Source organism: Muntiacus reevesi, chromosome 2, assembly GCF_963930625.1.
Source record: "Muntiacus reevesi chromosome 2, mMunRee1.1, whole genome shotgun sequence".
NCBI classification, from domain to species: domain Eukaryota; kingdom Metazoa; phylum Chordata; class Mammalia; order Artiodactyla; family Cervidae; genus Muntiacus; species Muntiacus reevesi.
In genome coordinates, this window is record NC_089250.1 from 259,438,556 (window position 1) to 259,559,940 (window position 121,385).

General features: G+C 38.5%; 3 protein-coding genes, 1 non-coding gene and 1 pseudogene across 4 annotated transcripts; 1 reads left to right on the plus strand and 4 right to left on the minus strand.

Moving 5' to 3' along the window:
* Nucleotides 1-10,587: 10,587 nt before the first annotated feature.
* Nucleotides 10,588-37,293, minus strand: LOC136161194 (zinc finger protein 420-like). Its single transcript, XM_065925808.1, is given in 6 exon segments — nt 10,588-12,102; nt 12,104-13,800; nt 26,272-26,398; nt 27,701-27,787; nt 35,299-35,349; nt 37,004-37,293. Coding segments are annotated over 4 exon segments (1,974 nt in total). The 5' UTR covers nt 27,710-27,787; nt 35,299-35,349; nt 37,004-37,293; the 3' UTR covers nt 10,588-11,961.
* A 19,623-nt stretch (nt 37,294-56,916) lies between these two features.
* Nucleotides 56,917-99,100, minus strand: LOC136161230 (zinc finger protein 565-like; annotated as a pseudogene).
* Nucleotides 61,676-61,782, minus strand: LOC136162020 (U6 spliceosomal RNA). Its single transcript, XR_010661872.1, has one exon. It is a non-coding gene; the product is annotated as a U6 spliceosomal RNA (small nuclear RNA).
* On the minus strand, nt 81,779-99,957 carry LOC136161224 (zinc finger protein 345). The gene is made up of 3 exons (XM_065925912.1): nt 99,899-99,957; nt 99,026-99,098; nt 81,779-84,502 (listed from the first exon to the last, which is right to left on the minus strand). The coding sequence occupies exon 3, from the start codon at nt 84,422-84,424 to the stop codon at nt 82,961-82,963; it is 1,464 nt and encodes a 487-aa protein (XP_065781984.1). The 5' UTR covers nt 84,425-84,502; nt 99,026-99,098; nt 99,899-99,957; the 3' UTR covers nt 81,779-82,960.
* Nucleotides 99,958-100,115: 158 nt separating this feature from the next.
* ZNF790 (zinc finger protein 790) lies at nt 100,116-121,008 on the plus strand. Its single transcript, XM_065926003.1, is given in 10 exon segments — nt 100,116-100,353; nt 100,441-100,566; nt 103,791-104,161; nt 113,139-113,262; nt 113,520-113,606; nt 117,980-118,194; nt 118,196-118,226; nt 118,265-119,368; nt 119,371-119,432; nt 119,434-121,008. Coding segments are annotated over 7 exon segments (1,881 nt in total). The 5' UTR covers nt 100,116-100,353; nt 100,441-100,566; nt 103,791-104,161; nt 113,139-113,144; the 3' UTR covers nt 119,698-121,008.
* Nucleotides 121,009-121,385: the final 377 nt, after the last annotated feature.

A 121,385-nucleotide genomic window follows, 5' to 3' on the forward strand; every position in this document is an offset into this window, starting at 1 on the left:
ACAGTGAAAAGATATCCACCTATGAAACAGAAAGTAGACCCTCACCAGACATGGAATCTGCTAGCACCTTCATCTTGAACTTTCCAGCCTCAAGAACTGTGACACATTTCTGTTGTGGATAAGCCCCTCAGCTATGGTATTCCTTACAGCAAAAGGACTCGGGCAAGTCACTTATCAGATATGTTATTTATAAACATATTACCCCATTTTTGTAGGTCTCTCTTTACTTTCTTGGCAGTGCCCTTTGAAGCAAAACAGTTTTTAATTTTGATGAATTCCAATTTGTCTATTTCTTTCCTTTGGAATAGTATCTAAGAAACCATCAATCCAAGGTCACAAATATTTACACCTATATTTTGTCCTAAGAGTTTTATAGTTTTAATTCAGACATATTTCTGCATCAGTTGATACAATTATTTAGATTTTTCCTCTTTATTTTATAAATGTAGCACATTACATTGGTTTCCTATGTTGAAACACCCTCACAGGACCTGGATAAATGCCACAATGTTAATCCTTTCAGTAGCGTGATGAATTCACTAGCGTATTATTATTGCCAGTACTGTTTTGAGAACATTTGCATCCTTTTCATTAGGGTTACTGGCTTTCAGGTTGGTTTTTTTTTTTTTTTTTCCTAGTAGATTTTTTGGGTTTTTTTTTGTTGTTGTTGTTGTTGTTTTGTTTTTGGCTTTGAAATCAAGGTAATGTTGACCTCTTAGGATGAGTTTGTTAGTTTTCTATTTAATTCAATTTGTGGGAAGAGTTTAAGAAGTATTGGTGTTATTCTAAAATTCACCAGTTAAGCCATCTTGTCCTGAGCTTTTCTTTGTGATTACTGATTTAATTGCCTTTTTTGTTGTTGTTACAGGCCCATTTATTGTTCTTGTTGTTGTTCAGTTGCTCAGTCATGTCTGACTTTTTGTGACCCTATGGATTGCAGCACACCAGGTTTCTCTGTTCTTCACTATCTCCTGGAGTGCACTCAAACTCATGTCCATTGAGTCAACGATGCCATCTAACCATCTTATCCTTTGAAGGGAGCCATCAGGAGAAGGTCTCCCTTCTGACTTCAATCTTTCCCAGCATCAAGATCTATTTCTTCTTGAACTGTGTTTTGTAGTTCATGTGTTTCTAGGAGATTGCCTATTTCATCAAGTTATCAGTATGTTGGTCTACAACTGTTTATAGTATTCCTTTCACTTCCGATTTTAGCGATTTTTTAAATTAAAAAAATTTTTTTTTATTTTAGCAATTTAAGTCTTCTATCTCTGTCTATATATATAGTCATAGAGAAAGATTTGCCGATTTTGCTGTTATTTTCAAAAAACCAGCTTTTGGGTTTATTGATTATTTTTATATAGAATTCTCAGTTTCAATTCAGTCACTCAGTCATGTCAACTCTGAGACCCCATGGACTGCAGCACACCAGGCTTCCCGGTCTATCACCAACTCCTGGAGCTTGCTCAAACTCATGTCCATCAAGTCGGTGATGCCATCCAACCATCTTATCCTTTGTCGTCCCCTTCTCCTCCTGCCTTCAATCTTCCCCAGCATCAGGATCTTTTTGAATGAGTCAGTTCTTTGCATCAGGTAGCCAAAATATTGAAGCTACAGCTTCAGCATCAGTTCTTCCAATGAATATTCAAAACTGATTTCCTTTAGGATTGAAAGGTTTGATCCTTTTGCAGTCCAAGAGTCTCTCAAGAGTCTTCTCCAACACCACAGTTCAAAAGCATCCATTCTTCGGTCCTCAGCTTTCTTTAAGGTCCAACTCTCACATCCCTACATGACTACTGGGAAAACCATAGCTTTGACTAGACGGACCTTTGTCGGCAAAGTACTGTCTCTGCTTTTTAATATGCTATCTAGGTTGGTCATAACTTTTCTTCCAAGGATCATGCATCTTTTTAATCTCATGGCTGCAGTCTTTAATCTCATCTGCAGTGATTTTGGAGCCCCCCAAAATGAAGTCTGCCACTGTTTCCACTGTTTCCCCATCTATTTGCCATGAAGTGATGGGACCGGATGCCATGATCTTAGTTTTCTGAATGTTGAGCTTTAAGCCAACTTTTTCACTCTCTTTCACTTTCATCAAGAGGCTCTTTAGTTCTTCTTCGCTTTCTGCCATAAGGGTGGTGTCATCTGCATGTCTGAGGTTACGAATATTTCTCCCAGCAATCTTGATTCTAGTTTGTGCTTCATCCAGCCCGGCATTTCTCATGATGTACTCTGCATATAAGTTAAATAAGCTGGGTGACAATATACAGCCTTGACGTACTCTTTTCCCAATTTAGAACCAGTCCATTGTTCCATGTCCAGTTCTACCTGTGGCTTCTTGACCTGCATACAGATTTCTCAGGAGGCAGGTCAGGTGGTCTGGTATTCCCATCGTTGGAAGAATTTTCCAGTTTATTGTGATCCACACAGTCGAAGGCTTTGGCATAGTCAATAAAGCAGATGTTTTTCTGGAACTCTCTTGCTTTTTTTATGATCCAACAGATGTTGGCAATTTGATCTCTGGTTCCTCTGCCTTTTCTAAATCCAGCTTGAACATGTGGAATTCCTCAGTTCACATACTGTTGAAGCCTCACTTGGAGAATTTTGAGCATTACTTTGCTAGCGAGTGAAATGAATGCAATTGTGCAGTAGTTTGAACCTTCTTTGGCATTGCCTTTCTTTGGGACTGGAATAAAAACTGACCTTTTCTTTTTTTTTCATTTTTATTAGTTGGAGGCTAATTACTTTACAATATTGTAGTGGTTTTCGCCATACATTGACATGAATCAGCCATGGATTTACATGTGTTCCCCCTTCCGATCCCCCCCTCCCACCTCCCTCCCCACCCCGTCCCTCTGGGTCTTCCCAGTGCACCAGGCCCGAGCACTTGTCTCATGCATCCAACCTGGGCTGGTGATCTGTTTCACCCTTGATAATTACATGTTTCAATGCTGTTCTCTCATCCCACCCTCGCCTTCTCCCACAGAGTCCCAAAGTCTGTTCTGTACATCTGTGTCCCTTTTTCTGTTTTTCATATAGGGTTATCATTACTATCTTTTAAAATTCCATATATATGCGTTAGTATACTGTATTGGTCTTTATCTTTCTGGCTTACTTCACTCTGTATAATGGGCTCCAGTTTCATCCGTCTCATTAGAACTGATTCAAATGAATTCTTTTTAATGGCTGAGTAATATTCCATGGTGTATATGTACCACAGCTTCCTTATCCATTATCCTTATCTGCTGATGGGCTTCTAGGTTGCTTCCATGTCTTGGCTATTATAAACAGTGCTGCAATGAACATTGGGGTGCACGTGTCTCTTTCAGATTTGATTTCCTCGGTGTGTATGCCCAGAAATGGGATTGCTGGGTCATATGGCAGTTCTATTTCCAGTTTTTTAAGAAATCTCCACACTGTTCTCCATAGCGGCTGTACTAGTTTGCATTCCCACCAACAGTGTAAGAGGGTTCCCTTTTCTCCACACCCTCTCCAGCATTTTTTTTGCTTGTAGACTTTTGGATAGCAGCCATCCTGACTGGCGTGTAATGGTACCTCATTGTGGTTTTGATTTGCATTTCTCTGATAATGAGTGATGTTGAGCATCTTTTCATGTGTTTGTTAGCCATCTGTATGTCTTCTTTGGAAAAATGTCTCTTTAGTTCTTTGACCCATTTTTTTGATTGGGTCATTTATTTTTCTGGAATTGGGCTGCAGGAGTTGCTTGCATATTTTTGAGATTAATCCTTTGTCTGTTGTTTCGTTTGCTATTATTTTCTGAAAACTGACCTTTTCTAGTCCTGTGGCCACTGCTGAGTTTTCCAAATTTGCTAGCATATTGAGTACAGCACTTTAAAAGCATCATCTTCTAGGATTTTAAATAGCTCAGCTGGAATTCCATCACCTCCACTAGCTTTGTTCATAATGCTTTCTAAGGCCCATTTGACTTCACATTCCAGGACGTCTAGCTTTAGGTGAGTCACCACACCATCGTGGTTATCTGGGTCATTAAGACCTTTTTAGTATAGATCTTCTATGAATTCTTCCCACCTCTTCTTATTATCTTCTGCTTCTGTTAGGTCCATACCATTTCTGTCCTTTATTGTGCTCATCTTTGCATGAAATGTTTCCTTGGTATCTCTAGTTTTCTTGAAGAGATCTCTAGCCTTTCCCATTCTATTGTTTTCCTCTACTTCTCTGCATTGATCACTTAGGAAGGCTATCTTATCTCTCCTTGCTAGTCTTTGGAACTTTGCATTCAGATAGGTATTTTTCCTTTTCTCCTTTGCCTTTAGTTTTTCTTTTCTCAGCTATTTGTAAGCCCTCGTAAGACAACCATTTTGCCTTTTTGCATTTCTTTTTCTTGGGATTGGTCTTGATCACCACATCCTGTACAATGTCACGAACCTCTGTCCATAGTTCTTCAGGCAACTGTCTTATCAAATTAATCCCATAAATCTATTTGTCAGTTTATATCTGCTCTAATCTTTAGTATTTCTGTTCTTCTGATAGCTTTGGGTTTAGCTTGTTCTTTTTGTTGTAAAAAGCTTGTTCCACATGTTGTAAAGTTAGGTTATTGGTTTGAGCTCTTTCTTAATATAAATGTTATAGCTATAAATTCCCCTCTGATTTGGATGCATCCCATAAATCTTTTGTGTCTTGTGTTTTTATTTCAATTTGTCTCAAGATATTTTCTAATTTCCCTTGTGACTTCTTATCTGATATATTGGTTAAAAGTACATTCAATTTCCACATTTTTTGTGGATTTCCCTCTTTCCTACTGCTACTGTTATTTCTAATAGTTTCATTCCATTGTGATTGGCAACTCTACAGCCCAACCAAAGCCAACAAACTTCCTTCCTGATGTACATTATTTGAACTGTAGTCCTTGGGCTACAGCAGCTTTAGGTGCCCACACATGAGATGTCAGTCACTTACGCCCTGGCAATTTCCCGTGTCCCTTTCAATGCAGACACTGTTTTCTAAACCTTGTACCTGCACCTCAACTCGACCAGCTGCAATTCAGTTGTGTCCTAAAAGTTTGTCTCCTGCTTGCTCAATGACTATAGATCAGCTCTGGCCCTGGAAACCCACCAAAATTTTCCACCATCCAGTGGGGCTGAAACCACACCTTCTGTAAAGTTTGAACTGAACCCCAGAGTTAAAAAATGCGACTCACCTTCAAAATTTATCTTTCCTTTGATATTCTCCCTCGGCCTCTAGGTATTCTTCAGAGTTCTTTTGGGTTTCCCTTGCTTCAGTGGTAAAGAATCTGCCTGGTAATACAAGAGATGCTAGAGACGTGGGTTCAATTCCTGGGTCGGGAAGATACCCTGGAGGAGGAAATGGCAACCAACTCTAGTATTCTTGCCTGGGAAATCTCATGGACAGAGAAGCCTGGTGGGCTACAGTCCATGGGGTTGCAAAAGAGTTGGACACGACTTAGCAACTAAAACAACAGAGTATTTTTATATCTTATAGTTACTTTTCTACCGTAGTTTAACAGTTCTTTATATTCCATCTTGGTCCAGAACCAGAAGTAAACTATATCCACATTAAATATTTATTTTAACTGGAATTAATGATGCATTCAGATTTATTTCTATACTCATGGAAATTACTCTTTGAGCAAATGAGAGGAAAACTGTGTATCACTTCTGATGACATTTCACTTAGTCACAGGACCATAACTGGTAGGGGAGAATGGGAAAATTTGGGATAGGGCTTGGTAGCTAGGTTCCCAGGAAGAAAATGATAATTTTGGAATTCTGCCAAAGTGCATCAACAAAATAACAATATACAGCTATAAGAATAATATAGCACCATAAAAACAAACTCTTCATATCTGAGAGAATCTTCTGGACAAAATATATTTTCCAAGAATGCTACTAAAATATATCCCATCTTATATGCTTTCTTAAAACATGACACTCTCCCATTAAGATGTATCTGCCTGGTACAATCTCTGACATTGGTCTTAGCAATACTTTTTCTGATCTGTCTCCTCCTGCAAGGAAAACAAAGGGCAAAATAAAACAAATGCTACTAGATTCAATTTAAAAGCTTTTGCACAGTGAAAGTAAAAACTATCAACAAAACAAAAAGGCAGACTACTGATGGAAGAAAATATTTGCAAATGATATCTTCAATAAGGGGTAAAAATCCAAAATATACAGGGAACCCATACAACTCAACACACACACAAAAAAAACCTAATTAAAAAATGGACAGAGGACCCAAAGAGACATTTTTCCAAAGAAGACATACAGATGGCCAACAGACACATGAAAAGATGCTCAACATCACTCATAAGGGAAACGCAAATCAATACTGCAATGAGATACCACCTCACACCTGTCAGAGTAGCTGTCATAAAAAAAGATTACAAATGACCAAGTTTTAGCAAAAATGTGGAGAAAAGGGGACACTTGCACATTGTTGATGCGATTGTAAATTTATGCAGCTACTATGGAAAATATTATGGAAGCTCCTCCAAAAATTAAAAATAGAACTGCCATATGACCCAGCAATTTCACTTCTGGGTATTTACCCAAAGAAAAAAACCACTAATTCAAAAAGATATATGCTCTCCAGTGTTCACTGCAGCATTATATACAAGCCAAGATGTGGAAGCAACCTAAGTGTCTAGTAATAGATGAGTGGATAAAGAATATGTGGTATATATATTTATATATATATATTCAACTCAGTATATATACTCAACGGAATTACTCATTTCATTAAAATGAAATCTTGCCATTTTAATAATGTATGCATCTAGAGGGTATTACGCTAAGTAAAATAAACACAAATACCATATGATTTCACTCATATGTAGAGTCTAAAAAACAAAGAAAATGAAAACACTCATAGGGAACAAATGGGTGGTTGCCAAAGGGAAGAATGGTTATTTGGGGCAGGGGATAGGTGAAGGGGATAAAGAGATACAAATCTCCAGTTATAAAATAAATAAGCCATGGGAATACAAGATGCATAAGGAATACTGTTAATAACACTGTAATAACATTGTATGGGGACAGATGTTACTAGATTTATCATGGTGATTATTTCATAATGTATGCAAATACAAAATTATTATGTAATATACCTGAAACTTAACATAACATCAATTGTATTTCAAATAATAAAAAATGAGTGCTTCAATTTTTTTGAGGGACTTCCCTTGGTGGTTCCGTGGGTAGGACTCCAAGCTCCCAATGCAGGGGGCCTGGGTTTGATCCCTTGTCAGGGAACGAGATCCCACATACTGCAACTAAAGATCTCATGTGCCACAACTAAGACCTGGTGCAGCCAATTTTTTTTTAAGAAATTAAAAAAAAAAAAAAAAGATGTAACTGCTTAAAGCAGTGGAGAGATTATGTGACTTCCAAAGTTACGTATGGAAGCATCTTTGTGGCATATTGTATTTTCCAAATATAGCACAATATATCTTATCCTACAAGCTCTTTTTACTTTCTGATACTTGAGTTAAAACTGCCTCAACCAAAGGAGTATGATACAATGATGTTATGTGATTTCCAAGGTTAGATAATAATAATAGTTTGCACTTCCACCTTCTTTGGGATACACTCTTGGAACTCAAGTAACAGGTTAGGCAGCCACATAGAGACATCACATGAAGGTACTGTGGCCAACTATCCTGCGGTCCAGCTGACAGCCAGAATCAAATGCCAGGCATGTGAGGGAGTGAGTCTTTTGGTGATTCTAGCCTTTAGCCATCAGATGACTCCTGGCTTTCAAGTCACTCCACTTGAGATGTCACTGCCAAGTCTTGTCCACAAATTTTTGTAGATGTATGAGTTAAATGATTGTTGTTTTCTAAGCCAAGTTTGGGGCAGTTGTTAACGCAGCAACAGAAAATTTGAACGATTGCCAAAATAAGTGAAAAAGCAAAGCACATTTTTAAAAAAAGAATATATGTAATAGTTTATATATTTTAAAAAGCAAATGAAGAAAGACCACATGAGGTATAGATGTATATATTGTTTTCTTAGTTTCCTATGGACAATTTACATAAATGGATAATTTCCTGATGGGTTTGTATCATAGTCTTAAGGACTGGTTGGGGGGTTTGAGTCAGACTGTGGCAGGCTAGGACTAGGTTTCATTAGCAGAACAATTTCCTCAAAAACAGTAAGCTTTCAAACTACTTGCTACTGTTTAATGACAAATCCAAAGATCTTGTGTAAACATAGTTTTAAGCTTTATGATTCTTTTTACTAGCCCCTTTGTCTTTTAATGTTCCTAATTATATAGTACATTAAGAATCTCATTTTAGTGACTATTTCATATCTCTCTACTTTTAAACCCCAAACTTATCTCTCATATTTCCAGCTGACCTTGCTTACCACTTCATGAATGCACTGAAGGGAGCAGAACAACACTTCTGAAGACTTCTACATCATTTACTCACTTCCCACCATCTGCACTCCATATTCTGCCATTTTATTGCCAGGAGTAAGTCTCCCATGGTATCACCTAAATTAATCCTTCCATCCTCTAATCTTATTCCCTCTCACCTACACAAGGTCTTTGCTCCAGTTAAGTCTTTCTTCTTTGTCTTAAATCATCCACCCTTGCCCCTTACTGGATTATTCCAATCAGCATACAGAATTGCTATTACTTCTCCCATCCTGAAAACAAAACACTCCCATTCCCACTGCTACACTAATTATTAACTAATTATTATTTGTTTTCTTTTGCAGTACAACACCTCCAGTTATCTCTATACTCACTGTCTCCAATTTTTATTCTCTTATCAGGCTTTCATTTCACTCCAAAACAGAGATATCAGAAATAATCCTGCTCTTTTCAAGGTCAACAGTAACATCAATATTGCTAAATCCAACAGCCAATTCTCAAGCCTTACACAATTATGTAACTTGCCAAAGGTATCTGTATGTCTGATTATCCTTTCTTTGACTCAGTTTCATTTGTCTTCTGTAATGTCAGTCTCGGTTTTCTTTCCATCTCACTGGTCTTCCTTAGCATCTTTTATTGGTCTGTGCTTTTACCCATGAACTCTTAATGTTGGAACACACTGTGGATCAGTCTTTGCTATTCTTTCATTTACATGTAGGTCCTCAATAATCTTAACCTGCCTCCTTAATTTAAATAAACATAGGCAATGACTACTAAATTAATATAATCTCTAGACTAGTACAAGCTAGAATATCCAATTGGTTACTCAATAAAACTGATGGAACTGTAGCTTTCCGCATCTCAGCAGATGGGAACATATATCGCCAGTTGCTTGGAACCAAAACCTTTGAGGTAATGTCACCTTGGGCTTTTCTCTTCCTCTCACAACTGACATCCTTTCCCTAAACAGATTTTGCCTGCTCCATCATATTTAACATGTCTCTATAATCCAATCACTTCTCACCATTGTTATCACTCTGGTCTGAGCCACCAACATTTATGTGAATTAATACATAGCCTCGTACCCACTTTTCTTTAACACAAGAGCAGCATGTCAAATTATGTCCTCTATTCAAAACTCTCCAAGGTCTGCCCATTTCCCTCAGAATAAAATCCAAAATGCTTACAATGATTTACAAGATATGGTCCTGTTATCTGACCTCCTCTATCAATCATCCCTTTACACAGACCTTTACTATAGCTTCCCCCATAGTCCTCAAATATACCAGCAGAGTTCCACTGTGAGGCCTTCGCTCTAACTTTTTCTGTCTAGTATGCTCTTCCCTTAGATAACACAGACTTACTCCCTCACACCTTCAAATCTTGATTCAGATCTTTCCTTCTCCATGGTCTACTCTGGTCATTCTGATTCATACAGCAACAAATATTATCATATTCCTCCCAACTCCTTTTGAAAGACCCCCCCATACCATTTATGTTCTAACATACTCTACAATTTATTATTCCATCTCCTTCTGCTAGAATTCTCATTAATATATTCCTAAACACCTATGATAGTAACTGGAATGTAGTAAATATGACTAATTTTAAAATGACTGGCTTGGGTGGGGAAAACATTTTAAAGTCTTTGCAAGGAGACTCCGTATCCTTACATGGATGGGGCAATGGTCTCATTTTTTTGTTCAGACGCTACTGAAGACCACTCTAAAGTGGCTTCAGTTAGGAGTAGAGAATCAATTTTGTCATTTTGAATCCCACAATTTACAAAATTAAGAAGTTGCCATTAACCTGGATGAGCACCTGCAGGCCTGAGACAGCATCTCTTAATAAAGCAATACTGTTTTCAATCTCTGCTAGCAGGCTCTCTCTAGCTAATTCTACACAGGGTATCTTACACAGGATATTACTGAAAGAAAGCAGCAAAAAATACCCAACACACACACTCTGAGTCACTCCTACCATTTCCTCTAACATTAAAGCCTTAATTGGTACAAGACCTTTCTTGTAAGATGGTAAAGAGACTGCTCATTTCAGTTCTCCAGCCAGAATTGAGCATATATCCTCATTACCCATCACCCTAAGTTAATACCATATTTGAGATTTCTTTTACCCACAGCATTCCACTTTCAGGTACAAACTTTTATATCCATTGTAATTTTTAGTGCCAATAACAAAATGACAACAGCATCAACAAACAAGTTTAATTTTATATAAAGAAATACAGAAGGCAGGCAGACCCAAAATGGTATGGCTGTTCCATAAAATCAATATAAGTGCAGACATGTTCTGTATGTAATCCTGCTCCATCATCCTTAATACTCAGATACCATTCTCAAAGTTCCTACAGAATTGTCAGAGCTGCAGATTTAAATATCCACATTGTAGGCAGTGAAACAAAAAAGTGCAAAAGAGGAAATTATTTCTTAAATGTCCTATTCATACAAACACTTCTTCCAGCTTATAGATCTGCAAGGGATGCTGAGAAATTTTTCAGCCAAGAATTCTATTACTGGAGAAAAAAGAATGAATTTGGGTAGGGAAATAGTCTCTGATACAGACTCACATCATTTTTCATTGCAAAATAGCCTATAATATCAGTTTTTTTAGTTTAACTCAAAAGCTGTGCATTCAAATTTTAAAAAATTTCTTAGTAGAAAGATTTATTTTGGCTATCCTTTTTTTTTTTTCCCTTTCTAAGTAACACTCTTACCTAGTGGTCAGAGATGGCAGAAAATATGAGCTTTTGGACTTTGTTACAATTCAAATCTCTTCAACGATTCACTGATTAAATCTACAGAGTTCTTTTTTACATTATGAATTTCCTCTTATAGCATATGGGATAAGATGTAAATGAAAGCATTCTTGTATTCATTACAGCATACAGTGCCCTCCTCTCAAATAATCAAGGTTCAGTGCTAATGAAAGATTTCTCAATATTCATTATACTAATAAATGTCTTCTCGTGCAAATTATCTAAAATAACACGAGTAATATAATGATAGCTAATATTTGTAAGATGCTATGTTGAAGGCACTGGTCTAAGAACCTTACATTTAATAACTTATATAATACTTCTGGGAATCTTATAAGGAAGGTATTCTTCTTAGGTCTATCTGATAACTGAGTAAACCAAAGCAGCAGTTAATTATCATGTTAAACATCACAAAGAAAAGCAACTGAAACAGTCAACATAATTTTGAAAAAGACATATGTCTATGGCTAAAAGTTTTCCTGTATTTACATGAAGAGAATTATTGTCTATTATAATTTGTTAAAGTTGAATAGGTTTCCAGTCATGACAGGTTTTTCTACATGGATTACATTAGCATTATCTTTCCCCCATACAAATTCACTGATTCTGAATTTTATGAAGCAAATGTGTTTACATGTTCACATTTTAAGAATTCTTGATGATAATGAATTAATGACCAGAGAAGGCTCTCTATATTAATTACAAGCATCAGGTAATTCATATATAAACTTGTGAACCATGACTGAAGTCTATCCCACATTCCTTATATTCAAAAGATTTCTCACTGATATGAATTCTTTGATGTTGAGTTAGTTGTGAACCTCGAGTAAAGGCCTTCCCACATTCCCGACACTGATATGGTTTCTCACCAGTATGAACTCTCTGATGTCGAGAAAGATGTGAGCTTTGAGTAAAAGCTTTTCTACACTCTTTGCATTCATAGGGTTTCTCACCAGTATGGATTCTCTGATGTAAAGTAAGTTGAGAACCGTGACTAAAGGCCTTCCCACATTCCTTGCATCCATAGGGTTTTTCTCCAGTGTGAATTCGCTGATGTTGAGTAAGTTGTGAACCACGAATGAAGGCCTTCCCACATTCCTTGCACTGATATGGTTTCTCACCTGTATGAATTCTCTGGTGCTGTATAAGTAGTAAGCCACGAGCAAAGGCCTTCCCACATTCATTACATACATAGGGTTTCTCACCAGTATGAAGCCTCTGATGCTGAGAAAGATGTGAACTCTGCGTAAAGGCCATTCTACATTCTTTACATTCATAGGGCTTCTCGCCAGTATGAATTCTCTGATGTTGAGTAAGCTGTGAGCCACGAATAAAAGACTTCCCACATTCCTTACACTCATAGGGTTTCTCACCAGTGTGAATTCTCTCATGCTGAGTAAGTTCTGAGCCACGACTAAAGGTCTTTCCACATTCCTTACACTCATAGGGTTTTTCACCAGTGTGAATCCTTTGATGTCGGGTAAGGAGGGAGCCACGATTAAAGGCCTTTCCACATTCCTTACACTGATAGGGTTTCTCACCAGTATGAATTCTCTGATGTTGAGTAAGTTGTGAGCCATGACTAAAGGTCTTTCCACATTCCTTACATTCATACGGCTTCTCATTGGTATGAATTCTCTGGTGTTGAGTAAGTTGTGAGCCACGGATAAAGGCCTTCCCACATTCTTCACATTTATAGGGCTTTTCACCAGTATGAATCCTCTGATGTTGCATAAGCAATGAGCCACGAATAAAGGCCTTTCCACACTCCTGACATTCATATGGCTTTTCCCCATTATGTATTTTCTGATGTTGAGAAAGCTGTGAGCCACAAATAAAAGCTTTGCCACATTCCTTACATTCATAGGGTTTTTCACCAGTATGAATTCTCTTATGAAGAATAAGTTGTGAGAGTTGTGTAAAGACCTTCCTACATTCTTTACATTCATAGAGTTTCTCACCAGTATGAAGTCTCTGGTGCAGAGTAAGTTGTGAGTTCTGAGTAAAGGCCTTCCCACACTCTTTACATTCATAAGGTTTCTCCCCAGTATGGACTTTTTGATGTCGGGTGAGTTGCGAGCTTCGAATAAAGGCTTTCCCACATTCTTCACATTTATATGGTTTTTCACCAGTATGAATCCTATGATGTAAAATAAGTTGGGAGCTCTGAGTAAAGGCCTTCCCACATTCCTTGCATGCATAGGGTTTCTCACCAGTATGAAGTCTCTGATGAAGACTGAGCTGTGAATCACGACTAAAAGCCTTCCCACATTGCTTACATTCATAGGGTTTTTCACCAGTATGAATACTCTGATGTTGAGTTAGGTGTGAGGCTCGTCTAAAGGCCTTCCCACATTCCTTACATTTATAGGGTTTCTCAGTAGAATGACACCGGGAATGTTGAGATAAATAAGCATGATGGTTGAAAATAGACATTTTGTCATATATGATCATTCCTTGACTGAAATATTCCTCCTGATTTTCTTGTTGCTTTTCCAATGTGCCTTTGACTTCCAAATAATCTCTGGAACTGGAGTTCTCAAGATCACAGTTTTCAAGTCTGGCACTCATTTCCCATTGGGATAATTCTATTTCATAAATGTCTTCTTTTGGAGATAAGAGCTTGTTTGCCCCCCTTGAGGGCAAGTCTGAAAGGTAAGAGAAAAATTTCTGTTGTCATTTCAAAAGAACTTCCATAGTAGCAAAGACTGTATATGAAAATATATATATGGAAATAATATCCATAGGAAGTAACCTCAGTGTTTTTCAAATATGATGTACTACTTACCTTTCACATCAGAACCTGATATATATTTAGTTTTATAAAACAATACCTATTCTGTTTTCTATTCTATTCTACACTACACTATTTAGTCATCTTTTTCCTCTCTACTCCACCTTCTCTCACACAGAATCAAAAACCACTAAATTGATTTCATGCCACAGTAATGTGTTGCTGGGGCTTCCCTGCTGACTCAGTGGTAAAGAACCCACCTGCCAATGCAGGAGATGTGGGTCGGGAAGATCCCCTGGAAGTTGAATTAATTACAAATGGCCAATGAGTTCATCAATCATGTCTATTTAATGAAGCCTTCATGAAAAACCCTAACAGAAGGGATTCAGAGAGCTTCTGACTCAGTGAATACACTGAAGTGCTAAAAGAGAGGATATGGAAGCTCTGCAACTCTTCTCCATACCTTCCTAAGGTATAAGCCTTACAGTTGGCTTTTTTTTTTTTTCCTGTAATGCAAGAGTATGAGTTAAACTTTGATTGTCAAAGCATTCATTTCAAGCATGTCTGGACCAATAAACATGCTGTCAGCCACACAACTAGGTAAAGAGGCAGGCTGAGTCAGGCTGCATCCCCACAGTAAGCTCCTTTGTTTTAGAGACCTTAGTTGATTTCAATAATTGACCATCTGGGCCACTTGTTTTTTTATCTTCCCACGCTTTAGACTCCCAATTCCACCTTTTAAATTCACTAATGAATGGGCCTGTGAAATCCTCAACCCCAGTTAAAGCAGAACCCCAGGCTCACAAGCATGCCTGTGTACTACTGGCTGGCTCTCTTTTTCTCTCCTGCATTCTCTTCCCTAACAACCTCACTGTGTGGCCTCAGATGTGCTATGTAATTTCCAGGTCCTGTAAGTAAATAAACTTCTATTTTCTCAAAGTTTTCCTGATACATACTGCTGATACATACTTACTTGCAATCATCGTAAGAACTACAAGGGCTGGTCTGGCCACAGTATTGATTATTGATAGGCTGATTCCAACATAAACAGTAAAAACTAAGCATTTCTTTCATTTAGCTGTTCCTGAGTTGTATCCTTTATAATAAACTGCTAAGTGTCAATGTTTCTCTAAGATCTGTGAACCATTCTAGCAAATTATTGAACCTGAGATTTATAGCCACTGAGAAACCCTGATTTATAGCCAGTCAGTCAGAAGTACCTGTGCCAACCTGGAACTTGGAATTGTCATCTGAAGTGGTGCTCAATCTTATTGGACTGAACCCTTAACTTGTGGTGTCTGTACTACTCTGCAGAGTTAGTGTCAGAACTGAGTTAACTGTAGAATACACAGTTGGTGTCCACCAAGAACTAGAGAATTGCTTGGTATGGGAAAATTCACACATCTAGGATCAAAAGTGTTGTGTAAGTAGAAGGAAACAGTATCTTTCCCCCTTTTAGGACCTAATATAAACAGACAAGAAATAAAGACAGAGTAGACTGGAACATAAGATGGGTAGATGGGTAAAACCAATGACATGTTAACACATTACAATAAAATTAGAAATTACAAAAGCATGCAAAAAATATATAATGTAACTAAGATACTTTCATATGATTATTATAAAAGGAAAATGAAAGAAAACTAAAACTCACAATTTAAAACTAAATACCAAGAGCAACCTTGTGTGAAATCCCATGAGATTCAGCTAATGTACCACAGAAAACTTACAGCCTTAAATCCATTTATTAGAAAACAAGAAATAATTAAAAACAAGAGAATTAAGGTTCAACTCAAGAAGGAGAGAGAGAAATAAAGCAATTAGTTATCTAAAAATCAATAAACAAGTAAACTAGAATGCAGAAAGAATAGAAATGGCTAGCAAAACAACAAGTTAATTATTTGCCAACACCAATACATGATACAAAACTTTGACATGTAGGAAAAAAATCAGATTGGGCACAAATCCAAAACACTGAAAAAGAAAAGACCTTAACTCCCCCAAGTCCAAAGGAATTCAAAAGTGCTTATGACAAAAAAACTATATATAACTCAATAGTAAATTATAAAAGTAATGAAATGGATGAAAATAATTTTTAAAATGACCCATGAAGATAGAAAATCTGAATATACATCCACATTAGAATTTAAAATTTGAGTTCAATGCCTATGCTCCTAAAAGGCAGTAGATACTGATGACTGACAGTATTACTGGCAAAATTACATATAACTGTTTTTGAACGTATAAATAGAGAAATCCACCCAAGTCATTTTACAAAATTAAATGAACTCAGGTAACAAAACTGGGCAAAGAAAGCTCAGGAAAACCAATCCAATATCACAAACAAACACAGGTAAATTTTCAAAATTAAAATATTAGCAACAGAGAATCTAGCTGTGTACTTAAGGACTAATACATCATCACATCATTATCAAATAAGGTTTATCCTACAAACGCAGAAATAGTTCAACATCAGAAAATATATTTTAAGACTGTATTAGAAACTCTAAGACCAAATGGCTTTTCCTTAACCTAATTAAGGGTATTTACCAGAAACCTACATAAACATATTTAATACAAAATTTTTAAATTAAACATTAGAAGCACCCCCAATTAGTTTGAAAAACAAAAATAACTGTTTTCAAAATGTGATATACTCAAATACTCCGCTCCTTCTACTGTTTAGTTTTCTTTTAATGGTACATATAGAAAAGGATCATACATTATATGTGGAGAGCAAATTATCAACCTAGAAATCCAAAATGATATCCACTGAAAAACTATTAGATATTTTTGTAAGGCTATTATCCATTTATAGAGATGAATATTTCACTCTATCTATGTATGTGTATTTATAGCTATGAATTTTTTCACAGAACAAAATATTCCTATTTATAATATGAACAAAATTTATGAAGTACTAGGGAAATTACTTACCAAGAAATGTGCAAGATCTTTTAAAAAGGCAATGAAACTTTACAGAGGACATAAAAAGAAAAGTAGATATAGTATGTTCAAAGGTAGAAGGACACAATACTGCAAGTATATGAACAGTGGTCAGATTTCACCAAAACACCAAGAAATGCTAGGTAATATATGACAAACATCCTTTTACAAGTATGCCACAGTTAAAAAAAAGTAAAGGAGATCCAAAGCGGGCAAAATGAAGAGATCATCAGAAGCCAGAGGTTAGCATGCTTTGAAGTCACAGCTACCCTCGGGACATTTGCTGACTTCACTTGCCTGTCTCTTAACGATATGGAAAAAACCCAAGAGACAAAAAGGTCAAGGAATGGCACTGATTCTCTTCACAAAATCAGAACTGTCCAGGCCTACAGAGAAAGGAAAGGAAAAAGATCCATCTGACCTCAAAGGAAAATGACAAGGAACATTTTTATCTTGCCTTAGACTCTCTATGAAATGAAAAAATGCTATGGATAATTCATCATTACACAAGAGCCCCATGCTTGCAAGAAACTGAAGAATTAGACTGGCCTCACAGGAACTGTAATTATTAAATGATACATGTAATATAAATGCTTGAAATATATGGAAATATAAAATCAAAATGAGAGGAAGAGAATATATAGAAGAAATGACAAGATCTAAAGGAGAGGGAAAATGACAAAGTTCTAGAAATAAAGAAAGAAAACAATATAATCAATTATATTAAGATCTTAAGAAAATATCTTAGAGAGAAAATACAGATTACTTACAAAAGGAACAACAATGAGACAGATGGCAGACTTCTCAAGAGCAACAACAGAAGCCAGAAGACAGTGGAATAATATCTTCAGAGCGCTGAGAAAAAAATAATTGTCAGTATAGAATTCTATACCCACTTAAATCATCAGGTAAAAATAAAGGTGAAGCAAAACTATAAATGAAGAGTATTTACTAATAATTGGTCTTGCCTAATATATTTCATAATAAAAAAAACAATCCCAGTAGGAAGGTATTATGGAAGAGGAACAATGTGCAAATAAAAGGATAATCATGTGAATAAATCTACAACCAAATACTGAAACAATAAAACAAAATTAATGCCCAGTGTGGGGGGTTAAAGGAAACAACTAAAATATTAGTCAACAATAACATATCAGATAGGAAAGATTAATCAAAATGAAAGTATTCTAACATTCTTTATATTGTCCTGGGAGAAGGGAGATATTGTCACCTTTCGTAAGTATGTATTTGTTAAGTGACACAAACAATAATGGTAATGATTCAATGACCAAAATAGAAATACTCCCAAAATATTTAAACTCATGTAATCATAAGTACACGTGATTTAATTTTTTATCCACAAATTGACACATTTTTATGTCATGACTATCCAGTGTTGATCAAAGTGTAGAAAAAGAGTATAGTCACACACTGCTGGTACAATCCTGATAAAAATTTTGTGAAAATGAAATGTGTATTTGACACAGACATGTCAATTTCACATCTTTTTATAAATTTCTACTCATTGCCACAGCAGCCATCAATTCATTTCAAGGTAGATAGCAAACACCCTCTTCCAACAACACAAGAGAAGACTCTACACATGGACATCACCAGATGGTAAACACCGAAATCAGACTGATTAAATTCTTTGCAGCCAAAGATGGAGAAGCTCTATACAGTGAGCAGAAACAAGACTGGGAGCTGACTGTGGTTCAGTTCATGAACTCCTTATTGCCAAATTCAGACTTAAAGTGAAGAAAGTGGGGAAAACCACTAGACCATTCAGGTATGATCTAAATCAAATCCCTTATGATTATACAGTGGAAGTGAGAAATAGATTTAAGGGACTAGATCTGATAGACAGACTGTCTGATGAACTATGGATGGAGGTTCATGACATTGTACGGGAGACAGGGATCAAGAAAAAGAAATGCAAAAAAGCAAAATGGCTGTCTGAGGAGGCCTTACAAATAGCTGTGAAAAGAAGGGAAGCGAAAAGCAAAGGAGAAAAGGAAAGATATACTCATTTGAATGCAGAGTTCCAAAGAATAGAAAGGAGAGATAAGAAAGCCTTCCTCAGCAATCAATGCAAACAAATAGAGAAAAACAATAGATTAGGAAAGACTAGAGAACTCTTCAAGAAAATTAGAGATACCAAGGGAACATTTCATGCAAAGATGGGCTCAATGAAGAACAGAAATGGTATGGACCTAACAGAAGCAGAAGATATTAAGAAGAGGTGGCAAGAATACACAGAAGGACTGTACAAAAAAGATCTTCATGACCCAGATAATCACGATGGTGTGATCACTCACCTAGAACCAGACATCCTGGAATGTGAAGTCAAGTGGGCCTTAGGAAGTATCACTATGAACAAAGCTAGTGGAGGTGATGGAATTCCAGTTGAGCTATTTCAAGTCTTAAAAGATGATGCTGTGAAAATGCTGCACTCAATATGCCAGCAAATTTGGAAAAATGAGCAGTGGTCACAGGACTGGAAAAGGTCAATTTTCACTCCAATCCCAAAGAAAGGTAATGCCAAAGAATGCTCAAACTACTGCACAATTGCACTAATCTCACATGCTAGTAAAGTAATGCTTAAAATTCTCCAAGCCAGTCTTCAACAATACGTGAACCGTGAACTTCCAGATATTCAAGCTGGATTTAGAAAAGGCAGAGGAACAAGAGATCAAATTGCCAACATTAGTTGGATCATCGAAAAAGCAAGAGTTCCAGAAAAACATCTATTTCTGCATTATTGACTATGCCAAAGCCTTTGACTGTGTGGATCACAATAAACTGTGGAAAATTCTGAGAGATAGGAATACCAGGCCACCTGAACTGTCTCTTGAGAAACCTGTATGCAGGTCAGGAAGCAACAGTTAGAACTGGACATGGAAGAACAGATTGGTTCCAAATAGGAAAAGGAGTACGTCAAGGCTGTAAATGGTCACCCTGCTTATTTAACTTATATGCAGTGTATATCACAAGAAATGCCGGGCTGGATGAAACAAGCTGGAATCAAGATTGCTGGGAGAAATATCAATAACCTCAAATATGCAGATGACACTACCCTTATGGCAGAAAGTGAAGAACTAAAGAGCCTATTGATGAACATGAAACAGGAGAGTGAAAAAGTTGGCTTAAAGCTCAACATTCAGAAAACTAAGATCATGGCATCTGGTCCCATCACTTCATGGCAAATAGATGGGGGAACAGTGGAAACAGTGGCTGACTTTATTTTTTGGGGCTCCAAAATCACTGCAGATGGTGATTGCAGGCATGAAATTAAAAAATGCATGGTCCTTGGAAAAAAGTTATGACCAACCTAGACAGCATATTCAAAGAAGGCATTGGCGACCCATTCCAGTACTCTTGCCTGGAAAATCCCATGGACAGAGGAGTCTGGTAGGCTGCAGTCCATGGGGTTGCACAGAGTCGGACATGACTGAAGCAACGCAGCAGCAGACAGCACATTAAAAAGCACAGACATTACATTATCAACAAAGGTCCATCTGGTCAAGGCTATGGTTTTTCCAGTAGTCATGTATGGATGTGAGAGTTGGACAAGAAAGAAAGCTGAGGGCCGAAGAATGGATGCTTTTCAACTGTGGTGGTGGAAAAGACTCTTCAGAGTCCTTGGACAGCAAGGAGATCCAACCAGTCCATCCTAAAGGAAATCAGTCCTGGGTGTTCATTGGAAGGACTGATGTTGAAGCTGAAACTCCAATATTTTGGCCACCTCATGCAAAGAGCTGACTCATCTGAAAAGACCTTAATGCTGGGAAAGATTGAGGGCAGAAGGAGAAGGGGACGACAGAGGATGAGATGGTTGGATGGCATCACCAACTTGATGGACATGAGTTTTGGTAAACTCCAGGAGTTGGTGATAGACAGGGAGGCCTGGTATGCTGAGGTTCGTGGGATTGCAGAGACAGACACGACTGAGCAACTGAACTGAGCTGAACAATCCTTTATATGTGTGATTTTTAGCTTGTTGGCACTGAAATCCTATGTATGAGAGTGAGGCATATAGTTTATTACAAGACCTCTGCAAAGCAGTATGCAAACCAAATATTATATGTAGAAAGAATAACTATGTTTTATTATTAATTAAAACAATTAATATCTAGTAAAATATTTAACCTTCCATTAAAATGCTTAATTTTTCAAATATTACAATTACTGAAAACTACAAAACTGCATCTCTATTAAAATGAATAAAGTACATGTGATAAAAAATTAAAGATAACCAGTAAGAGCATATAAATGGTATATGTCTTCCAAACTAAACAAGGGAAGAAATGGACTTAAAAAAATAACTCTACCCATCCCAATTAAGGAAAGATTTTAAAAGGAATCAAAGAAGATCAGAGAGTAAGCCAAGGGAATTCCCTGGTGGTCCAGTGGTTAAGACTGTGCTCTCACTGTAGAAGGCACAGGTTTAATCCCTGCTGGGAAACTAAGATCTTGCATGCCACACACTCAAAAAAAAAAAAGAGTAAACCAAAAGCATCACAACAGGAGAGAAATAAATCCAAACATATTCATACTGACAATAACACTTAAATATAAAAAATAAATTCTCAGATAATATCTTATTACAGTAGTTACCAAACATGTCAGAACATTTATTTGAACAACCTAAGGAACCTTCAAAAAATAATATCAGTGTCCTGTACTCTGACTTAATTGGTCTGGGGTGTGGCTTGGGACCTGAAATTTTAAAAGGACCCCTGCTATTTCCCAAGTGTATATAAGTTTGGAAATAATTTCTATATATTTTTCCAAAGTGGTTATGCCAATTGATACCAACATCAGTAAGGTATAGAACTCTTAAAAGAAACAGATCTACTCATGTATAATTCATATACCTACAGTTCATTCATTTAGCATACATGCAACTCAACAGTTTTTACTATATTCACAGAGTTGTGTGTGCAACAATCATCACAATCAAATTTTATAACATTTTTGTCACTTCAACAAGAAACCCCATATTGATTAGCAGCCATTTTCAACTTCCCCATTTTCATTTTTCTATCCACCCTCACCTCCCAGCCCCCACCCCAGTACTGGGCAACCACTAGTACACTTTCTTTCTCTATGGATTTGTCTATTGTGGACATTTCATGTAACTGGAATCATAAAAATAGTCTTTGTGTCTGGCTTCTTACATTTAGCATGTTTTCAAGGTTCATCCATGTTGTATGTATCACAACTTCATTCTTTTTTAATTGTTGACTAATATTCCATTATAAGGGTATATCAGTTTTATTCATCCATTCAGCTGACAGACATTTGGGTCACTTCCATTTTTTTGCTATTGTGAATAATGAGGTATATAATACTTCTGCCTTAAATAGTTGTAAACACTTGATACTGTCATACTTCTTAATTTTTGCCAATCTAGTGTGTGTGAAACAATTATCTCACTGGTTTTAATTTGCATTTCCAGACTGCTAATGAGGTTAAAGTTTTTCATGATTATTGGCTATATGCATTCCCTTTTCCTTGAACTGTTTATAAATGTCTTTTACCTTTTTCTTAACCATCTATAGAAGATTTTTATACTCCACATACTAATTTAATTCTTCTGAATATGCATTGCAAGTATCTTCCACCAAATTCAAGGCTTATCTTTTATGTCTTTTTATAAAGAGAATAATTTCCATGCAGTCAAATTATCAATCTTAGAATGATTATTAATATTTTTTAAAAGAACTAAACAGAAGCTTTAGAGTTTTCCTCCAAATCTGTTCCTTTATAAAAACCTTTTATTGCTTGTCATTTTTGTGATTCAGTTTATTTCTTTGAATATTTCACCACTAGTTTGTACTTACATTTAAAAATTCCAATATGTGGAATCATTTGCCACAGAATCTGTTGTTTCCTTAGATTATCTATCACTCACCTGTGACCTGTTTCCTTGTGAGTTTGATGATATTTGTGAGCTCATCTTTTGTTGATCTTAATTTGTGAGAATTTTAAAGCCCTTTTACTTTGCTTCAGAGACAATATGCATTTGCTTCGGCCAGGATTCAGAGGGCATCACCTTAGAGAATAAAATGTCAACTCTTTTTTTTTCTATTCCTTAACTATATTTCTTATTACTCTGTCATTCACTTTTCTTTAGATAAAATGTTTTCCTATTCTTCCTACAAAGTTAATGCCCACCCCAAGCCCTTTACAGTTACTATTAATACTCCATCTACCTGAAATACTGTTCCCCCTGACTCACGCCCTTATTTAGGTAAAGTCTTTCTTCAAATACTACTTTCTTAGAGAGGTTTTTCCAAAATCTACCTAAAATAATGCACCCCTCCATTTGCCATTTAGTTATTTGCCTATTCTACTTTACCATTATTCATACTCTTTATTGCTACCTGCAATTGCTATATTTATTAAATAAATATATGTACACATACATATACACACATATTTTTGTTTCCTTATTTTCTTGTATTTCTCCCACAAGAATGTAAGTTTCAGCAGAATAGGATCCTTGTTTAGATCATTATTTCTCCAGTGCCTACTACAGTCATTGGCAGAGAATAGTCTTCCCAATAAATAAATATATTTTGAATAAACAAACATATTTTTTAAAATGGAGACAATAAATCTAAATACAAAAAAGTCTGGAAAGTAACTGACCCTCAAATTTATATAAAAGGGTTGTTATGGGGCGGGGGAAGGGGAGGGAAGAGGCAAGAGACAATTATATGCTAGTGACTTCAACAGTCCAAGGACCAAAGTCATTATTTACATAGGAAAATCACTTATTAAAGTTCTCATTGAAAATAAAATAAAATAAAGTTCTCATTGATATAGGCTCTGTTCCTTATTTTGCTATAGGAAAAAAATCAACTTTCTTTGACAATCACAGGTTCTTCCTGAGTTAATTTCCAATAAAAGGCAGTTCTAGCATATTCATTCTTTGTAAAATATGCAGTTCTTAAAATATGATATTCAACTAAAGAACACAAATAAGAGAATTTTTTTGTAATGGACTGTGTTCACTTGAATAATTAGTAAAATTCACTGATCCTCCATCTCACTATATTAATTATAAGCTCTTCTGTTGTCAGAAAAACCATACATTTCTGCACCTATTTAAAAAACAGTTATTAAAAAATATATTAAAAAATAGTTGCTTTGAAAGATCTAAATTGTAACAATGAATCATAGCTTACTTTTTTCTGGCAATACTGCAAGTGTCCCAGAATTCATTTCTCTCCCCTAATCATCAAGGAAGACAGAAGGAAGATAAGCAATTGTATTTAAAGGATAGAGGAGATAAATGTGCCCAATGAAACTATGGATGGAGGTTTACAACACCGTACAGGAGACAGGGATCTAGACCACCCCCAAGAAAAAGAAATGCCAAAAAGCAAAATTGCTGTCTGAGGAGGCCTTACAGATAGCCGTGAAAAGAGAAGTGAAAAGCAAAGGAGAAAAGGAGACATATACCCATTTGAATGCAGAGTTCCAAAGAACAGAAGGGAGAGATAAGAAAGTCTTCCTCAGCGATCAATGCAAAGAAATAGAGGGAAACAATAAAATGGGAAAGACTAGAGATCTCTTCAAGAAAATTAGAGATACCAAGGGAACATTTCATGCAAAGATGGGCTCAATAAAGGACAGAAATGGTATGGACCTAACAGAAGCAGAAGATATTAAGAAGAGGTGGCAAGAATACACAGAAGGACTGTACAAAAAAGATCTTCATGACCCAGATAATCATGATGGTGTGATCACCTAGAGCCAAACATCCTGGAATGTGAAGTCAAGTGGGCCTTAGGAAGCATCACTACAAACAAAGCTAGTGGAGGTGATGGAATTCCAGTTGAGCTATTTCAAATCCTAAAAGATGATGCTGTGAAAGTACTGCACTCAATATGTCAGCAAATTTGGAAAACTGAGCAGTGGCCACAGGACTGGAAAAGGTCAGTTTTCATTCCAATCCCAAAGAAAGGCAATGTCAAAGAATGATCAAACTACCACACAATTACACTCATCTCATACGCTAGTAAAGTAATGTTCAAAATTCTCAAAGTCAGGCTTCAACAATATGTGAACCATGAACTTCCAGATGTTCAAGCTGGATTTAGAAAAGGCAGAGGAACCAGAGATCAAATCGCCAACATCCATTGGATCATCAAAAAAGCAAGAGGGTTCCAGAAAAATATCTATTTCTGCGTTATTGACTATGCCAAAGCCTTTGACTATGTGGATTACCACAAACTGTGGAAAATTCTGAGAGATGGGAATCCCAGACCACCCAACCTGCCTCTTGAGAAACCTGTATGCAGGTCAGGAAGCAACAGTTAGAACTGGACATGGAAGAACAGATTGGTTCCAAATAGGGAAAGGAGTACGTCAAAGCTGTATATTGTCATCCTGCTTATTTAACTTATATGCAGAGTACATCATGAGAAATGCTGGGCTAGTTGAAGCACAAGCTGGAATCAAGATTGCCGTGAGAAATATCAATAACCTCAGATATGCAGGTAACACCACCCTTATGGTAGAAAACAAAGAAGAACTAAAGGGCCTCTTGATGAATGTGAAAGAGGAGAGTGAAAAAGTTGGCTTAAAGCTCAACATTCAGAAAACTAAGATCATGGCATCTGGTCCCATCACTTCATGGCAAATAGATGGGGGAATAGTGGAAACAGTGGCTGACTTTATTTTTTGGGGCTCCAAAACCAATGCAGATGGTGACTGCAGCCATGAAATTAAAAGACGCATGCTCCTTGGAAGAAAAGTTATGACCAACCTAAACAGCATATTAAAAAGAAGAGACATTACTTTCCAACAAAGGTCCGTCTAGTCAAGGCTATGGTTTTTCCAGTAGTCATGTATGGATGTGAGAGTTGGACAAGAAAGAAAGCTGAGGGCCGAAGAATGGATGCTTTTGAACTGCGGTGGTGGTGAAGACTTTTGAGAGTCCTTGGGTTGCAAGGAGGTCCAACCAGTCCATCCTAAAGGAAATCAGTCCTGAATATTCACTGGAAAGACTGATGTTGAAGCTGAAACTCCAATACTTTGGCCACCTGATGCGAAGAGCTGACTCATTTGAAAAGATCCTGATGCTGATAAAAATTGAAGGAGGGAAGAGAAGGGGACAACAGAGGATGAGATGGTTGGATGGCATCACCGATATGATGGACATGAGTTTGAGTAAACTCCAAGAGTTGGTGATGGACAGGGAGGCCTGATGTGCTACAGTCCGTGGGGTCACAAAGTATTGAACACGACTGAGTGACTAAACTGAACTGAATGAAACTATCCAATCTACTTCTAGCAATTTAAAACTATTCCTTTGAGAATAATACAAAATGCAGTTAATTACTTAAAAACAACCTTGAAATAATGGAAACAAAAGCAGCCATTCCAAAGATAGATCCTGAAATACTAGGGTAGATGTTCTTACCTAGTGACACCAAGTTACTATAGTTCTCCAACATCACATCTCTATACAAATCCCTTTGAGCTGAGTCCAGGCAATCCCACTCTTCCTGAGAGAAGTCAATGGCAACATCCCTGAACATCACTGATCTCTGAAACAGAAACATAATAGTAGTTGTGAAAATAAAGAACACACTTTTTTTAATGGAAGGGGAGATGACAGAGAGCTCTCTACAAAGAAGGGAACAGAGCAATTTGGCTGGGCAGTCTTTTACATGGATGAGACACTAAACAAATTGGTGCTTCTCAAGTTTCTTTTTATGCTTGTTGCTTTAGATAGAGTATCTATCTATGTTGCTGCATATAGAATATCTCATTATACACATAAATCTGGAAATTCATAAAGTAAATGCAACATCCCAATTAAAAGAAATAACACACAAAGTACCCTGTTCAACATGTATCTTATATGCCATACATGCTCAATAAATAAAAGTTTCTCTTTCTTCTCCATGTAAGAAGGAAAAACATTTGGTAAATTTTTCTGTAAAATCTTATAAAATCTCCATAAGATTTGTATAAAATGAGATAATTTACTGAAACCTCAGGTTCATTATATTAATATCAGAATATTACATCATAAGCATTTGCCTATTACCAACAATTTAATAAATACTTAAAATAGGCTGTACAATAGCTCCATGTACATAGCATATATCTGACTTAGTAAGTGTGCATCATTAAACACTTTAGGTTATATAAAAACCTCGTAAGCATTTCTTACTTTGGGAGTTTATAAGTCTCAACAGCATCATCATATGAATAATGATCTTTCTTGTTAGTATTCATCACTTAAAAAACTCACCTTTCGAAAAGAAAAAAAAAAAAAAACTCACCTTTTTCCTTGTTCTAAGCAACAGAAAGGTGGTATAGATAATCTAAACTTACACATTCAAGATTAGCCCAACATGCTGAATCTCAAAATGACCATGTTATTGGTACTGGTCAATCATGGATTCCCAGTAGATCCCTGATCCCTCTGTATTCAATCCCTAATCATGCTGCTAATCTTAAAAGCTCACAAAGCATGAGGTCTTGCTAAGTACAGACACTAAGCCTAGTCAAGAGCAAATCCTACCTTGTCTAACCAGGAAACTTATGTCTAAGAATTTCAAAGTTTTCCCCTGTGTGGTGTGTAAACATCTCTGTGTCTCTGACTTTGTTATATCAGTGCTCTCAGTCAAAGATGCTCATTGGATTTTTGCTTAAGTATGTGAGTACAAACTAGATTGGAAAGGCATATTTAGGGAAAACACTATCACTTATAACAATGGAACAAACAGGAAAGCGCATTCCTGAGTGGGGTGAGTCAGGAATGAAGTTTTCAGACTAAGCAATGCAAACATGCACATACGCTGTAAAAAAGTGATTATTTAAAGAGGGTACTGGTTTACCTGAGCCATGGTTTTTAGAGCTGCGAGACATGGTTGATCATCTTCTAGATTCCTATTTTAGAGAAGCACAGTCTGGAAAAGGTAGTGCTGGGGAGGAAAAAACAAAACCATGAGCCCATGCTTTGTACAAAGCTCCATATGGATAAGTCAGAGTTATCTTTGTTGTTTTCCTCTTCCTGTCTCTTTCTACTATCCACAAAATACACCCTAAGCAGGGGAGATACAGGTAGGTGACGGCTCTTACCCTGGTCAAACTCAATGCTCTCTCAATATACAAAAGAAAATATTTACAACTTCTCTGTTTCTAAAATGAAATTTGTAGGCAATAAGACACATTCATATACAGTATAGGAAATGGCAACCCACTCTAATACTCTTGCCTGGAAAATCCCATGGACAGAGGAGCCTGGCAGGTTACAGTCCATGGGGTCGCAAAGACTCGGACACAAGTGAGTGACTTCACTAACTTGTACCAAAAATAGAGATAATGCCCACCTGTTACATTTTAATATGTTAATGATCATACACAACAACACAGAAGGCACAGTGAAATACTTATGCTTACAACCACAGGAAACATGTGTTGACATCATTTATTTATAGTTGACATTTTAAAATAAAGGCCATATGTGTGTGTATGTGTGTGTCTGTGTCTGTAGAATCAAGGAAATACATTAACTACAAATAGAGACTTCTACAAGTATGTGATAATTGGCAAGTCAAACATCACAAGCAGTGTTACCACCAGTGCTGTAACTTTTAAAAATGTTTTTTTAAAACTCAGTAAATTTCTGAATAAAACAAAGTACAATCTTTTATCAATCAAACTATGATAGCATTCCTGGAAGATTTAGCTAACAGTAAAACTATACAATTAATAGTAAAAGAGAAAAGTTGAACAATTTGAAAAGTATGTGAGAGGTTCTAGACCCAAATAATAAACACATTCCACCCCGCCCCCAGCTGTGGTCCTCATTTTGCAGGTCACTGAATAATTTTTTTTGTTGTGCACTGCAGGACATCTAGATCAGAAGTTGGGCAAACTAATGCCCACCAACTATTTCTTAAAATAAAGCTTTATTGAAATACATCTATACCCTATACTCACTCATTTATATACTGTCTTTGGTGACTTCCACATTATAATGGCAGAGTTGAGAGCTGCAAGAGGCCGTATGGCCCATGAAGCCTAAAATATGTACTGTCCAGCCCCATACAGAAAAGCTGTCAAACCTATGATCTAGATTCATGGTTTGCTTCAGTCTTTCAAAAGCCAGAAGCCTTCACCCTCAGTCCAGTTATCTTAACACTGACAAGCACCCAGTTATATTTCTAAAACATCCCTGCAGAAAAGTCACTGCCTCTACGGAGAATCACTGATACAGGTGCTCAACAAATAATTAGAAACTCCACTTCTTCCAGCTGCAATAGATAACTGTGCCCATCATAACAATAAAGGAGAATTCTGGTGAAATGAAAATCACAATTAAAAATTCATCACAGAGCTAACGACACAAATTTAAGTGAACTAATTAAACTCCAAAAAGTGCCAAGTTTTTCTTAAAAGACATATTTGGATGCTCCCATTTCTGGCAGGTTTAAACTAAATTTTGCTTACCTTAAAGGTAAATAATCCAATTATTTCAATAAAAGGACAATATCAAAACAAGACAAAAAGCAGATTCCAACTATATGCTATCTATAAGAAACACACTTTAAATACAAAGACACAGATAGGTTAAAAGTTAAATGGAGAAATATATATCATACAAACGCTAAGCATAAGAAAGCTTGTGTACTCATATTAATATAAGGCAAAATAGATTTCAAGACAAAGAGTAATACTGGAAATAAATGATAAATTTATCAAGAAAACATAGCCATCCTAAATGTGTAGAGACTTAACAAAAAAATATCAAATACTGAAAGCAAACTTGACAGAACTAAAAGAAGAAATAGACAAATCCACAATCAGATTTGGAAATTTTAACATCTCTCAGTAACTGATACAACAAAGATTTTTAAAAATTAGTAACAATATAGAAGATTTATTCAAAACTATCAGGCACTGTGATACAATTGCTATCATACCCACCTGTCAAGAACATCACACTCAACTGTCAAAAACTGAGATGTGCTAGAGCGAGCTGAGCTGCCAGTTGTTAGAAAAGCTGAGGAAGACAACAGCCAAAATAAAGTACCAGTCAAGCCTTTAATCTTTAATCACTTATTAATCAGCTAGTATAAGCAAGAGGCTAACCAAGAGAAAGTGCTGACTCCCCTACTGCTGTATTGAGTACCAAGTCACAGTGGAGAAAAAGGATCAAGGTTTGCCTCCATATCCATGATAAGGAACTCTTGGCAGAGGTGCCTGATAAAGAGGTACTGAAGGACTTCCCTGGTGGTTCAGTGGATAACCATCTGCCTGCCCGTGCACAGGACAAAGAAAGGTTCAACCCCTGGTCTGGGAAGGTTCCCACATGCCACAGAGCAACTACGCACAGCGCCACAACTAAAGCTCTCTGCAACTAGAGAAAACCTGTGCACGGCAACAACCAGATAAATAAATAATTTAGATGTATTCTTTAAAAAGAGAGAGAGATTATAATGGAGGCACTTGGGTTAGACAGGCAGGTGTGTGTAAGAGCATGACTGGCGAGGGGGCCTGAGTCCTGGACTACAACTCCCTTAGGATAACCACAACCAAAGTACTAAAAATATTTTAAGTTTTGAGCCATTCAGAGTATATTTTCTGGTCTTGGTTCACACACAGTTAAATCAGAAATAACAATAAGAGTTCTAGTAGAAACTCCAAATATTTGCAAACTAAACACACTTTTAAATAACCCATAGAAGAAATCACAGGAAATCAGAAAATAGACTGAACTGAGTGACTATGAAAACACAACTTATTAGAACTTCCCTGGAAGTCTGGTGGTTAGGACTCCATGGTTCTCTTGCAGCGGGCATGGGTTCAATCTCAGGTCAGGGAATTTAGATTCCACAAGCTGCAACTCAGCAAATTTTGTGGGCTGTAGCAAGACCAGTATTTAAAGGAAAATTGATAGCTTTAAATGATAGGTAAAAAGGGAGGTATACCATCAGTGATTTAGGTTCCCATGTTCAGGAGCTGGCCAAACAACAAATGAAGCTCAAAGTAAGAGGAAAAGAAATAAAGAAATAAACACAAAATCCACAATGGATTCAAAATGGATCCATTAAAATCCAAACTGGGTTAATAGGGAATCAACAAAGTAAAAAATGTTTTCTTTCAAAAGATTAATACAATTGATAAGTTTCCAGCAAGTCTATGGAGAAAAAGAAATTACCAATATGGAGAATACACTACAGACTTCACAGGCATTAAAAGGATAATGCAACTCTATGCCAACAAACTTGACAATATGAATAATATGGACAAATACCTTAAAAGACAAATTATTAAAAGTCACACAAGAAGAAACAAAAAATAAACTGCCCCATATATATTACAGAAATTGAATTTTCAGTAAAACAAAACAAAACACCCTGTCCACAGAGAGGACCCAGATGACCACCAGTAAATTTTACCAACATTTAAGGCTGATATAGTACTATTCTTTCATAAACTTTTTCAGAAAGTAGGAAAAAGAGTAAACATTCTTTTTTATATTTTTAGGCAAAAAAATCCATAATACCAAACCTGACAAAAATATTACAAGAAAAAAAATTACAGTTCAATATCTCTCATTAACACAGACACACAAAAAATTGTAAAATATCAAATAGACTCCATTTGACTTTGGAACTGTGTTTCATATAAGACAAAATTAAATCAAACTGGAAAAAAAAATCCCTAAGAACCAAAAGCTAATTGAAACAAACTTATCTGTTCATAATACTAGCATGCTAAACACAGAAAGGAAGTGTTTATTTCAAGGAACTTTAAAATGTATACATTTGACATTAGATTCTAAGTGCAATATAACCTACAGATGAAATAACTAGAAACTGTTTTTCAGCAGTTATACTGTTATTAATGATATTGGCATTGTTATTACTAAAACATTCACATTCTGAAATAATTATATCAGGTGTATATATATATATCAGGTATATTAATGAGAATGAAGCAAATATGTGATTAGCTTAATGTTATTAAGAATAAAGATTTCTAGAGTACAAAAAGAGATACAAATGTAAAAATTAAGAAAAACTATAACCTTTAAATTCATTGGAAATATCAGTATAAACTCAGGATCTATTTTTCTCCTTTTAAAAAATACATATGTAACCAGCTCTATAAAAACCTACAAGCAATAACAACCAGAAGCAATGAAAACTATTATCCTAATTGTGTCTTATTAAAACAGTTTACCACTAAAAGGAACCACAGCTCCATACAGAAGTGGCTGATTTCATATTTAACACAGGAAAATGTATTAGATGGGCCGAGAACATCTTGTTACACCAGAAAATTCGGAATCTACCAAAGACTCCAAAAGCCATCATAAGGAATTCAAAAGGAGCCAAATCAGAAGTAGTAAAGAGGATCCCACTAATAAAAGATAATTTAAGTTTTAATAAGAATAACTGCTACAGACTGAACATACCAAACATATTTGAATTGACAAGTTCTTAATGATAATTTAAAAGAAAAATATAGGATAAATTTTGAAAGATACTGAAAAATAATGAGATGTAAAATCAAGCTTTCATCCTACTTTTTTTCTGCCATATTTTAGTTCTTCCACCAGGGACTAACCCTGGGCTCGGGCAGTGAGATCACCAAGTGCTAACCACTGGACCACCAGGGAATTCCGTATTCTACTTTTTTTGCATAAGCTATACTTCAGAGTAACTAAGACACTGATGACAGGATGGTTCCCTTTGTAGAAGTATCCCAGCTAATAAATGCAGAAGAAATGATAGAATTAAATAATATTCTGTAACTTCTGAAAAAATAATGGATTCTAAAGGAAAGATTATCAGTGGCTGCTAACATCACATAAAGGAAAACAAAATGTTATCACTACTTCAGATACATACAAACACATACACTTATATATATATATCACTTGAGAGAAAAGTAGAATAAAGGTAAGTCCAGGGAGTTATCTACAGAGGGAAGAAACAAGGTGAAAAGGACAGGAACGGATGCTAGACTTCTCTAAATTCACCTTATTCTACAGTTTTGATTTTAGGAATATGTAAACATTTTATGTGATTTTAAAACAAAATTAAATCAAAGTGGTGGGAAGATAATCCCTAAAAGTAGAAAACAAGGTGAAACAAAGGAGCCTGTGTCTCTCAAGTTGATGGTTTACCTATAAGAAAGGTGTTATTATAGGTGACTTTGAAAACACAGAATTTGATTATAGATCCTTTAGTGGGTTATGTCCTGTTGAACTACATGAAGTCTGGGCTGTTTTCTGTATTTATAAGATTAGTGAAAATGTTGACCTTGTTATTTTGAAACTCTTCCTCTCAATCCAAAAGGAAGCAGAAAAAAAATGGAAAAAGAAAGAACAGATGGAACAAATATAAATGGCAAGATGACAGATTTGACCCAAACTACCAATAACCACACTAAATACAAATAGGAAAAACACTCCAATTAAAAGATGCCTATTGTTAAACTGGATAAAAACACAAGATCCAACTAACTGCTGCCTACAAGAAATGCACTTTATCAGAACACAAATAGGTTAAAAGTACAGAAAAAGACTGGACCTTAAATAAAGTTGAGGCCAAAGAATTGATGCCTTTGGGGAACTGTGCTGAAGAAAACTCTTGAGAGTCCCTTGGACTGCAAGTAGATCAAACTAGTCAATCCTAAGGAAATCAACCATGAATATTCATTGGAAGGACTGATGCTGAAGTTCCAATACTTTGGCCACCTGATGTCAAGAGCCAACTCACTGGAAAAGATCTTAATGCTGGGAAAGATTGAAGGCAAAAGGAGAAGCGGGCGGCAAAGGACAGATGGCTAGATAGCATAGCCAGTTCAATGGACATGAATCTGAGCAAATTCCAGGAGATAGTGAAGGACAGGGAGGCCTAGCATGCTACAGTCCATGGGGTCACAAAGACTCAGACATAACTTAGTACCTGAACAAAAATAACATAGAAAAAGATATACCATGCTAACATTAATGAAAAAAAGCTGAAGTGGCTATATTAAATATCAGATAAATTAAATGTTCAGAGCAAAGAATATTACCAGAGGAAACCATTTCAGAATGATAAAGGGGTCAATTCAACATCTGGACATATAGTCTGAAATATTTATGTAACTAATAATAGAGCTTCCAAATAAATGAAGCATAAACTGATAGAAATTACAGAGAAAGAGATAAATCCAAAAAAAAAAAAAAAAAGAGGTAAATCCAACTCACTCAATAAGAGTACAGAAGATTTAAGGGGGCTTCCCTGGTGGCTCAGGGGTAAAGAATCTACCTGCAATGCAGGAGATATGGGTTTGATCCCTGGGTTGGGAAGATCCCCTGGAGGAGGACATGGCAACCCACTCCAGTATTCTTGCCTGGAGAATCCCATGGACAGAGGAGCCTGACAGGCTCTAGTGCATAGGGTTGCAAAGAGTTGGACACAACTGAAGCGACAGAGTTTAGCACATAGATTTAAACACTACCAATCCATCTGTCTCAGCAAGTATTAATAGAACCTTACGCCTAACAGTGGCAGAATACAGTTTTTTCAGTGCACACCAAACATTTATAGGAGAGCCCACACGTTCTGGGTCATAAAATAAATTTTCATAAATTTAAAACGATTCAAGTCATATGAACTATATTCTCTGAACATAATGGAATGAAATTAGAAATCAGTAGCAGAAAAACATCTGGAAGATCCTTAAAATGTTTAAAAACTAAATAAAGTGTTGTTAAATAACCCATACGACAAAGAAGAAAAAAGGCAAATTAGGAGGGATTGTGAATTGAAGGCAGAATAACTGAAATAAGATTACCAAGTGATAACTTTTAAGGTGGGCATATGATAGTTCATTACACTTTTGTGTATCTCTGAAAAATAAACAAAAAAAGTTAAAAAAGAATGCTGCTATGTCAGAAATAGCACAACAGAGCTCTTCCTTTTTAAATTTATGGATCTCAAGGTCCTTCTTCCTCAATTTAACCACTTCTAGAAAGCATTCATGGAGAGGGCAATGGCGCCCCACTCCAGTACTCTTGCCTGGAAAATCCCATGGACGGAGGAGCCTAGTAGGCTGCAGTCGATGGGGTCCCGAAGAGTTGGACACAACTGAGCGACTTCACTTTCACTTTTCATTTTAATGCTTTGGAGAAGGAAATGGCAACCCACTCCAATGTTGTTGCCTGGAGAATCCCAGGGACGGCAGAGCCTGGTGGGCTGCCGTCTATGGGGTTGTACAGAGTCAGCCACGACTGAAGTGACTTAGCAGCAACAGGAAGCATCCATTACGATTAACTGCACATATATTCCTTGCTCCCAGTCTACAGAAAATGGCCTGGCCTCGCCATCATTTGAGAAGGCTTAGGTGGGACATTTCAAAAAGAAAAGATTTTACGTCCTGAAAAAATAAAATCATTTCATGAAACAAAGAGGAAACATATACACACCTTGAAGATTGCTTCTGACTGTACAACAGTCATTCTTCCTTCCTCTGGGTGCTACTCTCAGAGGGGAAAAAAAAAGAAACATGAGATACTGGGCCTTTCTGAGGGTATATTCTAAATTAGAACCCCCACCCCATTACTACCCCTCATTTAATATAGAGGAAAATCTGAAGGAGACTAGAACAGTTCTGCACTATATGGGCCAAGATCGCAGCCATCTTGGGCTAGAATGTTTCTGAATTCAAAGCTGTCTGTTGGAGACAAGAGTGCTGCAGTGGAGTGTACAGTTTCCCAAGTCTCTGACTGACTCTTCTAGCACACTCTCTGGAAGTATTCCCACTCCTGGAATTCCATTACATTTCCCAGTGACCTGTCTTGAAGGTGCCATCAGTTCTAAAATTCTCATCTCAAGACCAGATCTGTGCTTTAGAAATAACTAATATTCTTGAATCAGGAGTTCAATTTCTGATTTATTCCTTCCTGGCATTTTTCTGCATTCAAAACCCTGAAGGTTATAAGGTGAGAGGACATCAGCAAGCAGTAGGGAAGTTACATCTTAAATCCCACAGCAAACTAAGGATAAATATGCAAAATGAAGCGCCACAGTCAATGTGTGAAAAGAGGGGAAATGAATCACTGTGATCAAAAGAGAAAGAAGTCATCCTCAGAGGACCACATGGGATTCCCTTTTTTTTTTTTTTTTTTAATATTTATTTATTTGGCTGTTCCAGGTCTTAGTTGCAGCATGAAGGATCTTTAGTTGCAGCATGCGGGATTTAATTCCCGAGCCAAGGATGGAACCCAGGACCCCTGGATGGGAATCAGGGAGTCTTAGTTACTGGATCACCAGCGAGGTACCCACATGAGATTCTTGATCCACAGGCAGACTCAGCCCCAGAATGAATCCAGAAATACCAAGAAGCAATTTTACCTCTGTACCCAGCTAAACTTCCATAAGGTCGCAGGCTATGAAACATACAAATGACTTACAGAGTCACACACAATCACATTTCCACAGTCTCACAGCCAATCACAATAACCAAGTTAACGCTACACTGTCTGACCATCTAGTCTGAAAATCCAGTCCTACACCGAACATACACATCACTCAAGCACATACAAGCACCCTGCTGGGGACACACACAGCCCAAAACAACCTTTCACAACAGCACTTACTCTTTTCACTGTCATTCAATCAGATAGTCAAAAAACACAAGCAAGTACCAGTTCGAGGAAATAAGCAATCACAAACATCGTGTTACAGAAACACTGTCATAACACCTCAAAGTCACAGCCAAACCCCAGTAACACACACACAACATCAAAGTAACACAAGCACTTCCAAACAGCCTGTCACAAAACTGTCGCACACCGCAGTCTTGAACAAACGGTCCACACACAATTATACTGTCACATAAGCACATTTCCACTCAGGTAAGCACGCGGTCAGGAACACAGTCAAAGCAGAACTACCACATCCTCAGAGTCACAAACAACTCACACTCACACAAACCCTTACACACAAAACCACAGTAGTACACGCCCATTCGCCGATACGGTAACCAATACCAGGTTGCCTGTCGCGCGCGCGCGCGCGCACACACACACACACACACACACACACACACACCAGCAGGAGACACGGCCACACACGTTAATTCCAGTGACGCTTCCTCGGAGCGTTTCCGCCCTGGCGTTCCGGACATACCTCGACAGAGGGTGCAGTTCAGGCCCCAGGATCTGGTGTCCGGAATCCCTGCCCGGTTTCGGGTTCGCCCGCCCTGCGGGAGCCAGGCCAAACTCTTCCAGGGACGCAGCCCTCTCCCCATGCGACGTCCCCAAATCGCGCGAAAAAACGGAAATGAAGCCGCGTTCGGGACGCGGTGGCTCTGGGAAATGTAGTCCAACTCCGGGCAGGCTGTGGCTGGCCGGCCAGGACGCTAGGAGACCTAGTTCACTAACTCCCGGCGGGGTTCGTGGACCCCACTGCTGCTAGAACCAGTTCGCTCCAACTGCCGCGCCCCGGAGATTTCTGGGAGAGCCCGCCTGCGCTCATTGCGCAGGCGTGGAACGCGCTTGGCTCTAGCCTTCGGGGCAAAGACTGCGGCCGGTGTTGAGTGGTCTCGCGGGTCTTGGGCGGTCAGGAGAAAGTGGGACAGGCAGATAGGGCAGGTGCAGGGAATCAGCTTGGGCGTCAGATTGACACGAGACCCTGTGTGTCTGTCCCTTTGGTGCAGGTGAATATGTGTGAGACACTGCGAGATATTTTCGGGTGGACTAGGAGTCCCTCAGTGACCGGTGTAGGATTGTGTTTCTGCCTGTGTGTGATTCTCTGTGCTCCTGGGTGTCAGGTGATTCGTACTAGAAGCTGCATGGTAATAGCATTTTATAACTGTGTGGGATTATCTGAGAGATTAAAGGACCTCTGCCTTTGTAGTTTGCGTCCATAATTGAGAGTGGTTGTGTGACTGGTGATGATTTGTCTTATATAAATGTATTTATCATGCCTACATCTGAACGTCTGTAGGAGTGTGATTAGCAAAAGAACATATATGTGATTGTGAAAAAACGATGGATGGTCAACTTATTTCTTCCTTGAACACCAATTTGATAATCTGGAAAAGGTCATCAGTTCATTTAACAAACAATTTAGGCCTGATTTTTCTACTGGATCAAATACATGTAATTATGGGGAAGAATGCAAAATCAACTTAGTCGGCTGTTTTTTTTTGGTTTTTTTTTTTTTTTTAAGAAGCATATTTTCAAAGGCAACCTTAGGGTAACTGCTTTTTCCTCCGCCACAGCCCTTCAAAGTAGGCATTCATTCTTTTCTACTATTAAGGGGACTTTGTTGGGTAAGGTTGAGAGGTCATCCAGTTAATAAAACAATAAAATAACTTTATACATAAGAAGAGTAAATTTCAGTGGAGTCCAGCATTAGTCAGATTTCCTGAATTCTAGGTCAAACCCTGTTCCCCTTTTCTATGAGCATGTGTGTGTTATTTGCTTGGTCGTGTTCAACTCTTTGCAACCCCATAGACCGCAGCCCACCAGGCCCCTCGGTCAATGGGCTTCTCCAGGCAAGAACACTGGAGTGGGTCGCCATTTACCTCTCCAAAAGAAACTATAGAAAGAAAGAGAAGTCGCTCAGTCGTGTCCGACTCTTTGTGACCCCATGGACTGTTGCCTTCCAGGCTCCTCCATGCATGGAATTTTTCAGGCAAGAGTGCTGGAGTGGGTTGCCATTTCCTTCTCCATTCTATGAGCATACCTTGACTCAAAGAGAGAAAAAAACTGATATAGGTCTGTTGATAAGTCTGGGCTTGTTTTCACTTACTTCATGACCTCCTGTTCTTAAAAAAAAAAAAAAAATCATAAACTTGTGAACGTCCAGCCCAAAAGAAATGGAGCCGTCGTTTCATCACTCTTTGGGGAACAGAAGAGCAAGAACTAATAAAACTTATCTGATTTTTAGGACCATTTACCAAATACTTTGATTTCTTCCCAGTTTTGTGGAATAGCAAGTTTGGTGACCAAGATTGTTGAGTGAATGAACCTGTGTGCTTGATCCAATATGGCTATGTGAAATAGAGATGGTCAAATCGCTCTGACTTAGAGTGGGTCAGAATGTCAGAGTGGACCAAAATTTTGTCAAGAGGATACGTAGGAAACATAGTTTGTTTGTTTTTTTTAAAGAGGTGACACATTCTGGTTTCAAATTGGACAGACATGCATAGTTTCAAGCCACATCTTGATCGTCTGTTGTCTCTTTTGACTTTTGAATAGTTGTGATGATTGCTTGTAAGAGAAAAAAGGTTATTGTTTAAAAAAACAGGAATTACTAACCTGAGATGAATAGATTCCATGTAGATGGATTTCTTATTGTATATTAAACTTAGGACATTTTGTATGTGTATAGATGTGATTTTTCTTTTCCAGAGAAAGTAGAGGCACCTTTATCAGATTCACAGAGGTACTTTGACCCCCCCAAAACTAAAGACCTTTAGAAATAAAGGTCACAGGAGCTGAGGAGGACCGTTTTTCAGCATACTATATGATATATTTAATATAAAAAATAGTATATATTTTTGGAAGGATATGCCCCTCTGTCAATGGTAACCTTTGCAGCAAGAAGCGAAAACTTATGGTAAAGGGGGAGAGTGTCAAAGAGGACTTTAAGTATTACCGATCATCTCTCTTTTTTCCTTACCAGGAAAACATATTACTCATGTATGTAAATTTTAATCTTAAAATTCAAAAGAAAATGGAGATGAAGAATTTGGAGCAAGAAATGAGTCAAGAAACCTAAATTTGTGGAAGAAGATAAAATCCAGAAAAACCATGACGGAAACTGCAGAGGGGAAAGAATATACAGGCAATAATTTTTCATAAGCCCCAGGTGCCCTGTTTATTAGCTGACCGTTTCAGATTTACGTTATGGCCCAGACCCTCAAGGATTAGTTATCGCTTGAGCCCAGCAACTAGAGCACTGTGGTAGTGGTTGCCCATGAATATTACTGATAAGTATATTCTTTTTCCTGGCATTGGGTCATTTTCTTTAAGACACTTTATCAATGCTGGCAATAGTTTAGGTTTATACCAGTACATATGAGTCAGGCATTTATTCAGTGATCTCAGGTTCTCAAGTATTTTTATAATTATTTTTCACTGTTTTTATTTTTAAAAATTTAAGCTATAGGGAAAACAAAAGAATATTATGATATACACTCTATATCCTTTACATAGAGTCACCAGTTTTTAACATTTTGCACCATTCTCTTAATCTGTCTGTGCTTATTTACATATTTTTGTTTGTTTTTTGCTCTATTTGTAAGTGCAATATTATGAGTATTCAACACCATGAATATACATAAGAAATTTAATATTGATTCATAATATCATCTAATATATAATCTGCTTTTACATTGTCCCACTTGTTCCCCGATACCCTATATGTGCATTTAAAAAACTGATACATACTCTAAATCAAAATCACACGTTGCAGTGGACCGGCTTTTATGTCTCACAGTTCTGAAGACTGGGAAGTCCAAGACCACGATACAGGCAGATTTTGTTCCTTCTGAGAGCCCTTCCTGGTTTACAGATGGCCACCATCTTGCTGTTTTCTCACATGGTGAAAAAAGGGCCTATCTTTTTAACGTAGAGTAGTATTCCCTTCCAGAGAAGGCAAAGGCAACCCTCTCCAGTACTCTTGCCTGGAGAATATCAGTGACAGCGGAGCCTGGTGGGCTGCTGTCTGTGGGGTCACACAGAGTTGGACACGACTGAAGTGACTTAGCAGCAGCAGCACCAACATTCCTTTCACTTGTTTTGTGTTTCACAATGACATTTTAAAGAATTGAAGAGACTAGAACGTTGAGCCTAACATTCTGGATTTCCTTGTTTTGTCATGATTAGGTCACATTTAAATATATTTGACAAGAATACTAGAGGGAGTGCTGTATGCATCCTATTATATCATATCAGTTTAGTTCAGTTGCTCAGTCGTGTCCTGCTCTTTGCGACCCCATGGACTGCAGCACACCAGGCTTCCCTGTCCATCACCAACTCAAGGAGTTTACTCAAACTAATACTCATTGAGTTGGGGATGCCATCCAACTATCTCATCCTCTGTCATCCCCTCCTTCTCTGGCCTTCAATCTTGCCCAGCATGAGGGTCTTTTCAAATGAGTCAGTTATTCACATCAGGTGGACAAAGTATTGGGAGTTTCAGCTTAAGCATCAGTCCTTCCAATGAATATTCAGGACTGATTTCCTTTAGGATTGACTGGTTTGATCTTCTTGTAGTCCGAGGGTCTCTCAAGAGTTTTCTCCAACAGCACAGTTCAAAAGCATTAATTCTTTGGCGCTCAGCTTTCTTTATAGTCCAACTCTCACATCTATACATGACTACTGGAAAAACCATAGCTTTGACTAAATGGACCTTTGTTGGCAAAGTAATGTCTCTGCTTTTCAATATGCTGTCTAGGTTGGTGATAGCCTTTCTTCCAAGAAGCAAGCATCTTTTAATTTCATGGCTGCAGTCATCATATGCAGTGATTTTGGAGCCCAAGACAATAAAGTCTGTCACAGTTTCCACTGTTTCCCCATCTATTTGCCATGAAGGGATGGGACCAGATGCCATGATCTTAGTTTTCTGAATGTTGAGCTTTAAGCCAACTTTTTTACTCTCCTCTTTCACTTTCATCAAGAGGCTCTTTAGTTCTTCTTCACTTTCTGCCATAAGGGTGGTGTCATCTGCATATCTGAGGTTATTGATATTTCTCCCGGCAATCTTGATTCCAGCTTGTGCTTCATCCAGCCTGGCATTTTGCATGATGTACTCTGCATATAAGTTAAATAAGCAGGGTGACAATATACAGCTTTGACATACTCCTTTCCTGATTTGGAACCAGTCTTGTTCCACTTCCAGTTCTAACTGTTGTTTCCTGACCTGCATGCATACAGATTTCTCAGGAGGCAGGTCAGGTGGTCTGGTATTCCAATCTGGTTTAGAATTTTTCAGTTTGTTGCGATCCACACAGTCAAAGGCTTTGGCATAGACAATAAAGCAGAAGTAGATGTTTTTCTGGAACTCTCTTGCTTTTTTGATGATCCAATGGATGTTGGCAATTTCATCTCTCTCTGGTTCCTCTGCCTTTTCTAAATCCAGCTTGAACATCTGGAAGTTCTCGGTTCACGCACTGTTGAAGCCTGGCTTAGAGAATTTTGAGCGTTACTTTACTAGCATGTGAGATGAGTGCAGTTGTGTGGTAGACTCCAAGGCAAATTTGGCCTTGGAGTATGGAATGAAGCAGGGCAAAGGCTAATACAGTTTTGCCAAGAGAATACACTGGTCATACCAAACACCCTCTTCCAACAACACAAGAGAAGACTCTACACATGGACATCACCAGATGGTCAATACCAAAATCAGATTGATTATATTCTTTGCAGCCAAAGATGGAGAAGTTCTATACAGTCAGCAAAAACAAGACAGGGAGCTTACTGTGGCACAGACCATGAACTCCTATTGCCAAATCCAGACTTAAATTGAAGAAAGTAGGGAAAACCACTAGACTATTCAGGTATGACCTAAATCAAAACTCATGTCCATTGAGTCAGTGATGCCATCCAACCATCTCATCCTCTGTCATCCCCTTCTCCTCCTGCCTTCAATCTTTCCCAGCATCAGGGTCTTTTCTAATGATTCAGCTCTTCACATCAGGTGGCCAAAGTATTGGAGCTTCAGCTTCAGCATCAGTCCTTCTAATGAATATTCAGGATTGATTTCTTGATTAACATAGTTTTTGGTATATGATAACACAAAGACCTATTTGGGGCCTTGTTAATGTCCAGTATATAGGTTTATTTTTTATTCTTATCTTTATTAGTCCCTTGTTTGTACTTTCTTTTGGTTTATTGCCATTTTCCCCCCACATTTTAAGTTGGATAATTAGGCAATTAATTTTTATGATTTTTTTAAAAAAGTTTTATTATAGTTGATTTTAAATGTTGTGTTGATTTCTGCTGTACAATTGTGATTCAGTTATATGTATCTTCTCTCTCTCTTGTTAGTTGCTCAATCGTGCTCAACTCTGTGTGACCCCATGGACTATAGCCTGCTAGGTTCTTCTATCCATGAGATTTCCCAGACAAGAATACTGGAGTGGGTTGCCATTCCCTTCTCCAGGCAATACGCCTGACCCAGGGATTGAACCCAGGTCTCCTGCATCGCAGGCAGATTCTCTACCGTCTGAACCACCAGGGAAGTCCTAATTATATGTCTACATATATTCTTTCTCATATTCTTTTCCATTATGGCTTTTTACTGGATATTGTTATTTTTTGGCTGCACCGTGCAGCTTGCCAGATCTTAGTTCCACAAGCAGGACTCAAACCTGTGCCCCTGCAGCGGAAGCATGGAATCCTAACCACTGGAGTGCTGGATAATTCCCTATTACAGGATATTGAATATAGTTCCCTTTGCTATACAGAAGGACCATTTTGTTTATCCATTCTATATGTAATAGTTTGCATCTGCTAATCCCAAACTCCCACTCCATACCTCCTCTATCCCCCTCCCCCTTGGTAACCACAAATCTATTCTCTCTGAGTCTGTTTGGTTTGTATATCATTTGTGTCATATTTTAGATTCCACGTATAAGAGATATCACATAGTATTTGTCTTTCTCTTTCTGACCTACTTATTATGATAATTTTTGGGTCCATCAGTGTTGCTGCAAATGGCATTGTCATCTCTTTTTATGACCGAGTTGTACTCCATTGTATACATGTACCACATCTTCTTTATGTATTCATCTGTTAGTGAACATTTAGGTTGCTTCCATGTCTTGGTTATTGTAAACATTTCTGCTATGAACATTGGGGTGCATGTATGTTTTTGAATTAGAGCTTTCTTGGGATATATGCCCAGGAATGGGATTGCTGGATCATATGGTAGCTCTATTTTTAGTTCTTTTTAACAAACCACCATACTGCTCTCTCTAGTGGCTGCACCAATTTACATCCCACCATTAGTATAGGAGGGTTCCCTTTTCCCACAATTTCTCCATCTAGTGGCAGATGTTAACTAGATTTATTTTGGTGATCATTTTGAAATATATGCAAGTATTGAATAAACATGTTATACACCTGAAACTAAAGTAGCACTTATGTCAATTATATCTAAAAAGAAAACAAAGAGTTCCTACCTCAAGGTTTTTCCAGTGGTCATGTATGGATGTGAGAATTGGACTATGAAGAAAGCTGAACACCGAAGAATTGATGCTTTTGAACTGTGGTGTTGGAGAAGACTCTTGAGAGTCCCTTGGACTGCAAGGAGATCCAACCAGTCCATCCGAAAGGAGATCAGTCCTGGGTGTTCATTGGAAGGACTGATGCTGAAGCTGAAACTCCAATACTTTGGCCACCTCATGTGAAGAGTTGACTCATTGGAAAAGACCCTGATGCTGGGAGGGATTGGGGGCAGGAGGAGAAGGGGATGACAGAGGATGAGATGGCTGGATGGCATCACTGACTTGATGGACATGAGTTTGGGTAAACTCCGGGAGTTGGTGATGGACAGGGAGTCCTGGTGTGCTGCGATTCATAGGGCCACAGAGTCGGACACGACTGAGCAACTGAACTGAACCTCAAGGAAAAAACCTCAAATTTCATGATGAAAAAACTTTGAAATCATTTAACAAAATCTATCAAAAAAAAGAAAAAATTTATCAGATTATTTTTTGTATACCAGAGTTGTTTTTAATTGTGTGCATTTGTCTTAAGCCAAGTATTAAGCATTCAATCAAATGTGGTTTCAATGAACTTCTCCAAGAAACAGTATTATTTGAAATATTAATTTAAATTTTTTTCATACTGGAAATAACATGTAAAATGTATTTCTTTATTTGGGTCACCCTCAAAGAAGCTTGAAAAACATATCATATTCCAAAACCATACATTAAGATAATGAAAATGACTTGAGGCTGTGTCAAGTCATTTTTCCATCATAAACATCTCTTAGAAAGATAATTCCTAAACTCTGGAATTAGTCTAGAAAAGATAAGTCTTAGACATTCTGGAAAGTGGTATTCCTTTGTATTCTTTTAATTGTATGTTAGATGTTATTTATATTTTACCTAGAGTATTTATTATCATTTACAGCAAAAATCTATTATTATCTGCTCCTGTTTGACTTTGAAACTAGGGCTATACTACCAGTCTCACAGAATGATTTTCAGAAATTTTATTAGGGGAGTGGTGTTGAAAATTTTCAAGTGTAGAACTAATTGTACTAAATTTCTCAAAACACACAAACTACTAAGGAAAAGGTCTACTGTCTAGGATTTGGTGCCTTCATTGCCATGGCCTAGATTCAATTGCTGGTCAGGAAACAGATCCTGCAAGCCACATGGCAGGGAAAAAACAAAACAAAAACACCCCAAAACAAAGACAAAACCCCACAGACTACTAAATCTCAACTAAAATGAAAGCTATCCCAAATAACCATTAAAGAAATTGAATTTGTATTGTAAAGCTCCCCCAAAAGAAATCCTTGGGCCCAGGTGTCTCCACTGGAATGTTTTTCAAAAACATTTGAAGAATGAACACAAATTTTACACAACTTCTTCCAGAAAATATAAGGAACACTTCCCAACTCATTTTATGAGGCCATTATTACACTGATTCCCAAATGAGACAAAGACTAGGGGGAAAAACTCATAATTTTTGACACAAAAATCATCAACAAAATGTTAGCAAATCAAATACAGCAAGGAAGTTATACAACATGACTGAGTGAGATTTATTATAGGTATATAAGACAGGTTTGGCATTTTAAAAAATCAATATAATCCACCATATTAACAGATTGAAGAGGAAAAATACTATGATTAACTGCCTCAGAAAAAGTTCAATTGCTGCAGAAAAAGCATTTGATAATATCCAACATCCATTCATGATTAAAAAAACATAATACCTCAGGAAGTTAGGAATAGAGGGGAATTCCTTCTATTTAAAAAAGATCACTTACACAAAACCTATAGCTAACATAATACTTAATGGTGAAAGATCAAATGTTTCCTCCTATGCTTGCACCAATTTTTACTCAACACAGCACTGGAAGTAACAGCCACCAACATAAGGCAAGAAAAGAAAAAAGGCATATAGACTAAAAGAAAAAAAACTGTTCCCGCTTATAGCCAACATGATTTGTCTATGTAGAAAATTCCAAGGAATGTACTAAAAAAAAAAAACTTTTAATAATTAATTAATTAGTTCTGCAGCAAGATCATAGATTACAAGATCAATATACAAATTATTTGTAATCCATATACAAATTATGTTGATATTATAATCTATGACTTTGCTGTAGAACTAATTATATTAATAATTTGTGTATTAATTTGTATATATGTATATGTACACACACAATTTGTATGTACTAGCGATGAATAGGTAAAAACAAAAACACCATTTATAACTTTTCCAAAGAAAATGAAACACTTAAACACTTACATGTATGAGATGTGTATGCCCAAAATTGCAAGTCCTAACAAGAGAAATCAATGACTATATTAGTTATCTAGGGCTCCATAACAAATTACCACAAATTTAGTTTAAAACAACTAAACTTTATTTTCACACAGTCTAAAATCAAGGTATTGGCAGGGCCATGCTTTCTCTAAAGACCCTGGGGGATGATTCTTTCTTGCCCCTTCCAGCTTCTGATAGGTATTAGTAATCCAAGGTGTTCCTTGGCTTATATGCATCATTCCAACCTTGCCTTTCATTCCACATGGCTTTCCCTATGTGTCTGTGGTCACACTTGCCTTTTATAAGGATACTGGTCATTAGAGTTGTGCCTACTCTAATCCAGTACAACCGCACCTTAATTTGATTGTATCTGCAAAGTCTCTATTTCCAAATAAGGTTGTGTTTACTGGTACTGAGAGTTAAGATTTGAATATTTTGGGGAACACAATTAAACCCACAATAAAGACCTAAAAATGGAGAGACATGTTCATGGATTGGAAGACTCAGATAGTAATGACATCAATTATCCCCAAACTGAAATTCTATTAAAACTCAGCAACTTTTTTTTGGTAGATATAGGTTAGTTTATTCTAGAATTTATATGAAAAGACCTAGAATAGTTAAGTCAATTTTAAAAAGGTAAAGTGGGATGAGGATGAGTCACCCTACCCAATATTGACATCCTATAGAATGACAATAAACAAGACAGGGTGGTATTGGCAGAGCAATGGGCACATAGAACAAGAGAAAGGAATAGACAATCCAGAAGTAGACATAAAACAAATACAAAGGCACAAATCAATTCAATAAAGATAGTCTTTATATAACAAATAGTACTAGAACAACTCTGTAGTCCTAATGGTCTGGGAGCAAGCGATGAGAATGAAGACAGAACACGAAATCTGGTGCAATGGGTCAGGGGACCTGCAGCCTCTGTTGGACTGAGGTGCAGAGTCCACTCTGAGTCCAGCTTTTATTCCTAATTGCAGACTATAAGACTTTGTCAGATCTTTTTTTTTTTTTTTTTTTTTTGACTTTGTCAGATCTTATCTTTCTCAAGACACATGTTGTGTTAATCATGTGCTCCTAAATGTCATGGACTATACTGACATAGTGCAGATCTCCTTGTGTTTACCCCAGGCCATTCCCTTCTGGGCTAGTCTTAGGAACAATTAGCAAGTACATAGGCAGCGTTCATGCCTGGAGCTGAGCTGGTGTTCCAAGGTCCATGCTTTCATGAACCCAGTTATACTCCCTTCTGGGTCTGGCCTTGGGGTTTATAACAAGGCAATTATTCTTAAAACATGAAAGATAATCATTAACACAGTTTCTAACATGCTGTATTTCCAGGTGCTGTTTCTGTGAAATTTCTCAAGGCTGTGAAAGTACATTATTAGGAATTCCCACTACATCTCCCCCTTTTTGTTTTTGCAGGAGTAGATATGCCATCCAAGCAACTTCTTTCTTCATCAATTCTCAGATAGTTTCTCTCATGCATCAGAGGACTAGACACAAAACAGTTAAAAATATACATCCTGATATTATAGTACCAGCAATCTTCCTCCTAAAGTTTTAATCCACATCATGGGGTTAAGTGTATGTAAGCTTTCCTCAATTTCTTCAAATAAGTCAGTTTCTGGGAGTAATTATAAGTGAGCATTTTGCATATTAGAAATAGTAGCCTGTAATTGGGAAATATATAAGGATAGATTATTACGAATGGGTCCTCTCAAATGTTTAGATAATTGATACCAAGTATATGAACTTTGATTATACTTATGAGGTATGACACAAAACGAAGAGATATTCCTATCACACTTAAGATGAATTTGTAATTTTAAATTTTGTACTTCATCCCCTAGTAGGAGAGCTGCATTTTCTAAATCAATCAATTGTTCATTAATTTCTTGATCTATGTGGGTTTGATTTCCCCAGGCAGAACTTGCATTTTGGTGCCACCGCTGTACAAATGTAGTCATTTGTATAGTTTCATGCAGTGCCATCCCAGCTACTGCTGTGGTCGTGGCTATAGCAATAATTCCCACAATAGCTGCTATAAAGAGTCCAATAAACCTTTTGGAACACTGTAGTACTTTCTTTATTACCTTTAAAAGAGCGTGTGTTTCAGGGGAGTCTTCCCAAGGTCTGAATTGACTTACTGGAAGCCATATTCCCAAGCTCTTCTTAATATAACAAATGAGTGATTAGAATTATAAAGTGAAGAATTTAAGCAAGTATATAATTTGCAATCCTGGCAAGAAAGTTCTTGTACACTTTCATTGATAGAAATTGTTCTTTCAAGGGTACATAAGGATCTCTCATGCAAACCTGAATATAAAATGTCCAGTCTGTACTGGTATTAAATGTCAATGAATAGTTTTATTGGAATAATGCCCATCCCAAATTTGGAATTTTTTAAGACTTAAAGCCAATTTCCAAATCTCTCCTTGCCCTCTTCCTTGATACAATTGTGGGAAGGGAGGTGATGTGCCATTACCATGCCATATGATTGGATGATCTGAATTAGTGGTATGGTCAAAGACCCTATGCACCTGCCAATGCAGACTTTTGTGAGGATTGCAGAACTGATTTTGATGAGAGCAATTAGAGACTGCATACCCCTTAGGGGTATTAAAAAGCAGAGACATTAGTTTGCCAACAAAGGTCTGCATAGTCAAGGCTATGGTTTTTCCAGTAGTTATGTATGGATATGAGAGTTGGACTATACAGAAAGCGGAGCACAGAAGAATTGATGCTTTTGAAATGTGCTGTTGGAGAAGACTCTTGAGAGACCCTGGGACTGCAAGAAGATCCAACCAGTCCATCCTAAAGGAGATCAGTCCTGAGTGTTCATTGGAAGGACTGATGTTGAAGCTGAAACTCCAATACTTTGGCCACCTGATGTGAAGAGCTGACTCATTTGAAAAGACCCTGATGCTGGGAAAGACTGAAGGCAGGAAAAGGGGATGACAGAGGATGAGATGGTTGGATGGCATCACCAACTCAATGGACATGAGTTTGGGTAAACTCTGGGAGTTGGTGATGGACAGGGAGGCCTGGCGTGCTGCAGTCTATGGGATCGCAAAGAGTCGGACACGACTGAGCGACTGAACCGACTGACGCACTGACTCCTTAGAGGACCAGTCCCATACAATTCCATAGGAACTCTTAATCAAAATTACTCCCTCAGTCCTATGGCAATTATCCCACTTAATACAATCTTGTTTTTCAGTCCACAGCTTGTGATGCTTGCATAAAGGTCTGTCTGATTTGGTGTCATTATTGGGTTCTGAGTTGTTATGAGCAAAACTCAGACCAGAGAGAAGATGTAACTGAACCTTAGTATAGTTGCTATTTAAAGAATTAGTGGACAGCCAGGCATGCATAGGTAATTTAAGACATCTGGTAGCTGGTCCTACACAAATTGGCCAAGATTCATACCTATAAGTAACACTGAAGGGAGTCCCTTCCTCTTGTTCAGAAAGAGGAAGGTGTGTATCTTCAGGTCCTGGTATCCAGGAAGAATCATTAATATAAGTGGGGATCATAGAATTCCCCCAATCAACAGGTTTTAGTAATAGAGGGTTAGGTATGTATGCCCAGTAAGTATAATTTTTAGATTCAGCTGTTGCTAAGTGTATACTCACTGTGGTGGTAATAAGAGCAAACATGGTAACAGGCGGATTGTTAGGAATGACAGCTTTCCCTTTGTTTTTTAAGATCTCCTTTGATTTCTGTGTTAATCTTTTAATTTGTCCCCAAGTGGGGATCTTGTTCCAATTTGTCTACGGGAGGGGAATCGTTACGTTTGTTTCAGACTCAGACCCTTGAAACTCATTACTGGGGGGCTCTACATCCTATGCGAAGCATCTCTTCTATGGGAGTTCACTCATGATATGGTTTCAGATGACGCGAGGGAATCCAAACAGGTGTTTCTGAATCACCTGGCAAAATACAAGTGAAACTCCTTCCCCAGGTTATCAGATTCCCCTATGCCATGAGTGCGTTACTAGATCATACCACCAAACAGGTAGTTTGGGGAAAATTTCTTTTTGTTCCTTTGTAAAATGTCATTCTCCTGCAGTGAAATCATTATCTTAAAGCAAAAAATTTAGAGTGAATAATGTTTTATATAACTTTTGCTGTGGGAGAAGTGACATTCCATCTCCCCCTTTTTGTTTTTGTAACATTTCTTTAAGAGATATTATAACTCATTCTACAATAGCTTGTCCTTGGGGATTATAGGGGGTTCCTGTATGATATCTTATAGACCAAGCCTTTAAAAAGTCCCTAAAAGCAGAACTAGTGTAAGCCAGGCCATTGTTTGTTTTTATATTTTGTGCAAGGTCCATAGTAGCCAAGTAGCTATGCAAATGTGAAATAACACGCCTTGTAGATTCTCCAGAGCAAGCAGTTGCCCAGATAAATTTTGAGTTAGTATCAACCATGACATGCACATAAGCAAGCTTTCCAGAGGATGGAATCTGAGTTATGTTCTTCTGTCAGATCTGATTTGGCTTCAGGCCACAGGGATTAACTCCCCCAGCTTCTGTTGGAGAGGTGGTTATCACAACCATCTGACATGTAGGACAAGTCTGCACAATGTTAAGCTTGAGCCAAAGTGACATGAAACTTGGTTTTTAAACATTTTGAATTACAATGTGTCAGGTCATAAAAGGCTGATGCCTCTGTAAAGACTGCATGTAAAAGGGCATCGGCTTGAGCATTTCTTTCTGTTAAAGGTCCTGGTAAATTACTACTAGCCCAAATATGAAAAATGTAGAATGGAAACTGTCAGTGTCTAACCACCTGTTGTAAATTTGTAAAAAGTGTATACAATGTGGATGGGATAGTATCCTTAATAGTTGCTGTTTCTATATGTTTAGTGACAAGTACAGAAAATTGAGAATCAGATAAGATATTAACTGCTAGGGTAATATTTTGTAATGCATGCGTAACAGTCAGAATTTCTGCTTATTGTGCAGAATATTCAGGTGTTTCAATAACTAGCATAAATGCGCCTGTATATCCTGCTTTTCCTCGGCTAGTGCCATCTGTAAAAATGAGAGGAGCAGATGGAACAGGGTTGACACTAGTAATTCTAGGCAAAATCCATCTTGTTTGCTTTAAAAACTGCAAGATAGGCAAGTCAGGATAGTGGTTGTCAATTTGTCCAACACAGTCAGCTAAAGTTAGTTGCCAAGATAATGAATTTTGAAGAGAAATGTTTTAATTCTTTGGAGGTTAGTGTAGTGCAAATAAGGCAGGGATCATGTCCAGTAAGCTGCTGAACACACTCTCTTCCTTTTAGAATTATATAATGGCTATCATATCTAAATAAGGGGTAACAGATTTTGTTTGTGAATTAGCTAAGAATATCCATTCAAGTATTAAAGGAGTTTGCATAATCAACCCAGTAGGGGAATGAGGGGTAAGAAAGACAAACAACTGGAAAGGCTCTAAAGGGTCTATTCTGTCTATTTGGCAGTTTTGTACAACTTGTTCTATAATTGTTAGTTCTTGCTCAGCCTCAGGAGTTAGTTGTCAGGAGCTATTAAGCTCTGGATTTCCTCTTAATAGAGAGAGTAAATGGGATAAAGAATAAGTTGGAATCCCTAAGTTAGGTCGAATCCAGTTAATATCTCCTAGTAATTTTTGTAAGTCATTTAGAGTTTTAATTGAGTCTCTGCATACTTGTAGCTTTTGTGGTTTGATTGTAGTACAGGTTGACTATATTTCCTAAGTACTGAAAAGTTTCAGTGTATTGTAATTTATCAGGAGCTATATACAAGCCAGCACATTCCAACCATTCCTTTAGCTTTAAAAACAATTCCTGCAGGTTATCAATTTAAGGTAAGGCACATAGTATATCAGCCATATAATGAATGATATATGCATGAGGGAATTGCTGTGGCACTGGGTGTAAAGCCTTGGCTACAAAATTTTGACAAACAGTGGGACTATTAAGCATACCTTGAGGTAATACAGTCCATTGAAATCTTTTATGTGGCTCTTTTAAATTAATGGAAGGAACTGAAAAGGCAAATCTAGATTGATCATCAGGGTATAAAGGAATAGTGAAAAAACAATCTTTGAGGTCAATAACAAACAAATAACAATTTTTTGGAATCATACTAGGATTAGGTAGGCCAGGCTGTAAAGCACCCATTGGAACAATAACAGCATTAACAGTTCTCAGATCAGTCAGCATTCTCCATTTACCAGATTTCTTTTGTATACTGAACACTGGAGAATTCCAAAGGATAAAGGACTCAATAATATGTCCCTTGTTAAGTTGTTCATTAACTAATTCATGTAAAGCTTCCAATTTTTCTTGTTTTAGGGACCACTGCTCTATCCACACAGGTTGATCAGTTTTCCAATTAAGAGGTATGAGTGTAGGTGGAGAAAGATTAATATGAGTAGTGGCCACTACTGAAAAGGGGGCAACTTAAAATCTTGAGCAGCCAAAAGATAACTTCTTCCTTGTTGATTTTTGCCCAGTCCCAATCCTGGTACATAACCTTGATTGAACATAATTTGGCGACTGACCTCGCTATATTGATTTGGAGGAATATGTATCTCAGCATGCCGTTGTTCCAAGAGATCACGACCCCATAGATTGATAGGTATATCAACAATATAAGGTTAGATAGTAGCTGGTTGTTTATCAGGCCCTGAATAAGACAATATCATTGCACTTTTAGTCCTTGTACCTGTCCCAAACCTACAATAGATACTGGAGCAGGCCTAGTTGGCCATACTTTAGGCCAATGTTGAGAGCAGATGACAGAAACATTGGCTCCAGTATCTATTAAACCTTAAAAGTTTTTGTCACTTATATTGACTTGACAAGTGGGTTTGGATTCCAAAATCTTTCCAGTGAGAAAAATAACAGCCTGGCCTGTGCTTCCAAATCCCCTGGAGCCCCGCTTTTTGTTTGAATGTCCTATACCCACATAAGGTAGAATTAAAAGCTGAGCAATTCTACCCTCTTTAGAAACCTTCCAGGTAAGAGTGATAGAGACCATAACCTTCAATTCTCCTTCATAATCATTGTCTATAACTCCGGTATGAATTTGAACTCCCTGGGAAGTCAGTCCCCGATCTTCCTAATAATAATCCAACTGTCCCCTGTGGAAGTGGTCCAAATATTCCTGTTGAAATAATAGCTGGTGTCTCTACAGGAGTAGCAATAAAATCCTGACTACTACTTATATCAAGGGCTGTGTTTCCTTGGGTTGCTGAGGAAAATTCCGACATGGCATGGTAATTCTGACTGTTGTTGCTGATGGGAGTAGTTGGGAGACACTTGTGGAGTCTGAACAGGATAGGCTCCCTTGTTTGTCAGGGTTGGGAGCTTGCCCCAGAGGCTGTTTCCCGAAAGTGGGGAGCCATCCTTATGAAATTTAGAATGCCATTGATTTGCCCAATGATTTCCTTTTTTACATTCTGGGCAGAGGCCAGGGACATTCCCCTTTTGTGAATTACCTTTTTGAAAGTTCTCTTTTTGAACTTACATTCAACTCTTGTATGTCCAGGTTTCCCACAATTAAAGTAAGTGCTGGGGGAATTGAGAAAGTCGTAATCCCGTCATAGCCTGAGCTAATAAATCAGCTTTAAAGGATTTGGTTCCCACTCCCTGGCATAGCTTAACATAATCATTCAAACTAGCATTTCCTTTAAAAGGGTTCATTACTTTCCTGCAATCAGTGTTAGCATTATCATAAGCCAACAGTTGTAATATGACATCTGCCACCTCGGCATTTGTAACTTGCCCTTGGATTGCCTCTTGTAATCAGGCAATAAATTCAGTATAGGGCTCCTTAGGCCCCTGGAGAATTTTTTGAAAGGAAACAGAAGTCTGGCTTTTTTACTCTATTTTTTCCCAGGCCCTAAAGCAACACCTTCGCAATTGTTCTATAGCTTGATCATTCATACGTATTTGATCTTGCACTCTCCCCTGTGGACCTATCCCCATAAGTTGTTCCAACAAAATAGGGATACTATGAGTCTGATTATGTGTAGCCAGAGTCTCAGCATGATCCTGCCACCAAGTACTAAATGGAAGAAATTCCCCTGGGGCTAACACTGTTTTTGCTAATGTCGACCAATCTGCTGGAATGAGGCAATTGCCCTCTGCCACAGCCTGAATTATTCCCACCTTGAATGGAGAATTTACACCATAATTTTGTACTGCTTCTTTTAATTCTTTTAGGATTTTAAAAGGAAATGATTCATGAATAACCTTCTAGATTCCATTAGGGTTGTTAGGATTGACACCAGGAGCTCTCATGAATAGTCACGGGAAAGGCAGTACGAAAAGCCTTCAAATCTCCTTCCCGTTGTGCTGGGAAAATTCCTTTCTGTATGGATGAAAGATGAGGAGTGGGCATAGACTCTGGACTGAAGATGTTCCCTGCAAAGGCAGGTGGGTGGCGGAGGAAAGGGGAAGGAGGCGGAGGAAAAAACATCCCTCATCATCTTTTTCAAGAGTCATCATCACCTTCATCAAAAGAATCAGAAGTCTGCAAAGGTTCCAGTACTGACTTAATTAACACCCACATACTCCAAATAGAAACAGGGAGCGGAGTTCCTTTTGCATGTTCTTTAACTCGGCTCCAACCTTTTCCCAGACTTCCAAATCTAAGGTCCCTATTGATGGGAACCAGCAGCAATGTTTATCCACTGTTTGCAACAATTCTAATAATCACCCTTCACTAACAGAAGCTCCTCCTGCTTTCAAGATCTGTCTTAATAAACAAATATACGGGCGACAGTGTTCTGCACTCTCAACATTTCCTATTTTAACCCTGATTAAATACCTGAATGACTTACCAGTGGGTATTTTCAGAGGCCTCTCAACCGTCCCAGGTTTTGCATCACTGTAGTTTCTTTCTCTGGTAGCAGTCTTTCACTCTAGCCCCACGTTGGGTGCCAACTGTTGCCCTAATGGTCCGGGAGCAAGTGATGAGAATGAAGACAGAACACGAAATCTGGTGCAATGGGTCAGGGGACTTGCAGCCTCTATTGGACTGAGGTGCAGAGTCCACTCTGAGTCCAGCTTTTATTCCTAATTGCAAACTATAAGACTTTCTCAGATCTTATCTTTCTCAAGACACATACTGTCTTAATCACGTACTCCTAAATGTCATGGACTACACTGACATAGTCCAGATCTCTTTGTTTTTACCCCAGGCCATTCCCTTCTGGGCTCGTCTTGGGAACAATTAGCAAGTAATTAGGCAGCAATCATGCCTGGCGCCAATCCAGTGTTCCAAGGTTCATGCTTTCATGGTCCCAGTCTTACTCCCTTCTGGGTCTGACCTTGGGGTTTGTAACAAGGCAATTATTCTTAAGAAAAACATGAGAGATAATCATTAACACAGTTTCTTAATATATGCTACGTTTCCAGGTGGCTGTGATTTCTCAAGGCTGTGAAAGTACATTATTAGGAATTCCCACTACACAACTGGACACCCATAAGCCAAAACAAACAAGAACATGAAGCTAAAGCTTATAATATATGCAAATATTAACTTAAAATGGACCACTTAACTGCAAAACATAAAACCATGAAAACTTTAGGAAAACATAAAAGATCTCTGAGATCTGGAGCTAGACAAGCAGTCCTTAGATTTGACACCAAAAACAAGATCCCTAAAAGTAAAAAGTAATAAGCCAGACCTTATCAAAAGGTCTTTTGTTCATCAAAAGACCTTGCTAAAAGTATGAAAAGATAAGGCATGCACTGGGAAAATTTTTTGCGAACTACATATCCAACAAATGACTAGTATCATGTAGAATAAAGAAAGCACGCTCACAATCCAAACAGTTTTTTTAAAAAAATATACAACTAAAAAATGAAGGAGTAAAAGACAAAGTCATATCACCACAATGGGTAGAGATGGCAAAAAAGCACATCATGATGAGCCACTAGGGAAATGGAAATTACAACCACAAAGAGATTATCACTACACACCTATCAGAATGACTAAGATAAAAAGTGGTGAAAAAGTCAAATGCTGGTAGAGCTACAGAGGAAACTGGGTCACTCATGTTCCTGTGGAAATATAAAATGAAAAAGCCACTTTGGAAAATGATTTGTCCATTTCTTGTCAGAGAAGCATTCATTTAAAATGACTCTCTTGTCTTTATCGCAGCACTGTTTATAATAGCCAGGACATGGAAGCAACCTAGATGCCCATCAGCAGACAAATGGATAAGGAAGCTGTGGTACATATACACCATGGAATATTACTCAGCTGTTAAAAAAGAAGTCATTTGAATCAGTTCTAATGAGATGGATGAAACTGGAGCCCCAGAGTGAAGTAAGCCAGAAAGATAAAGAACATTACAGTATATTAACACATACATATGGAATTTAGAAAGATGGTAACGATGGCCCTATATGCAGGGCAGAAGAAGAGACGCAGAAGTACAGAACAGACTTTTGAACTCTGTGGGAGAAGGTGAGGGTGGGATGTTTCGAAAGAACAGCATGTATATTATCTGTGGTGAAACAGACCACCAGCCCAGGTGGGAGGCATGAGTCAAGTGCTCGGGCCTGGTGGGCTGGGAAGACCCAGAGGAATCGGGTGGAGAGGGAGGTGGGATGGGGGACCGGGATGGGGAATACGTGTAACTCTATGGCTGATTCATGTCAATGTATGACAAAACCCACTGAAAAAAAAATAAATAAATAAAATAAAATGACTCTCTTAAATGTTTATACCAGAGACATGGAAATTTATGTTCATGTAAAAACTTACACAAAAATGTTCGAAAGCAGCTTTATTTTTAAGAGCAAATTACTTTTCTCCCCTTAGGGTTCCCTTTTAGTAAGAATTTTGATTCAGAACAAAGTATAATTGCACATTAATTATATTAGAATGTTTTGTTCCAAAATGATTTATCTGACACTTAGTAAAAGTGATGAAAGATTTACCATGTGTACTGTATTTGTCTCTGGTGGCCCTGATGGTAAAGAATCTGCCTGCAATGTGGGAGATCTGGGTTTGATCTCTGGGTTGGGAAGATCCCCCAGAGAAGGGAATGGCAACCTAGTCCAGTATTCATGCCTGGAGAATTCCATGGACAGAGGAGCCTGGAAAGCTATCGTCCATGGGGTTGCAAAGAGTCAGACACAACAGAATAACTTTCACTCTCACTGTATTTATAAAGTCTCCTTCTCTTTTGAATTCTATAGTATGATTAAAACACAAATTAAAAGTAATCTTTACAATAAAAGGTAACATTTACTAAGCATTAACTATGTAGTACACATTTCTATAGGCTTTATATGTATTTACTCCTTTAAACTGCAGAAAACTATGATGACATATGTGATATCAATGTATTATTAAGGAGGAAACTAAAACAAACTGGGGTTAAGTACCTTTCCCAAAGAAACACCCAGACAGTAAATGGTGGAGTTCAAATGATACTGAACAAGACAATGATGCTGAACAAGTGAACCCTACCTTTTAGGGTTGAACTTTCATATGAATCACTGTCTAGCAAAGATTGAAATATGATGGAAAGTAATTCTGCACTTATATTAATCTAGCCTTTTTTAACTATGAATTCTCTGAAGGTGAGTTACTCATGAGTTTAAATAAAAAAGGATACTCATATTCATAATTTGAATTTTCTGATATTCCAAAGTCGAATGTTATGGATAAACATGGAAAGGATTTACTAAATTAATTTTTCACACAGTCTTTCTCCATTGAGGTTTCTGATGTTGAGTAAGGTGTGAATGACATCTAAAGTCCTTACCATATGCATTACATTTATAAGGCTTCCCACCAGAATTAATTCTCTGATGTTAAGTTGTGATCCACAATTAAAGGCCTTCCCATATTAGTTACATTTGTATGTTTCTCACCAGTATGAACTCTCTGATAGTAAGTCAGCTGTGAGCTACAAATAACAGTCTTACCACATTCCTTACATTCATATTGTTCCCAGTATGAAAAATCTGATGTAAATTAAGTTGTGAGGTACAAAATAAAGATCTTCCCACACTGCTTACATTCCTAGAGATTCTCACCTGTATGAATTTTCTAATGTTGAGACAGTTGTGATCCATAAGCAAAGGCCTTTCCACATTCTTTACATTCATAGGGTTTTTCACCAGTATGAATTCTCTGATGCTGAGTAAGATATGAGCCATGAATAAACGCTTTCCCACCTTCCTTACATTCAAAGGGTTTTTCACCAGTGTGAGTTCTTTGATGTTCAGCAAGGTGTGAACCACAAATAAATGATTTCCCACATTCTTCACATTCATACGGTTTCTCACCAGTATGAGTCCTCTGATGTTGAACAAGCTGTGAGCCATAGCTAAAGAATTTTCCACACTGCTTACATTCATGTGGTTTCTTACCTGTATGGATCCTTTGATGTTCAGTAAGTTGTGAGCCAAGGATAAAGAAAATCTCACAATCTTTACATTTATATGGCTTTTAACCAGTATGAAATCTATAATGTGGAGAAAGCTGTGAATCATAACGAAAGGCTTCCCCACAGTCATTACATACATAGGGTTTCTCACCAGTATGAATTCTCTGATGTCCCATAAGTTGAAAGCCACCAATAAAGAACTTTCCACATTCATTACATATGTAGGGTTTCTCACCAGTATGAAGTCTCTGATGTTGAGAAAGATGTGAACTCTGCATAAAGGCCATTCTACATTCTTTACATACATACGGCTTTTTGCCAGTATGAATTCTCTAATGTTGAGTAAGATGTGAGCCACGAATAAAGGACTTCCCACGTGCCTTACACTCATAGGGTTTCTTACCAGTGTGAATTCTCTCATGCTGAGTAAGTTCTGAGTCACAAATAAAAGTCTTTCCACATTCTTTACATTCAAAGGGTTTTTCACCAATGTGAAGCTTTTGATGTCAAGTAAGGAGGGAGCCACGATTAAAGGCTTTTCCACATTCCTTACACTGATAGGGTTTCTCACCAGCATGAACTCTTTGATGGTAAGTAAGGTGCAAGCCACAAAAGAAGGCCTTCCCACGTTCATTACATTCATAGGGTCTTTCACCAGTGTGAATTCTTTGATGATAAATAAGTTGCGAGGCAAGAATAAAGGCTTTTCCACACTCTTTACATTCATAAAGTTTCTCTCCAGTATGAATTCTTTGATGATAAATAAGTTGTGAAGCACAAATGAAGGCTTTTCCACATTCCTTACATTCATAGAGTTTCTTAGGAACATGAACACTCTGATGGTGAGTAAGTTGTGAGTCCTTAATAAAGGCCATTTCACATTCTTTACATTCAAAAAATTTTTCATTAGAATGATTTTTCTGATGTTCAGTCTGTTGAAAGCCAAGGATAAAATACTTTCTGCATGCTTTACATTCATAGAATTTTTCAGATGAATGAATTTTCTGTTGTAATATAAGGGATGTAGTCTGACTAAAATTAGGCATTTCTTCATAGATTACTAGTTGTCTAGAAACCTCTTTATTTCCTAGTTGGCTTTCAAACTTGTCTCTGCATTCCCTATCATTTTGAAAACTTTTGCAGTCACACTTTTGGCTTGTAAGTTGTTCTATTATTTCCAATTGAGATGCTTCTAGTTCATAAATTTCTCTTTTTGATGGTAGCTTCTTGGTTTCACACCTGAACTCCCAGTCTATAAGATAACAAGTAAACAAATGTTATTTTCAGATTCCTGGAAAAATGAAATTTCTATGGTTATAAATAGCCAACTCAAACTGACTATCATAAAATGTCAATGGAACCAATGGAACAGAAAAGAAAAATCCAGAAATAGACACAATTATAATTGTAAATTTAGCCTACAATAAAGGTAGCAGCTAAAATCAGTTGGGAAGAGACGGACTCTTTCTTAATAAATGAAAGCAATAAACATAAGGATAAACATAGGAGACACTGATCTGAGAAAGATCCCCAGGGTTCTCCTTGTGCATGCTCAATCATTTCTGATTTTTTACAGTCCCATAGACTGTAGGCCACCAAGCTCCTCTGTCCATGGAATTTTCCAGGCAAGAACACTGGAGTGGGCTGCCATTTCCTACTGCAAGGAATCATCCCAATCCAGAGATTGAACCCTTTGTCTCTTGCATCTCCTGCACTGGCGGGCAGATTCCTGACCAATGTGCTACCTGGGAAGCCCAGGGTTCTTACTTGCTGAAAAGAATTAAACTTTCCTTCTCCCTTAAAACAAAAACAACAAAAAAGTCCACAACACAGCATTAAGGATAAACATTAAAAAAAAAAAAAAAAGATGAAACTGCATCAGTACCTTAGACATTACATAGGATATATTCCAAATGGAACAGATGTCCTTACAAAAATGAAAACATACAAATAACTAAAATAAAACTTAGGAGACTTTTCTATAACTGAAGAATGGGGAAATTTTTCCAAACCATAACTTGATAAAAAAAAAAAAAAAAAAGACCATCTTAGAGTTTAAAAAAAAACAAAAAACATGTCAAAAACACATTAAGGAAAGTAAAATGACAAGCTGGGAAAAAATAGATAAGTAAAGATATTTATACTTATGCTAAATCTATCTCAAAACTGTACTAGCAGGACTTCCTTGGCAGTCCTGTGATTATGACTGCACTTTTGCTGCAGGGGGCACAGATTCAAACCCTGGTCAGGGAAACAAGATCTTGCATGCTGCATAGCATGGTCAAAAAAACAAACAAAAAAATAATTTAAAAAAATTTTTTTAAATTGCACTAACAAAAGAACTCTGATGCATAAAGTCTTTACTGAAGCATAATTTGTTACAGAAAAAGAGTAAAACTGCCCAACTGTCCATCACTAGGTGGCTGGTTGAAATAATTCATGGTATAGCCACATCATGGAATACTATGAAGCAGTTAAAAAGGAATATCTCTTCATATTAATATGGAGCACTGACTGAAATACACTGTTAATTTTAAAAGAAATGTCAACAAAAGTATGTATAGTTATGCTCTTTGGGTTTTTTTTTAGGTATGGTCTTTTTATCTTTTTAAATTTTTTTAATTTTTTTTATATACTGTAGTGTTTTTTGCCATACATTGACATGAATCAGCCATGGATTTACATGTGTTCCCCTTCCCAATCCCCCCTCCTGCCTCCCTCTCCATCCCATCCCTCTGGGTCTTCCCAGTACACCAGCCCTGAGCACTTGTCTCATGCATCCAACCTGGGCTGGTGATCTGTTTCACCCTTGATAGTATACTTGTTTCAATGCTGTTCTCTCAGAACATCCCACCCTTGCCTTCTCCCACAGAGTCTAAAAGTCTGTTCTGTATATCTGTGTCTCTTTTTCTGTTTTGCATATAGGGTTGTCAAAAATACGGAACGCTTCATGAATTTGAGTGTCATCCTTGCACAGGGGCCATGCTAATCTTCTCTGTATCGTTCCAATTTTAGTATATGTGCTGCCGAAGCGAGCACTGTTTTTATCTTAGGAAGGAGAGAAAGTGGAAGAAGTATAAATGTAAACTACACATTTGCTTTTATTTTTAAAAGGGGGGAGGAGTAAACCTCATAGTTATAGGGTGGAAAATGTGAAGAAGCCAGGGATAGAAGTCAGATTTCTTTGAATATAATCTGTTTTGGACATCTGACTTTGGTAGTACATAATTATATTGCATAATTATAAAACAAAATTAAATTACAAGAAAGCATAGCTTAAAATTGAAAACAGCAACAAAAAATAAACCCATATTTAAAATTGGTAGCATAACCATACAAGGAAGCTACCTCAAACATAGCAATTTGACTGTGAGATATACCCTATGAAGGGAATAGAAAATGGGCAAAACAATTATCTCAAATTGTTTTGAGTAATCATATTATTATTGGTAGTGTAGATCTTATTTTAGAGGCTTCCTGTATAATGTGGGATAGAGAGAGTAGGTAATCATGTGATATTCTAATCCCACTATTCTTAGTGTCCATGATAACTGGGACTCTTGGCATGAAAGAAAATAGATGCAGCTGTAAGATTTTTTAAAGGGTTAAATAAAAAGCCTATAATTTAGATTAGAATTGAATTGGTATGAACTCATGCTATAATTTATCTTTAGGTTTTGGTTTTTTTTTATCTTTAGTTTTTAAATTAAGACTTTATTTCTTAGAGTAGTTTTAGGCTTACAGAAAAGCTGAACAAAGCTCAGAGAGTTCCCACATAACCCCTTCTTTGCCCCTCCAGGTTCCCTTACTAGTAATAACTTAATATTTTGTATTAAGTTATTTGGTGCAGTACATTAGTTGAAACTGATGAATCTATATTGATACATTACTTTATTTCTGTTCTCCCTAACTCACCTTAGCCACACTTGTTTAATCTGTTGATCCTCAAAAGCATCAAACTCATTCCTACCTCTAACTTCCCCTACTATTGCTAGTCTCTCTGCCTTAAACTAGTCTTCTTGGGAATTCCATGGCAGTCCAGGGGTTAGGACTCTTCACTTTCACTGCCAAGGGTCTGTGTTCAGACTCTGGGGAACCAAGATCCCACAAGTCTCAAGGTATGGCCAGGAAACAAACAAAACCCAGAAAACTAAACAAAACAAAAAACTGTTGTTAACCTAGAATTTGCATGGCTTACTTTACTCATATCGCCCCTCAAATGTGAGCACCTCAGAGAGTCATCCTTAACCACTCTCTCTAAAAGAACACCCACCCCGTTACTTTGTGATTTTCTATGCTTTTTGTTTTTCTTCATAAAAATCATCATTCTTTGTATGTTTTTATTTGTTACTATTGTATTTCTTCTGCTATATCAATGGGGATAGAGAATTTTTCTTGTTTACTGCTATATTCTCAATACTTAGAATACGGTGGGTATTTAAAAATATTTGCTGGATAGACTCTCCTATAGGTGTCACCGGATCAGAAATATAAAATAGTAAAATGATTACCATTGGAAAAGGAAGGCAATCCCCTGTTTGAAAATACAGGAGAAAATGAAAGAAAATCAGGAAAGTAGTAAATGGAGCAAAACTGGAAAGAGGGCATGTGGGAACTCTCTGGGCTTTGTTCAGTTTTTGTGTAAGCCTAACATTACCTTAGGGTATTCCTTAGGTAAACAGTTTTGTCCTCCAGGGCTCAGGATTTTTACTCCACAGGCCTAGGAGAAAAAGGCATTGGTTGGGTCTTTGAGAACTTCCAAGCTAATAACTCGAAGATGTGGCCAATTAAGCAACAGGCAAAAAAAAGTTAAAATTAAGCAATTTTAACAATGGCCTCCCTTTGCCTGATCATCAACTACTCACCTGGGCTCAGATCTCTTGTCACATCCTGTACAACCTTCCAAGGCTCTTTCCCTTGCTCCAATAAGGAGAGCATGTCTGGCTTAGAAATGGAAACTCCTGTTTATAAGTGAAAATGGATATGGTTACACTCTGCTTAAAATGGAGCACATTGTTCAGCAAGTAACAAGGTCAATTATAGAAAGAGTAAGATAAAGGATCTATGAAGAATACAGAAGATACAGGTGCCCAATGGAGCTGTCCATTTCTAAGTCTATAAAGCACAAAAAATTTATTTGGGACTAGAGGTTTGAAATTCAGCTAGGCACTCGGAAACTTTAGGTACTTCTAAATTTCACAAAGACAGGTTGAATTATTAGGAGCAGACAAGCTTACCCAGTGAGACCAGGTTCCTGGAGTTCTCCAGCATCACATCTCTGTGCAGATCCTTCTGTTCCAAGTTCAGGTATCTTCATTCCTCCTGAGAGAAGTCTATGGCCACATTCTTGAACAACACTAACCTCTGAGATGACAAACTCAGTGTTAATGGTAAAACAAAAAAATATTTTCTAAAAGTAATGAGAGAAGAAAAGTATCACATAACGTGGTCAAAAGAGAAAAAAGTTTGCAATAAGGTTAAGTAATGGAAAGGAAATTATGTGATAAATGCAGAACACCTGCATAGTTTCTAAACATTCCTATTACTCTATTATAGCTTCTCATGAACAGTTATAGGAATGAACAAAAGCCGAGTGAGTAGAGTTTTCTGATTAAATGAAATACTGTGTGCAAGCCCATGCATGAGTGCTCAGTTGCTTCAGTCATATACGATTCACTATAACCCTATGTTCTGTAGCCCACTGGGCTCCTCTGTCCATGGGATTCTCCAGGCAAGAATACTGGAGTGGGTTGCCAAGCTCTCCTCCAGGGGATCTTCCCAACCCAGGGCTTGAACCCACATCTCTTACGTCTCCTGCATTTGTTAGGCAGGTTCTTTACCACAAGCACTACCTGAAAAGTCTGTGCAAGCACATAACACATGCAAATTCCCAAATAAGTTGCAAGTTCCTTCCTCCCCTCTTCCCTTTAAAGAACTGAAAATAAGTAAGAGAAAGGATGGAAGGGAGGGAAGGAGAGAATGGAAGAAAGAAGGGAGAAAAAAGAAAAACAAACCTGATGGGCCCATTCCAAATATCCTTCTAAATATTTATCTTAGAAAATAAGACTTCTATATAATTTAAGGGTTTATTTCCAACTTAAGTCTCAGAATAACTTAGCAATAATTTTCTCCCTTTTCCTGGCAAATCCTTCCATAGACATAATTTTTACAAGGTATATATATATCATATTATGATTGTAATCATTTTCTTTCCTTTTTAAAAAACATTTTATTTATTTTTGGCTACACTGGACTTTCATTGCTGCACTCAGGCTTTCTCTAGTTGTGGAGAATGGGAGCTATTCTCCCTTGTGGTGTGTGGGCTTCTCATTGTGGTGGCTTCTCTTGTTGCAGAGTACAAGCTCTAGTCAGATGGGCTTCAGTAGTTCCCAAACATGGGCTCAGTAGTTGTGGCTTGCAGGTTCCAGAGCTCAGGTTCAGAAGTTGTGGTGCATGGGCTTAACTGCCCCGTGGTATGTGGGATCTTCCCAGACCAGGGCTTGAACCAGTGTTCCCTGTATTGCAAGGTGGCTTCCCAACCACTGGACCATGATGGAAGCCCTGAAATCATTTTCTTTTCCTTCCTTTCCCTCCTCCCACCCCATGCAATGTACAGCTAATGGGATCTTAGTGCCCTACCAGAGACTGAACCCCAGCCCTCGGCTGTGAAAGTGCAGAGTTCTAACCACTGGACCACCAGGGAATTCCCTGCAATCATTTTCTTATTTTTTTGGTATTTGGTTTGTATTCCTTCTCTAAAGTCAGCTCCGTTTCTAAAATTCTCAACTACCTAATTCTCTGTTACCACTCATCATTGCTCACTGTACACATCGCTTATTCTGAGCAACAGAAAGCCAATGAAAGATGACCTAAATTCACATTGACATGGCCCTTGACTTACACATGTTATTCAGATTCAAAATGGACCTTGTCACTGGTATTCACCTCTGAGATATTCACCGACATGATACTCTTTTTGTTCTCAGTCCTGCATTTGATCACATTTCAATCTTCAAGCCTCACAGACCAAAGATCTCACCACATTCTGAGATAAACAGCAATTTTTATCCTAATCATCCAGAAAATAGAGTCAATGACAAAGACTGAATATTGCATATGTAGTCCCATCTCATCAAACCACACTGACAGGAGAGGTTCTACTCTTTCCTTAATATGTTTCCTGATTTGCAGAATGGATCCCAAATATGGCTAGAGAAGAGAGGGCCGGGGCTTAGTAAGGCAGAAAATCTGGAGGTAAGAATATTGAGCATTTATATCCTAGAAAACAAGACTATTTGATGAAGGGAAGCAAAAACATCAACTCACATGGGGCATGACTTAGAACGGCAAATTATTAGTCCTCCTCTGGCTTCTTCTTGCGGAAAAGTGCAGAGTCCTGAGAAAAGAGTCAAGGAAGTAAAATGAACCATGAGAATAGGCTTGGTTCTAAATAACTAAGTTAAAATAAATATTTCCTTCCCTTTTCATGGCACCTGGTCCCTTCCATGCCCCAATACACATACCGAGATTTGCAGAAATCTAAAAAATCAAATGCCTTCCTCAATACCAAAAAACACAGATACAGAATTAACTTATGCTAAAGCAGTACCCAACTCCTATGATGTTCCTAGGGTTCTCTGACCTGTCCTGAGTAGTTCACCTTTTCAGACTAGGGGGCCCTGATCCAAAATGTACCCAAGTCATGCCTGCTTCAAGGATACTGATGGGGCCCTCAGGCCTAGAAGTGCACTATATCCATGTAGGCCAAATCCTGAAACAAACACTTCACATAACTAAGATCTGCGTTTTTTCCCCAGGTCCAACACACTACATACCACAGAGTGCCGCCCTGACTTGTTCTCACGTTCCAGGTGCAAGAAATATTTTGAGTCCAAAGTTTCATCCAGGCCACATGAAGTCACACTAGACTCATCCAGTACCCAAGGAACAAACCCAAAGCAACCTTTTATTTTTTCTTTTTAAATTAATTTTTAATTGGAGAATAATTGCTTTACAATGTTGTGTTGGTTTCTCCCGTACAACAATGTAAGTCAACCATAAGTATACATACATCCCCTCCATCTTGATCTTTATTTTTAATTGTATTTATTTATTTTGGTCATGTGACTTGTAGGATCTTAGGTCCCCAACCAGGGACTGAAACCCGGGCCCTTGGGAGTAGAAGTGAGGAACATCCTTTAAGAGAAAACTGCCTGGGGACTTCCCTAGTGATGCAGTGGTTAAGACTTTGTGCTTCCACCATAGGAGGAACAGACTCAATATCTGGTGGGGGAGCCAAGATCAGGCATGCCGCGTGACTCGGCCAAAGAAAAATAACAAACTGGATATTTGTCTTTTTATTGTTGAGTTGTAATAATTCCTCACACACTCTAAAAAATCCAATTCCTTCTTGAACATGTAATTTTCAAATTTTGGATCCTACTTTGTAGGCTATACACCTGGGGCTTCCCAGGTGGCACTACCGGTAAAGAACCTGCCTGCCAATGCAGGAGACATAAGAGACGTGGGTTGGATCTCCGGGTCAGGAAGATCTCCTGCAGAAGGGAATAGCAGCCCACTTTAGTATTCTTGCCTGGAGAATCCCATGAACAGAGCAGCCTGACAGGGTTGCAAAGAGTCAGATACGACTGTAGTGACCTAGTGTACATGCATCGTGGGCTATATTTTCACTTTGTTTACTTTGAAGCTGGTAAGTTTTTAATTTTGAGGAAGTCCAATTTATGTATTTTTTTTCAATTTATGTATTTTTTTTCCCTTTGGCTGCCTATACTCTTACATTTAGGTTGATGGTACATTTTGAATAAATTTTTGTGTGTGGCATGAGGTACGATGAGCCTGTGATAAATATTTCACAAGTGCTATCTTGACTCAACACTGATGTTATGGCTAAAAATTCTCAATTCCTCTTCACAGGAAGTTGGCTAAACACCCTCCTTATATTCTTCTCTTATCAAAGTCTAACACAATATAGCTTTGCTGGGCTACCCACAGATACCTAAGTAGCCTTGCCATTGTAATGTTAACTACATCCACCTTCTTCCACAAGCACAGGTATGACGTTATATGGATGACCTCCTCCATAAATGGAGATTATTTAACATGCTCATTAAGGATGTAAAAATACTCACAAAAGAGCTTACAAAAAAAGTCATAGGCCATTGCCTCATGCGAAATTCCTGAAAAGTATTGGTAAATCTGGACAGCTCTATCCCAGACACTGTTCATAAACTGCTGTGAAATCTCTCAGGATCCATAAAGTCTTTTAGTCTTATTCGGGTCTGGAAGCAACACAACTCCTTACTGACAAATTTTAGTTAATCTCATTGATGCTGTTACTTACAAACCATCCCACCTTGAAAAGGAATTCATCCAACAAAAGGCTCCACAATCTCTTCAAATTAAAATCAGCAGTCACTTCCTGTTAGTGGCCTCAGAGATTGCCTCTTTGTAGAGGCCACAGCAATCTCTCAAGCCTCCGGATCAACTATGATGTCTACCTACAGGTTAATGATGCAAGAAACTGCCCCCTTTGGCCCTATGCTATACATCATTAGAGTGACAACTGCTGGCTAGATGCTAAGATCTCTTGGAAATAAAGGCTTTCAAAGACCCTAAGCCTGGGAATCTATGAACCCATATGCCCATTATGCCTTGGATCATGGAAGCAGCACTCTCACAAGCTCAGCACAAGTATTGAGGCCTCCTTGATACATCCTGTAGGTGTAGCCAAATTCTAGCCCTCTAGAATATTCCATCTACAGGAGGGACTGGTCTTCCCTATCCTTAGTCCCTTGCTGGATGTGATGGTGCTAGAGGAAGTCACCACTCCCCCAGAATCCTTGACTAGGAATCCGCCTGGGATTAACTGAGTAGACAACAATGGGAGTTCACAGACTTTCTGGACAGCACCACCACCATCAGAAGTGATGGAGGTCAGTGGAATGTTGCTGCTTTCCATCCCTTACCTAGGATGTTCCCCATAAAGGACAGGACCCAGGGGGCAGAACAAGTGGTCAAACTTCAGGAAGTCATCTTTGCACAAATGTCCTGACCAACAAATGGTTCTATCTGCATATTTTTACAACCTCTTGGGCCACTGCTTAAGTTTCCCCTTTAAGTGTAAAGAAATCTGGGAATCTCTTGTCTTACAGATACTGAAACATAAATCAAAGTCACATATCTCTGCATATACAAGGCCCTTCCAGGACAATCCTGATTCCCTTCAGAGTTCCAGACATTACCGACAGTGACCAGTGCACACATTTCACTTCTCAAAATACACAATGCTGGGCCCCTGGGAAAGGCATTCAATGGAACTTCCATTTCCCAATAGGTCCCAGGCAGCTGGTTTAATTAAGAGACATAATGGTCTCTTTAAACAGCTCCCTCTTAAATGGCAGTGTGTAAAAGGACCCCCACATGTGTCTCTCACTTACCCCAAGCCTTAATCTCTCCTAATATAAGGCCCATTGGCTGACTCACATCTCAAAGAAACTTTAGGAAATTTCCCTATCACTATTTTCTATATTTAGAGAGGAATATGTCTCATCCTCCACACACATGAAGACATCACATATGAGCTCTTTTAATAATAATGTCTCCCTCTATTTTTATAGATTTTTCAATACTGCTGTCATTTCATCAGGGCTGGAAGTCAGACAGAGGGCACATACTCTCTTCAGACTCGTTAACTGTCCCACGGGAGAAGCATCTGTCCACCTAGTATGTGATCCATTTGAGCCTAACTTTCCCTCCCCAGAAAACCTTCCCCACTATTTGGATTATAAAGGATTGAAAATTAATCTGAGCTTGCCTTCTGATCCGTTCCAGGAAATTCAAATTAGTGCTCCTAGGTTAAGTCTCTTAATCTACAGGAAATATGGAAAAACATGTTAATGATACAGTGGGAAACCATATGGAACAAATTACCCAGTTTCTTCAACAAATACATTGCAAGTAGAGAGAGACAAAGAAGGAGAATAAGAAATCATGGTTTCTAAAAAAGACTTTATTAGGAGAGTTATAAACGAATCACAAAACATGGGTCTTATTCGAACCCAGATTCAAAGAAACCTCAAAATTTTAAAAAGTTATTTGTACTGTTCAGTTCAGTTCAGTCGCTCAGTCATGTCCGACTTTGCGACCCCATGAACTGCAGCATGCCAGGCTTCCCTGTCCATCACCAACTCCCAGAGTACTCCCAAACCTATGTCCATCATATCGGTGATGCCATCCAACCATCTCATCCTCTGTCGTCCCCTTTTCCTCCTGCCCTCAATCTTTCCCAACATCAGGGTCTTTTCAAATGAGTTAGCTCTTCCCATCAGGTGGCCAAAGTATTGGAGTTTCAGCTTCAACATCAGTCCTTCCAATAAATATTCAGGGCTGATTCCTTTAGGATGGACTGGTTGGATCTCCTTGCTGTCCAAGGGACTCTCAAGAGTCTTCTCCAACACCACAGTTCAAAAGCATCCATTCTTTGGCACTCAGCTTTCTTTATAGTCCAACTCTCATATCCATACATGACTACTGGAAAAACCACAGCCTTGACTAGACAGACCTTTGTTGGCAAAGTAATGTCTCTGCTTTTTTTATATGCTGAATAGGTTGGTCATAACTCTCCTTCCAAGAAGTAAGCATCTTTTAATTTCATGCCTGCAGTCACCACCTGCAGTGATTTTGGAGCCCCCCCCCCAAATTAAGTCTGCCACTGTTTCCTCATCTATTTGCCATGAAGTGATGGGACCGAATGTCATGATCTTAGTTTTCTGAATGTTGAGCTTTAAGCCAACTTTTTCACTCTCTTTCACTTTCATCAAGAGGCTCTTTAGTTCTTCTTCACTTTCTGCCATAAGGGTGGTGTCATCTGCATATCTGAGGTTGTTGATATTTTTCCCAGCAATCTTGATTCCAACTTGTGCTTCATCCAGCCCGGAATTTTGTATGATGTACTCTGCTGCTGCTGCTAAGTCGCTTCAGTCGTGTCCAACTCTGTGTGACCCCATAGACGGCAGCCCACCAGGCTCCCCTGTCCCTGGGATTCTCCAGGCAAGAACACTGGAGTGGGTTGTCATTTCCTTCTCCAATGCATGAAAGTGAAAAGTGAAAGTGAGGTTGCTCAGACGTGTCTGACTCATAGTGACCCCATGGACTGCAGCCTACCAGGCTCCTCTGTCCATGGGATTTTCCAGGCAAGAGTACTGGACTGGGGTGTCATTGCCTTCTCCGGATGTACTCTGCATATAAGTTAAATAAGCAGGGCGACAACATATAGTGTTGATGTACTCCTTTTCCTATTTGGAACCAATTTGTTGTTCCATGTCCAGTTCTAACTGTTGCTTCCTGAATTGCATACAGATTTCTCATGGGACAGGTCAGGTGGTCTGATATTCCTGTCTCTTTCAGAATTTTCCACAGTTTATTGTGATCCACTCAGTCAAAGGCTTTGGCATTGTCAATAAAGCAGAAACAGATGTGTTTCTGGAACTCTCTTGCATTTTCAATGATCCAGCGGATGTTGGCAATTTGATCTCTGGTTCCTCTGCCTTTTCTAAAACCAGCTTGAGTATCTGGAAGTTCATGGTTCATGTATTGTTGAAGCCTGGCTTGGAGAATTTTGAGCATTACTTTACTAGCGCGTGAGATGAGTGCAATACTGCGGTAGTTTGAGCATTTTTTGGCATTTCCTTTCTTTGGGATTGGAATGAAAACTGACCTTTTCCAGTCCTGTGGCCACTGCTGAGTTTTCCAAATTTGCTGGCATATTGAGTGTAGCACTTTCATATTTGCCCTGAGAGGAAGTCTAAACACTAACTGGACATCTGATTATTAAAGTATTGTTTACTTTAAGGGAAAATAATGGTATTGTGATTAAGTTTTTTAAAAGACTCATCATTTACATACACACTGGAATGTTTATGCCTGAAATCATACATATTTGAAAAATGAAGCCATTTGCTTCAAAATAACACTGGGGTGGGCAGCCTGTGTGCATGCTACATTTCTTTAGTCGGGTCTGACTCTTTGTGACCCTATGGACTGTAGCCTGCCAGGCTCCCCATCCAAGGGATTCTCCAGGCCAGAATACTGGAGTGGGTCCCTCCTCCAGGGATCTTCCCGACTCAGAGATGGAACCCTTGTCTCTGATATCTCCTGCACTGGCAGGCAGGTTGTTTACCATGAGCACCACCTGGGAAGCCCCTGGGATAGGCAGAGGTATAGATTAAACAAGAGTGGCTGTGAGTCAATCATTACTGGAGATGAGCAAAGGATGGTACATAGAGGTTCACTAATATTTTGTCTACTTTTGTATAGTTTGAATTTTTCAAAATAAAAAGTTAAGGAAAATGCTGATCATGGATCAGTGAATTGATTTTACCACACACACACAAACAAGGTAACAACCTCATGGTTTGAAAAGCTCTACAATAGCACATTAATAACTTTCTTAAGTTTTCTAACTAGCAAAGTACCTTGAATAAAACATAAAATCAGAAAAAATTAATTAGTAAAGTGATGACACAGCCTCTCTGAAGGAAAATATAGCAAGAACTTTTAAAATTTACAGTTCACACATAAGTAGGCCCAGAAAGTGGCATTCATCCTACTAACAAACTTATCAAATGAGCATTTACACAAGGATATTTATCCTATCACTGTTTACAATAGCAAAAGACTGACAAACACTTGAAAGTTAATAAGGGTCAGTTTTTTAAATTATAGAAGTATGAAATACAGTTCAGCTATAAAAAAAGAGTAACCCTTCATATAGTAATGTATGTAGAGGATCCCCCTGGAAGTACTCAAGAAACCAGTCACACTGTTTGCCTTTGAAGTGGGAAAACTATGTGACAAAGGGCAGAGCTGGGAGGGAGAATTCGCTGAACACTCTTTTGAACGTTTTAAATACTTATAGTATCATCTCTTAACAAACCTGAGAAGAAAATACTAAAAGAAAGGCTTCAAGTTTCACTCTGTGGGATTTATTGTATTTCTTCAAAATTCATAGAAAAGGACTAAGCATACAGGCAGTATTAAAATATTTGGCACATGAATATGGGTACCTCAGGTTAAAAGGAGAGATATGGAGTGGAACAGCTTCTCTGGGTCCATTCCTCTAGCACTCCCCCAACCCTGATTACTCTTTGAATTAGCAAGGCCCAAGAACCAGATCACTGAAAGGATCCTTGCTGTGGATTTTCAAGACATAGAAAGATAAACCCTGAAAATCCAGAAAGCAATACAGAGACAAAAAAGACAAAAATAACTTACCTTGGATAAAATGCTTGATTGTCCAACAGCTGCTCTTCCCTTGGTCTCTGGTCACCTGTGTAAGAGAAGTCTGTAAGAATTAAAGAATCTTCAGACACCAAGCCTTTCTTTCAGCCCAGACCGACTTATTAGAAACAACATCCTTCTACACCCCTTGCCCAACCCCCATGCTCCTGTTTTGCTCAAAGTTTTAATTTCCATTTCAGGGTCAAAGGATTTGTTAACAAAAGAAACCACTCAAACAATTTCAATATTTAATAGAGAATTATCTAACTTACTTTCAATATACAATCCTTAAAAGAAAAAAGAAAAAGAAACAGAAAAACTGTAACAGCATATATATCATCTATTTGGAGTCCACTAGCATCTAGAACCAAACAGCACGGGGAAATCCCCTGTAACAGCAATCTGGAGTCGCAGTTTCGAAACAGTCCCTGGCGGTGCGTTCAACCCACGGGTGAGAATTCAAAATTGCAGTTCTTGCTTATAATTTCCGCGGAAAACTGATACATCATCAGTTTGCTAGCAAGTTGCAGCTCTGAAACTCAATTAATCTTTTTACAATGCTGTTTATCTATCTAGCAAGTCAAAGGATTTCGTTAACCCGGGGTGTGGTTGGTCAGATCCCCTCCAAGGGCTCAAAATTCCCAAGACCGGCTCCCTAACTTATTTATAGGGCCCCTCGGCTTCTTCGGAACAATCGGCGCACTGCGGAACAGGCACGTAGTAAGGGCAGTGGGCAGGCAGGTCAGAAGCAGGGTCAGAGACCCGCTGTCCTTTCTTGTCTCTCTAGTCTGAACAAGACTACTTCCATTTAATTTCCCTGACATCACCCCATTCCTGAGTCAAAATAGACACTCAGCAGAAAGTTGCTGAGTGACTTCAGCAATGACGCCCTCCCTTTCCGGGAACCAGAGTGGAAGTGGAGAATCCCTACAGGTTCACCCGGTGAATTACTGAGGGGCGAGATTTGAATCTCACTACCTCCGTTTCTGTTTCTGGCTCTAAAATTTTCATTCTGCGATCGGGTCTCTGACTTAAAGGCAAGTTTCTTTACCTGGTCATTCGCTGAAGACACAATTAGCACTCTCACAAGTGTTCACAGACGAAATCATGCAGTCTCATAGGCACATCACGTTACACACAGACAGGCGCACATAGGTCGCTGAAGACACAATTACCACTCTCGCAAGTGTTCACACACAAAATCATGCAGTCTCATAGGCACATCACGTTGCACACACACACACACACACACACACACACACACACACAGGCGCGCTAATGCCTGAGGCTCTAGGCGCACACACACACACACACGCGCGCGCGCGCGCGCTAACGCCTGAGGCTCTAGGCACGGCCGGTCTCTGCACCGCGGCTCAGACAGCTCCTCAGCTTCAGCTTCCCCTGCGTCCTGCAGGATCCCAGCGGACCAAGTAGTTTCCCACTCTGCCCTCCCCACTCCGCAGGGCCGCTCAACTGGTTTAAATACAGCAGCGCTGAAACCTTGGTAGGAAATGACGTAACACCCGCGGGTTTCTGGAAAATGTAGTCCAACACCGAGAGAGCCTGCAATCCAGAGCCCTCTTCGAGCCCTCCTCGGTACCGTAATCCTGCAAGGGTATCAGGCACGACCTGTGGGTCCTCGGCTGACTCCCGAGGGTGGAGGAGGGTGGGGGAGAATCACTCCGCTCGGCCGCAGTTCAGACAGTGAAGAGGACCCTCCATGGTCATTCTGGAGGGAAGCTTATTTCCGCCATGGGGACTTCTGGGATTTGTAGTGTGTTTAAGAGCCCCAGCTCCACGAGTTGGTGATGGACCGGGAAGCCAGGCGTGCCACAGTCCATGAGGGTCGCAAAAAGTCGGACTCGACTGAGAGATTGAGCCCTAGAACTAAGAGCTCCAGAGGGCAGAGTGGCATCGTCCTGTTCTTACAGTCCCAGGTTGGGCGGGGCTGCGATGGGTGCCGCCAAAGAATACGAGAGTCCGAAGGTCCTGGCAGGTGGAGGGGAAGATAGGGCAGATTCTGAGGAAACTGCAGAGGGATCCCCAGGCATTAAGCGCTGCCTGGGCTGTTGTAGGAGGGCATGAGACGAGTGACCCTTCATTGCTGGTGTGAGTGCATTTGCTTCAGTTTGTGACCTTGTTGGGGGGTGGGGCGGTTGGTGGTTGTGTAGCTGTTCCTGAGTTGTTTTTTTTTTTTAATTTATTTTTCATTGGACGATAATTGCTTTATAATATTGTGTTGGTTTCTTCCATACATCAACACAAATCAGTCATAAGTATATATATGTCCCCTTCCTCTTAACTCTCTCTACCCCACCCATTCCCCTTCCCACCTGTTTGGGTTGTCACAGAGCATCAGGTTGAGCTGCCTGCCATCCTAAGCAAATTTTCACTGGTTATCTAACTTTACATATGGGTAATGTGTATGTTTCAATGCTACTCTCTCAATTCGTCCCACCTTCTCCTTCCCCTGCCTAAAGATTTTTTATGATTTAAAAAAAAAAAAAAAGTGTTTAAATACTCTTTGAACATAACATGGAAAAAAAAGTGCCCAAATCATTAGAGTAGAGCTGGGTGAATTTTCTTGCATTTCTTTTCGTTTTTGGATAGTTTTGTTCACTGCCTCCTGTAGAGTGTTACGAACCTCTGTCCATAGTTCTTCAGGCACTCTGACTACCAGATCTAATCCCTTGAATCTATTTGTCACCTCCACTGTATAATCATAAGGAATTTGATTTAGGTCATAGCTGAATGGCCTAGTGATTTTCCCCACTTACTTTAGTTTAAGACTGAATTTTGCTATAAGAAACTGATGATGTGAGCCACAGTCAGCTCCAGGTCTTGTTTTTGCTTAAATCAAATCCCTTACAATTATACAGTGGAAATGACAAATAGATTCAAGGGATTAGATCTGATAGACAGAGTGCCTGAGGACCTATGGATGGAGGTTCATGAGAGTGTACAGAAGACAGTGATCAAGACCATCCACAAGAAAAAGAAGTGCAAAAAGGCAAATGGTTGTCTGACGAGGCCTTAAAAATAGTTGAGAAAAGAAGAGAAGCTAAAGGCAAAGGAGAAAAGGAAACATACCCACTTGAATGCAGAGTTCCAAAGACTAGCAAGGAGAGCTAAGAAAGCCTTCCTCGGAGATCAATGCAAAGAAATAGAGAACGACAACAGAATGGGAAAGACTAGAGATCTCTTCAAGAAAATTAAAGATACCAAGGGAACATTTCACGCAAAGATGAGCACAAAAAAGGACAGAAATGCTATGGACCTAACAGAAGCAGATGATATTAAGAACAGGTGGCAAGAATACATGGAAGAATGATACAAAAAAGATCTTCTTGACCCAGATAACTGTGATGGTGTGATCACTCACCTAGAGTCAAACATCCTGGAATGCAAAGTCAAGTAGGCCTTAGGAAGCATCACTACAAAGTTAATGGAGGTGATGGAATTCCAGTTGAGCTATTTCAAATACTAAAAGATGATGCTGTGAAAGTGCTGCACTCAATATGCCAGCAAATCTGGAAAACTCAGCAGTGACCACAGGACTAGAAAAGGTCAGTTTTCATTCCAATTCTAAAGAAAGGCAGTGCCAAAGAACGTTCAAACTACTGCACAATTGCACTCATCTCACATGGTAGCAAAGTAATGCTCAAAATTCTCCAAGCCAGGCTTCAACAGTACGTGAACCATGAACTTCCAGATGTTCAAGCTGGTTTTAGAAAGGGCAGAGGAACCAGAGATCAAATTGCCAACATCCACTGTACCATTGAAAAAGCAAGAGAGTTCCAGAAAAACATCTATTTCTTCTTTATTGACAATGCCAAAGCCTTTGACTGAGTGGATCACAATAAACTGTGGAAAATTCTGAAAGAGATGGGAATACCAGACCACCTGACCTGCCCCTTGAGAAATCTGTATGCAGGTCAAGAAGCCACAGGTAGAACTGGACATGGAACAACAGACTGGTTCCAAATCAGGAAAGGAGTATGTCAAGGCTGTATATTGTCACCCTGCTTATTTAACTTACATGCAGAGTACATGATGCAAAGTGCTGGGCTGGATGAAGCACAAGCTGAAATCAAGATTGCTGGGAGAAATATCAACAATCTCAGATATGCAGATGACCCTTATGGCAGAAAGTGAAGGAGAACTAAAGAGTCTCTTGATGAAAGTGAAAGAGGAGAGTGAAAAAGTTGGCTTAAAGCTCAACATTCAGAAAACTAAGATCATGGCTTCTCGTCCCATCACTTCATGGCAAATAGATGGGGAAACAGTGGCAGACTTAATTTTTGAGGGCTCCAAAATCACTGCAGGTGGTGACTGCAGCCATGAAATTAAAAGACACTTACTTCTTGGAAGGAAAGTTATGACCAACCTAGACAACAAAGTAAAAAGCAGAGACATTACTTTGCCAACAAAAGTCCATCTAGTCAAGGCTGTGGTTTTTCCAGTAGTCATGTATGGATGTGAGAGTTGGACTATAAAGAAAGCTGAGTGCCAAAGAATGGATGCTTTTGAACTGTGGTGTTGGAGAAGACTCTTAAGAGTCCCTTGGACAGCAAGGAGATCCAACCAGTCCATCCTAAAGGAAATCAGTCCCAAATATTTATTGGAAGGACTGATGTTGAAGCTGAAACTCCAATACTTTGGCCACCTGATGCGAAGAGCTAACTCATTTGCAAAGACCCTGATGCTGGGAAAGACTGATGGCAGGAGGAGAAGAGGATGACAGAGGATGAGATGGTTGGATGGCATCACTGACTCAATGGACATGAGTTTGAGTAAACTCTGGGAGTCGGTGATGGACAGGGAGGCCTGGCCTGCTGCAGTCCATGGGTCATAAAGAGTTGGACATGACTGAGCGACTGAACTGAACTGATATGATAGAGCCTGTCCATCTTCAGTTGCAAAGAATGTAATCAATCTGATTTTGGTATTGACCATTTGATGACATGAATGTGTAGGGTGATCTCTTGTATTGTTGGAAAATGGTGTTTGCACTGGTTTGTATGATTAGTGCATTCTCTTGGCAAAACTCTGTTAGCCTTTGCCCTGCTTCAGTTTTTACTCCAAGGCCAAACTTGCCAGTTACTCCGGGTATCTTTGGACACCCTACTTGGACAAGCCCCTAAGATGAAAGGTTGTTGCTGAGCCGTGAAAGACATCGAGATTCTTGGCCTCCAGAGGACAGGAATTTAATCTGGGGCCAGTCATGAGGCTTGATGGCTCAGAGTTTTTGAGTGACAAAGTTTTATTAAAGCATAAAAGAAATAGAGAAAGCTTCTGACATTGACACCAGAAGGGGACAGAAAGAGTGCCACCCTGCTAGTCTTTGGCAGGAACTTATATAGCCACTAACAGGCTGGTAATTAGAGAAAGGACATGTCTCAAAACTCAGAGAGTGGCACCAGGTCCCTCACCCACAACATACATTTGAGATAACATTGGCACAAGATGAGTCATCCCAGGCCATAAAATGATTAACATGAATCTTGAAGAAAGGCAGGTTTCCAAGCAAAGATATAGTCTCATTAACATAGCTTAAGAGAACATTTCCATGAGTAAAACATACTGGTTTGTCAAGTACATTCTGAGACTTAGGCGAACTGACTTGAAGAAAGATAGAGTCTAGGGTAAATACATAGTTCATTAACAAAGCTTAAGAAAAACATTTCCATAGAACTGCCATATGACCCAGCAATCCCACTTCTGGGCATACACACCGAGGAAACCAAATCTGAAAGAGACACGTGCACCCCAGTGTTCATCGCAGCACTGTTTATAATAGCCAAGACATGGAAGCAACCTAGGTGCCCATCAGCAGATGAATGGATAAGGAAGCTGTGGCACATATACACCATGGAATATTACTCAGCCATTAAAAAGAATTCATTTGAATCAGTTCTAATGAGATGGATGAAACTGGAGGCCATTATACAGAGTGAAGTAAGCCAGAAAGATAAAGACCAATACAGTATACTAACACATATATATAGAATTTAGAAAGATGGCAACGATAACCCTATATGCAAAACAGAAAAAGAGACACAGATATACAGAACAGACTTTTGGACTCTGTGGCAGAAGGGGAGGGTGGGATGTTTCAAGAGAACAGCATCAAAACATGTAATATTATCTAGGGTGAAACAGATCACCAGCCCAGGTGGGATGCATGAGACAAGTGCTCGGGCCTGGTGCACTGGAAGACCTAGAGGGATCGGGTGGAGAGGGAGGTGGGAGAGGGGATCGGGATGGGGAATACATGTAGATCCATGGCTGATTCATGTCAATGTATGACAGAAACCACTACAATATTGTAAAGTACTTAGCCTCCAACTAATAAAAATAAATGGAAAAAAAGAAAAGAAAAAAAGAAAAACATTTCCATGAGAAAAACACATTGGTTAGGTCAAGGTTTGAGAAAAAAGTTCAGGTGGAACCAGGTGTCATCATGGCAACAAAGAATTTTAAAAGAAACCTCCTTTTAAATTTGTATAGAGAAGGGAAAAAAATCTGACACTTGTAGTTTGTTTCCTCCTGTTGCTTAAGAGAGAGAGAAAAAATGTCTGACACTTGTAACCTATTTCCTCCAGTTGGAGACCCCTACCCTTCCTGCCTGTAACTCTCTCATGGTGTTAGGGAGTGGTCTGATTTCATTCTTTTACATGTAGCTGTCCAGTTTTCCCAGCACAACTTATAGAAGAGACTGTCTGATGCTGAGAAGGATTGAAGGCAAAAGGAGAAGGGGTTGTCAGAAGATGAGATGGTTAGATAGCATCTCTGACTCAATGGACACGAATTTGAGCAAACTCTAGGAGATAGTGGAGAACAGAGGAGCCTGGAGTGCCACAGTCCATGGGGTCTCAGAGATGCACACAACTTAGTGACTGAACAACAACAACTTTCCTTCATTATATATTCTTGCCTTCATTGTCATACAGTAGGTGGCCACAGATGTGTAGGTTTATCTCTGGGCTTGCTATCCAGTTCCATTGATCTATATTTCTGTTTTTGTGCCAGTATCATACTGTTTGATCACTGTAACTTTGTAGTATAGTCTGAAGCCAAGGAGCCTGATTCCTCCAGCTCTGTTATTCTTAAGACTGCTTTCACTATTTGGGGTCTTTTGTGTTTCCATGTAAAATGTTAAAATTTTTTTAATTCTGTGAAGAATGCCTTTGGTAATTTGTTGGGGACTGCATTGAATCTGTAGATTGCTTTGGATAGCAGAGTCATTTTCATAATAGTCATTCTTTCATCTTGTCATCTTTGAGTTCTTTTGTCAATATCCTAGTTTTCTGAGTATAGGTCTTTTGCCTCCTTACGTAGGTTTCCGCCTACATTATTTTATTCTTTTTGATGTGACGGTAAATGGGACTGTTCCCTTAATCTCTCTGATCTTTTGTCATTAGTGTATAGGAATGCATCTCTTGCTTTTTCAATTGAAATCAGTCCCTCTGACTTTTCATTTTGCTTAACTTTCTCTGCCTCTATAAATTTAGATGAAAGTTACCTATTGCAGTCTTGAAGGGATGTTCTTATGTGAGCGTATCCCTAGAGATTCTGCAGGCACCCAGTGCCTTTGTTTGGAGAGCTGGATTTGTTATGGACACAAGTAGTATCTTTCTTTAGGGTGTGCTGACAGCTGTCACTTTGGTAGAAGGTGGGGTTGGAGATGGAGGGGCTAGAGCTGGGGCTGGGAGTGAGGTGTCCTCTGCTCAAGAGTTGTCACTGCCCTACTGGGGGCAGAACTTGATCCCAGGTTGTTGGGGCAGAAGTCCTGAGGGTCAGACCCAAGCTAGTTCTCTTTTAAGAACCACACCCCTCACTTCAGGCTGGGGGCCCTGGAGCAAGGGGGCCCTGCATAGGTGCTCAGCCCACGTCAGCTACATAGGTCTGAGCTGTCTCCAATGTGCTGCCCATGTACACACCAACAATTGCTTCCCTTGCTCTTATTTAGATAAAGCCCTGAGTGCTGGCAAAGTTCATCTTAGTCTTTCCAGTGCAGTCAACGGTAATTTTTTTTCCTTCCATATTTCTTCAACAGAGTGCTGGAATCTCTCCTCAGGAAATCTGAACATCTACAAAGTGTCTCTCACCTGTGGGTTTCTGCCGAAGTCAGCACTCTCCAGGTTTACCTTAAGTACAGCCAAGAAGGACTAGGGCCAGTTTATAGACTTCTGCTGGTTCAACAGCCCATATACCAAGAACTATCTGCCTATCACATGATATACACAGGTGGGTGAGACTCCTCTCAAGTCCACTGGGCTATACTGCTGGATCCCACAACAACCTCAGAGGCAATTTGTTTGTGGATATATGCCAAGTTTACTTGTGGGCATCTTATGCCACTATGAGGCTAATGTTATTTTTCAGTGTTCAGATTTTTATGAAAGAGCTATCCTATTTTTTAAAGTTTTATGATTTATTTTTGCCTTCTTAAATTTACATTCTTTATTCTTAATTAAGATGAATTATTCTTGTTCAATAAGGGATACATGTTGATCATGTATCCCTTTTCCTATGTTCACTTACATAAATGTCTTTTCCTCATGTCTTTGATGTTGAGTAAGGTAGAGATCACAGTTAAAACTTTTACCATCAATAACAAAGACTGAGAAGATAACAATGATGATGGCTAAATTAACCAAGTATTTATTATGTGATAGGCACAACTGTAGAATCCCCACAATTTGCTTCAGAACCACACTAATTATGCCCACAGTACCATAAACACATCACATATGCACATAAAAGAATCTGGAAGAATAAGCAAGTTAGTTAATGCTGGAGAAGTAACTAAGTTCAGGGATGTTAGCCAAAGGGAAGTAAGATTTTACAGATGATGTATAAATAATGTAAAGCAGAAGAGATCCACACATTATCTTTAAAATGAACAACAAATAAAGCAGACACATTCAAAAGGGGCCAACAAAGTAACTCTTTATGATGAAAAATTTTTTCTGTATTTGACAAAAATAAGGATTTGATAAAAACAGGTAAATATTTTAATGCCAGTGGAATTGTAACAATATATTTACAGAGAAAGAATATTAAAAGCTGGTTATAGCATGATCACACTTCTTTCAAAAGCAATGTCAGATATAATCTTAAAGGATTTGCTTCAAAAATTTAACATTGATTATCTTTGACTGGTAAGATTACAGATAACTATATCTATTTTTAACTCATATCTACATTTTTATGTAGGAAAATTGTTCTGCAAAAAGAACAGTATAAAGTTTATAAAAGAAAAATAAAACAACCTTCGAAAACAAAAAGTACATATCCATAAGACATTAAAGGATATGTAAAAGTAACCATAACTTAACACAAACAGGGTGAAAAACAGATACAAACACAGATATGCAAATTTGAAAACAAATACTGAAGTGATATTTAAGCTTTATATGTATAAAAATATACTATCAAACAACAATAAAAATATAAAAATAGATATGGTTATTGAATAAATGATATTAGTATGAGAAATGGGGGAGAAAGAAAAAGGGTAAATTTAGACCCTCAATAATAATTTAAAATAACTTTGAAATGGATCAGTAATTCTATATAATACACACAAAAATAAGAACATTAAAAAGAAAGTAGCAAAATTAGCCCCTGAATAAATTCCAATGTTTAAAATGAAGGCAATATACAATAAAAGATTTTTCAATTTTTGATACTCACAAGTGTGAATTTTCTAAAAACAGTGAAGGAATGAATTTAGATAAAAATCTTCAAATATTTTATTCAGATTGGTTAAAAAAATTTTTTTTCTGTGTGAATTTTCTCAGACTAGCTGGTAAAGTATAAGTAAGATATATGTACTTTAATTACATTTGTGGGGATTCTCACTAGTATGAATTTTCTTATTGTATGCTTCCTTAACTATATAATTCCAACTTTATGAAGTTTCCAATGCACAGAGCTTCTCACCAGCATGATTTTTCTTATGTTGTTGAATTTCTGAACCCCTCCCCAAAGCTTTCCCACATCCCTTACATTCATAAAGCTTCTCAGCAGTATGCATTCTCTGATGCTGAGTAAGGGTTGAGCCAGGACCAAAAGTCTTCCCACATTCCTTACATTCATAGGGTTTCTGACCAGTGTGTATTCTCTGGTGCCGATTAAGAGCTGAGCCACTACTAAAGGACTTTCTACATTCTCTGCATTCATAGGGTTTCTCACCAGTGTGAATTAGCTGGTGTTGGATAAGTTTTGAGCCACTACTGAAAGCCTTCCCACATTCCTTACATTCATAAGGTTTCTCACCAGTATGAATTCTCTGATGTTGAGTGAGGTCTGAACCACTACTAAAGGCCTTCCCACATTCCTTACACTCATAGGGTTTCTCACCAGTGTGCATTCTTTGATGCTGAATAAGTTTTGAACCACTTCTAAAGGCTTTCTCACATTCCTTACACTCATAAGGTTTCTCACCAGTGTGAATTCTCTGGTGTTGAGTGAGATCCGAGCCACTATTGAAAGCCTTCCCACATTCCTTACACACATAAGGTTTCTCACCAGTGTGAATTCTTTGATGTCGAGTAAGGGCTGATCCAAAACTAAATGCCTTCCCACATTCATTACATATATATGGTTTCTCACCAGTATGAATTCTCTGATGCCGAGTAAGGGCTGAACCACTACTAAAGGCCATTCCACATCCTTTACATTCATAAGGTTTCTCACCAGTGTGAACTCTTTGATGCTGAGTAAGGTTGGAACCACTGCCAAAGGCTTTTCCACAATCCTTACATTCATAAGGTTTCTCGCCTGTGTGGATTCTGTGATGCCGAGTAAGGGCTGATTCAAAACTAAAGGACTTCCCACATACCTTACACTCATAAGGCTTTTCACCACTGTGAATTATCTGATGTCGAATAAGGCCTGATCCAAAACTAAAGGCTTTCCCACATTCCTTACATTCATATGGTTTCTCACCAGTGTGAATTCGCTGATGGTGAGTAAGGTTTGAGCCACTACCAAAGGCCTTCCCACATTCATTACATTCATAAGGTTTTTCACCAGTATGAATTCTTTGATGGTAAGCAAGATTTGCACCACTACCAAAGGCCTTGCCACATTCTTTACATTCATAAGGTTTCTCACCAGTATGAATTCGCTGATGTCGAATAAGGACTGATACAAAACTAAAATCCTTCCCACATTCCTTACATTCAAGGAGTTTCTCATCAGTATGAATTCTCTGATGCTGAGTATTGAAAGTGGGCATGTCTTCAGGAGTAAATATCATTTGACTGAAATGTCCTTCCTGAGATTCCTGTTTTCTCTCAAACTGGCTTTTACATTCCCAATCACCTCTGAAACGTGAGTACTCAATGCTGTTTTTTATAAGTCTTTCCATTATCTCCCACCAGGATGATTCTATTCCATAAATATCCTTTTTCAGAAATAATTCTTGGTCTCAACCTTGATTCACAGTCTGAAAGAAAATATAAAAACATTCACTTTTTGTGTGTGTGTTCTGGGAGAATTAAGCTTTTATAATAGATATGAAAAGACTTAAACTCATTTTCATAAAAAGTAAATGGCTTATATAGTTCTCATTTATGACTGGACACTTTGACAAACAGATAAGGAAACAGAATGAGAAGAAACACTAGAAGGTGAAAGACTTATTTAGGAAAACAGATTAAGTCAATCATTCCTAAATAGTGATATAGATAAAAATACCCTAAAGAAGTAGGGAGCTCAATGATTATAAATATGTCCAGGCCCTATCCCAATTTTATTAGAGGATAAAACTAGTGTCATATACATTTAAAAATGAGCATAATTGTCATTTAACTCATTTCTGAGGGTTGTTTAGAGCTTTAAGTAACTATACTAGGAAGGAAAATTCTAGGATAGATGGTCATAAATTGCATCCCTCAAGGAGACAGAAGAGAAAGTTACTTAGATATAGCAGCATCTTGATGAAAGATTAATGAACTGAATAAGTCTGGAATTAGCAATAAAGAGAAAAGATTCTTTTGTAGTTAGAATATAGTTTGTTTATGCCATTTGATAAAATCCATGTTTACTTAGGAAGTCTATGAGGCTAATCTTGGGAGAACAATAAAGGGGACTTGCAAAGGCCACAGCCAAGTAATTGAGAGTGTAGTTCTAAAGTCCCAGAAAGGTGGGATGGGGGACCGGGATGGGGAATACGTGTAACTCTATGGCTGATTCATATCAACGTATGACAAAACCCACTGAAAAAAAAAAAAAAAAAGCCCCAGAAAAGGAATAAGACAGGAGGTAATGGGATACTTTTGGAAAATTACAAGGAGGGTGCAGATAGATGAGTTCTCTGAACACCAATCGTTATTGAAATGATTCTGAAATCACATATAAGGTATTTACACAGTTGTATAAAATAATGCCACCGTGTTTGGTAGCTATTATTTTGGAAGACCTAAAGGAGACCTGGAAAAGGATTCAAACATCAATTAAGACCTTGAACAAATAAACAACCCAAGTCCACAGAGGTAAAAACATTTCAGCTCCAGTCTTTTCCTGCATTACTCAAACAACAAGCTTGTTTAGATTAGGTCTAAATATGTCTTGGTGGCAAGCTGCTGCTGCTGCTGCTGCTGCTAAGTCACTTCAGTCGTGTCCAACTCTGTATGATGCCATAGACGGCAACCCACCAGGCTCCTCCATCCCCGGGATTCTCCAGGTAAGAGCACTGCAATGGGTTGCCATTTCCTTCTCCAACGCATGAAAGTGAAAAGTGAAATTGAAGTCGCTCAGTCATGTCCGACTCTTCATGACCCCAGGGACTGCAGCCTATCAGGTTCCTCCATCCGTGGGATTTTCCAGACAAGAGTACTGGAGTGCGTTGCCATTCCCTTCTCCACTTGGTGGCAGGACATATATATAAACATATCTCAGGTGGCACCAGTGGTAAAGAACCAGACTGCCAATGCAGGAGATGTAAGACATAGGTTTGATTCCTAGGTTGGGAAGATCCCCTGGAGGAGGGTATGGCAACCTACTCCAGTGTTCTTGCTTGGAAAATCCCATGTACAGAGGAGCCTGATGGGCTACAGTCCATAGGGTTGCAAAGGGTCAGACACGACTGAAGTGACTTAGCATACATGCATGCAGCCCTCACTGGGGACTCAGAGCTTCAACATATGAATTAGGGAAGAGGGGACACAATCAAGCAGACAATATTCACTAAATCAAGGGTCATAGGAGCAGAGTGATACTGCTCTAACTGGAACCATGTTCATATAATCAAATCAACAAGAATGTGTTAAAATTAATTTAAAAAATCAAACAGATTACAAACAGGAACAAATGAACCTAAAAGTATGTCGAATGAATAACACAGCCACACTGAAGGAGGGGATTAAAAAAATGAATTCAAATAAATTTTAACACAGAAGTATTTTAACTATGTACCCTTATTCTGAAGACAAAGAGAACTATAAACAAATACTGAGCTCCACTTAGTAGGTTTGATAGATACTATAGTATAGGTTAGGAAATCTAAAACTATTTTTGTTATATTATAGAATTGAACAAATTAGTAAATATAATGAAGACAGTGAGAGTTAGGTTTTTAACTACTGGAAAAGGGAGATACAAATCTGGGACAGGATTAAGACCAGACTGAATACTATAGTCCTATCATCCAGATCTTGGTTTCTAAATATTCTTTACAGCAAGAAACCATTCTGTTTAGAGAAATTGTTTACTTCAGGCTGGAGCTAGGAGAGTAATTAGAAATAAGTCTGTAACATCCTGGGCCAGAAAGAGAGGAAATGCTCAAACAATCATGGGGAAAGTCAAAAGTACACAGAAGCCAGCATGAATAGACCCCCACTGACCAAATCTGGGACAATCTGAGTATCAAAATAAATGGTAATGGATCACATAACACACTGAGTAAATGAAAATCCACAAGTACATACTGATGTAACAAATGAATAAATAAGTATGGGATAAGGGAATGCTCTCCTTCACAGTCGAATACCAAATAATTAATACAGACAAAATCATGGAGATTTTAAAATTCTACCATCTTAAAAACATCATAGTAATACAGGAGCCAGTCAATAATGGATAAAGGATCCCACACATCAATGGATGCTAAAAGTTGTGGGTAAAAGTTTGGTGATGAGGTATTTACATAGTTTCAATGTATCTCTCTGCTATTAATTATAAATTAATTAGCTGTTAATTACAAAGAGATAACTACTACCTCTACAGTGAAGACACATAGTAGATACCACCATAACCAGTCATCAAAGTTAATATGGGACAAGTCAATACCACATACTCCCTTCTATGATATCCTGAGAAGGAAACAATCACTTTTGTGGTATTCCTGCCACAAAATTCATAACCTGAATGTACTTATGAGGAGCCATAAGACAAATCCTAATTAAGTGACATTTTACAAAATAAACTGCCTATCCTCTTCAAAAATGTCAACATCACGAAATGCCGACATCTTTAATCTTCCAGGTTAAAGACTAGAGAGAGACATGATAAGTAAATTCAATGTGTGATCCCGGACAGTGAATCAGGGAGAGAGGGTGAGGGATGAGGGTAGGATGAACTGCTACAAAGAATATTATTGGGACTAGAAAAAAATTTGTATATTGACAGGAATGCACTGTTGTTAAAATCTCTTATTTTAGTGACTATATTATGATTATGTAAGAGAATACTCTTGTCCCTAGGAAATAACACAGTGAAGTGTTTAAGGGTAAAGCGGCAAATTCTACAATTTATTCTTAAATAGTTCAGATAAAATGTGTGTATTGTGTATTTGTGAGTGTGTGTGCATGCATATATAGAGACAGAGAACAACTGCAAATGCACACAGGAATGATAATACAAATGGAACAAAATGTAAACTACTGGTGATTCTGAGCAAAGAGTACCCAAGAATCCTTTTTATTATTCTTGTAACTTTTCTGCAAGTTGAATAAAGATTTAAATTAATCAAAATTTAAGTTATCCAAACAAAGTAAGACACAATCCTAAGTAATTCTCATGTTAAATGTGAGCCTAAATAGAAATATAAAATACCTAGAAATAAAGTGAAAAGGAAAGTAATACATATAAAAAATCTGGACACAGGAAAACTACCCCCCTCAAAATAAGATTTAATAACATTAAACTCCTTTAAAAAAACTGATTTGAATTCAACACTGCAAGAAACTAAAAAAAAAAAAAAAACAGGAAAAAATTAATGAAGATAAAAACAGAATATAAAAATGTTAAAATACGTAAGATTCAGAAAACCCAAACCTTGCTTTTGAAAAGAACATGAAGATTTAAACATATATGTATGCCATTTCCTTTAGGTATTGTCCCAGAACACCACTAAAATGACCAAACAATGATAGTTTCATAATGTTAACTCCTGGCAAGAGCACAGGTATGACAGATATTACTGATTGCCTCCTTCAACATCATCCCTCTCTTACTTTGCTACAAGAATTTTTTTCCATAAGCTCCAGAAAATGAGTCATGCTTTGTCTAAGCCAGTGGTTATGAATTCTGATTGCTATTAGAATCAACTGGATAGCTTTAAAAAAATATTCTAAAACTTGAACCCCACTCCAGACCAATCAAATCTTAACGTTTGTCTAGTCATCTTGTATGAGTTTAAGTCATTAATTGTCAACTGTGGCAGCACACTAGAATTATCTGATGATCTTTTATTTAAATTTTTTTTAATTTATTTTTTGGCTGCACTGGGCCTTTGTTGCTGTGTGCCAGCTTTCCCTAGTTGCGCTGAGCAAGGGCTACTCTCGAGTTGCAATGCATAGGCTTCTCATTGCAGTGACTTCCCTTGTTGTGCAGCAGAGGCTCTAGTCAAGTGGGCTTCAGTAGTTGCAGCACAACAGCTCAGTAGCTGCAGCTTGTGGGTCCTAGAGTGCAGGCTCGGTAGTTGTGGGCACAGGCTTAGTTGCTCCACAGCATACAGGGTCTTCCCATACCAGGGATCGAACCTGTCTCCTGCACTGGAAGGTGGATTCTTAACCACTGGACCACCATGGAAATCCCTGGTGATCTTAATTTTTTATTGGATAATTGGAGGATAATTGTTTACAGTGTGTGGGTTTGCTGGTTTCTGCTGCGGTGGTGGTTTAGTCTCTAAGTCGTGTCTGACTCTTGCAACTCCATGGACCATAGCCCGCCAGGCTCCTCTGTCCGTGGGAATTCCCAGGCAAGAATACTGGAGTGAGTTGGTATTTCCTTCTCCACCTGGTGATCTTTTAAAATTGATGATTTCCAAGCTCTATCCCAAACCAGTTAAATCAGAATTGCTAGAGGTGGGACCCAGACAGGAGTAACAAATGTTAAGAATAACCAGCTTAAATTAACTGAAATAATTAACCCTCTATTCTATTTGTTGCAATTGTGTCTTTCTGCCTTATGGAGCCAAAAGTAACCTAAATGGCAGTGGAAAAACAGGGCTGACAAAGGGTATACTGTGAAGTGAATAAGCCACTGTGAAGTTTAACTTGGAAATGTTTAGTGAAGTCTAAAGTATGTGTTCCCTGGGCTAAAGTATGGGCTTCCCTGGTGGTTCAGTCTGTAAACAATCTGCCTGCAATGTGGGAAACCTGGGTTCGATCCCTGGGTTGGGAACATCCCCTGGAGGAGGGCATGGCAACCTACTCCAGTATTCTTGCCTGGAGAATCCCCATGGACAGAAGAGCCTGGAGGGCTGCAGTCCATGGGGTCGCAGAGAGTTGGAACAACTAAGCAACTGAGCACACAAAGTATGTGTACTTTTTATCTCCATAATTTCACTATTAGTATATACCTTAGAGAAGACATGTACATAGATGTTCACTGGAGCAATGTTTGCCACAGTGATTTAGCTATATAAAATCTAAATCTCTAAAAACCATAAAATCATTAAACATACCACAGTATTATAAAATATGGCCTTACATGAAGTAATCAAAGTGAGCTCTATACTTAAATGAACAATTCTCCACAAAGAATAAAAAAGTAAGCATCATAACAGTAACAATAACTGTTGTTGTTTAGTCACTAAGTTTTGTCTGACTCTTTGCGACCCCATGGACTGTAGCAATCCAGGCTTCTCTGTCCTCCACTGTCTCCTGGAGTTTGCTCAGATTCATGTCCACTGAGTTGATGATGCTATCTAGCCATCTTCATCCTCTGCTGCCCCCTTCTCCTGTTGCCTTCACTCTTTCCCAGCATCAGGGTCTTTACCAATGAGTCAGCTCTTCACATCAGGTGGCCAGAGTATTGGAGTTTCAGCTTCAGCATCTGTCCTTTCAATGAATATTCAGGGTTGATGTCCTTAAGGATTGACTGGTTTGATCTACTTGCAGTCCAATCCAAGGAACTCTCATGAGTCTTCTTTAGCACCACAATTCTAAAGCATCAGTTCTTTGGCACTCAGCCTACTTTATGGTCCAACTCTCATATCCGTACATGACTACCGGAAAAACCATAGCTTTGAATTTATGGACCTTTACTGGCAAAGTGATGTCTCTTTTTAATAAGCTGTCTAGGTTTGTCATAGGTTTCCTAACTACTAAATGACACTAAGTAAGTAGTTAGGCCCTGTTTTAAGGGTTTTACATGAACCAACTCAATCCTTGGACCAATCTTATAGTGCAGTAACTTTCCACATTTTGCAGGATGTACTTATAATTCTTTTTATACAGACATATTTTTCAATGAAAAATAGTACCACATACACATTTACATGTGTATGCCTTTTGCGGGGGACATGCCTCGAGGCATGTGAGATCTTAGTTCCTCAACCAGGGATCAACCTAGATGCCTTGCAGTGGTTGGGAAGTTTAGAGTCCTAATGACTGGACCACAAAGGAATTACCCATGTATATGCATTTTTTTTTTTGGAATATGCATTTTTTAATAGGATAAATAATTAATCGATAACAGCAGCTACCTTTGGGTACTTTGGGCAGATACCTCAGTTAAGTCTCTCAGTCGTGTCTGACTCTTTGTGACCCCATGGACTGCAGCACGCCAGGCTTCCCTGTCCATCACCAACTCAAGGAGTTTACTCAAACTCACATCCATCAAGTCGGTGATGCCATCCAACCATCTCATCCTTTGTCATCCCCTTCTCCTCCTGACTTCAATCTTTCCCAGCATCAGGGTCTTTTCCAATGAGTCAGTTCTTCACATCAGGTGGCCAAAGTATTGGAGTTTCAGCTTCAGCATCAGTCATTCAAATGAATATTCAGGACTGATTTCCTTTAAGATTGACTGGTTGGATCTCCTTGCAGTCCAAGGGACTCTCAAGAGTCTTCTCCAACACCACAGTTCAAAAGCATCAATTCTTTGGTACTCAGCTTTCTTTATAGTCCAACTCTCACATTCATACATGACTACTGGAAAAATCATAGCTTTGACTAGACGGACTTCTGTTGGCTAATGTCTCTGCTTTTTAATATGCTGTATAGGTTGGTCATAGCTTTTCTTCCAAGGAGCAAGCGTCTTTTAATTTCATGGCTGCAGTCACCATTTGTAGTGATGAGCCTGGGTAGGCTCCTAGGATTGTGGATTGTAGTTACATGGATATGAACCCCTTCACAACACAAAATTTTTTATAACAAAATTATTAGTTACATGTATAATAATAATTTAACTAAAAATAAAATTTAAAAAGGAAAGCACTAGCATTCAGCCTAAGAGCTGCTCATTGTTTATAATGGCAATAATTTGTAAGTAAACCATGTCTAAAAAAAGGAGCTGGGTAAAATGGTAACATGATGAAGCCATTACAACTCATGGTAAAGATAAATGTATAACAACATGGACAGTTGTTCACATTGTATTTTGGCATGATAAAGATGGGTTACAAGTCAGTAGCCAGAATATGATCACATTTAGAAAAGAATTCTAAGTATTGACAGCAGTTGTCTTTAATTGACAGGATTACAGATAACTTCTGTTACTTGTTTGTGCTTCTCTGTAGTTTTCAATTTTGTTGTAATAAATATTCTTTTGTAATGAAAGCAATAGCAAATACAGCTATCTTCAGAATAGTGATATATTTGAGCAGGTATTCAAAGATTTAAAAAAAAGAAATGATCAAAACATGGCACAAGTAAAGCACAGAGACATAAATTTTAAAAATTCAAATAGATAGGGGCTTCCCTGGTGGTCCAGTGGTTAAGATTCCACCTTGTGGTGCAGGGGACTTGGACTCAATCCCTGGTCGGAGAACTAAGATCTCACATGCTGTGTAGCAATTAAGTCCACATGCTGCAACTACCAAGTGCTCTGGAGCCCATATGCCACAACTAAAGAGCCCACATGCTGCAAATGCCGAACTACTGAGCCCACATACCACAACTGGACACCACAAGCTGCAACTGGAGAGTCTGTGTGCTGCAAGAAAAGATCCTGCATGCTGCAACTGAGACCCAACGTAGCCAGATAAATACATTAAAAAAAAATTCAAATTGATAATACAAACTATTTAAATAGTTTAACAACAAGTAAGTAATGCACAACGTAATGTACCACTATTATGCTAAGTGAAGTTAGGAGGACAGAGAAAGAAAAATACTATATGAGCTCACTTATATGTAGAATTTAAACAAATAAACAAAAACCAAGTGCATAGATATAGAGAACACACTATTGGTTGCCAGAGACGGGGTCAGGGGTGAGTGGAATGTGTAAAGGAAATCAAAAGATACAAACTTCCAGTTATGAAATAAGCCTTGGTGATACAATGTATAGCATGGCATATAGTTAATAATACTGTACTGCATATTTGAAAATTGCTAAGAGAATAAATCTTAAAAGTCGTAAGAAAACACAATTTTTATACTATGTATACTGATGGATATTAGACTCACTGTGGTGATCACTTTATAATACAGTTGACCCTTGAATAGTATGGATCTGAACTGAATAGTTCTACTTATATGTGTTGTTTTTTTCAGTAGTAAATACTACAATGCTACAGGATCAGAGTCCCTTGGACTGCAAGGAGAGCCAACCAGTCTATCCTAAAGGAAATCAGTCCCAAATATTCATTGGGAGGACTGATGCTGAAGCTGAAACTTCAATACTTTGGCCACCTGATTCGAAGAACTGACTCATTGGAAAAGACCTTGATGACTGGAAAGATTGAAGGCGGTAGGAGAAGGAGACGACAGAGAATGAGATGGTTGGATGGCATCACTGACTCGATGGACATGAGTTTGAGTAAACTCCGGGAGTTGGTGATGGACAGGGAGGCCTGGCATGCTGCAGTCCATGGTGTTGCAAAGAGGCAGACACGATTGAGCAACTGAACTGAACTGAATAGGATCTGTGGTGGATTAAATCTGAGAATGCAGATACAAAGGAACCATGGATATGGAGGAACAACTATAAGCTATATGAAGATTTTCAATGCAGAGTTAGCGCTCCTAACCTGAATCATTACATTGTATACCTGAAACAAATATAATGTTACATGTTGATTAAACCTCAACAACAACAACAAAAAAGATCCTTCAAGACCTACCCAAAGACTTTTGGGCAACCACTTTATACCATAATTGATTTAGAGATCCCAAGAATAGGAAATAAAGGAAAGGGAAGCTAATATTCACTGAATTTCTGATGTGTACCATTGGCATCACTGACTCAATGGATACGAGTTTGAGCAAACTGGGAGATGGTGAAGACAGGGAAGCCTGGCATGGTGCAGTCCACAGGGTCGCAAAAAGTCAGATACGACTTAGCAACTGAATGACAACCAAGTGTTTTACACATCTTTCCTTCTCAACATTGAGAATAAGAACCTCTCATTCACAGCTCTTATTAAACAGCTCACAGGTGGTGTAGCTGAGATCAGAGACCACATTTGACACTAGAGCCCAAAATTTTTACACCATGTTACAGAGACTAGTGTAAGTAAAAAAAAACCTTGAGGGATGGTTTGTTTCTTTTTTTCTGATGGAGTCTATATTTAAACTACAGTGATATTGATAATAGATGGCAAAGAGGCAAAGGCAGAAATTAACTGATAGAGGATAGTTGTGGAGGGGGTTGGCTTTGAGGAGATTGGGAAAGAGAAGTGGAAAGGGTATTTAAAAAAGAAATATAATATAGGGAGAACAGTAAAAGGAACCATGCACAGCAGACTTGATTGGACACGGATGTTATTAAAATAAAAATATTAAACAATACATATCTGATTCTAAGTCTATATCTCATTTTTATATCCCTCACTTCAAAAATGTATTTGAAGAGGCTAAGAATAAAAGAAAAAAAATAAATCATACACATCATAGGTACTCAATATCAAAACTCTGGCTAAGATGTGCTATAATTGATCATGTGTGAAGTGCTCAAATTCCTGGCAGTCAATGCAGAAGGGAAATATTATATACAATGGATTAAATTCTTCCTATTTGCAAAGTACTATTTTAGGAGATAAGCAAGACCTTGCTGAAAAACATGTAGAAAATGTAATATCAATTGAGAGGTTAATGTTATTATTAGAAGATTTCTCAAATTTATACTCACATGATTATAGATACAGTGCAATCCAATCAAATCCCAAAAGATGTTTGAGTAGAACCAAGCTATTTCAAAAATGTATATGGATATGGAAAGAACACAAACAGCCAAGACATTCTTAAGGAACAAGAGAGTAAGAGGATTTGCTCCAAATATTATTCCAAAGTCACAGTGAATACTTAACAGCTATCTTAATAGCTTAGTACTGTTGTGAAGGGAGACAAACAGAGCAATAGAACAAAATATAAAGTCCAGAAACAAGACGTAGCCATAATGTATGCTAAGTTGCTTCAGTCATGTCCTACTCTTTGCGACCCTATGGACTGTAGCCCACCAGGCTCCTTTGTCCATGGACTTCTCCAGGCAAAGAGTACTGGAGTGAGTTCCCATGCCCTCTTCCAGAGGATCTTCCCAACCCAAGGATAGAACCCACATCTCTTATGTCTCCTGCATTGGCAGGCAGGTTCTTTACCACTAGCACCACCTCTGTAATTATAATGACACTGCAGCTCAGTGTAAAAAAGATGAACTTTTCAATAAATGATACCGGAGCAACTGGATACCCATGTGGGGGATAAAATGAAATTGAATCCCTACTCTACACTAATCAATTCCAGGTAGTGTAAAGACAGAAATGTTAATGCAAAAACCTAGGGAGCTTTTAGAACCAAACACAAGAAAATCTTCATTACCTCAAGGTAGCAGAAAATTTCTTTAAAAAGCACTAACTACTGAAAAAGATTTCATCACATTGAAATCCAAAACCTCTACTCACAAGAAGGCATCAGAATGGAAAACCAAGCCAAAGCAGAAGATAATTTTTGTCACATATGCAACTGCCAGTAAATTAAAATATGCATGCACACATGTGCGCCTAGTGACTTCAGTCATGTCCAACTCTTTTGCATCCCCATGGACTGCAGCCTGTCAGGCTCCTCTGTCCATGAGATTATCCCGGAAAAAATACTGGAGTGGGCTGCCATTTCCTCCTTCAGGGAATCTTACCGACTCAGAGATCACACCCACATCTCCTGAATCTCCTGCATTAGAAGGTGAATTCTTTACCACTGAGCCACAAGGGAAGCCCAAACTAAAATAAATACAGATGATACATAATATATGTATTATGTATATAGATTACACACACACACACACACACACATATTCAATTGCTATAAATCAGTCAGAGAAAAACAACCCAATTAAAAATTGGCAAAATATCTGAACAAACATTTTGCAAAAGGGGATATCTCCTGTAGCTCATACAATAAAGAATCTGCCTGCAGTGCAGGAGACCTGGGTTAGATCCCTGGGTCAGGAAGATCCTTTAGAGAAGGGAAAGGCATCCCACTCCAGTATTCTTGCCTGGAGAATCCCATGGACAGAGGAGCCTGGTGGGCTACAGTTCATGGGCTTGCAAAGAGTTGGGTATGACTGAGCGACTAAGCACACAGGTGGGCAAGAACTGGTGTTCAATTTCAGTGATAATACAGGCATATCAATGAAATGTGATAATACTAGATATTTAATTGGCAAAAGTTTTAAAGTGTGACAATGCCAAGGGCTGACATGACTATAAACAAAAGGAACCTTTGTAACTGCTGATACAAGTAAAAAAACTTGCACAGTATCTTTAGAGACCAGTTTGGCATTGTCCAGTAAAACTGAAGCTGTACAAACCCTAGCCCTCAACAACTGAATTACAATTTTATTACATATTAAAGAAATACAAGCACACATGTCCCAAAATATCTGCACAAAACATTCACAGTCACATTGCTTATAACACTCAAAAACTGTAAGCAAGTCAATCATCCATGAAGAATAGAACAGATTATTAAATCGATACTATTATACAATGAGACAGTATGTATAGAGCAATGGAAAAAATGAACTATAGTTATGGGAAATACGAATGAAGCTCACAAATATTTTTAATGAAAAAACATAAAAGGATGTCTCTTCATACAAAGATAGAAAATGGACAAAAACTAACTTATGTGATTTTGGAATTCATATCAAAGTTCTAAGTGAAAGACAAAGAAATGATCACAGTGGTTATCACCAGAAGGGCATAACTGTTTATGACTGTGGAGGGGTACATCAGAGGCTGCTTTACAGACGGCTGTATTCTTTTTCTTGATTCCTTACATGGGTCTTTATAATTACTTGCACAAATGGGTGTTAAATGCCATTTCTATATATAATTTGAAAGAATGAAGACATAGGCATTCAAATAAATATGCACCTCTAAAAATGTTTCAAATATTAAATTATGTGGGAAGATACTGAGAGGGTAACAGGCAGGAAGGCTAGGGGCCCCCAAGTGGAGGATATAGACTGCACGTATCAGATGTTTTTTTTCCTTCTTTATACAAAATTAAAAGGAGGTTTCTTTTAAAATTCTGTGTTGCCATGACGACACCTGGTTCCACCTGAGCTTAACTTTTCTGAAACCTTGAGCTAACCAATGTGTTTTTATTATGGAAATGTTTTTCTTAAACTATGTTTAATGAACTATGTATTTACATTAGACTCTGTCTTCCTTCAAGTTGGTTCCACCTAAGACTCAGAACCTAAAATGGCTCAACAAATCAGTATGTTTTACTCATGGAAATGTTCTTTCAAGTTATGTTAATGAGACTATGTATTTCTTTGGAAACCTGCCTTTTTTCAAGATTCATGTCAAATATTTGACATCTTGGGGACTCGTCCGGGATTCTTCAGGACAAGGTAAGGATGCTTGGAGCTCTGGTTCTTTGTTCTCCTAGCAAACACGTTTTCTGCTGTACTTTACTAACTCTATGGTGTGCTTGTGTGTGTGACTGATTGAAAGAGACACATGTGCGAACCAAGAGCTGTGTCCTAATCTCAAGTTCCACAGTGGCCTCACACAGCTTATGGCAGAAACCCTATTGGGGGATTATACCGACCTGCTAATGTCAAGATGCACCCAACGTCTCCTCCAGGGGAGCAGTCAGGGATGGATGAAGCGTGTGAACCAAACTCTCCTTTCTCAGTCAAACTTTCCAGTCTCTTTGACCATTTCATAACTTCCTGAGAATTAGAACTACTAACCTAATCTGTTGGATCATAGACTTTCAAAAGATTTGTGATCTACACTGTTACTGTGTACTGTTCCACAGGTCCCAAACTTGAAGAGCCCTGAAGATGAAAGGTTGTTGCTATGAGCCGTGAATGATGCTGGGATTCTTGGCCTCTGGAGGAGAGGTATTTGTTCCGGGGACAGTGACAAGGCTTGATCGCTCAGAGCTTTTGTGTAATAAAGTTTTATTAAAGTATAAGACAGATAGAGAAAGCTTTTGACATAGACATCAGAAGGGGGCAGAGAGAGTGCCCCCTTATATACCTATTGAAAGTGAAAGTGAAAGTGAAGTCATGTCTGACTCTTTGCGACCCCATGGACTGTAGCCCACCAGGCTCCTTAGTCCATGGAATTCTCCAGGTAATACTGGAGTGGGTTGCCATTTCCTTCTTCATATTAGCAAGCTGCTAATTAGATAAAGGAAATGTCTCAAAACTCTGAGAGTGGCAGGTCATTCACCCACAACATGCATTTTTGAGATAGCATTGGCACAGGGTGAGTCATCCCGGGCCATAAAATGATTGACCTGAATCTTGAAGAAAGGCAGGTTTCCAAGCAAATACATAGTCTCATTAACATAGCTTAAAAGAACATTTCCATGAGTAAAACATACTGATTTGTTGAGCCATTATAGGTTCTGAGTTTTAGGTGGAACCAACTTGAAAAAAGACAGTCTAAGATAAATACATAGTTCATTAACATAGCTTAAGAAAAACATTTCCATAAGAAAAACACATTGGTTAGCTCAAGGTTTCAGAAAAGTTAAGTTCAGGTGGAAACAGGTGTCATGGCAACACAGAATTTTAAAAGAAACCTGCTTTAAATTTGTATAGAGAAGGAAAAAAAAGGTCTGACATTTGCAGTCTATTTCCTCTGCTTGGGGGCCCCTAGCCTTCCTGCCTGTTACCCTCTCAATACTTAAATATAATTTTATGTTAAAATGTATGCTACAAATGGTAAATACTGAATAAATTCAATTTTAAAAACCACATTTTATATGTGTACATAAAACATACTGGGGAGAAACTGTCAAAAAGGTACCATTGGTTTTAACTGGAAATTTAGTTTTCTTCATTGAGGATAGCTGTATGTTTGTAATTAAAGATAATTTCACTTTTATAATAAAAAAGGTTTTTTAAGACAGCTTAAAGAAAAATCATTTGACAAATTAGGAAGAGAAAGTCATGTGTGTGGATTGGGGTTTAGAGCAAATCACATTTCTCAAAAGAAAAAAAATTCCATGGATCAGGTCACCTGACAGGCAAGAAATTTTCAAGAGAAGGAAAGCAAGTCATATCTTGACAAAGAAAAGAGGATTTCGGGAAACAAGGGGAAGTGATAAGCTACCTTGCAGGTGCCTTGTGGATGTTCAACAGGCATTCTTTACTCCACTCTGGAAAACTGTGCAAGTAGAGCAGAGCTGGGGAGGGAGAAAGGAGTCAGCAAAAATCAGGTTCTTCTGGGAGTCCAAGTCAATCTACCACCTACAGATATTAGCCCAGAAAAGGCTTGTGCGTCCTGCTCAATACCAGCATGACAGAAGCGCAGGGTCATTTGCAGTTCTGGGCAGACTCTGCCCCCGGGCTCCAACTCCTGGGAACAGAGCGCTGGAGTCACAAAGACACAGACAAAGGCGTCTCACACCTACAGTGCTATATGGATATATAATCATACACACTCACTCACACCACGGGGCACTCAGGCACCCCAGAGGGCCACTCAATCATATACACTCTGGGGACAGTCAGTCACGATCGCAGTCAAAGGCACCCCCAGGTACTCACATTCCCATTGACACCTATCATGGGGACACAATGACAACAAATTCAGATGCACCCTACCCACCAACAACATCACAAACACACCCCCAAGGGGAAATACTAGAAATCTTACAGTTAAGCCACCCCACGCCCACCGCTCAGCAAATGTTCATAAACAGACACACACACAAAGTGGATACACAGCTTTGCAACCTCAGTCAAAGAACTTCACACTCACAAACAGTGCCACACCCGGTCACAAAGTTAAACCCCATCACACATGCACCATTATAATATGCAAATCAAGCCCTCCTCCCCGCCTTTACAGCTTGGTACAGGGTCACACACAGAGAGACACAATCACAATCAGACACACACTCCTCACAATCTCCCCTTCCCAGCTGGCTGGCTCCCGTTGAGGCTGGAGGTTCCAGACACGCCCAGCTCCAACCCATCTCACCTACGATTCCTCAGGTCTGTCTGGTCAGCACCGCTCCACTGTACTTGAAACAAATAAGAGTCCAGCAGCTCCCACAGCACCCAGAGGCAGTTTGCCCCTACCCGCCAGAAAAACCCGCCCACTCCTCAGGAGAAGGTCTGCTTCTCGCGGGAGGGAGCACCAGGCCTAGAGGCCTCTGGGAGATGTAGTCCAGAGAGAGAGAGAGCGAGAGAGAGAGAGAGACAGAGAGAGAGAGAGAGAGCGCGCGAGGGCGAGAAAGAAGCTGCTAAAAGCTATCTCCAATTCATCCTGAGTCCCCCGTGGCGAGGAACTGGACCTGGCAGCGCACCTGAGGCTTCCGCGAGTCTCAGCTGACAAGGATTCCATGAGCAAACTTTAGTCAAGCTGACTCCACTGACTCCATCACCCTGCCCACTGGCTATAAACTCCCAGCGACTGTTATATACCAAGTTGAGGTAAATCTCTCTTCCCTATTGCAATAGTCTTTAATAACGTTTTCCTTATGTGTTTAACTTGTTTGGTGCAACTTTTCTTTGACACAGCCCAGCCTCAAGTTTCTGTTGCGGCTCTCGCAGGTTTTGGCGCTCACCCTGCAACATAGTGAGCCCCACGGCATCCCGGGAAATGTAGTCCAGGACTTCGCCAACGGCGGGACGGACTCGGCCAAGGTAAACTGAGTTCCCTAGGCTCTGAGGCGGGGCCTGGCCTCAGCTAAACGCACGGGAGGCTGCTCAGGGTTACGCTTTGATCTGGGAGCGCTCAGATTCCCTTGAGGCAAGCTGCTGAGGAACGTGCTGGGGAGCCAGAAGAGAGAACCCGAATGTGGAACATGAGTGTCTGGGACCAAAGCAGCCTCGGGAGTTTAAAGGGGAGAAATTCACAAGTCCAGTCACATGAGAGAGTGGGCAAAGGAGGGTCCCAGTGTGAGACCATGATGAGATAGCAAGTGTGACTACATTTAGGGGTTAGTTGAATGAAAGAGAGACTGCGTGCGGTGAGGGAGAGGTAGGATCAAGACTATGAGTGGTTTTGTGAGGATAGAGGGTCATATTGTGGGCTTGTGTGTGTGTGTGTGTGTGTGTGAGAGAGAGAGAGAGATCACATGATTGTGGGTCACTGTATGGGTGGCTGAGATAGTGGAAAAATCTGAATCCTCAGCCTCATTTCCTCTTCAAATGGAGATATTTGATCAAAAACAGAAGTAGTGACATTTGAAGATAAAGAGCACTGTATGCAGAGAACACAACTAAACAAAAATGCTGTGGGTTAGCCATAAGCCTCTAAATGGACACAAATTTGAGCAAACTTCGGGAGAGAGTGAAAGACAGGGAAGGCTGACAGGCTGCTGTTCATGGGATTGCAAAGAGTCGGACACGACTGAGTGATGAACAACAGCAACAAGCCATAAGCCTGGTATATTCAGTGAGAAGCAACTAGGACAGTGTGACAAAGTGGAGAGTAGTAAATGAGGTGAACAGCTAATGAGAAGACTGATTATGGAGAATATTTTATGAAGTTTGGTTAGTCTTAGTGAGATGTAAAAGCAATAGTGGGTTTTGAACAGAAGAGTGGCATGATCTTATATTTAAAAGAAATCATTTGGAGTGCTGAGTAGAGAATAGGGTGTAGGGGGACAAAAAAAGAAGAAGGGAAACTAGTCAATGGGCTGGTGGAATAATCCAGGTAAGAGATAATGGTGACTTGGTCTAGGGTGATAGCAGTGGTAGTTATGAGAACTAATTGGATTCTAGATACATTTTGAAGATAGAGCTAAATGGATTGGGTAATAGATTTGATCAGGGAAATGAGAGAAAAAGAGGAACCTAGGCCAACCCCTGTATTTTTAGATCAAGAACCCAGAATTGTCATTTATTGAGATAAAACTAGAATGAACAAGTTTTAGTGGGTAGGTCATTGGTCTTTGCTCTGCTAAACCTCTGAGATCACTAAGGCAAGATGAGAATTCTATGGAAATCTATTAAGATAAAACTAATATAGTAACAGGTTGTTTGGGATTAAGTGGTGGCATCCTAGAGATATGTCCACATCCTAACTCCCAAGACCTGTGAATGTGACCTTATTTGGGGGAAAAAAGGGGGTCTTTACAGATGTAATTAAGATAAGGATCTCTAGGTGAGATTATCCTGGATTATCTGGATGTGATTTAAATACACTTACAATAAACAGAAGATGAGAAGACATAGAAGAAGGCCATATGAGGAAAGAGGCAGAGACTGAAGTTAAGAAGCAACAATCTAAGAACACCTGAAGTATTCCCGATTTTTGCCTTGTGTTTTGGGAATGTCTTGATTTTTCTTGGCTTTTTACATACTTTGTAATTTTTTTGATGTTGTTGAAAGCCATTTGTTTAGGACAGTAGTATGCAGAAAAAGGGTAACATAGCAGAGCTGAGACAACTTATCCTTTAAAGGCCTGGTTGAAGTTTGGCTCTTGATTTACAACTAGAACTTAAAAATTTTGAGAAGATTCCCATTATCCTAATTGATAAGAATGGCTCACTATGTCTACAGTGTTTGTTCAAACAATATAATTTATGCTAAATACTTGCTTTCCTTCTGAGAGTCTGAAATTCTGGAAGGTGCCAGGCAGAGCCTGCCTATGCAGTCAGGCCCCAATGAAAATACTAGATACTGAGTTTCTAACGAGCTCCCCCGGTTGTTACCATTTCACATGTACTGTCACAGCTTGTTCCTGGGGAATTAATGGCTTTTGTGACTCCACTGGGAAAAGGATCTTTGGAAACATGGGGCTGGTTTTTCCTGAAGTTTGCCCAGTGCACCTTTTCTTTTTGCTGATTTTGCTTTGTATTGTTTTGCTATGAGTTCTCCCAGTGAATCCTTGAACCTTGGAGGGAGGGTTGATCTTGGAGTCTGGCAACACCATAGAAACGGAGGAAAATAATTTTTATACCTGAATTGGCATATATTTCCTTCTGCAAAGCCTTTAGTGTGGAGTTTTGAGTTAATCTAGTTAGGAGTTTTAACAACTAAGCAAATTCATACGGTTTGATTGTATTTATGTAAATTTCAAAGATAGATAAGTGAGAAATCAAGATGTTATTATATTAACAAGATAGTGGCCAGTTGGTGTCTTGGGGTCAGAAATGATCACAGGGGGTGGGCATTTCTTCTTGAGGTAACAACAAGGTACCAACATACCAAGATTCTCCTCTTGTATGGTGTTACCCTGAACTTACACATTCTATGCACTTTTCTTCAGGTATTTCCCATTTCACAATTAAAATATTTAAAGATTACTGATGATTTTGAAAATATGGAAAGAATTACTCCTCCATCAGAAAGTTTAGACATACATCTAAATCATAAGCACAGTTCAAGAGGGAGGGGACACATGCATACTTATGACTGATTCACGTTGTACAGCACAAACCAACAACATTGTGAAGGAATTATCTTCCAATTAAAAATAAAAAAATAAATGATAATCACATAAGAAAGGAAGCAAGTGAAAAACAGCTGGCAAGTATTAACTTCAGCAAAAATAATAGCTCAGACATGAATAACATTTATGAAATACTAATGTAACCATGAAAATTAATTTAAGCCACTTTAAGGGTAATTGGAACAAGGTAATTGGAACAATTTGCTGTTGTGAAGGATACTGGAGGAGGTGCTCCCATGGCTTCTCAGACAGGGGACATTCCTCCCCCCTCGCCCCACTGGTGCCCCATAAATCCTCCCCTTCATCCAACCCTCAAGCCAGGGCTTGTGGGATAAGTGTACACCCGTCCAGACCGAGACTCAGGACATTTCTGCCAACCAATGTGTCAGATGCCCAGGAGGTGAGTTTGTGATGAGAATTACACCCTCCTTCCAGAGGTATTTACACAGCTCTGGACTACATTTCCCAGGGGGCATCGCGTTCACGGCTACTTTCCGTCGAAAGATCGCGTGGGCTTCTTGTCCTAGTTCCCACAGAGGAGCATCAGTTTTGTGGACGAAGAGAGGCGTGGAGTCCTCAGTTGAAACTTGCGTTCTAGACGCGGCATGGAACTGGTTGACGCTTTGCCACAGATATGAGGCGGTGTGAGGCCGATGGTCTCTGCCGAGCGAAGAGACCTCTGGGCTTTTAAAAGGTTGTCCAGGCTGCAGACCACATTTCCCAGTGGCCACCGTACCCGAGGCAACATTCTGTCCGCACACTCGCCGGTTCAGGACCATAGAAGGGATCGCCCGCGAGTCCCTGAGGAACATCCACAGATTGAGGGAATCTCAAAGTCGGGTGAGTCTAAGACCCGGGAGCGGAGTGAACCCTGAGAGGCCCAGGCCGCGGGGGAGGGCAGTGAGGGGCTAAAGTTTTCATAGTTCTAGGCTTTACCAGCGATGGGTTGTGGGAGGGACGATGGTGGGGGAGTTGCGTGTGTGTATCCGCGCGCGCGAGGGATCCTGGCCGCGAACCTTGGGTGCTTGTGTGAAATTGGTGCAGGAGCAAGTTGTGGGAACCGTGGAGGGATGTGTGTGTGTGTGCGTGTGTATATTGCAATGGGGACGAGAGCTGTATGTGATTGTAATGGACCTTTTAGATATGGCTGTGCACGTGTATGATTGTGACTGTCACCAAGTCGTGAACGTGTGTGTAAAGGTGGTAAATGTGGCAGCAGTTGTGGGGCCAGAGACAAGGAATTCAACATTGCGTGCGGTTAGTAACCTTCACAGTCTTTCGTGAAGGTGTGGGGAGTAGTTTCTGTAGGGCTGCTTGGATTGGAGTAGGATAAGGTAAAATGAGGCGAGAGGAATGGGAAACTGTAGACCACATATTCGAAGAGTTTTTCTGTAAATATGAGCAAAGAAATAAGCAGCAGCTGGGGAGGGAGAAATAACAACCTATCAATATGATAGCAGAAACGAGCCATGAGAGAAGGAAAAGTGGTTATACCGGTAAGGAGTAAGCCAGGCTCATCTGTAGGTGTCCTGAAATTGCAAGAATAAAAGAAGGGTAGTAGCCTATGGGCTCCCCTGTGTAGCTCAGTGGTAAACAAGAGACACAATTGGATCCCTGGGTTGGGAAGATCCCCTGGAGAAGAAAATGGTAACACACTTCAGTATTCTAGCCTGAAAAATCCCTTGGACAGAAGAGCCTGGCGGGCTGCAGGCCCTGGGGTGGCCAAAGAGTCCACTGAACAACAAATCGCAACTTAGCAACTGAACAAATAGCATTGTACAGGGTAAGCCATGAGCTCAAGTTTTGAAAAAACAAAAGGAAAGAAATACCCTGTACTTGGTAGATGTCAGCAACAGTATGACTGTTATGGGAGTTATATATGGTCTCTTGGCATGAAATTCAAAGGTAGAGGTTTTGTGGAGGAGGAAGGGAGAAAGTCTGAAAGTAATAAGAGCAAGGAGGACACCTGCCCCACTTAAAGACCCAGTGGCAAGAGGCTGTTGCGGGGCGGGGAAAACATTGAGAGGGCTACAGGAGTCCTCTGGAGAAAGCCAAGTTTCTGTTAGACCCAGAAAGGTGAAAGGATTGTTCGGGGAAGTGGTTGAAGATAAAAGAGGGGTTTGTTACTCTGAATTCCAGAGGGCAACTAGAAAGTCTCAGGAATTGAAGGATGAGAAAATGTGATGTCTAACTGATGGGGAATACAGTATCTGTAAAGAGAGATCACCAACGACCCTAGGGCTTATTACAATATGATGGGCATAAACAGGGGTACAGGGGATACTGATGCTTATTCTGATTGGATTCACAGCTGTGTTGGAGAGGTAGTATTGTGGTAGAATGAGGTGGACTTTTGAGTATTCCCTTGAAAAGAGGGAAGTCGAGCATAAAACATTTAAGAATGGTTGGAGTAGACAGAATAATGTCCCTGCAAAGACGTCCCTGTAATGTGCCTGGCCAGAACCTGGGCACCTATGAATATGTTAATTACAAGGCAAAAGGAACTTTGCAAGTGGGATTAAATTAAGGATTTTGAAGTGGGGAGATTATCCTAGACTATCCCTTTGGGCCCAAACTAATCACTTGGATCCCTAAAGTCAGTGGACTTTTTCCAACTGAGTTTAGAGTTGCAGGGAGATGTGATCACAGAAGAATGGTCGGAGAGATACAAAGTTGCTGGTTAGATCAAGGAAGTTAGCCTCAAACCCAGGAGTGTTGGTGGCCTCTCAGTTCAGTTCACTTCAGCTCAGTCGCTCAGTCGTGTCCGACTCTTTGTGATCCCATGAATCACAGCATGCCAGGCCTCACTGTCCATCACCAACTCCCGGAGTTTACTCAGACTCATGCCCATCGAGTCGGTGATGCTATCCAGCCATCTCATCCTCTGTCATCCCCTTCTCCTCCTGCCCCCAATCCCTCCCAGCATCAGGGTCTTTTCCAATGAGTTAACTCTTCGCATGAGGTGGCCAAAGTACTGGAGTTTCAGCTTCAGCATCAGTCCTTCCAATGATCTCCTTTCGGATGGACTGGTTGGATCTCCTTGCAGTCCAAGGGACTCTCAAGAGTCTTCTCCAACACCACAGTTCAAAAGCATCAATTTTTTGGTGCTCAGCTTTCTTCACAGTCCAACTCTCACATCCATACATGACCACTGGAAAAAACCATAGCCTTGATCAGACGGACCTTTGTTGGGAAAGTAATGTCTTTGCTTTTTAATATGCTACCTAGGGTGGCCTCTAGGAACTGGAAAACCTAAGGAAATTAATTCTCACCTAAAGCGATTCGTGGGGTCGCAAAGAGTTGGACACAACTGAGTAACTGAACTGAACTGAACTGAAAGCCTGCAGAAAGGAACACAGCCTTGCCAACACCTTGCTCTTTCTTAGCCAAGTGAGAACCATGGCAGACTTCTATCTAACTGTAAGGTAATTAAAGTTTTATTGTTTTAAGCCACTGCATTTATGATTGTTTGGTACTCAGTAGTTGAAAACTAATATTGTGGTATAGTTTCTTAGACTCAGCATCATGGAAGTGTTTGAGCCATGTGTCATGAGGGAAACTCACCACTTATTGATAAAATTTAGGACTTTAGGTAAAGCACATAGGCCCCCTCTTGTAATGTACTGTTTTGCTGCATTATGATATTGAAATTTAATGAATTCGTCTTTGTGATCTAATATATGGTCAGTCTATAGGTATTTGTTTTGCACTTGATTTATCTTTTTTTTATCTTAAATTGAGAAAAATATATTAAAATTCATTTTAATATGACTTATCAATGAAATTAATTATCAGTGAAATTTTATCTTGCATCAGCCTGTAACTTCTGCTTTATGAAAGTTCCACTGTTAGTTGATATATAGATATTCATAATTATTATGTGTTTATTGTGAATTGTAAACTTTAGTATTTTAGCATCGTCAAGATCATAGCCCTTGGTTATTTTGTTTGTTTTCATTTGCCTTGTATATATTTCTTCATAGTTTATAAAATAGATCTTTTATTCAAGTTTATCATATATATAGGCAAGTGTATACACAATGATGCAAACAACCAATAAAATCAAAACAGTACACCTTGAATCACCACAAAGGAAACACCCATGTAATAAGCACCCAGATCAAGAAATAAACCATTTCCTGCATTACAGAAGCCCCTGTTGTGCTCCTGTTCAGTCAGTAGATTCCCCAAAGTAACCACCATACATCAGTTTTGTCTGTTTTTGAACATATGTATATGTGGAGTCATACAGTATATAGCATTTTGTGTTGACTTCTTTGTTCAACATTATGTTTGTGAGATTCATCCATATTGTTTTATGTAAATTTAGCTTACTGTTTGCCTTGCTAAATGCACTGGTATTCCATCGCATGAATATACCAACTATATTTGTCCATTCAACAGTTGATATACAGTTGGTTGACATTTGGCCTGTTTCCAGATTTGGACTTTCATGAATAATGATGTTAGGAGCATTCTTCCACTTGTCATTTTATATTCATATGTATTTGTTTCTTAGGTCTATTTCTAGAGAAACTTGCTGGATCATAGGGTATGTGAATCTACTTAAGCAGATATAATCCATTTTCCAAAATGCACAAAATCAGTACTCCAATCAACAGTTTATGCAAGTTTCAGTTGCTTCACTTTCTCATTAACATGTGGTATTGTCAGACTAAAATTTTTGCCAATATGGTGGATATATATGCAGTGGTATTGCGCTGTGGTTTTCTTAATTTATGACTAATGAAGTGGAGTGCTTTTGTTTTAATGCCTCTTGACCATATCCTTCCCAAAGGATATCTTCCTTTGGCAAATGCCTGTTTAAGTCCTTTGGCCTTCCTTTGCAGAGTGTCTGTTCACGTTTTGGGGAGCTTGTCTGCCTTTTTACTGTTGATTCTTAGGAGTTCTTTATTTAGAGTTCTGTAGTTTGGATATGAATCTTCATCAGCTGTGTGTATTGCAAATAATATCTCCCAGTCCATTTTCACTCCTTTTCTGAGAAATTACTTTTTAAAATGTAGTCTGAAAAATATATAATCTGAATTAATTTTTTCCCTTTGTGGTTTGTGCTCTCTGTACCCTGTTAAGAAATCTTAATTCTCTCTTTTGATTTGTATTTCATCTCTAGAGGCTCTGCTTAGTTGCGAGTTGAATCACTTCTTTTTTTTTAATTAATTTGATTAAAGTGTAGTTGATTTCCAGTGTTGTGTTTATTTCTGCTGTACAGCAGAGTGACTCAGTTATACACATATTTTTTTCACATTCTTTCCCATTATGGTTTATCATCAGATATTGAATATAGTTCCCTGTGCTATGCAGTAGGTCCTTGTTACTCCATCCTATATATATAATAGTTTTCATCTGCTAATCCCAAACTCCCAATTCTCTCCTACCCTCCCCCACACCCCCTTTGGCAACTACAAGTCTGTTCTTTATGTCTGTGAGTCTGTTTCTGTTTTGTTAGATACATTCTTTTGTGTCATATTTTAGATTCCACATATAAGTGATACCATATAGTATTTGTCTTTCTATTTCTGGCTTACTTCACGTAGTATGGTAATGTCTAGGTCCCTCCATGTCTTTGCAAATAGCATTTTTCATACTATCCTGGCTGGGTAGTATTCCATTGTATATATGTATGTACCACATCTTCTTTATCTATTCATCTGTTGATGGACACTTACTTTTTTTTCCATGTGTTGTGCTCTTTGTAGTTTATTCTTCATGTCTGAAGTGGTTTTGCCTATATTCTTTTTCATTCTTGAATTCTACTAGCTTTTATATGTGGTCTACCTATCACTTCCTTCTCTTTCCTGAAATCATTGTACCATTTGTGCATGTAGTTTTGCTTCTGAGCTGTGATTGTACCATAAATTCTTAAAATTCATATTGAAATGTTGGGTAATAATTTTAATCTTCTCTGAAATTTTTAGTGAGTTTTCTTTATACATGGGGAATTGGGGCACTCTTCAAACTTTTATCTAACTGTATTTTTGGACACGGTGTTTCTAATTTTGTTTTTGCAATGTTATTTATTTATTAATTTTTTTGGTATATGTGTCACTGGCACTTTCCTACGAAAAGGAAAATGGGGCAAAGGTTCTGCTCAAGAGTTCCTTCCTCTGTTTCTGCGTAGGAGAGTTTCTTTAAAAGCTAGCGCCTCTGAAGAGTCAGGCCTTCTTTTTTGTTCACGACCTAACCTGGTTCAGGAAGATTCTTGCTGTCAGCTCTGAGTTCCTCAGTGTCTTCTTTGCTGAAATTAAAAAATATCATCAAGGTCCCAATTCAATGAAGCTAGTATTACCCTGATTCCAAAGCCAAGCAAAGCCTATCTTGTATAAATATGATACAAAAATTCTCAACAAAATATTAATAAACCAAGTTCAGCAATGTATAAAATGAATTATACAACATGACTGAGTGGAATACATCCCACATATGCAAGGTTATTTGAACATCCAAAGATAAATTAATGTAACAGCTGAAGGATACAGGATTTCTTTTTGAGGTGATGAAAATATTCTGAAATTGACTTGCGGTGGTTACACATATGTTAATTTGCTAAAAAAAGAAAAAAAAACCACTGAACTGCTTACTTTAAATGCATTAATTGTAGGGTATATGGATTTTATATCAGTAAAGCTGATTAAAAAATAAAAGAATACAGCCTGTGTATTTTGAATTTTTCCACCTTGAATCCTTCTGTCATCTCCATGCCTCTTTTTACTACCTCCACCATTAATCACCTCCTTTTCATAGCATTTCTGCTCACAGAAACTCTCCTTCAGCATGGTCTACTCCTCATAAGAATGAATATTTCTTATGTCTTCTTTGGGAAAACGTTTGTTTAGATCCTCTACCCATTTTTCGACTGGGTTTTTGTTTTTTTGATATTGAGCTGTTTATATATTTTAGAGATCAATCCCATGTTGATTGCATTGTTTGCAGGTGTTTTTTTCCCATTCTGTAGGTTGTCTTTTCATTTTGTTTATCGTTGCCCTTAGTTTTGTCATGAGAGTGCTTTAGATGAAAATGAGTCAGTACGTTTTATATACTCTGGTTGGACCTGGGGGAGATGAGAGGCCACTGTCAAACAGGAAGTACACAGGATGGCCCTGGGCAGATGCTCGGGGCTCCCAGATGGGAGAATTCCCCCAGCGGATGTCTAACTTGGGGTCCTTTTTGTTAAAGGGTCTATTCAGAGCAAGTCAGAATGGCCTTATCTCATATTCTGAATATTCTGATCCATGTCATGATTTAGCATAACTGATTGGACTGAAACTTCATCCTGCTGTAGTTTAGTCTCTTGAGTTTTGGATAGGGCCAGAATTTCTGCAGATTCCCTCTGACCTTCCTTCAGGGAATAAAATGGTATTCTTAGTCCATTTGAAAGCTCCAAGGAAAGCCTGACCTCTTAGGATTCCTTCCCTCTAGCTCCACTTTCTCAAGACTGCTTCAACATGAGGAATCCAGAAGGCTGAGTGACTCTTGGAATTTTAAGTTATGGTCCATGTGAGTTGGAATTGCTTCTCTTCAAAAATTTGACTATTTTTAGTAATAATATAGGGCTTCCCTGCTGACTCAGATGGTAAAGAATCTGCCTGCAATGCAGGAGACCCAGGTTCGATCCCTGGGTCAGGAAGATCCCTGAAGATGGGAATGGCTACCCACTCCAGTATCCTTGCCTGGAGATTTCCATAGACAGAGGAGCCTGGCGAACTACAGTCCATGGGATCGGACATGACTGAAGTGACTTAGCATGCACACACAATTATAGTAAGATAACCGTTTATATTACATCATGTAAATATTTTTGTTCCTTATCCTTAAACTGCTTACCTGACTCACTATTCAGTATGGTAAGTGATATTTGTGAAATAGTTTAGTGCTTTCTCTGTATGTCCCTCTTCTCTCCAACATGGCATTCAATACCTCTTGTGACCACTTGTAAAAGAATGAAACTAAAACACTTTCTAACACCATATACAAAAATAAACTCAAAATGGATTAAAGATCTAAATGTAAGAACAGAAACTATAAAACTCCTGGAGGAGAACATAGGCACAACACTCTCCAACATGAATCACATGCCAGTCAGGATGGCTGCTATCCAAAAGTCTACAAGCCATAAATGCTGGAGAGGGTGTGGAGAAAAGGGAACCCTCTTACACTGTTGGTGGGAATGCAAACTAGTACAGCCGCTATGGAGAACAGTGTGGAGATTTCTTAAAAAACTGGAAATAGAACTGCCATATGACCCAGCAATCCCACTTCTGGGCATACACACCGAGGAAACCAGACCTGAAAGAGACCCGTGCACCCCAGTGTTCATCGCAGCACTGTTTATAATAGCCAGGACATGGAAACAACCTAGATGCCCATCAGCATCTAGGAATATTACTCAGCCGTTAAAAAGAATTCATTTGAATCAGTTCTAGTGAGATGGATGAAACTGGAGCCCATTATACAGAGTGGAGCAAGCCAGAAAGATAAAGAACATTACAGTATACTAAAACATATATATGGAATTTAGAAAGATGGTAACGATAACCCTATATGCAAAACAGAAAAAGAGACACAGATGTACAGAACAGACTTTTAGACTCTGTGGGAGAAGGCGAGGATGGGATGTTTCAAAAGAACAGCATTGAAACATGTATATTATCTATAGTGAAACAGATCACCAGCCCAGGTAGGATGCATGAGACAAGTGCTCGGGCCTGGTGCACTGGGAAGACCCAGAGGAATCGGGTGGAGAGGGAGGGGGGAGGGGGGATCGGGATGGGGAATACATGTAACTCCATGGCTGATTCATGTCAATGTATGACAGAACCCACTACAATATTGTAAAGTAATTAGCCTCCAACCAATAAACCTCTTGTGTCCTAATATTTTGACAGAGCACTGAAGGAAGAGAAATATATTCCCTTAAAGGGAATAGTAGAGACTTTTAAAGATCAAACTGTGGCTCCTGAGTCATTCTGCTGTGTACCTGAAACTATCACAACATGGTTAATTGACTGTACTCCAATATAAAAGAAAATGTTAAAAGACAGCAACTGTGGTTCATCAAAGTGGAATTGAGTGACTAAAAAGGACACACTATATGAAAGCTTTTATTTACCCTGTATGATGGGGTGTTTCAATTTAGGAAAGATGAGAGTCAGTGTTAGTTGGTATTCGTTTTAGTAGTGGCACTTTGTCATGCTTTTAGATAAAGGATATAAGAAGAGATTGAGTTCAAAGAGATGTGGGATCTTGCCAAGAAACCAGTGACAGGTTAATATCATTAGGAAGAAGTGCAGATAGTCAGCTACTTAGCTGATAGCCTAGAAATTTTATACATTCGCCACAGAAGATGGAATTCAGTTAGGGAGTATATCTCTTAAGAATCCTTTCAAATTCAACTAATAGAAAATTCAAATAAAAGAAGGTGAAAGAAAAAGAAAAACAACACTTCTCTCATACAATAAATCTGGAGTTAAGTATTCCAGGCTGGTGTAGCCTCTTGGTGGTATCAACAAAGAACTCATATGATACTTGATTTTCTGGGCTGCCATCCAGTTGTCTGTCTTGGTGTTTGTTATAGGAAGGTCTTAACATTGTTGTGACTGACAGCAGGAGATTTTAAGAGCATATAGACACTTGGCTTCAGGGACACTAATTTCCCTGTTGTTTCCCCTGCTACCCTAGAGGCAGCCAACTCCAGTTTTTGCTGAATGTGTATCCCTCTTCCTACAGTGCCCTTTTCCATCTTTTCCCTGCCTATCTAAAAGATTTACTTCACCATTGATGTTTGGGTTTGTCATTTCAACAGCTGATGTTCAGTGATGTAGCTGTAGATTTCTCTCACGAGGAATGGGAGTGCCTGGACTTAGAACAGAGGCATCTGTACAGTGATGTGATACTGGAGAACTACAGCAACCTGGTCTCACTGGGTAAGCTTCAGAATTTCACCCCAGAGATCCCTGATTTCTACATTGTGAATTTTCGGATTGTCTTTCAAGTGTCTCACGGGATTTCTGATCTATTTCTGGGGAAATGGTGTGTGCTTTGTACATTTGGCAATAAGTCATCATCTTTGGGAACCTCCATCTTCCCCTTCGTTTATTCCTTTTTCTTGCCCTACCTAGTAACTAAGGACTTAGAAAACCCTTACCAGTTGGTAATTTCCTATTTCTTATTTTCTGACCAGGACTTTGCTTTTATCATCCAGAAGTATTCTCTTTATTGGAGAAGGAAAGAGAGCCCTGGATGGCTTTGAAGGATGAGACTTGCCCAGGTGAGTGAGGGCTGAACAAGGAGGCCATCACTGCAGATAACAGCCCAGAAGTTTAGTGAAGCAGCAGCATCTCTGTAATATTGGTCTAGAGTTTCCTCCTCAGAGGCCAAAAACCTGTGGATAAAGGCCTGAAACCTAGAAATAAAAGTAACCTTTTCCATGTGAAGTTCCAAATGAATCTTCTCTTCACCTCCAAATGCTACTCCATTTCAGTGCTCTCATTTTTCCTTCATGTTACAGAAAGGTAGATGCCCTTGTTTTTCTCCAGTGTCAATGGTTTAGGGTCAGTTTCTTCCCATTTCTCTTTTTTCCCCCTGTTTAGATATTTGTAAATTTCTTCATTCACTAAAAAAATACTTCAACTCTATTTTTCATTTTACCTGTTACCTCTTGAATTTCTCTTATTTTGCATAGTTTTTGCTTGCTGTTGCATTTCCTTCATTAATTAATTCTTTATTTTAAGTAACATTTATTAATTTTTCTAATTTCATTTTAGGTTAAGAAGGGTTAACAAAGAATCTATAATCAATTAAGAAATGTGGTATTCTTTTCTGCGACTGGAACAATTTCATTAACTTCTGCAAAGCAGTCTCTATATTAAGAGAGGGCCTCATAGGCTGCTTTGTTATGGTTTCTGGTTACAGTGAAGAGGAAATGGCAAGAGAGAGGTTAGGGCTAATGAAAGACAATAAGCAGAGAATACAGTGTCATAAAAAGCCAGTCGTGCCTGTCAAAAGGAAGCAAGGGTTATATTTGGCAAGAGGATGGTAATTGGTGAATTTTCTATTATGGGTAAGCATCAGATTGAAATAATTTTCTCTTGAAGCTTCCTTTTTATTTGAAATATCAAGGAAGGAAATTTAATTCCTTTTTGGAGTCATGTTGTGGCTCATTTGGTAAAGAATCTGCCTGCAATGCAGAAGACCCAGTTTCAATCTGTGGGTTGGGAAGGTTCCCCCAGAGAAGGGAATAGCAACCCACTCTAGTATTCTTGCCTGGAGAATTCCATGGACAGAGGAGCTGGTGGGCTGTAGTCCATGGAGTCACAAAGAGTCAGACATGCCTGAGTGTCTAACACTTCTAAATTTCTGAACCTATATTGATGTGTTTCTTTAAATTTAATTAATTAATTAATTTATTTTTGGCTGTGCTGAATCTTTGTTGCTGCATGGACTTTTTACTAGTTGTAGTGAGCAGGGTCTACTCTTTGTTGTGGTGCACAGGCTCCTCATTGTAGTGGCTTCTCTTATTGTGAGTCACAGGCTCTAGGGTGCAGGCTTCAGCAGTTGTGGCTTGTGAACTAATCGTTGCAATTCCCGGGCTCTACAGCACAGGCTCAGTAGTTGAGGTGCGTGGACTTAGTTGCTCTGCGGCATGTGGGATCTTCCTGGATCAGGGATTGAACCTGTGTCTCTTGCATTGACAGGCGGTTTCTTAACTGCTGGACCACCAAGGAAGCTCTAACATAGTTTTTTTTGTTTTTTTTTTTTTAATTTTTAAAAAAAATTTTTCAGTGGGTTTTGTCATACATTGATATGAATCAGCCATAGAGTTACACGTATTCCCCATCCCAATCCCCCCTCCCACCTCCCTCTCCACCCGATTCCTCTGGGTCTTCCCAGCCCACCAGGCCCGAGCACTTGACTCATGCATCCCACCTGGGCTGGTGATCTGTTTCACTATAGATAATATATATGCTGTTCTTTCGAAACATCTCACCCTCACCTTCTCCCACAGAGTTCAAAAGTCTGTTCTGTACTTCTGTGTCTCTTTTTCTGTTTTGCATATAGGGTTATCGTTACCATCTTTCTAAATTCCATATATATGTTTTAGTATACTGTAATGTTCTTTATCTTTCTGGCTTGCTTCACTCTGTATAATGGGCTCCAGTTTCATCCATCTCATTAGAACTGATTCAAATGAATTCTTTTTAACGGCTGAGTAATATTCCATGGTGTATATGTACCACAGCTTCCTTATCCATTCGTCTGCTGATGGGCATCTAGGTTGCTTCCATGTCCTGGCTATTATAAACAGTGCTGCGATGAACACTGGGGTGCACGTGTCTCTTTCAGATCTGGATTCCTCAGTGTGTATGCCCAGAAGTGGTATTGCTGGGTCATATGGCAGTTCTATTTCCAGTTTTTTAAGAAATCTCCACACTGTTTTCCATAGTGGCTGTACTAGTTTGCATTCCCACCAACAGTGTAAGAGGGTTCCCTTTTCTCCACACCCTCTCCAGCATTTATTGCTTGTAGACTTTTGGATAGCAGCCATCCTGACTGGCGTGTAATGGTACCTCATTGTGGTTTTGATTTGCATTTCTCTAATAATGAGTGATGTTGAGCATCTTTTCATGTGTTTGTTAGCCATCTGTATGTCTTCTTTGGAGAAATGTCTGTTTAGTTCTTTGGCCCATTTTTTGATTGGGTCATTTATTTTTCTGGAATTGAGCTTCAGGAGTTGCTTGTATATTTTTGAGATTAATCCTTTGTCTGTTTCCTCATTTGCTATTATTTTCTCCCAATCTGAGGGCTGTCTTTTCACCTTACTTATAGTTTCCTTTGTTGTGCAAAAGCTTTTAATTTTCATTAGGTCCCATTTGTTTATTTTTGCTTTTATTTCCAATATTCTGGGAGGTGGGTCATAGAAGATCTTGCTGTGACTTATGTCGGAGAGTGTTTTGCCTATGTTCTCCTCTAGGAGTTTTATAGTTTCTGGTCTTACATTTAGATCTTTAATCGAACATAGTTATTTTTAAACTCTGTCTCATAACTCCAATATCTAGAATTCCTACAGATCTGTTTCTGCTCTCTGTTGTTTCTATAGTTTCTGCATTCATGTTGTATAGTTATTTTAATTTTGTGTTAAACTTATCTGCAAAATATGAAACTAATGAATAGGTTATCTTCCTTTATAGAGAACTCTGTATGCTACAAAGTTCTGAAACATTTTTGTTGTTATCTCAATCCATTGCCCTCCTTGGTCACTGGGATAATTTGAAACTGATCTGTAGTTCCTGTGTAGGTCTGCCTCTCTTTTACCCACATACCTAGATTATGGTCCTTGAGTTATAAGTCAGTGTGTGAGATGTTTAGGACGCCCCCTGTAGACCAACCCTAGATACCAATCTCTTATTACTTTAGTCTTGAAAGATGTTATATGTTCTATCAGTCTCTTAAGTCAAATGACCATGATGCTGGCAGAGATTGAAGGCAAAAGAAGAAGGGGGCAGCAGAGGATGAGATGGTTGGATAGCATCATCAACTTAATGGACATAAATTTGAGCAAACTCCAGGAGATAGTGGAGTACAGAGGAGCCTGGATTGCTACTGTCCATGGGGTCTCAGGGAATCGGACACGACTGAGCAACTAACACATGGAGTTGCAAAGAGTCTGATATGATTTTGATACTGAACAACAACAAAGCCAAATGCTAATACCAGTACAATTTCAATAATAGAAATTGGATAAGCCCTTCAGCGTATTCACATAGTAGTAGTTGTAGTATTTTTTTGCTTTGTTCTTCTAAAATATTTTACCAGTAAGTTTGATATCCCATGGAGGTTTGGTAAAGGTCATCTGGGAAAGAGCTTGAAGCATAAAATCAAATGGAACAGCATTGCTATAAACTCAAGAAATAAACAAAAACACCTTGTTTGGGATCATCTGACAAATGACTTGGCTAAGCCCAGTGGTGAAAATGAGCAAGGCAAAGTATTTAAATGTGCAAAGACAAATGAGTAAGTAGGTATGATTTTCCATTTCTCTGAACTAGCATAGAAATGCTTTTGTTTGCTTTTACCTGTACAGAAAGTGATATAGAATTATGTGCACTCATTTCAGTAGAGATGAAAGGGATTAGACAATGAGATGTATTATCAGTACTTTGTTATCACATCATCCCAGTTGTACTTCCTGGTTCCTGATTTTTTTGGTATTATCCTTTACTCCATCCTTTGGTTCCCTTTGCCCTTCTTTGACCTGCAGTATATATATTTTTTAACAGAATTATTTTTTTAATGCCTAATGTGCTAAATGTTGATTATACCATACTGGGTAAAATAGTCTTAAGTCTTTAAATTGATATCTCATGATTGGTATAGTACCTGAACAATCTTTTTTTATTGTTGAACTCCTCAGATGAATTTGACCTGATTGTATATCTAATCACCTGCCTTGGCTTTTTTAGTTCTTTTAAATTTCTATTTATTTATTTCCCTTTTTAAAAATTGTCCAAAATGTATGGATTTGTTAAGCTATTCACATTTCATATGCTCTGTTTATTTTAGGATTTATTCCTATATCTACATTGAAAACCTTAATTCTTTCTGAACAGAAAAACAGTATGAATTTATCTTCTTATCTTTCAGACATACAATCCAGGTGTCAGACCAAGAAGTTATCACCAAAAAATGGCATTTTTGATACAGAAGTATCTCAATGGGAAATAATGGAAATTTGTAAAAAACATAGCCCTGAATGTTTGTGTTTTAGAGGTGATTAGCAAAGCAAAGGTCAGTTTGAAAGACAACAGGAAAATCAGGAGGAATGTTTGAAGCAAGTTATACTCAATTGTAAAAAAAAGTCCCGCTTTTAACCAGCACACAGCTTTTAATCTTCATCAGAGATTTACTTATTTATTTATTTATTTATTTTTCATCAGAGATTTAATACAGGAAAGAAACTGAATGAATTTAAAGATTGTAGGAAAGCCTTTTGTTCTAACTCAGACTGTATTCAACATCAGTTAATTCACACTGGTGAAAAATTTTGTGAAGATAAGAAATGTGAGAAGACCTTTTATATTGATTCAGAACTTACTCAATATCAGACAATTTATACTTCTAAGAAAACATACGACTGTAAAGAATGTGGGAAGACTTTCAGTTTGTGTTCAAGTCTTAACAGTCATAGAATTCATACTGGTGAAAAACCTTTTAAATATAAAGAATGTGGGAAGGCCCTTAAATTTCATTCACAGTTTAGTGTCCATAAGCATATTCATACTGGTGAGAAATATGAATGTAAGAAATGTGGGAAGGCCTTTAGTTGTGGCTCAGACCTTATTAAACATCAGAGAATTCATACTGGTGAAAAACACTATGAATGTAATGAATGTGGAAAGGCCTTTAGTCAGCGATCACATCTTACTAAACATCAGAGAATTCACAAAGGTGAAAAACCTTATGAATGTGAGGAGTGTGGGAAAGCTTTTACTCGTGGCTCACACTTAATTAAACATCAGAGAATTCATACCGGTGAGAAATCTCGTGAATGTAAAGAATGTGGAAAGGCCTTTATTCGTGGTTCAAATCTTGCTCAATATCAGAACGTTCATGTTGGTAGGAAACCCTTTGAATGTGAGAAATGTGGGAAAGCCTATATCTGGAGTTCACACCTGACCCAACATCAGCGAATTCATACTGGTAGGAAGTCTCATGAATGTAAGCAATGTGGGAAGACTTTTTTATGGGCCTCATACCTTGCTCAACATGAGAAAATTCATAATGAAAGGAAACCCTATGAATATAGGGAATGTGGAAAGACCTTTCTTCATGGTTCAGAGTTTACGCAACATTAGAAAATTCATACCGGTGAGAGAAACTATGAATGTAAGGAATGTGGAAAGACTTTTTTTCGTGGTTCAGAACTTAATCGACATCAGAAAATCCATACTGGAAATAGATCATATGAATGTGAAGAGTGTGGTAAAGCCTTTCTCTGGAATTCAGAACTTACATGACATCAGAGAATACATACTGTGAGGAACCTTATGTATGTAAAGTCTGTGGGAAATCTTTTATCTGGGGTTTACAGCTAACACTGTGAACATAGCAAAATTCATAATGATGCAGAACCCTATAAATGTAAGGAAAGTGGCCAGATTTTTAGTCACCATTCGTATTTTGCTGAACAGAAAATTCACAATGATGAGAATCTCTATCAATGGAGAGATTATGGGAACACCACTGGTCATGACTGTGACTTTGCTCAATACCAGAATATTTACACTTTTGAGAAATCCTGTGAGCATAAAGATTTTGAGATGGCATTTTCTCCAGGCTCTCACTTTATTTCACTCTTGTGAAATCTTGTGATATAAAAATGTAGGAAAAATCTTTATTCATGTTAATTGTTAATTGACTTCAGTTAATTCCTTTTTTTGAGAATGCCTGTAATGTAAATAATATTGGAAGATCTTTTCAGAGCATACAACACACTCAACAAAAGGAATTAGAAAAAATTCCTAATGCAGTGTATATTAATAGAGGAAAACATTTATTGAGTAGTCATCAATTATAGGCTATCAGGGTAAAGCCATACAAATGAGATGATAGTGTGAATCCTTTTGAATGATTCTTAAAAGATTCTCCACATCATTTTATGCTGCATAGACTTAAAGCCCAAATCATGTAGGGAAACTTTGCATTACTACTTAAATCTTGTTGCACTTCCCCGAATCATACCAAAGGCAAATTTGTCTTGAAATTAATCTGGAAAAGCCTTGAGCTATGTCATACAACTTATTTGGCATGTCTTAGTTCTGGTGCCTTTTACCTCCTAATTTTTGGGGCAACAACTTATTTCTGTGTCCGTTTGCTTACTTATTAGATTGTAAGGGTTAAATGAGTTTGATGATTTAAATGACTTAATGACCATCTTTAAGACTAGTATTAGACTATTTCTATGAGAAGAAAACCTTAAGAGTATAATAATTACAGACAAATGTGCCATTTGTATGTATGTCTTATTGAAGAGCAGAATTTTAATTCTGAAGATAAACCAGTAAAATCTAATGAAGCAAAACAAGCTTTGATTCAGTATTAATTTCATTTGCTGCATAAACTCATACTATAAAGAAAGCATTATGGTTTAGTGAATGGGGTTGTTGAGTGCTCAGTATTTTTTTAAGGCATTTGGAAATGATTTGTTTCTAACAAATTTCTAAAACCAAGTGTCATTATCCATTTTATCACCACAGTTAAATTTTGAAAATTAGAAAATAGTGGAATGAATTCTGACCTCTTAGAAGTTGAGTACTACATATATAAACAATTCTCAGATTAATAAGTAAATCAAAAGTGAAATTATGGCTATTTGGATGTGAATGATAATGAAACTCCTATAAATAAAAATCTTAGGAATGTAACCATAGACTTCTCAATGGAAATTGCTTTATGTATAAAACCAAGAAGATTGAGGGCAGTTTATTTCTTTTCACCACTGTATCTCTAGCTCTTAGAACAGTTCCTGTCGTATTGTTGGGTCCAAATATTTGTCAAGTTAAATGATGATTACTCAAGCTAGAATAAGAGCAAATGCCTCCGAGTAAACTGATGAAAATGTTTAATGAAAATAATGCCAAAATCATGGAATAAAGAACAAAGGTTTTTTATTTTAAAACTGAATGTTATATATTTTATTTTAAAATGTATATTTATTTAATTTTTTTATTTGGCTGCACTTGGTCTTTTCCTTTTTCCATTTATTTTTATTAGTTGGAGGCTAATTACTTTACAATATTGTAGTGGTTTTTGCCATACATTGACATGAATCAGCCATGGATTTACATGTGTTCCCCATCCCGATCCCCCGCTCCCGCCTCCCTCTCCATCCCATTCCTCTGAGTCTTCCCAGTGCACCAGCCCTGAGCACTTGTCTCATGCATCCAGCCTGGGCTGGTGATGTGTTTCACCCTTGGTAGTATACTTGTTTCAATGCTGTTCTCTCTGAACATCCCACCCTCGCCTTCTCCCACGGAGTCTAAAAGTCTGT

Excerpts from the sequence above, each read along its gene's own strand:
- LOC136161224 (XM_065925912.1), bottom strand. The coding sequence starts at position 84,424 with ATGGAAAGACTTATAAAAAACAGCATTGAGTACTCACGTTTCAGAGGT.